The following is a 144179-nucleotide window of genomic DNA, read 5'->3' on the forward strand; positions in this document are numbered from 1 at the left end:
ATGAAGAAAGAGGAGGGGAAATAAGATTTCAAAACTAATCTTCAGTGATAGGCCTAAATATTTGGCAATTATTTTCTTTTATAGAAAATCACCGGACTGTAACTTTGAAACATACCAAAAGTGCAGTGCATCGATTTAATTAAAAAACCAGTGGTGTCTAATATATTCTTTGGGCATCAAATTTCCCTTTCTAAATATAATCAGGGTCATATAATTTTACACTTATTAAATAATGGTTGAAAACAATAACCATCAAAATCTTTAAATAATCCCAGATCTGGATTAAATCATGGTAGTATTAATATTTTCTAAAATTCCAATTTATTTGTTCATCAGTAAAATGTAACAGTTGACAATGTCTCCAGAGGATAAGTTTTCTATGTGTAGGAAGACAATAATCTTATAACACCTGCTATTAATCAGGTCACTGAGCTACTAACACATTATATCACGATTTATTTTCACACTGATTTTTCCACTTCAACAAAGTACAAGTAGTTGTTATCATACCAATTCTGAGTACTTAATCATTCCTGAAACAAGGAACCATCTTCATATTAGTACTTCTTTGTTATGGTGTTTAGTCTTGATATCATTAAGCACAATGAATTTTACTTAATGAATATGGATGAATTAAGGCAAAAGGACATAACCTAGTCCCCTCAATAATTTATCCTCTACCTTTTAAAAAACTGTTGTTGAGGCTATACAAATTACAGATCTACTGGCTGGAAAGACACAACTTCTCCCTTAGACCAACATTCAGTATTTTGAGCACGAGGTTAAAGTCATGGTGTTCACGGCATGTTCCCTTGTTCTACCATTATGGTCGTTCCTCGCCTGTACCCACAATACTGATTTTCAAATGATACTGTTCACTTGCTATGCGTCCTGGCTGTAGATTATTTTCCTTGTTTAAAAATATTTAATAATTGGGCAATAATCTACTCAGTCTTTGTAAACTCTCCATTGAATATTTTTTCATTTTTACAACCACTTACTGCATGGCTGTTGCACTTTTTTTCTGTCATCTTCTTCACATGATTAAGTGGTCTGTTCCCTTCAAAGGAGGAGGGATTTTTGAATGAGCCTCTAATTCTATCCCACAATGTGAAATACTGTCCATAGTTATAGTCAAAGAGCATGTGGTGGTCTGTGTGATGAGCTGAGCCATTAATAAATGGCCTGAAGATATGGGGAACACGAAAATCACCATCATGAATAGAAATTGTCCAGATATTGACCAAGACGTACAAACCTAAATGAACTACCTTGTGTAATGGGAAGATAAATGGGTATATGTGGTAAGGTAGACCCTGAAGGAAGCCATCCAGAGGATGAAAAGCATGACTTGCAAATGGAGTTGGGATCTCCCAGATATGATGAGGTTTGTGTAAGCGCTTATATACAAGTCTATGATGAAGGCCTCTGTGAATCTAGTAGATCAGCATGTCAGTGAAAAAGAGAAAGGACAGTACAGTGAATCGAAGCCAGCCGTATGGAAACTCCTCTATGCCGTCACATAGTTTGCTATAACCTCTCACCTCTAGCAGGAGCACTGAGACCGTGGGGATGCTCATCCGTGGCACTGACTGGACAGAATGCATAATCTCTCCATAGACTTGGTTCTTTAAAAATTGTGGGTGTTGGGCTTCCCTGGTGGCTCAGTGGTTGAGAATCTGCCTGTCAATTCAGGGGACACGGGTTCGAGCCCTGGTCTGGGAAGATCCCACATGCCGCGGAGCGACTAGGCCCGTGAGTCACAACTACTGAGCCTGCGCGTCTGGAGCCTGTGCTCCGCACCAAGAGAGGCCGCGATAGTGAGAGGCCCGCGCACCGCGATGAAGAGTGGCCCCCACTCGCTGCAACTAGAGAAAGCCCTCGCACAGAAACGAAGATCCAACACAGCCAAAAATAAATAAAGAAAGAAAGAAAGAAAGAAAGAAAGGAAGGAGGAAGGAAGGAAGGAAGGAAGGAAGGAAGGAAGGGAGGAAGGAAGGAAGGAAGGAAGAAAGAAGAGTTCCTTTAAAAAAAAAAGAAACAAAGGATATAAGCACCGAGATTTGTTATAATCAGGAGACTGACAGCTTGTCGGAAGATGCTGTCCTCTGGCCATGTGGCTGGATATATGTACGGTGTAAAACAATAATAATCTGCCGCCTTGAGTACAAGCTCCATCTTAGCCCCTAGAAAGGGTCCGCCACCTGCTGCTGATTCGGTTCCTGCGGGGCCCCAGCTGCTCCAGCTACTCTCTATTACTTTTTGATTGTCTCTTTTCTTCACTGTAGTACTCCTAACACCTAGAACAGTGCCTGCCACAAAAACTGTTGGATAAATATAGATGAGATATATGAATGAGTAATTGGTGAGAGATCTCACAGTAGGAATGAAACTTAGTCCAAAAACTAAGCTGTGAAAGAGGTATACGTTTCTTTATTTTTCTATAACTAAGTTAAATTCCTATTTTGAGAACCATCCTGTGCAATTCAGGGTCTCCTAGCCTGAGAATACATCTGTCTCCAGGATCATCCCCTACCCACACTGGCATCTTCTGAGACAGCCTCATTCCCCAAGATTGCAGGTATAGGAGTCCATCAGGCAGGATGCAGCTAGCTTACCTCCTTTTCCAGCAGGGATTCTCCTTGAAACTTCCCTGCCTTCCAGTGTGCAGGGGTCGCTGCCAGGCAAGGCTGAGGGATAGCTGTGAGGCTGTCTGAGATCCTCTCTGCCTGGACACACAGCTGGTGGCTCCTTCTCTGGAGTCCTGCAACCTACCCAGGTGTTGCAGACTGACAGAGGACAATTGGATTGTCCCCAGTACTTGACTCTTGTTCTCATCCCCTGACTGCCTGCTTTTTTAGCTAGCTGTAGTGGGAAGAGCAGAGGCTTGATCCAATAGCCACAAGTTCAAATTCAGGTTCTTATCAACCTAGCTGTATGATCTTGGACAATTCCTTTCCCTCTCCTGAGCCTCACTTTCCTTACTGGTAGTGTTATGGGGTGAACAGTATAATGCCTATGTCCCCCCAAAGTCTACTGGCCCTTTTGTCCCTATGTGTTGAGGCTGTTCTGATGTCAACATAAAAACGAAGCAGTTTTGTACTTTGGATGATCACCACCCTGCCTACTCCTATCCTCACCCCCACTCGCTCTACTCCAGCCTTCATGGTCGACTCGGCATTTCTCTAATGCTCCAAGCATGTTCCCATTCCAGGATCTTTGCGTTTTCTGTTTCTCTGCCTGGAATGCTCTTCTCCTAGACACCGGCAGGGCTAGCTCCCTCATTTCCCTTAGTTTTTGATGAAAACTCACTTCTTACAGGAAGACTCCCTGGCCTGCCTCAACACCACTCCTCTTCCCCCTCACATACCACCCGCCCAGTCTGTCTCCTTCCTTGACCTAGGTTTGCCCCCAGCTTGTACCACTACCTGACATCTGCCATCCTTCTTCATCATGTGTCTTCCCCACCATAATGTCAGCTACAGGAGAACAGATTTTGATCAGTTGAGTTTGCTAGTGCAGCCCCAGCACCCAGAATCGTTTGCAAGATGTTGTGGGGCTTCCCTGGTGGCACAGTGGTTGAGAGTCCGCCTGCCGATGCAGGGGTCACGGGTTCGTGCCCCGGTCTGGGAAGATCCCACATGCCGCGGAGCGGCTGGGCCCGTGAGCCATGGCCGCTGAGCCTGCATGTCTGGAGCCTGTGCTCCACAATGGGAGAGGCCACAACAGTGAGAGGCCTGCCTACCACAAAAAAAAAAAAAAGATGTTGTGAAAATATTTGTTGAATCAATGAATGAACGATGTGGGGAATGGGGAAAGTCTATATTGTCTGGCTTGTCATATTCACTGTCTGCTTTCTGGGCTCAACCCCGGTGGGGATTTCCCGGCCTCTGAGAAACCAGTTTCCTCCTCCCCTGCATCTTCCCGCCCCCAGCTCTTCAGATGTCTCATCAGCTCCTTTGAATTTGCATGCCCCACACGAGGAGGTCAGCCACAAACCGCCTAGAGTTCCGGAAAAGGCAAACTTTAAAAAAACTTTTTTTTTCTTCCTGTCTGCATAAAGTGCAGAGGCCTGCCCGAACATCAGTGCGATGGGAACAAGCGTGCAGCACGTGGCAGTCCCGTCCGCGGCAGGCGCCCAGATGCCTGCTGAGAGGAGCCATGACGAAAGCTGAGATTCAGAGGTGTTACCTCCGCTCACAGCTCCATCCTGGGAGTGAGGTACCGTTCAAAGGTTATGTTTTGGAATCTGAACACACTCCACTCCACCTTCTTTTAGGTTTTAAAAGCTCATCAAGGAAGGGAGAAGAATCTGGAGGAATTGGTATCTGCATAGATGTTGTAGATCCCTGCCCACCCATCTGTCTCTACAGGGCAAACCCTGAGGGTTGTTTATAACGTGCAAGGGGGTCCAGTAGAGGTGTTGACACAACGCATAGAGGACGAGGGCTTTGTCATTTTCTTCTACACTTGACACGGCTGCTTCAATGTGCTAAGGCAGGCAACAGCATAACTGAAGATGTTGGGTTTGTTTGGGGCCTGAGCAGCATGTGGTCTAATAAATTGGGACTGGTTTATTCTAACTCTCTACTCACCTCCAACTTGCTGTGTGACCTTGAATGACATTCCCAGCCTCTCTGAGCCTTAGGCTGATCCTCTGCAAAGATCATCCACTGGCAAATTACAATATCAAGTGGTTTTCAAAGGCGAGGCTACTGCTCAGTGCCTTTACAAGGAGATGCCTGAGATGTAAAAGCCTTTGTGTACAATTTGCCTGAGACCTAAAGCGGAAGTGAGAAACGGCTGAATACCTGGTGTGTCCAGTTCTCAGTAGAGATGTGAACATCTTCTGCAAAGCTTCAGGCACCGATGGCTTCCTGTCAGTGTTTTACATCTGAATGCCCAGCTCAGGTGGATTTGTCAGTTTCCATTTCTCCCTTGTTGGTGGCAGGATCGGAGGACTCATGTGAGGAAGCCAGACTCCATCCTTGACCTTCTTCTCTACACACGTCTAATCACCAGTTCGGAGCAATTCCCTGTCCTAAATTACCTCCAAGTCACCCACTTGTCTCCATTCCCCTGGACACCACCCTGACCCAACTCTCCACCCCACCCGACGCCCTCCTGCAATAGCCCCCTATCCTGTGTCCTCCCTGGTTTGCAGAGCAGCTAGAGTGATGGTTGGTGCTAGACTAGGGTCACCGCCCCCCTCTACCGCTCCAGCTGCTTAAGCTCTTCAAAGCCTCTCCACCGCTCTCCTATAAAGTCCCAGTTCTTCCTAAAACTCTCACCGCCTTCTGTGTTCATCTCTGCAGCCCTTCTGCCCACTGCACTTTATAACCCTGGCCACGTGGAATCACTTGCCCCCTTTCCCACATCTGTCCCTCACGTGTGCTGTGCTTCTGTTTGGAACCAGCATCCTTCCCATCTTCACCTGGGGAACTCCCATTTGACCCTTAGGCCTCTCGATTTGGGAGGCACTTTCTCCCCGCAGTTTCCCTGATCTACTGTCTCTGTCTTAGGCTGAGATTCCTCCTCCTGTGCTAACTGATTAACTGGAGACATCTGCCTGGAATGCTAGTCTGAGAAGGTTTTGGAGACCAAAGTGAGTGAGAAAGAGAGCTGTGAACGGTTGAAGGCATTTGCAATGGAAGGAGGGGTGTGTGTGTGTGCAGTTACGCCTTCACCACCTGATATGACCCTTCCCCTTGCCGATGTCTAGCTCCCTCCCCCACCCCCACCGCCATGAAATCCTCTGACTGCTTCTGCTGACACTGATCTCACCTTCTCCCAATGCCTTTGTGTAGAATCAAAGCCGCAGAGCTAGCCCTGAATTCTTCCATAATTGCGTTAGGCATCATTTCTGTCTCCTGAGGCTGGGTGCTCCTAGGAAATAAGAAACTTCTAATGGAGTCTTCTCTGTTCCCCATCCAGCAGGGCTGGAAAATAGCTGCTGACAGCTGGATGGCTGCTTGCAGCCCTTGCCTCTGGCTCCCCAGTACCCTGTCGATGGTCACGTGTCCTCTTCCCCACAGGCCCTAAGACCCCGAGCTCCCAGTGCTCTGATCTCATCTCCTGCTGTAGCCTGTCTGTGTCATGCTTGACCTTCTCATGGTTCCCCCACTTCCCACTGTTCAAGTTCATTTCAAATGTCACCTCCTGGAAGACCCTTTCCTGACTGTCCTGCTCCTTTATGACTCTCTAGAAAGTTACCCTGCTTTACGTTTTTTGGACCATGTGTCTTCTTTTGCTGTGTTTCCTTTTTTCTTATTGTCTGGCTCCCCCACCCCCATGTCCCCCAAATATAAACTCCCACATTTTGTCTGTCTTGTTCTCACTGTATCCCCAGACCAGGCACTGTGGCTGAATGGATGGATGAGTGAGTGAATGAATGAATGAGCGAATGAGCGAACGCCTGAGGAATGGGCTGTCTGTCATTGAGACTGATCCAGTAGGGGGGCATCTTTTACCAGACTGCTAAGTTCCCAGGCCTTTGGAATTACAGCATCTGGCTCTGCACATTCAGGAGAATTGTAGATGGCCTCTTGCTTTCTGGGAGAAAGCAGTGGAAAGAAAGAAAAGAGAAAGAGACAGAAGGAGAGAGAGAGAGAAGGAAATGGTTGCTGGATTTGAATGTGCACTGGGCCACCTGAAAGGCAAAGGAGGCTTCAGCCACTGTTCTGCTCCCCAGCTTCTCCCACTCCTGGAAAGAAAGGAGGCTGGGAAAGTGTCCCTTCCGGTGGCCATATTTGCTGAGAAACAATAAGCCACGTTTCACAGCTGATGCACCAGAAAGGAACAAATACCCCTCTGACGGGCTCTGAGCCTAGGACTTGAGAATCCCCTGAAGATGTTAAGGGAGTTAAATATTTCCCAGCCGAAAGTGCTTTTGGAGAAAGGAAACAGGGAGGGAGGGAAGCATTTTCCTGTATCCTTTTTGGTCTTAACAAACCAGGACTGTTCCTCCGGAGAATGCTTTGCTTTTTTTTCTGCAGTTTATTCTCAAAACCTGTTCAGTGATGCTCAAAGGCTGTCTTTCCTCCAGGACCAGGCAGAGAACTTATTAACCTGAGATAGCTGTTTGTTTCTAATATTTTTTACTGTGATAAGTTTGGAAAATACCAAAAAGCAGAATTTTAAGGAAATTAAAACAACCTATATTCCCAGCAGTCAGAGGCAAACCTCCAGGCTTTTGCTTCGCTCATATATGCTTATGAAATTTGGGAACATTTCATATATACTGCTTTCTCATTTGACAATATGTCATAAACCATCGTGAACATTCTTACTGAAGAGAAATTGTTTTTGCTTTCTTATTACAAAATAATACACTTTTGCTATAGAGAACTAAAAAAATAAAATGAAATGAACAAAAAAACCCAGATAGCACAGAGACATTGTAAAAATCTGTAATTTCACAATTCAGAGGTAATCACTATACAATATGTACCTAACTATTCTTTAAAAGCATATTCCTAATATATATAAAATATAATTATATCTAAAAGCTATTCTTAAAAGGATAAAAATTGAGCCATGTTGTACGTGCAGTGAGGTCAGGGAAATAGTCTCTCATAATATGACCATTTAAAATCAAGTACATTTCATATACAACATGATTATTATGTGATGGAATATGGCAGTAGCTCCAGTGAAACTTATTTAAGTCACCTTCTCCCTTGCTTTTCTCTACTATGGAGCCTAAAAAGTGAAAAATACTCAGTTTCCCTTGTTGCTGAGGGTGGTCATGTTATTTATTCTGATCAATAGGACAAAGGCAGTTACCTGAGAAAGACTTCTCTTCCCCAATAAAAAGACAATAACTTAAGAAGAGAAGACTTTTTGCCATTTACACTACCATTTCTTTTTTTCTTTTTACACTACCATTTCTTTTTCCTTCTTGGAATGTGGACGTGATGCCTAGAATGCAGCAGCCATTTTGAAAATACGAGGACAAAATCCACAAGCAAAGGACAGTATAGCAGGAAAATAGTAGAAGCTGTTGATGATTTTCATGATAACTTCTCTAGCTCTGAACTGGAGTGGGAAAAATATGCTCCATACTTGTTTAAACCACTATTTGTGAGTTTTACTGTTAACTATCTGTGATTGCTCTCCTAACTGATTTGAGATGTGTATAAAATCCAGCATTATACAAGTCTGCCCTTTATCTCTCCATGCTCCATGCAAAATGACCAACTCTCATATTCGAACTTGGTGGGGCCATGTTCACAATAATATGCTTAATCCAGGAAGGTACCTATTTCAACTGTTCATTTCAGTGGGAGTTCATAACATCTGGCTATCTTCGCTCAATTATTTTTATGTAGCTTTGTAATTTTTCTGTCTTCAAACCGCCTTCAGTGACCAACTTACCATCCCAAGTCAAGAGCTGAGCTGTATATTTCTGTGTACCAACCCATAGCACAGTGCTTTGTGAAAGGGAGGTACTCAATAAATGAGTGGTTTGATTGTCTGATTTTAATTCTCTGATTTCTTGGTTACAGAATGTGTAAGGATTGCTAAGACTATTGATTTAGACATCTTTACAGAATGCAGGAACACAAAACGATGCTTGTTTTTTAAAATGCTAAGCAGAGTGGTCAAAATGACCCTACTGTACTCTTTTGTTTAAGGAATATTTCCAGCTGCCCATCATCTATCATTTGATTATTGTTACCAGCAATATATCTCAGTCCAGTGGTAAGATTAACCTTTTGAATGAAAGGTTCTGTTTGAAAAGATCTGGAACTGATTAGTGAGGCAGCTATGGCACTGCTCATGTCTTCTCCTGATAACAATGGGAGGTGGTCAATTAGTTGAGCTATGCTCGGTCATATGGTCTCTTGTAATTGAGGGTCTGGTGTTCTTGCCTGTCTGAGCAGGCGGTGGGGTCAGCAGGGAGCCTCACGGCAAGGCAGACAAAGAGGGAAGAGGGTAGTGTGGTTGCCCAATAAGTCTTCAGGACAAATTGATCCGAACTGTTTGTGGTTCCAAAAGTCACCATGTAGCTGTCCTTGGTGTGTCATTGGGCAATGGTTGGGGGTGGGGGTGGGAACCTTGACCTCTGCCCGTCCGCTTGCAGCGGCAGGATGAGAGCCAACTGTTCAATGAGTATCTTTAGTTCATGTCTTGTTTGCCTGGCTCAATCCATCTTCTTCAGCCATGGGGACCAGCACAACAAGGAAGAAATCACTTGAGAGGTTAGTCTTGTTGGCTTCTCCCTGGTGGGAGGCCAGAGAGCTAAAAGCCAAGGCCACTTGGTGACTGTAGGAGCCGAAGGGGCTCTGGCCTCACAGCCCATTAGGTGAATCAATTGAGCAAGAGAAGAACAAGGACAGCCAATGGCTGGGATCCAGGAAGGCGAGGTGCCAGGGGAGGGTGAAGCAGGAGAGAGGCCTCAGGGCTTAGTTGGAAAGCACAGAACAGAGAAACAAATTCTGTTATGCTCCTTCATCCCCCGAACTAATTGTCCTTAAGGAGTAAAAGTTCATGTTTAACGGACTCTCCTTTATGCAGAGACCACATTTACGGAAACACCCTAAGTCATTTTCTTATAGAGGCATCAGGAGAGGGTCCACAAGAAGTAAAGGAGGAAGATGCTGGCTGGGTTAGAAAGGATCATGGATGTCTGCACATAAAGGGATTTGGAGGTCATTTAGGCTTCCAACTGCCTTTTATGGAAACGCTCAAGGGAGGGAGAGTGGCGTGCCCAAGGTCATATGGGTTCAGGGTGCAACCTGGCTTTTTTATGCCGGGCCTGGTAATCCTTTACCACATATCTTCCAAGCCTTCTTTTATATTTCCGGTGGGAAACGGCTCCCCACTCCCCTTCAGCCTCTGGGTTCTAATTCCTGTGCTCTGCAAATCCCTTTTCCTTCCCCTCCCATCCTCTGCCCATTGATGACCTTCATTAATAAGGGAAAAGGAAATAAGTATAGAGCCCAGAGGTGGCTTGGTGCCTGGGGATTGGTGAGTGGTTATACAAGCAGAGCATTTACAGGGAAATGAACATCATCTAAGATTCAGTTTGCTGACCATGACACCCCAGACAGGAGTGTCTCCATCTTGGGCCTAGAAATTTATTTCAACATAAGGAAGATCTTATTAGCCTCATTTAAAGAATAAAGAAAATAAGGCACCATGAAGGAAAACGCTTTGCTCAAGGTCACAATGGTCATATGTAACTGAATAGGGGGCCCTGATTGACTCTACTGTAGCTTGTGGCTTCAGCATAGAAGAGAACAGCTTAGTGCGGTGCAGAATTTATTTAATTTATTTACACTGCTTCCAATGTAAACTGGGAGATCAGTAGCATCTTTTTCACGTGTAAGGAAGTATGGAAGCCCCTGGGCGTTGGTGGAGCTCAGGCACTTTAATTGTTGGGGTCCTCGGAGAAACAGGTGCTAAAGGAGTAGATGTGGACGAGATTTATCGGGGGTGATGCTTCCGAAGGATAAAGGGAGAGTGAGTAGAAGTGTAGGCAGGCCTTGGACCAGGATGCAGGTCTGAATCCTGTGAAAGGAGAGAGGGAAGGGAGCATTGGGTAGGAAGAGCCTCAGACCACAGTGCAGCTCTGGAACGTCTCTGCCGGCCTGATGGAGGAATGCCCCGGGGGGCAGGAAAGGACTGGCTCTAGGGCCCCCGTTGTGCCCAGCCACTAGCCAGCAGCAGCCTGGGGGAAGTGTGGCCTTGGTGGGAATGTGCAGTGGTCCAAAGGGGCGCACCTAGAGGCTGTCAGTCAACCATGCTCCTGCAGCAGGTTCTCTTGAAGGTGAAGCTGAGCTGTGCACCTCTGTGGCTGCCACAACGTGCAATGTTTGCCTGCACACCCTGTGTCAGGTTCCACGCTCGGCCTGGAGGCTACAGAGATCTGAGGAACATTGTTCCCATCCCTCAGGGAGCTCATGATCTAGCTGGGAAGACCAAACATGCACACCTGAGTGAGGGAATGTGTGTTAAATAATGGCAAAGGTAATAATAACAGGTGAGTGATGGAGCAGTTTGAAATTGTGGGGAGCGATGTGTGCTGGTGGTTCAAAGAGGGATCCCTGGAGGAAAGCTTGGGATCTTCCCATTAGGCAATATGATAGGCGTGTGTGCCAGGTGTTCTGCATCATTTCAGCCTTCCCCATGCCCATGTGATGCCTCCATCCATTCGACATTCACCAAGTACCTACCGACCATGAGGCTCCATGTCAGGAACAGTAATCATGTGGGTCATCAACAAGCTTACAATATTGAAGGGCCTTGTAGTCTGATGAGTCATTTCAGAAAACAAACCTGTAGAAGTATGTGTGACTTTGTGTGGGGCTCCTAACAACGGAAGTCCTGCTTATATCCATGGTGAGGCACAACAATGGCAAAGCCATTCACTTCATTACCATATATCTGTTAAGCTCTGTAAAGCACGATGTGGTAGTAGGAAGTCTTTTCTTTCCATTCATCATAAAAAAAAATAGAAAAAACATGAAAAAATAGAATAACAAATCATATAATAGGCCATGAACACACACATCAACCAGCTTCAACAATTATCGGCTCACGGCAAATATTGTTTCACCTTTAGCCTCATCTAGCTCCACCATCTTGTATTATTTTGGAGCAAATCCCCAACATCATATAATTTCACTGGTGAGTATTTTAGTATATGTCTCTGAAGAACAAGGATGCTGTTCTTCTTTTAAAACATATCCACAATACTAGTATCATGCATTTAAATTTCCTGAACCTCAATTTTCTTATCTGTCAAATGGGCATAATGATATCTATCCTGCAGGGCTGTTAGAGTTTTATATAGAGTGCTTAGTCTAGTAGCTAACCACAGTCATGTTCATATTATAATGTGTATGATCTTTGCTAGGCAATGTGGAGGAAAATAAAAGAACCCCAAAGCATGATTTCTGACCCCAGACTTTCCAGTCTAATTAGAAAAACTAAGAAACATATTAGTTGTGTGTGTTAGTTCTGCTTTCATAGGACACTTTGCACGGGAAATGATATTTAGTGAATTTGGTTTTCTGCCATGAAATGCAGGGACATTTTCGTATGTTCAGGATCTATATCAAGGGAGAAATGCTTCCTTAAATAATTAGTCTCGGTAACAAAGGACCAAACAGAATCCCAATTCTTGAATTGCCCAATTATTCTTCTTTTGAATAGAATTAAATTACATTACCTGAATTTTTTAACACTTAACACATATATTCTTTCTTTCTTACACAATCTACACATAACATCACACAAACATATAAAATCTGTCTTGCACACACACAGGTCTTGCATCTTTTTTTATACACTTTTGACTTGGTGGTGTGGTAGCTTTTATAATTTCCAATTACTGACCTTTTGAGTTGAATTTCGTCAGTCTTATCAGTTCATATTATTACTAATGGTCTTTATGTCTCAAGATCTGTATTAATTCCCTCAGAGTACTGGCCATTCATATAAATTCCCTGGACGATCATTCAGCAGCAGGGAGTGTTTTTATTCTGGTCGCAAACACTATTTCATGCTAATCCCCTTGTGTCTCAGGGTTTGTACAAGTGCAAAGAAGAAAAGGCACTGAATTCAATAGCTTGGCCTTTCCTTTTATTTTCTGTCAGCAATTTTCAGTTGGTTTTTTCCTTGTAAGCCATTTGGAAAATGAGCAATTTTTATTTTCTGAATGATACCAAGCTCCAAATAATATAAATTACAGGGGTCAGTGCTTAGGAATCGTGATGAAAACTCAACAACAAAAAAACAAACAACCTGATTTTAAAATGGGCAAAGGGCTTGAATAGACATTTCTCCCAAGAAGATGTACAAATGGCCAATAAGCACATGAATGGATGCCCAGCATTGCTAATCGTTAGGACAATGCAAATCAAAACCACAATGAGACACCGTCTCTTACCCATCAGGATGGCTACTATGAAAAAAACCAAAACAAAACAGACAAACAAAAAAATCCCAGAAAATAACAAGTGTTTGGGAGAATGTAGAGAAATTGGAACCCTTGAACGCTGTTAGTGGGGATGTAAAATGGTACGGAAAACAGTATGGTAGTTCCTCGAAAAATTAAACACAGAATTATGACATGATCCAGCAATTCCACTTCTGGGTATATTCCCAAAAGAACTGAAATCAGGGACTCAGTGAGATGTTGTACGCCCATGTTCATAGCAACATTATTCACAACAGCCAAAAGATGGAAGCAATTCAAGTGTCCATGGATGGATGAATGTATAAACACAATGTGGTATATACATACAATATTGTACAGCCTTAAAAAGGAAGGAAATTCTGACACAGGCTACAACTTGAATGTACCTTGAAGACATTAAAGCTAAGGGAAATAAGCCAGTTACAAAAGAACAAATACTGTACAATTCCACTTACATGAGGTACCTAGAGTAGTCAAACTCACACAGACAGAAAGTAGCACAATGGTTTCTAGGGCCTGGGAGGCGGGGAAATGAGGAGTTGTTGTTTAATGGGTACAGAGTTTGAATTTTGCAAGATGGAAAATGTTCTGTGGAGGGATGGTGGTGATGTTTGCACAATAATGTGAATGTACGTGATGCCACTGAACTGTACACTTAAAAATGATGATGATGATAAATGCTGGAGAGGCTGTGGAGAAAAGGGAGCCCTCCTGCACTGTTGGTGGGAACATAAATTGATACAGCCACTATGGAGAACAGTATGGAGGTTCCTTAAAAAACTAAAAATAGAACTACCATATGACCCAGCAAGCCCACTACTGGGCATACACCCTGAGAAAACCATAATTCAAAAAGAGACATGTTCATTGCAGCACTATTTACAATAGCCAGGACGTGGAAGCAACCTAAATGTCCATTGACAGATGAATGGATAAAGAAGATGTGGCACATATATACAATGGAATATTACTCAGCCATAAAAAGGAATGAAATTGAGTTATTTGTAGTGAGGTAGATGTCTGTCACACAGAGTGAAGTAAGTCAGAAAGAGAAAAACAAATACCGGATGCTAACACATACATATGGAATCTAGAAAAATAGTACTGATGAACCAAGTGGCAGGGTAGGAATAAAGACGCAGATGTAGAGAATGGACTTGAGGACACAGTGGGGGGAAGGGGAGGCTGGGACAAAGAGAGAGAGTAGCATTGACATATATACACTACCAAATGTAAAATAGATAGCTAGTGGGAAGCAGCCTCATAGCACAGGAAGATCAGCTCTGTGCTTTGTGACCACCTAGAGGGGTGGGATGGGGGGTTGGGAGGGAGATGCAAGAGGGAGGGGATATGGGGATGTATGTATACATATAGCTGATTCACTTTGTTATACAGCAGAAACTAACACAATATTGTAAAGCAATTATACTTCAACAAAGATGTAAAAAAACAAACAAAAAACCCCTTCCAAAAAACAAATAAACAAAAAAATGATGATGATGAAGGGAAAGGGGGAGGGGCAATATAAGGGTAGGAGATTAAGAGGTACAAACTATTATGTTTAAAATAAGCTATAAGGATATATTGTACAATTCAGGGAATATAGCCAATATTTTATAATAACTATAAATTGTGAATTATATATGGTATACCTCTAACTTATGTAATATTGTGCATCAACTATATTTCAATAAAATTTTTTTAAATAGTAATAATGGTAAATATTATGCTATATGTATTTTACCGTAATTAAAATTAAAAAAAATCTGTAGTAAAAATGAGTCATGATGATAATACTAATATAGACTTTAATATACCAGGAGCTGGTTTTTACTTTTGGGTTTTTTTTTTTTTTTTTGGTTTTATTGGGTCTTAGTTGCAGCACTCGGGATCTTACTTGTGACATGCAGGCTCCTTAGTCGCGGCATGCATGCAGGATCTAGTTCCCAGACCAGGGATGGAACCCAGGCCTCCTGCATTGGGAGCATGGAGTCTTACTCACTGGACCACCAGGGAAGTCCCATCCAGGAGCTGTTCTTAGAACTTTACGTAAGTTAACTCATTTGATCCTCACAATGACCCTATGAGCACCATTATTATCCCCATTTTACAGATGAGAAAGCTAAGGCACAAAACAGTAGAGTGATGTGACCATGGTCACATAGCCTATAAGTGGCAGAGCTGCGATTTGAAGACAGGCCATCTGGCTCCAGAGTCTGTGGTTTCAGGAACCTAATCCCAGTACACAGACAAACTGAGGAGGCATTGAAAGTTCACATTCAAGGGAGGATTGCCTTGAATATTCAACGATCAACTGTTGAAATGAGAAGAGGCTAAGATCATAGAGCACGCTCGCTTGTGTGAACAAAAACCTGGACCGACCACTACTAGATGGATCGTCTTGAGAAGCGGGAAGCCAGGGCTTGAAGCTCTGTGGGCTGCAGAGTTGTCGGGCACCTCCAGTGGACACCAGGACTGAGAGGGTACATTGCCAACATTTATTGTGAGCTTGGCATGTGCCGCGCTCTGTTCTAAGAGTTTACATATCTTAACACAGCCAACGCTTACAGCAACACTACGGAGCACTTCTGTTTTAATGACGAGGAGATAGGGGAATTCTCTGGTGGTCCAGTGGTAAGGACTCTGCACTTTCACTGCTGTGGGCCCAGGTTCGATCCCTGGTTGGGAAACTAAGATTTCGCAAGCCGCGCCATGCAGACCAAAAATAAATAAACAAATAAAGATGAGTAGAAGGGTGGAGTGCTTAAGGGACCGGCCCAAGACCACACAGCTGATGGTGGTACAGAAATCAGGAGCGTCATATCCAAGCAAGATTGCTGGAGTTTTAATCCCTTTATGTGAAATGGAGTTGACGATTGCTGGCTCTGAAAGGTTTGTCACGATGAAAATAAATATGAGAGGACTTTGGAAAGCAGGTAGAACCATTCCAAAGTGGACCAGCATTTGCCTTTTGCTGGTTCTAGGTTTGGGCCATAATTCTCTGATCTCCTCTTGTTGAAAATTCTATTTTTGAGAATCTTAAGCCTGAGCGTCCCGTTCAGGGACACTTAGGAAAGCCCCCTTCCAGGACCAGGTCCTCAGAAGATGCCTGCAGTAGGGAAATAACCTTGGTCACAGGAGCCAAATTCTCTGCTCAGTAGCTGACACACAATCGATGCCATCAACCGTCTCAGGACAGACAGCCTCAAGGAAGTTAAAAGCAACGGCACTTGTACCCTTCTCTGAAGGCAACAGAACACACGTACATAAAAGCAAGGAGGCTTACATGTGAATATATGTAAACAGATATGTATTCTCACAGATATGTAGGAGCACGAACCTAGATGCATACATGTTATATATGCACACGTGCACACAAATGATTTTGGGAGCGCTAGAAAAATCACTGAAGGAAGAATGGGAATAAGTGGCAGCTTGTCAGAAACAGAAAAAAATGAATCTAAGAAGAAAGTGGTAACGTGAAATAACAGAAAGGTCATGGGCTTTGGGGTCAGATGACCTTAGCCTCAAGTTCCTTCTCTGCCACGTATTAACGGTGTGACCTCAAGCGAGCTGGTTAACCTCTCTGAGTTCTACTCTTTCATCCCGTGAAATGGGTATAAGTATTCCTACCCTACAGGTTTTTGTGAAGAGAAAATGTGACAGGGAAGGCAACTGTCCGGGACCTGGTCACCTATCTGGTAGGTGCCAAAAAATATTGTATTTTTTGCCACTAAGATGAACGTACTGATAAGTGCTTGCCTCGTTCTGTATCCTGGTGCCCAATCCCTGGTGCTCTGATGCAGGAGGAGATCTAAAGAGAGCCTTTCATTTTCCAGAAGTGGATCTTATAGATGGCTCAGATCTTATAGATGGCCTAACCTTAGAGAGATTTTCTAACTGAATTTTTCTGACAGTGTTTTGCCTGCTGTGTACTGAATTCTACAAGTAACAGGCCCAAGGAAACCCAATAAAGTTGGCATGGTCTTGGTGCAATGAATCAAGAGCCATGAGACGCCTGGCTGGTTCCAGACCTCCGGCATGCCCACACTCCTGCTGTTCACGCTGTGATCCCTACTCCCAGGTAAGAAGTACTTTGCCCTGGAATCTCCACCTGGGAGGTGAGCTGTGTCTGTTCCCATCTCCTGTGCTCACCTGGCCTGCTTGGCCTCATCTCCCCCCATGGAGATCTTTGTCCTCCTGCTTCTGGGAGGATCCCTCTCCCGTGGTACAGGACTGTGCTCTTTGGTTAGGTCTGGACAGGTGATAAGAAGCTGGATGGATTCTCTAGCTCTGTCTCTGGTTGATATCTTTCCCACACCATTCCACTCAGAACATCTGTTCATATTGTTTGTCAAGTGCCCGTAAGGGTTTCGATGAAACATTCCTGGCCACGGGACAACCTGGGGACTTGGCCAGCCTTTCAGCTGGACTCTCCCCACGTTCTCTGTTTCTTTCCTCCTGCTCTTGTCTTCATAGCCGTCTCTGCATCTTCAGACTCGCATGTTCCCTTATCCCCTTCCACACCCCATGCTGTGGACGGCATCTTCTTCACCCAGGCCCACCCTCATCTGCAGTGCCCCCTCCAAAGCTACCCTTCCTTCCATCTGAACAGCCATGTTACTGCTCTTGGTTAGATGTTAGGAAGAAAGCAAGATGATCTAGCCTGTGTTTGGGGATCACCTAGCTGCCTTTAAATCAGCAATGACTGGCTCACTAGCTCTGTGCCTTATAAGATATTTAATCTTTTTGAGCCTTAAGTACAAATTTTTAAAATGCAGACAGTAACAACTATTTGTTGGCCTAATTACCACTTTCTCCATAAATAATGTCAAATCTCTTTTTCTTTCTTTCTTCTTCTTCTTTTTTTTTCCCTTGGACTACGCTTCCTGGAAGCCAAGTCTGAGTATGTAAGAGAAGAATAAAGCCGTTTTGTGTGTGAAGAGCTGCAGTACAAAGAACGCAGAACCTAATTCTGCCTCAGTTCTTGGCTGGGTGACTTCTGGCCAGTTACCCAAACTTTCTTATTCTTTATGATCTTATCTTTAAAATGGCAATAAAAATAATACCTCCCTCATCCCTAGGCTTGAGGGGAGGATTACACGAGAGGGAATGTATGACAGTGCTTTATGTGTTGTGAAAATTTGTGGAAATATCACGCGCAGCTACTGTTGTGATATTCTCTCTTCTGGCTAGAGAGATGTCCTTCAAAAGCTACTTCTCTCACCTGCTTTGTTTCCTTCTTATTTCCCTGCTATGAGATTGTGAATTTGTGGATAAAAGGGAGTGGAGAATGTCCATACAGCATTATTTGTAACAGCAAAAAAGTGGAAACCATCCAAATGTCCATCAGTGGATGAATGGAAAAACAAATTGTTGTATATTCTTACACTGGAATATTATTCAGCAATAAAAAGCAATGAAGTGAACCTTGAAAACATTATGGCAAGTGAAAGAAGCCAGTCACAAAAGTCAAATAGTGTATGATTCCATTGATGTGAAATGTTGAGAATAGGCAAGTCGTGGGAGACAAAGTAGATTGGTGGTTGCCAAGAGCTGGCAGAGGTGGGAATGGAGGGCAGGGGATGCGGAAGGACTGCTAATGAGAAGGAGTTTCTTTGTGGGGTGATGAAATGTTCTGGAATTCATTCTGTACAGCTGTGTGAATACACTAGCAATCACTGAGTGGTGTACTTTCAATGGGAGAATTGTATGGTATGGGAATTCATCTTCATGAGGCTGTTACATATTTTTTTAAAAGGAGTGGCGATACAACTCTGCTTTTCCTCTTTTATCCCCTGGTCTGATACCCGTCGGGAGTTCCCTTGGGGAAAGTTTGGCTACACTTGGCCCCCCGACTTGAGTCCATTTCCCGCGCGCCGTTGCTGGTTTCTCCCTTGTCCCCTTTGGATGGGGCCAAATCCCCCGTGACAGAGCCCCCTTCACTGTCCTGCCTCCATGCACTGAGGACTCTAATAAAACTGCTGCCTCCTGTGCTGTAACATTGTTTCGTGAGGGTGGGGAACTCACCTTGGTGCTCGCCCAGTGAGAGACGCCAAATAAATATTGTTGAATGGCTGATGGGGAGGTTGGGGTATGGGGAGGGGGAATGACTGCTAACAGGCGGGGGTGATGAAATGCCCTAAAATGGATTCTGCCGATGCTTAGTGTTATTCACCTAACAAAGGGGTTCTTCTTAAGTTCCTTTAGATATTGACCTCTAATATATCAATACCTCTTAAGGGTTTGATTACACCTCCTCAGGGCCCGTAACAACCTCACGGGAAGTGGCAGAGTTCTCTCATTTAATCCTTGCAGCAACGAGGGAGGGGCTAAGAGGCATGTTCAGGGCTGGAGAGATGGAGGGCCATTATTCACTCCCAGGCCTGCTAAGCTTCCAGAACCCACCCTCTTTATGATACCTCTGTGGCCTAATAGAGCACTGATAGCATTGGAAGGGGAGGGTGATTGGGAAGGCTGAAGAGTAAAGAAAAGCTCGAAGTCACCGCTAATCAAGGACCCCTAGGAAATGCATGAGAAGCATCTCCAACATGTGAGGGCGAGTCACTGGGGTCTCCACCACCTCTTCAGGGTCACAGTCAATGAGTTGCACAGCTGGTGTCAAATATGCTCACCCCCTGCTGACCCAAGCCTGCTTCAAGGGTCCTCTTGGTGATGTGGAAGCATCTGTGCAGGGAGCTGGGTGCCACGTGATCGCTCAGGGTCCTCAGCTGCAGCCCCTGGGCCAGGTGCTTCCACTGACAACGAGGTTCCTGAGCTTGGGGCTTCACTTCCCAGTCAGAAAGTCCCGCCAGGCAAAGCCAAGAAGACACCAGCGGCAGCATCATTAAATTATAAAAAGCCCTGAAACTCAGACTCAGCCCTGGGTCTGTTTGCCTTTGCGGGTCAGGAGGAAGCGTGTGATTGGCTGGCTGAGCTCGGCCTAGAAGGCCTTATCTCTGACTGGTTATTATTTGATTAAAGAGGGCTTCCTCCTCCTGTGGTGTTTCGAAACTGTGCTGGGAGAGTTGCTGCTGCCCGGGGACTTTTTCTGAGGTTACTACCGAGCACCCAAAGTCCTTCAGTCTTTGGCCGTACAAACAAGCACCCTGAAGAGATTTTCATTCAGCCCCACGCTCAGGCTGGGGCTGTTTTCTCCAGACTCTCCATCAGCTTTGCTAATCAACTGGTTGGAAATAAGTCCTCAAACAGCACAAAGTCAAGGATACAGGTATTAAAAAAATTTTTTTTTTCTGGGGCTGTTGGTCTAATTTCTTAGGATGTCAAGACATTAGAAATGGGGGTGGGGAAAGGGCTGGGGCAGTAAAATGGAAAGCAGGAAAGGCAGAGAAAGTGGAGGAAGGAAGTGGAAGGAAAGAGAACTCAGAATCTTGGAATTCTACAGAACGGCAGAGCCAAGGAATGAGCTGTCTGCAGCTGGACAGAGCTGTAAGCGCGATCGTGAGGTATCGTTCGGGTCTGCGTGTTTTGCCCCCATGAAATCCTTCCCCAGGTCTAGCTGCCCCCTTGGCCTCCTTGTCATCCTTCCCGCTGGCTCAGAACCCCGAAGTCCTGAGAGGGTTCTGCACACTTTATGAGAAATCCAGTTACTTCAGCTTGAAACGTTGTCACATCTGATCCTCAAAGTCCTACTTGGTGGTACCAATCCTCGTGACGTTGGCATCAGAGAAGGAAGAGTGGGACCAAGCTCCTTGTTTAGGAGAATTTGTCTCCCACGTTGTCTGGGATCTGCACCTGATGTGACTTGTCCATTCTCATCCTCATTATAGTCCCACCTCGGTGGTGTTTCTTGAGCTTGAGGTGGGCAGACAGAGCTTGACGTCAAAGGACGTCCTTGCTACGGATGGAAGCTGGGCTCCTTGCAGTGCCAGCAGGGACTTAGTCACTTGGAATGAAGGTGAAAGGGAGATGACAGTATGGATTCCGTCCTCTCTAATTGTTAGGTTTAGCTGGAGGTGGTTGAGGAGGGGAGGATATGATACAAAAATAAGAAAAACGATTTTATTTTGGCATTAACTGGAAAAGAATACTTTTATGCTGAATGGCTATGCTTAAAACTGATTTTTCCCTATGCATTTTAGGTTAAGAGATAGCCATGCCAACTGCGTTTCCTTTCTCTAGTCTTGGTGGCTGTCTTAATCTCCAAATGTTTCCATCTGTGTTGTCTTAACTCTTGAGTGTTTGTATACGGATTGTCCCTGCTTTGTTAGCTGCGGCAGGATGCTGTCTAGGCTTGGTCTCAAAACTGCTCCACAGGATGGAAGATCGTTCTTCTTGCTGACTGCTTCGTGGTTCCCAGGGAGTTTTCTCTACTGAGGCCCTATTGTGTTTCTTGAGACTCTTCAGAGTAATTGGTCTGAGAAGTTCATCAAAGTGAATCCTGCTTCCCCCTCATAATTTCAAGAGAAATATCAAGAGGTAGAGGAGAAGCCCAGGACACAGGGTTATGCTTCCTGGACCCTGATCTAGCAACAGGCTTGGTAAGACCGGGCACCTGCCCGGGGACACAGCTCTGAGCTGTCCTCTGTTCTAGAGCCATCCCTCTCCTGTTCCTCCTCTCTCCCAGATGTCTTGGGCATCTGGTTCTAGAACATCACAGCCCCCAAAACCTAAGCCAAAGCCCGCAGGTTAAGGGGATCTCCCCAGTCTGCTAATCTTGGTTAGAAGAGTAGTGCAGCATGGGGGAAGGGTCATTCAGATCCATTGCTGGAGTTTGCTTTTTCACCTTGTTATTTAAATTGTCTAAGCCCCAAGTTCCTCATCTGTAAAATAGGTATAATACTTCTCTCATGGGGTTACTTTGCGAATAGAGATTCTGCTTTCATTAATAGCGGTGTGTGCCTACTGTGTGCGAGGCGTTGGGCTATAGTGGAGAATGAGGCAGCGAAAGCTCCCTGCTCTCCTGGAGGTTACAGGTAAACGGGGTGGGAGGTGATAGGCAGTAAAAGTATCACACAAATAAATAGGTCATCCCCATCTGTGATGAGAAAAAGAACAAAGGACCTGATCTGGATGGGGGTGGAAAGCTAGTTAAGAAAGCCCTCTTTGAAGAACTGAATGATTCCTAAGACTGAGTTGCTGCTCGCTGGTGTTTTATGATTCCTTGACCCACAGCAGGATAGAGCCAGATCAAATGGGAGCCTCCTGACTCCCTGTCCAGTGCTCTTCTACCCAGCGGCCTCCACTGCTGGAGAGAGGCTGGGCCCAAGCTCAGGGAGGGTAGGAGGAAGAATTGGCCGATTCTGTCTCCTAGAATCCCTTTTCTCCAGCACCTCCTTCCTACTCCCCAGCTGGAGCCCAGTATCCTCACTCCCCTGGGATCTTTTCTATCAGATGAAAATCCCTAACCCCTTCCCAGGGATGCTGGGGTGGGAGGGGCCAGATAAGAGGCTCTCCGTGTCTTTCTCCCCCAGGTTCCTACACGTCGATCCTGGATGACTAACCCACCTGGGGCGGTCATCTCTGGTGGTGAAATTCCATGCACAAGCAGGCTGGGAGGAGAGCAGGGAGCTGAGGATTTGGGGGTGGGCCCATCATCTTCTCTGGCTGCCATGAGTGTGCCCAAGGCTGCCCCCTTCCTCACCCCCTCAGCCTCCGAGGAGCACCGTGTTCCTTTCGCACTGTATACGGTGTCTATTGTGAGCCTTCTGGCAGGGGCTTCAGTGACGGCTCTTGTAAGGAGCTGGTTAGCATTTTTTCCAGACAAAGCCAGTTCTGGGAGGTGCTGGGGAGGCTAAACCTGCAGAGAGTGATGAAAGGAAATGGTCAGTCTCAGGCTCCTGAAAGAACAGCGTCAGCATCTTCAATTCTCTCCCACCTTCCCCGTGGGGAACCCTGTCCCCGTGACCCTCAGAGGCATATCAATTCTCCCTTCGTCTCCTCTTCCTTAGCTGGGGCCTCACTCTTTTGCCTTCAGCTGTCTGCTAACCAGCCCCCACCTGTTGCTTGCTCGCCACAGTAAGGCTTAGTAGGACCTCCCAGGGTCATCGGTGTTTTAGCCAGTGATGGCTGAAGGGAGCAGTCATGGTGGGAAGACAGGCAGTAGGATTGATACCTCAAGGCATGTAACTGTCTTCAGCTGAATTCAGGATTTAAAATCCTCTGTTTGGTGGGAGAGTCACAGAGGATTGGATGGTGAGAAAGGAACAGAGATGCCATGCCATAAATAATACGCTACACAAGACCATTTCCAACAAGACTTTTTTTTTGCGGTACGCGGGCCTCTCACTGTTGTGGCCTCTCCCGTTGCGGAGCACAGGCTCCGGACGCGCAGGCTCAGCGGCCATGGCTCACGGGCCCAGCCGCTCCGCGGCATGTGGGATCTTCCCAGACTGGGGCACGAACCCGTGTCCCCTGCATTGGCAGGCAGACTCTCAACCGCTGCGCCACCAGGGAAGCCCTCCAACACGACTTTGAATAGCGAGTAGTACCCCAAAGCAAATTCTCCCCAATAGGTCGTAAGAGGAAAATGGCAGGATATTTGCAATAGGAAACTCACTCTCACCGTTCAGTTCCCAGAACCCACAGCCTTGCTCATCCCACCAAGGTGGAGCTCAGTTCTCCACCTGCCGAGCTGCATTTCAGATATTTAGTGGGGCTCCGGCTGTCACACTGAGCTGGCTAATGGAAACGCTCTATCATCACCCCTGGGCTCCTGAGTCCTCTCCCCACCCCATCCTCCCCTTGCCTCAGCGCACCTGCTTGGTAAGCTTTGGATTTTGGCCTCCACCCAGTGCCCGGTGGGGATGGCAGCATGTCTAGCTGAGGTTTGCTCTGTCTATTGTGCTTCCACATCCTGCCAAAAATCAGATTGGCTCAAGAAAAAAAAAAAGACGCCCAGAATGAGTCTTGAAAGAAAGCAACGTCCAGTTCCCCGTGGGCTGGACTTTCTCTGCAGGGAAGGGGTACTTGTTGTGGAACTGAAGCCTGGTGTCTCCTGGTAACTGTGTCGGTGATGTTTTCTTTGAGTCAATTCCAGAAAGTGATTATGAGGAACGAGGGCCTGGGGAAAGTGGAAACCTCGGGACTGAGAACTCTCCTCAGACTTGGCAATGGGGAAGCGGGAAGATCAGGCAGCAGGCAGGCAGGAGGCTGGCTGCCCCACACCCTCGGCCCTGCTTCTGTTCAGACAGCTGCTCAGACGCAGGCAGCAGAGCTGAGCCTTCGCTCAGCGGTCCCCTGGCACCTTCCTGGGGCAGCAAGAGTCCAAGCTCCCATCAAGCTCCCCTTGGGGCGCATTTTAATTATCTTGTGGGCTGATGCTCAGGGTGAGCCTGCCAGGTAGGATGGAGGTGGAGCCCCCTTCCACTACACTAGGCAGAAACTGCATGCGTGATTAGATAATAGAAAATGTGCCTTCTAATCCTCAGATCATGTGGGTCCTGGAAGCAGCACCGTGTGTCCCTTGTGCTTTGCCGTTGCTCCTTCAAAGGCCCGCTTGCTATACCACCACATCTAATTAGCTCTGTGACTCAGGGCAACGAGGTACAGACACTACTCTCAAGGAACTTAAAGCACAGTGGAAGAGACAGGTGATTAAACAAGCAACGTCCTGTAGCATTACAGCGTGGAGGGTGCCTCCACAGAGCGGTAGTTTATTCTCAGGGCAACTCCTGTGCCCCCATTTCTACCCCTCCCCCGTCCCTATCCTTGGCCTGGGATATCTTCTCCATTCAAGCTGGGTCTCAAGTCTAATTCTTCTCCACACAACTCCAGTGGCTACTCACAGTACCCAGATTCCACACCGCAGAGAGGTGCTGGTCTATGAGGTTTTTCCAGTCTCTGGTGACACATGAACTAAGGACAAAGTAGCACGTCTTTAAGATGGCTGTGGGTGTTCAACTTGAGAAACTTCCCCTTGCTCTGAGAGTCTGTCCATCCTGCTTGTTGGGTTGTTAAAATATTCTTTCTTTATTAAATGATGTTGTTTGTAGATTGTCAACTTCTGTTCCGTTTAATTTTAATATTATGACTGGGCAGCATAAAAAAGTGATAGCTCAAGGTCTGGGAATCATTGCCCTTCAAACTGCTCATCCCTGAAATTAGCACCCATGTCCAGACCCAAGCAGGAGCCCCTGGGGTGTCTTTCTTAGTATCTGATTTTCCAGTCTGCAGTAGAGTGGCAGAGCTGATATATTCAAATTCCACTCACTTCCCCAAGACACTTAGCTGCCTGTGGCAGCCAAATCGTTAAACAGACACTACTGTTTTCTTGGCATCCCAGGCTCCTGTATGTTTAATGCCTTGAATATCGGATTTCTGGGCCAAACTCATGAAAATCTAAAGGGGAATTATCTGTCTCAGAAAGCAGTTGCAATGGAAATAAAAGCCGTTAGTACTCAGTGTAACCAGGATGTTTAATTTTTCATTGAAATTTCAAGATAAAAGTCCATCTTCAGAGTTGTGTTAACTGAGATCTCCAGCTTCCACTGAGAGGCAGCTTAGAGACTGCTGGAGAAGATGCCAGTGCCCTGGCTCAGGGTAGCCTTTTGGGGGCCCTCTGTCTACCTTCTTAGGTTAGGGGACCTCGGGGTCAAAGCATCTCCTCTGGTTAAGTGAAGTCCATATTGCATCTGGTCACCCTGTCATTCTAGGTGTGATCTAGGGCATTGGAAGTCCCCCATGAAGCTTGATGGATAGAAGAAAATGTCCCCCAGGCAAACCAAATCCCGATGACACAAGTGGTAAAGTCCAAATTCTTGGGCTGAAGTTGAGTGTTTGTGTTAAAAGTTGTTTAAAATGAGTAAATCATACTGGGCTTCGCTATTTAGCTGTAAGGAGGGTTTTGTTTTACCCATTTTGCAATGTTGGCTTTGCTCTGTGAAGGCGGTTGCAAAGGAGACCCTCACGTTTGCACTGAGTACTTCTTGGGGTCAAGGATATAACTTACGTGTGATGTTAGTGGACACCTCTTCTCCTTCTGCCCATCTCTCCCCTGGGACCCAACACATCTCTTGGCACATAAGAGGCCAAAAAATTGTTGGTGGCGACAATGACAATGCAAAGGACTCATATGTTTTAGAGAGAATCAGTTTCTGGCAATATCTACTTGACCTCATATGACCACCCAATCATTAATATTTTTATCTTGCCTATTTAATTATTAAAAGAAAATTCTTTCTTGGACTTGATCCTTGTGTTTGGTTTGCAACCCTAAGGAAAGGAGGGAGTGGGAGCGTGACGCTGGTGGCAGCAGAGGCCTCTAGGTGAGCACTCTGTGTTCTGAGTCTTGGTCTCCTAGTTCCAGAACCTCCCTTGGCTGCTTATTCAGGGGATGATCCAGACTGAAGAGCGACAGTCTTGGTCCTTTAGAACCTGTGGAATTGTGTTTGGTTTGCCTGAGCCATTATGCCAACATGGTCTTTCCTTCCCACTGAACCCATCCCTCTTATGGCAGGCAGCCTTCTGGCTGGCTAGCCTTGAGGTCTGGCAAGAACCATTGTAGAAGGCTCCAGGGGATGTCATCAACCAGTTGTTGATGTGTGAACCTGGGCAAGTCTCCTTATCTCTCTGGGTCATGGCTTCCTTGTGAAACATGCTGGATTAGGTCAGAATTTCTCGACCTCAGCACATTGTGGGTCATAATTCTTTGTTGTGGTGCTGTCCTGTGCATCGTACAATGATTAACAGCATCCTGGCCTCTACCCACTGGATACCAGTGGCACTCCTCCCCTTTTGTGACAACAAAGCATTTCTCCAGACATTTCCAAATGTCCCCCGGGGAGCAAAATCACCCCCAGTTGAGAGCTGTTGGATCCGATGATATCTGTGTTTGAGAAACCACATTAGGAGCTGTTCGTTTATCCTATTTTATTGCGCTCCCACTATGCGTGGTGCAGTGTATTAGGTTTTACAGCCTAAATACTTTTTACAGATATTCTATTGAGAAAGTCCCATCTACTTCATGAAAAGCTGAATTAGAGCAGGACGGTGTCTACACAGGCATTGAGGCAAAGCGTGGAAAGAAGAGCTAGAATTCCTGTTTGGCTTCTCGCTGGCGTCATCTGTAAAACAGCAACGTTATACATTGTTGTGAGGACCTAATGCTCAGTGTATATAAAAGCGCATAGATCATAGTAGACACTCAGTAATTAAACTCATTCCCCTTTTCTCTCCCCCAACCCTGAGAGAATCAGATCTGCACAAACCAGTTACTTGGCCAGCCTTGCTCTGCTGTGTCTGGGAATCTAACCTTATCCCACCATGTGCCCACAACCTCCTCCCTGTCATGCCAACACTGATATGTCATCTCAAAAACAAATCTTCAACTGTTTGTTTCGAGGAGAGCCCCAGATCTCTTGTACCACCAGATTGTTGAATTGGTCCATCCTTAAAGGGACTGCCTCTCCCTAGCAAAGAAAAAGATTCTCCAATAAGCAGAGATTTGTAGATGCCACCGTTTCATGTTGGCTTGAGCACAAAAATGACAATAAGGAATTGAGGCTGAGGGAACCCCACTTTGTGGGCTGTCAGCACTGCTCCTCCTGGGGCATGGATTGGGCTGTGGGTTTTATCATCTCTCCTGGGTTCTAAGTGTCTCAAGGGCAAAGACCATGCATTGAACATCCATGGCAGGTCCTACACTATCTCCTCCAGGCAAAACATCTTGGTATTTTGTAGCCTGACCCAGTGAAAACCATAATGGTACAGCAATAAAAAGGTAGGGCAGGGACTTCCCTGGTGGCACAGTGGTTAAGAATCCGCCTGCCAGGGCTTCCCTGGTGGCGCAGTGGTTGAGCGTCCGCCTGCTGATGCAGGGGACATGGGTTCGTGCCCTGGTCTGGGAAGATCTCACAGGCCGCAGAGCGGCTGGGCCCGTGAGCCATGGCCGCTGAGCCTGCACGTCCGGAGCCTGTGCTCTGCAATGGGAGAGGCCGCAACAGTGAGAGGCCCACGTATCGCAAAAAAAAAAAAAAAAAAGAATATGCCTGCCAATGCAGGGAACCCGGGTTCGAGCCCTGGTCCACGGAGATCCCACATGCCGTGGAGCAACTAAGCCCATGAGCCACAACTACTGAAGCCTGCGTGCCACAACTACTGAAGCCCACGTGCTTAGAGCCTGTGGTCCGCAACAAGAGAAGCCACCACAATGAGAAGCCTGCACACTGCAACGAAGAGTAGCCCCTGCTGACTGCAACTAGAGAAATCCTGCATGCAGCAATGAAGACCGGCCCGACACAGCCAAAAATAAATAAATAAATAAATATTAAAAAAAAAAGGGCAAGGGAGTTTGTTTGTTTGTTTGTTTTTTGCAGTACGCGGGCCTCTCACTGTTGTGGCCTCTCCCGTTGCGGAGCACAGGCTCCGGACGCGCAGGCTCAGTGGCCATGGCTCACGGGCCCAGCCGCTCCGTGGCATGTGGGATCTTCCCGGACCGGGGAACAAACCCGTGTCCCCTGCATAGGCAGGCAGACTCTCAACCACTGCGCCACCAGGGAAGCCCAGGGCAAGGGAGTTTGAATCTGCATTTTCCTCTCTGGTCAGACTCTGACCAGGGGCTACAGGGCTCATGAAGGCAGTGTAGTTCTCAGAAAAAAAAAAAAAAAGAGAAAAAGGTTCAGGCTCAAATCCCAGCTTTGCCACTTACTCTCTGATTGACCTTGGGAAATTTATGTCACCTCCCTGAACTTCAGCTGTCATATCTGTGAGTCTGCAATCACAAGGGTTCCTCCTCATGAGGAATTAAATATTAGAACACATGGAAAGCACATGGCACAATTCTGGTAAATACTAAATGTTCCATAGAAATCAATTTTTATTAATAATATAAATGATCTGAAATAGTGGCTATTAAAAACAATAAATATAGTAGATGTTAAACAGACAACAAAAAGATGGACTTCTGGGTGGATGAAAAGGTATGAAATTGACTCATTGTGTTACTGATAAGAAAATAGGCTCAGAAAAAGGAAGCGAGTGGCAAGGGGTACCCAGGACATCATTGCTGGTTAATGCAGAGCTGGGTCAGATGTTGCATCTCTAGATGCTGGTTCTACCATGCTGGGGCTGCCTTCCTGTGTTAGAGGGGAAAAAAATAACACTTGTTAAAGGTGGCAAGGCAGGCTTTACTTGGGACCACTGTGATAAATATAGGGACCACTGCAATGGGATTTTACAGTGGGGGTGAGAGATTGGGCTCAACTCCAAGTACAGCCTGGGCAAGTGAGGATTTACAGCTAAGGGGCAGGTTGGGGGTCAGTGGGTGGAAAATTACCAAGAAGAAACATCATGGGTGAGGGGGATTCTCGGTAAACTGACCCAACAGGATTCTTTGCTGTAGTCTCGGGTGTCAGATATCACCTGGGGGATGGCAGAGGATAAGGAACCCAATCAGATATCAAAGATGGGGGCGCTGGTGAAACTGACTTAGCAGCGTTCTTAGAAAAACTGGATTTTACAAGAAAGCACACACACGGGCCTCGGAAAAGCTTCAGGAGCCTGACTAAGGTTTGAGTGTTTGTCACTATTCAAACATTTAAAGGCCATGTTTAGAAAATTGCATACAGATTGAGGAAAATGCACCTCTTGGTTTAAGAGCCACGTGCTGTTTCTAGAGGGACACTTTCTTCAGGGTAAGAGAGAAATGAGTATTTTGTCTACAGTGTTTCTAATGCCCTAGGGCTGCCTGAGAGAAAAACAGGGCAGAGAGGAGGCCTTGCCCCCAAGCCTCCGGCATAGCCAAGCACTATAGAAACCACCTTTGTCCCTACCTCCCATCTTCCCAAAGTTCAGCCCTTACCCTGCAGCCCAGGCTCAAGGGACTGGGGAGTTTGTCTTTCGCGTTAATGCTGATATTCAGTCTTGAGAGCCACTCTGATTAACCCCCTGGGCACCAATATGTTCACCTTCTCAATGAGGCTGCGGGAGATTTCTCTGGGCTGGCTCTGACCTGTGATTCATATCTTGTCTTTCACCTTTTGCCAACAAACTCATACCTTTGCTTGAGAAGAAAAGACTGAAGTTTTCAGGCTCAGTGGTTGAGAGAGGAAGAGTTTTAATCGTCACAGTGCCTCGGGATACTTTATCCTTCAATCTTGCCTATCTTGGGCCTGCTTGGGATGGAGGGTATGTGTGGTCTATTAGGGTGTTGGCAGGTGAAATCACAGATAATTGCAATGTGAATGGAAACTTGGTTCAAACAGAATACCGTATTTGCGTCAAACTGTCCTGTGGTCTCAGTGATGGTTATAAGTTAGTTGAGAAGTTGAAGAAGTAGAGTCTTAACTCTTACCAGAACTCCATCGCCTATTTTGCCTTTTTAAGCTTGGTTTATCCACCTGCTGTCTTTCTTATTTGAAGGGCACGCATTTTAATGCTTTTCTTTTACTTCCCTCCTCCTCTTTTGTTTAACCCCCTTCTAGCAAAGCACAGATAGAATGATGATTTAAAGGCGGGATCTGCAAATCATGGTCCCTGGGCCAAATCCTGCCCACGGCTTGTAAATAGAATTGTGCTGGCACACTGCCACGCCCCTTGGTGTATGTATAGTCGTGGTTGCTTTCTGCAACGGAGGTGAGGAGTTGCAACGGAGACCATATGGCTCAGAAAGCCTTAAATATTTACTCTCTGGCCCTTTATGGAAAAAAGCGCGCTGACTCCTGATTTAGAGTGTAACGCGGGAGTTAAACATACCTCGGTTCAAATCAGGTCTTAGTTACTTGCTTGCTTTGACATTGGAAAAGCCACATAAACTCTCTGAAACCTAATCTGTACCGTGGGATAAGAAATACGTACCTTGGAGGGTTGCTGTGAGAATTCAGTGAGAGAGTGTTTGCGGCCCTGTGCCTGGCACAGAGGAAAAGCTCAATAAATGTAGCTATTATGATGATCATTGATTCCTTTAACCACCAAATGTATTTCTAGTGCTTTCTCTCTGCTAAGCCTGGGGGGCTGCAGCAGTGATCAAGACATAGACGATCCCCGCTCTCATGGAGCTCACAGTCTAATGGGGAAGACTGACGATATGAAGAAAATAAATCAAGAGATTACTTTCAGACAGTGATAAGTGCTATAGATAAAATAGGACAGTATGAAGGAAAGTGCCAAAGCAGGGGACAGAAAGTTGCTAACTGAGCTCAGACTGAAACATGAGAATGAGTCAGCCATGCAAATATCTAGAGAAGGAATGTTCCTGGCAGAGAGGACAATAAATACAGAAGCCCCGAGCCAGGGGTGAGCTTGGGATGGTCCAAGAACAAAGAGATGGCCTTGGGGACTGGGGCAAAGTGGAGGTTTTGGGGTAGGGGAGACGGTAGAAGACAAGGCAACAGAGGTCAGCACAGGTGAGAGCATGTCATCACTCACAGGTCCCGAGAAGATGCTTTCAGAGGCAGGGATGCAATCTAAGGTCATAATGGGGCAGAAATGTAACTGGGTCCTTGGCCTCATTCTATGACCTCTGTTGTAAATATATTATTCTTCCTCTTTGGTCTCTGGCATTCATCACTGTCAGAAATAGGAGATGAATAGGGGCTCTAGTGAGCCCTAGTCAAAGTGCCAAGCCCATCACGTGGCCCCAGCAGGACACATCCACCTCACTTGGGCCTTCTCCTTACAGTACCCCTGACTCACCAAAAAAAAAAGTCTTCTGGCCAATGCCATTACCTCTTTGAAATCATTCCTTATCAGGAGACTTTAATGCTTCTCCAGGTGGAGCACTTAAGGTAAAAATCAGTTAATGTAATCTTAAAACCCCCTAATAAATTTCCCGCAACTTAAGACAACCAGATAATCATTTTGTCCCTAGGGTCACTCAAAATTCACAGCTCAATTCCCATAATTAGCATTTCTTTTGTATCTCAGTCATTGAACAGGGGGTGAAGAGCCCCAGTGATAATATTTTACCTGTTTGAGGTTTAAAAGAAAGCTTTGATACAATCAAATAAACTGCCTCCAGAGTTGCCAATAATTACAGCCATACAGTACGTTCCAGTTCCAAGCAGTGTGCATACTTGGCTCGCTTAAAGGTAAAAGTGTACATTTAGTTTATCAACTTTGATCCATTTGGGGTGACTCCCCCTCCCCCTCGTGTTCTCCTCTTCATTCTCCTCTTTCATCACCTTTATCCTCACCAGAACCCCTTATTTATCAACCCCCTTGGCTAACAGTAGTTAATACTTCCTTTACAATGCGCAAGTATGTGTTTCTGTCTCATTTTGTTTCAGACATCCTTAAAAGAACAAGATCCAAAGGTGGCTCTCTTCCAAGCCATGCTTTCGAACACTGATTCTTAATCTGGGGTCCATGAATGATCATGGCGGGGGGCGGTTATGAGCCCCCTGAAATGGAATGCACACTTTTACATGTCCTTTTTTTTTTAATCAGGAGGAAGTCTAGAGTTTCATTACACTCTCAAAGTGTTCCCTGATTCTAAAAAGTTAGGAAATACTGCTTTAAAGACTTTACTGACTCAATCTATAACATGGTTATCAAAGGAAAATTCTAGAAATTTTCTATCTGAAAAAGGAACATTTGTTGAGTTGGAGCTGGGCAAGCCTGTGATTCTCAAAGACCACATTTATCACTTATGACCTGTGAAAGCAAGGGGGATTGATGGTTGTTGGGTCAAATGCAGCCTTCCTTTTGGAGGACTACACATTCTCCTGGGGGTTCTTATCACGACTGCAAACATTATATAGTTCCCACTATGCACCAGGCACTGTCCTAGAGCCTTATATATTTTAACTCTTAATCCTCACATTAACCCTATAAAGTATGTACTATTATTAGACTTGTTTTGCAGATGAGAAAAATAGGGCACACACAGATTGAAACCATAGAATGAGCTTTATACTCAACATTCCAAGACCCTTCACAGGTCTGCATAATACATTTTGCCCAGCTGTAATTAATGGCTCAGAATAATTATTATTGTGGATGTGTCTGAATGGCAGCCATGTTGTAAAACCGTGAAGCACATGCCTGATTAATAACAGGATTCCTATTTGTGCCACCTTTGGTTTTGTGAATAAGAACAGATTGCATGTCACATGCAGAGGAGAGCCAGCTGACTACTATGCTTAATTTGAATTTGGCTAAGAGTCACTGTGGTTTATAAAGTGAGGTTATTGACCAAGTAGATAATTTTATTATTATAACTATTGTTTTTTTAACATCTTTATTGGAGTATAATTGCTTTACAATGGTGTGTTACTTTCTGCTTTATAACAAAGCGAATCAGCTATACATATACATATATCCCCATATCTCCTCCCTCTTGCATCTCCCTCCCACCCTCCCTATCCCACCCCTGTAGGTGGACACAAAGCACCAAGCTGATCTCCCTGTGCGATGCGGCTGCTTCCCACTAGCTATCTATTTTACGTTTGGTAGTGTATATATGTTCATGCCACTCTCTCACTTCATCCCAGCTTACCCTTCCCCCTCCCCATGTCCTCAAGTCCATTCTCTACATCTGCATCTTTATTTCTGTCCTGCCCCTAGGTTCTTCAGAACCATTTGTTTGTTTGTTGTTTTTTAGATTCCATATATATGTGTTAGCATACGTTGTTTTTCTCTTTCTGACTTACTTCACTCTGTATGACAGACTCTAGGTCCATCCACACAATTTGTTTTAAGAGTATTTTGGGGGGGGGCTGGCTGGGTAGGAGGCTTTATTCTTTTGGCAGATCCTCTCAGTCATTATAGATATTGCTGCACTGTTAATAAAAAATATGTGCTTCTCTGTAAAGCATTAAAAAAAAAAAATCCAAGGATGAGATGGCTGAGGTCTCAGCTCAAGTATCTCCAAATACATTGTTGTCCATTCCCTGACCTTTCCGTGTGTTATAGCTGATTCACTTTGTTATAAAGCAGAAACTAACACACCATTGTAAAGCAATTATACTCCAATAAAGATGTTAAACCAAACAAACAAAAAATCAAATTGTGACAGGCAATGAAAAGTGGATACTGTACAATAATGTGGAACGGAAGAGACTGTGGGGCAAGCAAAATGAACCACCACCAACCATACCAAAGGCTGGTCTTCATCCACAGATGGTGATGTTGCGTATATGGTGGGATTGGAAGGGAGTCCTCTATTATGAGCTCCTTCCGGAAAACGAAACGATTAATTCCAACAAGTACCACTCCCAATAAGACCAACTGAAAGTGGCACTCGATGAAAAGCATCCAGAATTAGTCAACAGAAAACGCACGATCTTCCATCAAGATAATGCAAGACCGCATTTTTCTTTGATGACCAGGCAAAAGCTGTTACAGCTTGGCTGGGAAGTTCTGATTCATCTGCCGTATTCACCAGACATTGTACCTTTGGATTTCCATTTATTTCAGTCTTTACCAGGTTCTCTTAATGGAATAAAATTCCATTCCCTGGAAGACTGTAAAAGGTACCTGGACCAGTTCTTTCCTCAAAAAAGATAAAAAATTTTGGGAACGTGGAATTATGAAGTTGCCTGAAAAGTGGCAGAAGGTGGTGGAACAAAAGGGTGAATATGTTGTTCAATAAAGTTCTTGGTGAAAAGGAAAAATGTGTCTTTTATTTTTACTTAAAAACCGAAGGCACGTTTTGGACAGCCCAATATCATCAGCAGTTAGTGAGCAGGTGGCCTAGAAATTTAGACAGACTATTCTCGAAGAAAATCACTTATAAATAATCTATAGAAAATCCAACATTGTGGGTATTAAGGTTTGTGTGATTCCACCCGTAGCCTATAGTGGTTACTAGGAATTCTACAATTCATGTATGTGGGCTAAATTTATAGATAGAGGTGAAGTAGGAACCCTGGACCGGAACAGAAAGCCTCTGGAAAAAGTAACCGTAAAATAATTTGATGAAGGGGAAAATGTTTTGCCATCTCCTAAGCAGATTGGATATGCAACAGGAGCAGGCGAGGTGTAAGTCATCCTAACTGAGTGAAGGGTCAGACTTAATCGCCTCCCAAGACAGCGGAATAACAAAGCGGGGCTGGGAGAGAGGATTGCACCCTGTGACCCTCAATTATGGAAAGCCTGTTTTCTAATATCTTACCTTCATGTTGGAGGTCATCCTTGTAATAAATTTCAAATATTTTAAGGAATAATATGATGGTGACCGTCAGAGAATATCTGGTTAAAACCGCAGTCAGCTGCATCGTGCTTACTCAGGTTTCACTTTATATCAGGCAATTTAGATCATTGGAAACTGGGTTGATAACACTCTTTACTTTGGAAAAATGTTCTTTTGGGAAATCTGTAAGTTAAAAGCCAGACACAGTTTTAAGGAGTATGTTTAGAATACCCAGGAGAATAATTTTCCAGAAGAAAATCTTAGAGCTTCTATGTCCCCAAAAGTAATGAAAGTAAATTTATTTAAAAGTATTCGAAAAATGAGCCTCAGCTGAACTTCAATTGATCTTCCTTTCAATTAGACTTAATAAGTAAGTTTCTAGCTTACTTTGAACTCATTAGAAAAAGAATAAACGCAGAGTAGTCCTGTTTCTCCTTGTTCCCTTCATGAAAATTTTTTTCTTTTTTGACAAAGACTGATTCTGAGGGAAGAAAAAATAAAAATTAGTCTGTCTCCAGCCATGTCTAGCTTTCCTCTCAAGTATTTTCAAATTCCTTCCTTCAAGTGTATTGGGCACTAGTGTGCTTTGCCTTGTTCTTTCTTTCTTTCTTTTTTTTTTTTTTTTGCGGTACGCGGGCCTCTAACTGTTGTGGCCTCTCCCATTGCGGAGCGCTCCGGACGTGCAGGCTCAGCGGCCATGGCTCACTGGCTCAGCCGCTCCGCGGTATATGGGATCCTCCCGGACCGGGGCACGAACCCGTGTCCCCCGCATCGGCAGGCGGACTCCCAACGACTGCGCCATCAGGGAAGCCCTGCCTTGTACTTAATTGTGGTGTTCTTATCCATTGTGGACCACCTCCCACTGTGTTGCTGGTTACCACTGGAGAGTTGGGCCCCTGTTCTCCCTTGTATTATGTTCTTCCGCCTACTCTGGTTCAGGAAGTTGGGGTGGGAGAGGAATGGGAAATCTGCTTCCTATCTCCCTGTCAAGCTTGGATACATGCCTTCCCCAAGACCCGTGAGTCCTGAGCCCCCAAAACTCTAGGTTCATATATCTCTCCTTGAATACTCCTGTTCCTAGAGCTACCCTTGTCCAGGACTCTTGACAGTTGTCATAGCCATTCACACCTTCCTTTGTTAGTAGGTAATTAACCATGTTGTATTTAGATATTTGACAAATAGATCTTAAGAATCTGTATTGTACAAGGTACTGTTAGGTGCTAGGGATACAAAGGAAAGGAATGGTAGAAATCAAGACGGACATTCAAGAGGGAGAGGCAGATCTTAAATGGCTAATTCTACAATTAATTAATATTCAATTATAATTGTGATAAGTCCCTTGGGGAAGAAGCATATGATATGGGGCCTGCCTTAGTCTGAGGGTCAAAAAGTTTTTCATGAGGAGGTGAGAACTGAGCTATGTTATGAAGCATGAGTTGGAGAGAAAAAAGGGTTGTGCTCTCTCTGCTGGCAGAGAAAGCAGTTTGTGCGATGGAAGAGTAAAGCCCGTTTTTCCTGGGGACTGAAAGAAAGAAAGGGTGACTGAAGTTGGAGAAAAAGAGGGCAAGTGGGAGGAGATGAGGGTGGTGAGATTAACCAGGGTGGAATGTGCCAAGCATTGGCAGTTCTAAAAACTATAAGGAATAATTGAAAAGATTTTAATCAGTCGGAGTGGGGATCAGGCAGAGAAATGGGGGTGTTTGACATCGTCAGTGTTGTACTTTCAAATGTTCATCCTGGCTGATATGTGGGGTGTGTGGGAGGGTGGTGTATAGAAAGCAGACATGAGGAGTCCAGGTAGTAAGCTGCTGTGCCGCCCAGGGAAGATGGTGGTGGCCTGGAATAAGACAGTTCAAGTAGAGAGGAAGATAAAAAGATGATGGTTTAAAGCTGTCTAGAAGGTAAAGTTGCCAGAAGTTAGTATTCGATTGGATGTGGGAAGCAGTTAAGAATGACTCCTAGGTTCCTGGTCTGCTAAGGACAGAGTGTGGAATGAGAGTGAAGGAGGGCTTTGAACCAGCAAAAGATGCCGAGAAAGAACATTCAGGTAGGTAGAAAGAAATCCAGCAGGACATGGGGTTGTGAAAGCTGAGGAAAGGCTTACACCCAGAGCTTGAACTTGCTCCACGAGCCATCAGTACGCAATAATCTGACATCAGGTTGTACAACAGTGGAAGAAAGGTCCCGGGTAAGTCTGGGCATGAAGAATCTAGCCTACATCAGGATCCCTCTCCCAGAAGACAAGATGTTTTGTTTACAGTCAGCATCTCAGCTCCACAAACCATGTTGGATCATACGTTCCAAGAACCAACAGCGGTTTTCAGAGAAGTGGTCTTAAGCAATATTTAGGAAGAAAAGTTTTTCCTAAAAGACAACGTCTTCGGAGATGCAATTCTAGGCACAACAAGGACAAACTTTTGATGTCATCTAGGGTAGTCTGGCCTGTTAGAGGCTCCTGAATCCCTTCATTCCACATTGGGGCCTTTGCTTTATCCAGCCCAACCAGAAGTTTCACTGAGGTTGTTCTGATAGTCATTAGGGTTCCTCATAAATGTTTAGTTACCTTGTTTTGGGCACATGGTGGGATTACACCACCTCTTGCTTCACTCTCTTGCTTTATATGATGTTTTAGCTAATGAAATGGGAACAGAAGTGATGTGTGGATTAAGAGCCAGTGCATGGTTCCCTATGCTCTCTGGTCCCAGCCCCAGCAATCAAGGAAGCAAGTGTCAAGGTGGAGCCTCCCTTAGTGACCTTATAAGCAGAGCCCCTGTAATAACCTGCAGTCTCCATGTAGCACAGGCAAATAAACTTTGTTGTCTCAAGACTCTGAGACATTTGTTACTGAATCATAACCTAGCCCATCCTGACTGATACAGAGACATTCTTCCCAGAACAAAGTAAACTTAATGGTTGATATGAGTTCCAAAGATTTTAGGATAAATTCTTCACTAGGATTCAAGCTCAAAGGAATAGGACCTCTCTTTTGTCTTCAGAGTCTATGCAAGAGGAGACTAACAACAATCATAATAATAGCTACTATCTAGTAAATCTCACCATCTGGCAGGCAATCTGCTAATTATCTGTATACATTATTCCATTTTACCTTAAAATAACCCAGTAAGTGAACATTAGCAAATCCACTTTTAAAATGAGAGAGTTTTGGGGCTCAGAGAGGTTAAATAACTTTCTCAGGGTCACACAGCTGGTAGATGGCAGACCATGATTGGAACCCAGGTTGTCAGGCTCCAAAGCCCTGTCACAAACTCTCGGACATTCTGCTGGAAGGACTCAGGGTTAGTCCACTTATGTCCCAACTAGCAGCAGCTCAGTTTTTAAGCCAACCACCTCTTAGTATCACTACCCTCAGCTCCTTCATGGAGTGGGGTTTAACATAAAGATAAGCTTTTCAGACCTGGGATCTGGTGGCCCAGTCCTAACTCCCAGGCTCTCACCTATGCTGGCTGAGTAACGCTATCAGTTACATGTTTGGGCTCTAGAATCAGATGGATCTGAATTCAAATCAGGGTTCTTCCACATACCAAATTCACCTAACCTCTCCCTGGGCCTCAGTTTTCCCATATGGAAAATCAGGGTAATAACAGTTCCTAGCTCATGGGGCTGCTGGGACGATGGGCACCTTATTTGCCTATTTGCTCTCAGATCCAATCCCCACCCTTCTCTGCCTGGGGAGGGGCTGGGAGGGTGGGTGAGGTAGCCCCCTGCAAATTCATTCCTTAGATTCCCCTGCAGTTTGCTTCAGCCAGTAGGAGGGCTGGCAGACGAGGCCAGAAAGAGGTAAAAGCCAGGGAGGGTATCCCCCTCTTTCTCAGGGGGCATCTCCAGCGGTGGCAGCTCTGTGATTTCGGCTCCCCCTAGGCAGCCCCTCTCTCCTTGGTCCCAGCTGTTGCCTAGGGGCTGTGTTAGCACCTGGCTTTGTCACTCCAGCCCTAGGGAGGGTGGTGATCTTCCATTGTTGCTAATCTCTAGGCTGCCTCACTATCCCCTTTTGTCCTTTCAGTTCTTCTAAGACCTTTCTAAGTAGAATTCTGTATTAAAGTCCACTAGCGGCTGTCTGGCACAGGCTGTTTTTCACACAGCACCATGCCTGATACAGAGGATTGCTTGAGATATGCCTATGGAGTGCTAGAACAGTGCCTGGCACATAGTAAGTGCCCAATAAGTGGTAGCTTACAAAATGTACTTACCTCTTGCCTAGGTTCTCTGAGGCCAGTTTGCAGCAGGTAGGCCCCTGCCCACATCATAGCTCCTGAATCAATGCCCATTTCTCCTCCTTCTGGGCTGTCCAGGTCCACAGACCTGGGTTTGTTTTGATGCATTCTTTTCTAATCTTTATAAGGTAAAGGGCATGTGGATTCCGCCACGACATGTATCACATGTCACCATTTTATTTCTCATTTTTCAAACTTCTTACTACGGCTTAAAAAGCCCTGCTCTATCTGGCCCCTTCTGTCTTCCCAACCCCTCCCTCTGCCACATCCCCTTCACTCCCTCCAGCCTGCACTGGCCTTTGTTCACTTCTGTCTGCCAAGCTCTGTCCTCCTTCAGGGCTTTGGCAGGTATAGTTCCCTCTTTTTGGAAAGATCTTTCCTGGTCTCCTTTCATATCCTTCTCACACCCCAGCCTCAAGGTAGCTGCTCCTCCCTTAGAGAGGCCCTTCCCATCACCTTATCTAATGTTGGTCACCTCTGTTATTCTCTGTGACAGATGCTGTTGGATCTTCATTGCAGTTTCCAAAACTTGTCATGATTTTATTTGTTTGCTTGTTTATTACTCTCCCTACTGTCTCCCTCCCAACGTTCCATAGGCTGTTAGACTATTAATTCCATGAGGGCAGGATCTATGTGTGACAGCCTCGTCTGTGTATCCTCGGTGCCTGAAAAAGATGCTCGGCACACAGCGGGCTCTCAGTCAGTGCGTTATGCATGAATTGATGTTGAATTAATCTGTCTCCAAACTGCTCGTGTCAAGGGTCCCTAGAAGTCCAACGGTGATCAGTGTTGGGACTCCCCTCCTCTCCCTTTCCCTGGCACATGTGTTGTGAGCCAGAGGCCCTGGCTCTGTTCAGGCTGGCCCTCTTCACCACTGTTCCCTGCCTACACCCTGCACGGTGCGTGGAGCTCTGTTTTCCCAACGTGCTCAGCCACCGGGACCTTCACCGAGGCTCCCAAGACTCTCTATTCTCTCCATAGTGCTTCCACTTTCACCCTCCTTCTGAAGATCTGCCACCTCTAGGGCCTACATTGGAGCCATCTCCAATCAGATCCATGAGCAGAGTCCTCCATCCTGAGCCCCTTCTCAGCACCTGGGCCTTCCTGGCCTCTACTGCCTCAGATAACCTCTCCCTGTCACACAATCCAGCTTGATTCCACAGAGGAAGCGAAGGCCCGTTCAGGTTTTGTCTCCTCTGGTGACCAAAGACAGTCAATAGTTTCTCATTTTTTGTCTTTCAGTAACAAAAAGGCTGCTAATGGCCATGACTTAGCCTCTTTCAACAGAACCTCAGGACTTAAACCACAGAGCCTGGCTACACTCCTGGGAGAAGGAAAGATAACTTTCCTTTTTAAGAATAAATTAACAGTTGTAAACAAAAGAAATTGACTTGGAAGCTAATTTCTTAATTACTGCTCTAGCAGTTACTGGTTCAGGGCCCTGCTTCCAACTCTAGAGCTGGTGCCCTGCCCTGAGGCCCTGCTTGTGGCTGAAAGCCTGGAACCCTACCTAGTTCCCACTGGCCTTGCTTCCTGGGGTGGGTGCATCAGCTTTGCCGTGCAGCCCACACAGTAGAAGATGCCAAGCCAGCTCTCCCAGAAGCATGACTGCCTCCTGCTTGGCTTATTTCAAGTTTTTGGCTTAATCTACTATGAAGCAGTTTTCAGTCAAATTGAAGTACCTGTTCCGTCACACATGTGGTAAAAGTGAGTCAGAGGGGATTCCATTCTCTTCTGGCCTAAGGTACGTTCTAAATGGCAGGCTCCCAGGTCACGTCCATTGCCATCCCCCAGCGTGATATGCTGGCAGGGACTATTTCTCAATGCTCTTTTCCTCCCATATGTTTGAGTTATTCTAGCAGCCGGAATCACTGTGCTTAAAAATTAAATATGAGTCAGGAATGCAATTTGTCTGTGAGTAACAGAAAAAAAGATTTCAGTGGCTTAAAATCCAGAGGTGTGTGATTGGTAATGTGGGGTTTGGACATTAAATTACAGAGCAAATGGGGGAAAAAAGTGAAAAAGAAGCAGGGCCAGCTGTATCTGTTCCCTTTTACTAGGAAAGAAACACTTCTCCAGAAATCCTCAAGTTTGATTTTCTCTTAGGTGTCACTGCCCAGAACTGGGTCATAAGACCATCTTAGCTGCAGGGGACAGTTAGACTATTAGAGAACAAGATTATCATAATTAACTCAGATACTTTGATTCACTCTTTTCTCGGGGCTGGGCAAGAGATCACTCAATAAAATCAGGCTTCTAATAGCCAGGACCCCACAAGGAATGGGTACTGGACATACAGGTCTCATTGCCTGCCCCAAATCAGCTGAGTTGTAGAAGCCACAGACTACTGAACTTGAGGCTGATTTTTGAATCTTTTGGGACACAATTATCAAACAGTTGTGTGTAAGTCTCCTAGGCTATCTTATCCTATGCTGCCTGGCGGGCGGTAGGTGTTCTATACATATTTATTAAATAAATGAATGAAGAAAACAAATCTAGAGGAAAGTGGATGATGAGAACAGCATAGATTCAGTAAGAGTAAGTCAGGCCAAACTTTATATCCTTTAAAAGTTTTTGATGGAGTAATTGTTGTATTTGAGATCAGGGCGTGTCATAGATATTTTGTCATTGGATTTCGGCAAGTCAGTTGACACTGTTCCTCATAACATTCTTGCAGAGAAAAAAAAGCACACGTCACAATTTGACGGATGTAGCTGAAGCAAAACTTAGTGAGAAGTTTATAGCACTAATATATTTGTATTAGAAAAGAAGACAGGTCTCAACTCAAATCACTGATCTCAGGGTGGTATTTCACGGTGTTGAGTCCCAGCCTTTATAAGGTGTGTTTTCACCATCATTCAGTTCAGAGTACTTTCTAATTTTCATTCTGATTTATTTATTCTTTAAACGGTGGGGTGTTTATTCTGTTTGTTTTTGTTTTTTAGAAGCATGTTAGTTTCCAAATATTTGGGGATTTTCCAGATACCTCTAAGTTAATGATTTCTAATTTCCATTGTGGTCAGAGTACGTTTTATGTGATTTGAATCCTTATAAACCTATTGAGACTTGTTTTATGGCAGGTTTTACCAAGACACGTTCCGTATTCACTTGAAAAAATGATATTCTATCTATGCGTGTAGTGTTCTATAAATGTCAATTAGGCCAAGTTGGTTGACAGTATTGTACAAGCCTTGTATATCTTTACTGATTTTCTGCCTAATTGCTCAGTTATGGAAACAGAGGTGCTGAAATTACTGTTTATAATCATGGATTTTTCTATGTCTCCTTGAAAGTCTGTCCGTTTTTGATGCATATATTTGGAAGCTTTGTACTAGATGCATGAATATTTAGAATTGTTTCTTCCCCTTGATGGATTGACTCCTTTATCATTATGAAATGATCCTCTTTATTTCCGGTAATATTCTTTGTATTGAAATCTACTTTGTATGATATTAATATAACCACCCATATTTCTTCTGATTATCATTAGCATGGTACATTGTTTTTCAATCGTTTAACTTATTTGTCTTTATATTTAAAGTGATTTTTTTTTCTTTTTATAGATGGCATACAGTTGGTTCTTGCTTTTTTCTCCAGTCTGACAATCTTTGCCTTTTAACTGGGGTGATTACTTATACGCATGAATTTAAATCTACCATCTTGCTATGTATTTTTTCTTTCTCAATCCATTTTTCTTTCCTTTCTCCTCATTTACTGCCTTCTTTTGGATTCGAGTGACTTTTTTTTTTTTAATGATTCTGCTTTATTTTCTTCGTTGATGTATTAGCTACAACTCTTTGTTTTACTTTTACGGCAGTTGTTTTAAGAGTTGGAGTATACATCTTTACCTTCAAGTATATTACACCACGTTATGCTTAGTATAAGAATATTCCAACAACAGATGCTTCCCCCTTTCTGGATGTTGTGCTGTCATCATACATTTTATTTCTACATATATTATAACCCCCCCCAAATACTGTTGTTATTTTTGCATTAAGCTATTATCTTTTAAAAGAGTTTTAAAAGGGAAAAAAATTATTTACCTACAGATTTATGATTTCTTGAGCTCTTAATTCCTTTATGTAGATTCAAATTTCCATCTGGCTGTATTTTCTACCTGAAGGAGTTTCTTTTAACATTGCTTGTAGTGTCTGCTGGTGGTGAATTCTTTCAGCTTTTGTGTGTCAGATATGTCTTTATTTTGTCTTGTGTCTGAGATACATGTTTGGGGAAAGAATCCTAAACTGACAGTTTTCTTTCTGAGTACTTTAAAGATGCTGCTTCACTATCTTCTCATTTGCATATTCCTGATGAGAAGTCTCCTGACATTCTGATCTTTGTTCCTCTGTACTGTAATGTGTCTTTTTTCCTCTGTTTTTAAGATTTTTCACTTTATCACTGGTTGTAAGCAATTTAATTGAGACGTTCTTTGGTATAGTTTTCTTCTTGTTTCTACTTAGAGTTTGTTGAGCTTCTTGGATTTGTGAATTTATAGTTTTAATCAAATATGGGAAGTTTTCAGCCATTATTTTTTCAAATATGTATTTCTGATATTTCTCCTTTTCTTCAGGGATGCCAGTTGCATATATATTAAGCTCACTGATACTCTGTTCATTTCTAGTTTCAGTCTTTACTTTTTTCTATTTGTGTTTCATTTTGGATAGTTTCTATTGCAATATTTTCTGGTTCTTTTTTTTTTTTCCAGTAACGTCTAACTTGCTGTTCATCCTGTACAAGTGATGTGTGCACGTGTGTGTGTTAAAAATCTCAGACAATGGTTTTATAATATCTAATGTTTGATTTGGGTCTTTTTTAAGTTTTCCACATCTCTACTTAACTCAATCTTTCCTCTACTTTCTTGGACTTACAGAATATAGTTGTAAGTATGTTTTAGTGTCCTTATTTACCAATTCTATCATCTGTCATTTCTGGGACTCTTTCAGTTAATTAATTTTTCTCTTCATTGTGGTTCATTCTTTCCTGCTTCCTTTTGCATCCCTGATGATTTTTTTTTTTTTTTTTTTTGTGGTATGCACACCTCTCACTGTTGTGGCCTCTTCTGTTGTGGAGCACAGGCTCCGGACGTGCAGGCTCAGCGGCCATGGCTCACGGGCCCAGCCGCTCCACAGCATGTGGGATCTTCCCGGACCGGGGCACGAACCCGTGTCCCCTGCATCGGCAGGCAAACTCTCAACCACTGCGCCACCAGGGAAGCCCATCCTGATGATTTTTGATTGGAAGAGTAACATTGTGAATTTTACATTGTTGGGTGCTAGATATTTTCGATATCCTTTAAGTATTCTTGTACTTTGTTTTGGGATATTTTGTTCTTGTGAAGTTTGATCCTTTGGGGGCTGCCTTTTAAGATTTGTTAGGTAGGTCCAGAGAAGTTTTACTCTACGGTTAATTTTACCCCACTACTGAGGCAAGACTTTTTGAGTTGCGAATTATGGGATTTTCCAGGCCTTATTCCTGGTCCCATATGTTCACTGGTTATCTTTTCACTCTGCCTTGTGGAAAGAGGCACACCTCTCTGGTACTCTACTCCCAATTCCAGCTGTTTTGGCCTTCCTGGTCTCCCAGTTCTAGCTTCTCAACTCAGAAAGTCTACCTAGCTCTTCCTGGATTACCCCTGTCGGCACTATAGCCTGGCAACTCTTTCTAGGCAGTAGGCTGAGGCAATCATAGTGCTTGACCTCATTCACTTCCTTTCCCTTATGGACCACAGTCCTGCACTGCTTGCTGTTTTATATATCTTGCTTTTTAAAAAAAATTTTTTTATTGTTGTTGTCATCTTAGCAGGAGAGTAAATTCAATCCTTCAGTCCTTGTTGCTCCACCTTGGCTGACTAGATTGGATCTGGATTACTATAAGTTATTGTGGTTCTATTGATAAAAGACTGCCTAGGGTGTCACTTGCTTCCAAAACAGTTCTCATTTAGTAATCTGTGCACTGCAGTCCACATCTCCTCCAAGTACCGTAAACTCTTGTGCAGTGGGTGTTGCAGAAGAGTTGCCTACAAATGAAGTTTATATAAGAACCTAATTTTCCCCTCTGGCTTACACTTTAATTCCCGTGGTGCTCTACATCATTTCTCATTACTTTCTCTTTAACAGTGACTTCACATCCTGTGACTTTCCTGTATTTTCTCCCCTCCTTTTCTTTTTCTTTCTTTCTTTCTTTTTTTTTTAATGTCAGGGGTCAGTAATCTGTACACAAATTTCATGATATTTTGGGATGAGAATTCATCTTATTCTAGTCATCATAGGCCTTAAATACTTAGGTGTGTGCTTAGAGCTAAGGTGTGTGAGGGGGCGTTGAATAAAGACAGGGTCCTTGACTTCAAGAAGCTCAAAATCTTTTTTTAAATGAATAACAATTCCTGCTGCTTTGAATTGTCTTGGGATGGATTTACAAACAGAAGTAGGAAGTGCCAGAGAAAGAACTCTTGTTTTACTTCTTGTTCCTTAGCTTCAACAAGTAGTTACTGTGTTTACTGTTATGTATTTACTATAACAAAGTATCATAGTGTTACCTAAGAAACAGGCACTGGGACTTCCCTGGCCGTCCAGTGGTTAAGGCTTTGCCTTCCAATGCAGGGGGTGTGGGTTGGATCCCTGGTGGGGGAGCTAAGATCCCATGTGCCTTGTGGCCCCAAACCCAAAATGTAAAACAGAAGCGATATTGTAACAAATTTAGTAAAGACTTAAATGACAGTGTGTTTATGGAGGGCTGGAGACATCAGGGAAGGCTTGGAGTCCTAGTTCAACACAGAACTTGTCAAATTTAGCTGAGAGAGGTGTGAGCACAGTTAGGAGTATGAGGGCCCAGGGCTTGACAAGGGACGATGGGAGAGGCTGAAGCAGGGGCTCTTGATGGAGAACAGTGGGAAAAGTAGAGGCCTCTCTGTGTAAGCCTTAGATGCCAGGCTCAGGCATTTGGACTGTGGGAGCTGTGGATGGTTTTTGATGGATGGACATGGGCAGAGATTGTTTGGAAGAGAGGGTTAGGGTTCATGTGTGCAGAGGAGATGAGGACTGGTGGCAGAGGCGTGACGGCGGGGATTATGCCTTAATGATCTTTGTACCGTCTGCTAGTTCATAGTTAATGCTTGTTGCTTAAGTGCATGTAAAAGGTTATCTTTTCCCTTCTAAATCTCTTGATAACCACTGGCCTTGTCAATGGCATGTAAAAGGTTATCTTTTCCCTTCTAATCTCTTGATAACCACTGGCCTTGTCAATGGTACGACAAATACTGTGAAAGAAACTCTTTGTGCCCCTTGTTAATTTGTTTCAAGGACCAAAGGCAGAGAAATTTGGACTCGGGCTCGTCCAAGCCTTATTTATTTCTCTTTTAATTCCTTATATTCTTCCTTTAGGAAAAGGCACTCAGCCACTGTTTGGAAAACTACACAACAGGGTCATTCCCAATCCCTACCTCTCTCATGCCCAATAAATTCTGCAGTCTTACAAATCTCATAAAAAGACAGCCCACGTGCAGGCTCCCAGGACAGCCAGGCGGAGATACAAACTTCTAGAGGAACAGAGCTCACACAACGCAGATGCACCCACACTCACGTGACTCAGCGCCCAGGCAGAATCACCGCGCGTTTAGGCAGCACACGCCGTACCTGGCCACACAAACACACTCGCGGGCACACCTTCTACTCTCGGACCTATCCCCAGTGCACGAGGCCACGAGCCGCGCAGAGCCCCGGCCGCTGGGCCCCGGCGCCTAGCCCCAGCCCTGGCCCTCCCGGAAGTGGCTGGCCCTCGGCTGCGCTCGTCACCCCAGGCGCTGATTGCGTCATCATGGCGCGACGTTGCAGCAGCGCCGGCGGAGGCTTGAAGTGTGGGCAGCTGCAGAGGAGAAGCCGGCGGAGCCGAGGGTGCGAGCGGCCAGGGCGGGAGCGGGCTGAGGGAGGCTGCTCGCGCCGGGAGCGCCGGGACAGGTGCGTGGTCGCCCTCTCACCGGGCCCGGCGCTACTCCAGCAAGCTGCCGGGCGGTCCGCTCCCCCCGGCCCTCTCCCTCGAGCTCCCGGGTTCCCCCTGAGAGATGGGCCCGGCTCGTGCCGGCGTGGGGGTCGGGCTTTTTCTCTCCCCGGGAGACCGGGCTGCGGCAGGTTTCCCCTGGGCGAGAGGGAAGTCCCTGTGGGCTCAGTCCCCCGCGCACCCGAAGGGCACGTGGAGTCATTGGCTTTGGCGTTGAGGCAGCAAGCGTGCTCTGGGAGCAGCTGGTGCTGGGGACAGTCCGTTGACAGATGACCACTGATTGAACTGAGCACTCACTGTGCGTCAGACACTGTGCCAGGCGTCTTAGGGGTATTATCCAGTCCTCCCAGCAACCCAGGAGGTAAGATTTATCATATCATGCCCATTTTCCAGATGGGGAAACCAAGGCATGGAAGTTAACCAACTCGTCCAAAGTCACACAGATGGTAAGCAGGGGGGATTCGAACTCTGATCTGTTTGGCTTCAGAGCTGGCCCTCCTGCCTCTGTCGCTTTTAAAACCCACAGTTGGCTCCCCTCAGCCCACAGCCTGGCGCCTCCAGGATTCTCTTTTTTTTTTTACGGGGGGGTGTACTTTTCAACCTTGGACAAACGTGGGGAGGGAGGGGTGAAGCGTGGACTTCCTATTGGCACAAGACTGTTTCCACCTCTCGTCCTGCCCTCATCACAGGGGCCAGACGAGTCTTCATTTTCCCAGGCAGCAGCTGGCTCTGCCGGTTGTAGTTACATTCTGCACCTGAAACTGATAGCTGAGTTTTATATTATAATACAGAAGAGCTTTCCTGCCAGGTGCATTGCTTTACTATTCCCTCCCCTCGCCTATTATGGTAGATTGCTACTCACATAAAATTGTTAAGAATGTGTATAGTCATGCTGAGGATAACAGTTACCACTGTAAATCCACATGGGGATTGTAAAGAAATCGGCATCTGCCCTCCAAGGAACACTGTTAACTTGGACATGACCTTTCAGGGTTTTAAAGGACTAATTTAAGGCCAGGTGAGAAATAGTCAAATGCTAAAATAATTTGAGAATTATGTTAGAAAATTCTTATATTTTAAGTTAATATCTATTTTCTTTAGCAGTTCACTGTTAGTGAACATTTTTTCCTAGGGTAGGAAAAGGCTTATTGAAAAGATATGAAAACTTATAAATCAGATATTTTAGAACAGTGTACTTTTGTCTTAGAGCTGTGTAGATGTATTAAAATTGCAAACATCATTTCATTTAAGGCAGCACAGAAAATTCAGAGCTTAATTCAGTTGAAGTGGGAAACTTGAGAGGTGCTCTCATTACCGTTACCCATTTTACATTGCACAGTGTGTATGACGAAGAATTCCCAGCACATAATTTTTCAAAAGTATGTACTTGTGTGCATACATGTAACTTTAATTTAATAAATGCGTATCTTCATACTTCCAGGAACTATTCAGTCACACAGGTGAAATAATTGTTTGTCACATACCTGAAATCAGCTGTTATTGACCCTCGTGAATTCATAGCTGTTTTGTTCATGAAGTCCAAAGATAACGAATGTTGTTTTTTGTTTTTTTTTAAAATCAGGATGGCCTGGATTCATATATACACATCAAAGTCCTTTTTTACACATTGACTAAACATGGGGAAGTCCTCCATAGTTCATTTGACATCCTATCATGGGGCAAAATAATATAGAAATCAGAATTTTGAGTTCTAGTATTTGCTCTCTGGATCCCTCATTAACTTATACGGTATACATTTTTTTATAGCGCATGATTTGGGAGTTACGCTTTGTGACATGGATGAATCTGCACTGACCCTTGGCATGATAGATGTTTATTTGCCAAATTCATCTGAATACAGTATTGGTCGATGTAAGCATGCAAGCGAGGAATGGGTAAGTTTAAGATACAGGTTAAAAGCATTCAGCCTAAAGATGTTCATTTCAGTGTGTATGAAGGTGGAAACACTGGAAGCAACAGAAATTCAAATAGAGGTTAATAGCTACAGAAACTACCTCCAGCTGTTAGAAGATTTGTTTATGAAGTCTAATATTTAAAAATTCTTATGATATTATGTTATTGGGAAGAGAAAATTGAGTAGGAAATTTAAGTACAGTGATTATGTTAAAAAGCAATAGGAAAAAAAAAAAAACCTATTAGTTGTTTTGGGTGGTGTAATTATAAAGAGATTTTTTTTTCTTTTCGTATCTGTTTTCCATGATTGCATTTCACAAGTGTGAATTTTGTAATGGAAGTAAACTTTATTTCAAAAATTGAAAATAGGAGATTTTAGTATGTATCTCAATCCAAAGGGCATGCTTTTTTTTTTTTGTATTGTTTTCCCTATGTCAATATAACATGGCATGTTTTAAATGTTTCCTGAGCACTATCTGCTTTAGATAAAAAATGATGTTGGAGTTTTGGGTGGTTTTTTGGTTTATTTTTGAGAATGTGATATCAGTGGGATTTGAGCAACTGATGAACTCAAAGTTAAGAGAAAATTATTTAAAACAGAAGAGCAGAGTTTGACCCTAATTGGATAGTATGGCTATAATTTAAATTCCAGACTTTAAACTCTCTTGTTAGGATAAAGGAATATTATATAAGTTTACCTTGTTTTTCATTTAAAGTAAAATATTTTAAACCGTATTATAACAACTTGTTTACTCTGGGTAAGGCTTTTGTCGTTCTTTTGTGGGAGTGTGTGATTTAAGAGGGAGTGAGGTGAATTGTTAGCATAGGGCTCCCGGAGTCTGACTTTATTCCTTCTGCTACTGTCAGAAGGCTATCTGACCTTTTATAACTTAGTTTTTAAACCTTTGAATGCTGCTTTGAGTGTTGCCAGCTATTGCTATTCTTAGGTGCTCAATTTTTGCTTATGTTCGCAGTGTTGGTCGTAGAGGGAGCACCTTGAATGAAAAATCACTCTGAGAAACACATGCCACCAAAAAGAAAATATGTCAGAAGTTTCTCTTCTATCTGAACTAGCTTAGAGATCAAGTGGACAAGTATAATTTTCTTGTTACTGACACACTATTTTTTCTTAATATTTATTAGGGTGAGTGTCGTTTCAGACCGACTGTCTTCAGATCTGCAACCTTGAAGTGGAAAGAAAGCCTAATGAGCCGGAAAAGGCCCTTTGTAGGAAGATGTTGTTATTCCTGTACTCCCCAGAGCTGGGTAAGAATGCTGCCTTTAATACCTTTGTTGACCTTTAATAAACAGAGTGAAATATGTGACACAGGTTTCCAACTTTGTGTGAATTTTATTATTGTGTAGTCTTAATGGACTTAATGCATTTTTAGAACTTAGGCCCATCTTTATAAACCAAATATTCCAAGTAAAGATGTTGACTCAGTTTTTCTTTCCATTCATTTATTCAGTGAATGTTGGTCTAATAGTTGATGCCAGGCTATATTTTGTTTTGTTTTTTCATTTTAATGTGACTTTAGAGGGAGAGTAGATCTTACTTTAAGATAACCCTTCCAAAGAGTTGGTGGGAACCTTCATGTAACTTCAAGATGTTGCAATTTAGCACTGAAAGTTAAAGTCCTAGCAAGATGGATGAGAGAGAGAGAGAGAGAGTGCGCGCGCCCGCGAGAGAGAGCTCACACATGAGCGTGGAGCAGGACAGAATAAGAAATTAAAGCAGTGGCTTTGCCCTTTTGCTAAGTGTCTGTTCCTGCGGTGGAGGGAGTGAGGGGTTTCGGTTGACTCTGTGATAGGGAAGGATGGTTACTAGAATGTTATGATGAAGATTTAGGAAGGAGTGTGCATGCGCTTGTTGTTCGTATTTGATGGAAAAAACAAGCCATACAAAATCTTCCACATTAGAGTGTAGTGTTTGGGAAGAGTCGATTGGATGAGAAGTATGCTTCTGAGGGCATTTTGCCAGAGGGATGAGTTAGCACAGGAATGTAGACTCTAATGTGGCTGTGTTCTAAGGCAGTAGACTTACCTTTTAAAACGTATAACTGATGGTAAGCTCTCTCTGGGATGGGCCAGTTACCAGGACATGTAAGTGCCATTTATTAACCCTGCAATTTATAGAAGTTGCTTATAACCTGTGTGAACAGCTAACAGCGCTGTGAGAATTCTCCACTCAGGTTTGGCTTGGCAGAAAGTCTTGTATAAGGAATTTACTAATCTGAGAGAGATTTGTGTGATACCCAAGCAGTTTATGTTAAATATTCAGGTCCGCTCAAGAATATCTTGATAGAAATATTGTTCCTTTTAAATCACAAGTGCCTTGTTGCAAGATTATGGTGGAAGTGAAGGATCATGGACATTTTCTAGTCTAGGAGTAAGGCCAGTTCAGATTAATAGGCCAGTAGAAATAAAGATTTAAATAGATCATGTGGCCTTTCTTTTTAGATCTGGCATCTCATCTAATTCTAATTTTGAATGCTTAAAAGATCAAAACAATACCTTAACTCTAATGTGTTCTTCAGTCAGAAGAGAGTGTAAGAAATTATTTGGTGGTGGTGATGGTCTGGGGTGGGGATAGGTGAGTAGTATAACAGATAATTGATTTTTGCCTACGTATAGTACCTGATAGAGCTAAACTTGATCTTATATTCTTCCATGGCATGTTTTTCTAAAATAATTTTTGTTTGACAGTATTTTTGTAGTAATTTTTTGACATTTGCTACCCTTTCTATGAAATCCTATTTTCCTTTTCTCTAAGGAGGTATCACTTAAGTATTTTGACATCTTTTATTGAGGGTACATTGTGCTTTCTCAGCATTTATTTGTGGAAAGTTTACCTTTTTGCCCCCATTGTTAAAGTTATGGCCTTTCTCTTTTTAGCAGAGCTATTTCTGGATTATCTTTCAAGATTACCTGTAAAGAGGGTGACCTTTAGCCATATGTTTTCTCATTAAGTAGACAGTCATTTTAGGGGAATAGAAAGACCACATTCTTTGAAGCAAGATCTGGGATTGAATCCTAAACTTCTGCAAGCCTCAGTTTTCCTATCTATAAAATGGGGATAATAATTCTTATGTGTCAGGATTATTGGGAGATTTAGTAATCTCACAATAACTACATGATACTTAGCATAGTGTTTTTGTATTTTGAAAACACTGAAATCTCCAGTTTTCCTGTCAATGACTTAAGCTGTCTCTGGCTTTAACTCTTTTTGGTTGGGGGTGGGGAGTAGGGCAGGAGAGTGAGAGACAGTAGTTCCTTTGAAAGCTGCTGATGATTAGTTTTGAGTTTGTGACCTTCATAGAAGGCTAAAAAGTAGTTTTCAATAAAACACCATTTTTCTTCATCTCAGATTTTTGAAGCAATGCCTTACTTTATGCTTGAATTATAAAAGTCCTCAAGAACTAATAATGTGAGTCCTTCACCAGCAATCCAGTCATATATTTATGTCTAATTTTATTTTGTTTTATGTAGGATAAATTTTTCAACCCCAGTATCCCATCTTTGGGTTTGCGGAATGTTATTTATATCAATGAAACTCACACAAGGTAAAAAGACATTTCTTATACTTCTAATGCATGTCAAGAGAAAAATTCCATAATAACCAGTTAACACACTTTAAGATGAATCTCTTTATTTATTTTTTTTAGAGTTAATAAGATACTAACTTCTGACACAAAAGGCTTTATCTAAAAATTGGAACCTGAGAAGACCTATTGCTATTTCCTGCTGTAATTATATAATATTTTCATGAGCATGTATATATCACTTCTGGCTTTCTTTACCTTATTCAGATATTGATGCTGCAGCTGAAATGTGCCAAAATGTGACAGAGATATGTGTGAGGAGAGGTGTAGGTTTGAATGTCTTATGATCTATTATTATTTTATACCTCAAAGAAAGTGTAACTTTTTGAAATCTACCTATCTACAGAGATTTGGAAGATATTTTTCTCTATTGAACAGATGTTCTTTGATTTATTATTAGCTTAAGACTTTTCTTAGAATTCTTACTTCCAAATTCCAGGCATATGGGGATAGGCTGTTAGGCATCAGAGTGGGAGAAAAGAGGCTTTGTTCTAAGTGAATTTAGTCTAGGGGATGAGGAAAGAGGGGGAATGTCTGCGAGACAAGAGAGAAACGGCAGCCAAAAATGCTACCAGTCCTTATAATTCTAAGATTAAATGCCTGGAGTAGGTCAGTAGTAGGCTCAGGTGATGAGAAATACACAAAATTCCATTAAAAAACTGATCCAAGAAGTCAAATACTTAAATTTTAAGTCTTTCTGATTTTACTACTCATATTTTGATGATGATATTATAAGTGAGCATGATAATATTTGGGTATAAAGTTTTTTTTTAAATAGAACTAAAGTCAAGGGATGTGTTTTTTCTAATTTCCATGCTACCCTTTCTTCTCTCTCTCTCTTGCTCTCAAGTTTAAAGGAAAGAGGAGAAATTTTTTTTTTCCTTTGGTTGACATGATTAAGATCCTAAGCAAAAGAATCCCATTGAGTCTTTTCTTTATGTAAGTAGATATTTTACATACAAAACCGAGGAGTTCATTTGTGGTCCTCAGTTGGAGGCAGTTAAGAAAAAAAAGCATATGAGATACACATACACACACACACACACTTTTTAGCGTATGTTGTATTGACCAGGCAGTGTGGAACTATTCAGTGTAATAAGCTACCTGTGCAAGTGAGTTGGCTATTTAGCTCTTCTGTGTGTTGCATGAAGCATAGCCTAAACATTTTTACACACACACACACACACACACACACACACACACACACACACACACACACACACACACACTGCTTTCAGTCCATTGTCAAGGGATTTCATCAAGAGTTTGGACTTTGTACATTCCAGTAATAGTTTTGAAAATATTCACTGATAGAAGAGTTTAGAATTAAACACTTAACATATTGGGCTAAGTTTTCAGAGAAATGAGACACAGGAAAGGAGGAAGAAAAAGAATGTCAGGAAGGAGAGATGAAGGAACTTTTTTTTTTGGTGGTACACGGGCCTCTCACCACCGTGGCCTCTGCCGTTGCGGAGCACAGGCTCCGGACACGCAGGCTCAGCGGCCATGGCTCATGGGTCCAGCCGCTCCGTGGCATGTGGGATCTTCCGGGACCAGGGCACAAACCCGTGTCCCCTGCATCAGCAGGCGGACTCTCAACCACTGCGCCACAAGGGAAGCCCCCTCAAATTACTTTTCCTCAATTGAAGGCTTTTTGGATCTTTCCAGAATTACTTTATAATTGAAATCTTCTACTGTTTATATGCTTATCATTATGGAGGACATGATAATGAGGCATTATATAATCATTACAAATGGTTTCAAATCACCACATAATGGAAGTTTGTAGCATTCTTATTCTAGATCCCTGTCCTTAACCCCCATCCAGATAACACGTAGTCACTGTCCCTGATGGGAGTATGTCCTATTCCCTAGGTATGCTGAATGTGCTTTCAAAAAAGCTGCCCAAACAGTAAGAACTTCTGGCTTCATAAGCGCAGAGCACAAATATTCAGACTAGTTTCCTTGACTTCTCTCAACTGTCTAGTTTCCTTGACTTCTAGTTTCCTTGACTTCTAGTTTCCTTGACTTCTCTCAACTGATCAACTTTGTCAATTCAATTTGACAGTCAGTGATCACCTTAGAAGAATTACTGTAATAACAACAAAAAAAGTAGCCCTTCATCGTAGGAAAAGACTCCCAAGTTATTTTTTATGGCCCATAGCTATAGATATAAGCTATATAGCTTATATATAAAGCATTCAACATATTTGGTTTTTCAAATGGTATTAAAGTAAGATGCTTTTATTTCTTTTGTTTTTATATTTGGATTATTAGTTTGCGGAGTAACACTATTCAAGCATTAATACATAAATTCCAAGTTTAAGTTTTAGCTGAGAGTACATGAAGGAAACTAGAAATAAAACTGTCTGCATAGCATCCTGAACTACTTACTAAGGAGAATTTGCTACAGGAATAGATGAAATGAGGATTTGTTTTTACAGGAGGGGAACCTGTGTAGTTTAAGCAACTTGTTTTAGGTATTCCTAGAGTACTTCTCTGCTAAATCATTTTCACGTTGCAGGCATCGAGGATGGCTTGCAAGACGTCTTTCTTACGTGCTTTTCGTTCAAGAGCGAGATGTCCATAAAGGCATGTTTGCCACCAACGTGACTGAAAACGTACTGAACAGCAGTAGGTAAGGGTGGGACGCTGCTGTAAAGGGGAAATGTAGGGATGGGCGGTGGGTGTGGGGAAGTAATTTCCTTTATCAACCTTTAGTTTCTCTGGGACTCTTGTCTCAAGAGGTGTTTGTGTTTCCAAACGTTCGATGTTCAAGCTCCAGAAGAAAGCAAGGAAAGGCAAGAGAACAGATGGTTTTGGTGCCATGTGGGAATAGCAGTCTTGTTTCATGCATTAATAATTGAATGGGCTTCTAATAAATGAAAGGCGAGTTGGAGTTCAGATATGCACATATTTCCAGAGTTCTCTGTTAAGTGTTCTGTAATATGAATGTTTGGGACGATGCATTTCCTATTTTATAGCCAGAAGAGAAGCGAGTTTGATATTTCTGTCAAATAATTGTTAAGTACCTGGGCACAAATTCTTGTATTAGAAAGTCATTATTAGAAATTTTAAGAGAATGAGATAAGTGTCTTTGCCCTCAGAGGATCTTGCTTAAAAATGGAAGAGACTGACTTGAACTCAGAAGGATTGGGGAAATCGTTATGAAGCTCAGCCATTAGACTATGGGAGTTTGGGTGAAGGTTGGTTTCTATTCCACCTCATTGTTGTGGCCTGTGTTAGACACCTACCTGGATTTGGGAAGCTGGAGACCAGAGTGGATGGAAAGATGCTTAGAAATGCAAGCCCAGTGGTATGGTTGTTCAGGGCTGAACAGTAGTGGCACGTAGTAGGTACTTTTATATTTATTGGATAAATGAGTGAATAGTTGATAATGGAGATATAATAATTACATGAATTACTTGCGAAAACATTCCTGGCTGTATTGAAATAAATGCTATTCATGGAACAGAATTAGGGATGGTGCATAAGTGTCATGTGGAATTGATCTTTCTGTAGTAACGAATGATGGGGCTCTGTGGAGTTTTGCTGAACACTAGCCTAAAATCAGCAACACTGGGAGAAAAAAACAATTATTTGAAACTCCCTTGGATTATTATATATTCTGTTTTCTAGGTAAAACCCCTCAAGTATGTTTCATTCCATCCAAATATTTTGAGTAATAACTAGGATTTTAGAAGTGATTTAAGGAGGTTTAAACCTCATTCGTTCTTCCCTAAGTCATGTGGAAGATTTACAAGACTGGGTTAAATCTTCCCTTTTACCTTACTGCTTACTGGTCTGTGCTATTTAAATCTAGAGCTGTGCCTTTTTAAAATTACTGGTTTGATTTGGAAAATACTTGTAAATATTTATGTCCACCTTTGATCCCTCCTAGAGAGTTTTACAAATAGTTCCACTAATAAGCCACAATGTAAATGAATAATAAGTTTGGTATTCAAAAGAAAAATCACACATTACTTGGGCAAGTGGGCTTGGGATACCTCTGAATTATATGCCTAAAGGGATAATCTTCCTTTTCTTCCTTTCTGCCACAGTGTAACTTTGTGTCCCTCACAGCATAACTGGAACATTCAAATTCACATAGTTGCTACCCAGTGAATTTGAATTAAATTTTCAAATCTGCCTTCCAGCTTCCTCAGGAATTCATTGATTTAAGAATATAATATCCTTAATATTTAATAGACAGTCAAGGAAAGCACTTCTAACTTGAGCTTATTCTCTTGTGTTATCACATAAAAGAGAAAGTATATTTTGTTTTGTCATTTGTTATCTGTAGTTTAGAAAATAATACAGAATGTAGCATAGAGCCAGTTACATTGTCTGTCTTTCCACTTTGAAATCAGAGTACAAGAGGCAATTGCCGAAGTGGCTGCTGAATTAAACCCTGATGGTTCTGCTCAGCAGCAATCAAAAGCTGTCAATAAAGTGAAAAAGAAAGCCAGAAAGATCCTTCAAGAAATGGTTGCCACTGTCTCACCGGCCCTGATCAGGTATAAAAAGCAAAGCAGAAAACTTTCAGCAAGAGTCATCCTGTTTTGAGCAGGCAGGACTGAACCGTTGCACTTTCCTAGCACAATGCTCTTGGTCCAAAAGAGGTTTTATCATATTCTGATGTTAAAAACCAACTCCTCTTTTTATTCTTTTTTTTTTTTTTTTTTTTTTTTTTGCGGTGTGCGGGCCTCTCACTGTTGTGGCCTTTCCCAGTGCAGAGCACAGGCTCCAGACGCGCAGGCTCAGCGGCCATGGCTCACGGGCCCAGCCGCTCCGCGGCATGTGGGATCTTCCCGGACCGGGGCACGAACCCGTGTCCCCTGCATCGGCAGGCGGACTCTCAACCACTGAGCCACCAGGGAAGCCCTTTTTATTCTTTAACTGTCATGAGAAGTAGCACTTGGAGGCTTCAAGGTGCATTAATCTCTGTCAGCTGTTACCAGCCATTGTAGTACTGCTGACATCTTCTAGACTAGTTGTGAGCTGGGTTTCACATGCCCATGTCTTTTTGTTTTCTTTCAGTTTTATTGAGATATAACTGACATACAGCACTGTATAAATTGAAGGTGTACAGCATAATGATTTGACTTACATATGTCATGAAATGATTACCACAATGAGTTTACTGGACATTCATCATCTCATATAGATACAAAATCAAAGACATAGAATGAAATTTTTTTTTTCTTGTGGTGAGAACTCTTAGGATTTACTCTTAACAGTTTTCATATATAACATACAGCAGTGTTAATTATATTTATTGTGTTGTATGTTACATCCCTAGCACTTATTTATCTTATAACTGGAAGTCTGTATCTTTTGACTACCTTCATCCAATTCCCCCTTCCCCCACCACCTCTGGTAACCACAAATCTGATCTCTTTTTTTGAGTTTGTTTGTTTTGGAAGTATAATTGATCTACAACACTATGTTAGTTCCTGTTATATGACATAGTGATTCAATATTTCTGTACATTTCAAAATGATCACCACTATAAGTTTAGTTATGATCTGTCAACATACGAAGATATTACATAGTTATGAACTGTATTCCCCATGTTACATTTCATACTTGTGACTCATTTATTTTACAACTGAAGTTTGTACCTCTTAATCTCCCTCACCTATTTCTTACATTCCCACCTGCCTCTCCTCTAGCGACCACCTGTTTTTTTTTTCTGTATCTATAACTGTTTTATTATGTTGTTTTGATTTTTAGATTCCATACTGTATAAGTGAAATCATACAATATTTGTCTTTCTCTGTCTGACTTTTTTCACTTAGCATAATGTCCTCTAGGTCCATCCATGTTGTCACATATGGCAAAATTTCATTCTTTTTTTATGGCTGAGTAATATTCCATTGTGTGTTTTTGGGTATATGTGTGTACATACCACATCTTCTTTATCCATTCATCTATTGATGGGCACTTAGGTTGCTTCCATATCTTAGCTATTATAAATAATGCTGCAGTGAACATAGGGGTGCATATATGGCTTCTAATTAGTGTTTTCATTTTCTTCAGATAAATACCCAGGAGTGGAATTGTTGCATTATATGGTAGTTGTATTTTTAATTTTTTGAGGAATCTCCATATTCTTTTCCATAGTGGTTACCCTAATGTACATTCCCACCAACAATGTACAAGGGTTCCCTTTCCTCTACATTCTCCCCAACACTTTTTATTTGTTGTCTTTTTGATAATAGCTATTCTGAGATCATATCTCAGGGATGAGATCATATCTCATTATGGGTTTTTTTTTATACAGCAGGTTTTTATAGTTATCCATTTTATACATATTAGTGTATACATGTCAATCCCAATCTCCCAATTCATCACACCACTACCCCCCCGCCACTTTCCCCCCTTGGTGTCCATACGTTTGTTCTCTACATCTGTGTCTCAATTTCTGCCCTGCAGACCGGTTCATCTCTACCATTTTTCTAGGTTCCACATATATGCGTTAATATACGATATTTATTTTTCTCTTTCTGACTGACTTCACTCTGTATGACAGTCTCTAGATCCATCCACATCTCTACAAATTACCCAATTTCATTCCTTTTTATGGCTGAGTAACATTCCATTGTATATATGTACCATATCTTCTTTATCCATTCATCTGTCTATGGGCATTTAGGTTGCTTCCATTTCCTGGCTATTGTAAATAGTGCTGCAGTTAACATTGGGGTGCATGTCTCTTTTTGAATTATGGTTTTCTCAGGGTATATGCCCTGTAATGGGATTGCTGGGTCATACGGTAATTCTATTTTTAGTTCTTTAAAGAACCTCCATACTGTTCTCCATAGTGGCTGTATCAATTTACATTCCCACCAACAGTGTAGGAGGGTTCGCTTTTCTCAACACCCTCTCCAGCATTTGTTGTTTGTAGATTTTCTGATGATGGCCATTCTAACTGGTGTGAGGTGATACCTCATTGTAGTTTTGATTTGCATTTCTCTAATAGTTAGTGATGTTGACCAGCTTTTCATGTGCTGCTTGGCCATCTGTATGTTCTCTTTGGAGAAATGTCTATTTAGGTCTTCTGCCCATTTTTGGATTGGGTTTTTCTTTTTTTTAATATTGAGCTGCATGAGCTGTTTATATATTTTGAAGATTAATCCCTTGTCCGTTGATTCATTTGCAAATATTTTCTCCCATTCTGAGGGTAGTCTTTTCATCTTGTTTGTAGTTTACTTTGCTTTGCAAAAGCTTTTAAGTTTCATTAGGTCCCATTTGTTCATTTTTGTTTTTATTTCCATTTCTCTAGGAGGTGGGTCAAAAACGATCTGGCTGTGATTTATGTCATAGAGTGTTCTGCCTGTGTTTTCCTCTAAGAGTTTTATAGTGTCTGGTCTTAGATTTAGGTCTCTAATCCATTTTGAGGTTATTTTTGTGTATGGTGTTAGGGAATGTTCTCCTTTCATTCTTTTACATGTAGCTGTCCAGTTTTCCCAGCACCACTTATTGAAGAGACTGTCTTTTCTCCATTGTATATCCTTGCCTCCTTTGTCATAGATTAGTTGACCATAGGTGTGTGGGTTTACCTCTGAGCTTTCTGTCCTGTTCTGTTGATCTATATTTCTCTTTTTATGCAAGTACCATATTGTCCTGATTACTGTAGCTTTGTAGTATAGTCTGAAGTCTGGGAGCCTGATTCCTCCAGCTCCGTTTTTTTCCCTCAAGACCGCTTTGGCTATACGGGATCTTTTGTGTCTCCATACAAATCTTAAGATTTTTTGTTCTAGTTCTGTAAAAAATGCCATTGGTAAGTATTGCACTGAATAGATTGCTTTGGATACTATAGTCATTTTCACAATATTGATTCTTCCAATCCAAAAACATGCTATATCTCTCCATCTGTTTATATCATCTTTAATTTCTTTCAGCAGTGTCTTATAGTTTTCTGTATACAGGTCTTTTGTCTCCCTAGGTAGATTTATTCCTAGGTATTTTATTCTTTTTGTTGCAATGGTAAATGAGAGTGTTTCCTTAATTTCTCTTCCAGATTTTTCATCATTAGGGTATAGGAATTCAAGAGAGTTCTGTGCATTAATTTTGTATCCTGCAACTTTACCAAATTCATTGATTAGCTCTAGTAGTTTTCTGGTGGCATCTTTAGGATTCTCTATGTATAGTATGATGTCGTCTGCAAACAGTGATAGTTTTACTTCTTCTTTTCCTATTTGGATTCCTTTTATTTCTTTTTCTTCTTTGATTGCTGTGGCTACAACTTCCAAAACTATGTTGAATAATAGTGGTGAGAGTGGACATCCTTGTCTTGTTCCTGATCTTAGAGGAAATGCTTTCAGCTTTTCAACATTGAGAATGATGTTTGCTCTGGGCTTGTCATATATGGCCTTTATTATGTTGAGGTAGGTTCCCTCTATGCCCACTGTCTGAGAGTTTTTATCATAAATGGGTGTTGAATTTTGTCAAAAGCTTTTTCTGCATTTATTGAGATGATCATATGGTTTTTCTTCTTCAATTTGTTAATATGGTGTACACATTGATTTGCATATATTGAAGAATCCTTGCATCCCTGGGATAAATCCCACTTGATCATGGTGTATGATCCTTTCAATGTGTTGGATTCTGTTTGCTAGTATTTTGATGAGGATTTTTGCATCTATATTCATCAGTGATATTGGTCTGTAATTTTCTTTTTTTGTAGTATCTTTGTCTGGTTTTGGTATCAGGGTTATGGTGGCCTCATAGAATGAGTTTGGGAGTGTTCCTTCCTCTGCAATTTTTTGGAAGAGTTTGAGAAGGATGGGTGTTCGCTCTTCCCTAAATGTTTGATAGAATTTGTTAGAATTCATCCGTGAAGCCATCTGGTCCTGGACTTTTGTTTGTTGGAAGATTTTTAATCACAGTTTCAATTTCATTACTTGTGATTGGTCTGTTCATATTTTCTATTTCTTCCTGGTTCAGTCTTGGAAGGTTATGCCTTTCTAAGAGTTCGTCCATTTCTTCCAGGTTGTCCATTTTATTGGCATAGAGTTGCTTGTAGTAATCTCTTAGGATACTTTGTACTTCTGTGATGTCTGTGGTAACTTCTCCTTTTTCATTTCTAATTTTATTGATTTGAGTCCTCTTCCTCTTTTTCTTGATGAGTCTGGCTAATGGTTTATCAATTTTGTTTATCTTCTCAAAGAACCAGCTTTTAGTTTTAATGATCTTTGCTATTGTCTTCTTTGCTTCTATTTCATTTATTTCTGCTCTTATATTTATGATTTCTTTCCTTCTACTAACTTTGGGTTTTGTTCTTCTTTCTGTAGTTCCTTTAGGTGTAAGGTTAGGTTGTTTATTTGAGATGTTTGTTGTTTCTTGAGATAGGATTGTATTGCTATAAACTTCCCTCTTAGAGCTGCTTTTGCTGCATCCCATAGGTTTTGGATTGTTGTGTTTTCATTGTCATTTGTCTCTAGGTATTTTTTGATTTCCTTAGCGATCTCTTGGTTATTTAGTAATTTAGTATTGTTTAGCCTCCATGTGTTTGTTTTTTACGTTTTTTTCCCTGTAATAGATTTCTAATCTCATAGTGTTGTGGTCAGAAAAGATCCTTGATATGATTTCAGTTTTCTTAAGTTTACTGAGGCTTGATTTGTGACCCAAGATGTGATCTATCCTGTGTGCACTTGAGCAGAAAGTGTAATCTGCTGGTTTTGAATGGAATGTCCTATAAATATCAATTGAATCTACTTGGTCTATTGTGTCATTTAAAGCTTGTCTTTCTTAATTTTCTGTTTGGATGATCTGTCCATTGGTGTAAGTGAGGTGTTAAAGTCCCCCAACTATTATTGTGTTACTGTGGATTTCATCTTTTATAGCTGTTAGCAGTTGCCTTATGTATTGAGGTGCTCCTATGTTGGGTGCATATATATTTATAATTGTTATATCTTCTTCTTGGATTGATCCCTTGATCATTATGTAGTGTCTTTCCTTGTCTCTTGTAGCATTCTTTATTTTAAAGTCTATTTTATCTGATATGAGTATTGCTACTCCAGCTTTCTTTTGATTTCCATTTGCATGGAATATCTTTTTCCATCCCCTCACTTTCAGTTTGTATGTGTCCCTAGGTCTGAAGTGGGTCTCTTGTAGACAGCATATATATGGGTCTTGTTTTTGTATCCATTCAGTGAGTCTGTGTCTTTTGGTTGGAGCATTTAATCCATTTATGTTTAAGGTAATCATCTATATGTATGTTCCTATTATCATTTTCTTAATTGTTTTGGGTTTGTTTTTGTAGGTCCTTTTCTTCTCTTATGTTTCCCAGTTAGAGAAGTTCCTTTAACATTTGTTGTAGAGCCGGTTTGGTGGTGCTGAATTCTCTTAGCTTTTGCTTGTCTGTAAAGGTTTTGATTTCTCCATCAAATCTGAATGAGATCCTTGCCAGGTAGATCTTGGCTGTAGATTTTCCCCTGGCATCACTTTAAATATGTCATGCCACTCCCTTCTGGCTTGTAAAGTTTCTGCTGAGAAATCAGCTGTTAACCTTATGGGAGTTGCCTTGTACATTATCTGTCGTTTTTCCCTTGCTGCTTTCAATAATTTTTCTTTGTCTTTAATTTTTGCCAATTTGATTACTATGTGTCTCGGTGTGTTTCTCCTTCGTTTTATCCTGTATGGGACTCTCTGTGCTTCCTGGACTTGGGTGGCTATTTCCTTTCTCATGTTAGGGAAGTTTTCGACTATAATCTCTTCACATATTTTCTCGGGTTCTTTCTCTCTTCTCTTTCTGGGACCCCTATAACGCGAATACGGTTGTGTTTAATGTTGTCCCAGAGGTCTCTTATGCTGTCTATATTTCTTTTCATTCTTCTTTCTTTATTCTGTTCTGCAGCAGTGAATTCCACCATTCTGTCTTCCAGGTCACTTATCCGTTCCTCTGCCTCAGTTATTCTGCTATTGATTCCTTCTAGTGTAGTTTTCATTTCAGTGATTGTATTGTTCAGCTCTGTTTGTTTGTAGTTTAATTCTTCAAGGTCTTTGTTAAACATTTCTTGCATCTTCTCGATGTTTGCCTCCATTCTTTTTCCGAGGTCTTGGATCATCTTCACTATCATTATTCTGAATTCTTTTTCTGGAAGGTCACCTATTTCCACGTCATTTAGTTGCTTTTCCTGGGGTTTTATCTTGTTTCTTCATCTGGTACATAGCCCTCTGCCTTTTCATCTTGTCTATCTTTCCGTGAATGTGGTTTTTGTTCCACAGGCTGCAGGATTATAGTTCTTCTTGCTTCTGCTGTCTGCTGTCTGGTGGATGAGGCTATCTAAGAGGCTTGTGCAAGTTTCCTGATGGGAGGGACTGGTGGTGGGTAGAGCGGGCTGTTGCTCTGGTGGGCAGAGCTCAGTAAAACGTTAATCCACTTGTCTGCTGATGGGTGGGGCTGGGTTCCCTCCCTGTTGGTTGTTTGGCCTGAGGCGACCCAACACTGGAACCTACCTGGGCTCTTTGGTGGGGGTAATGGCGGACTCTTCCCAGAACTTCTGCCAGTGTCCTTGTCCTCATTGGTGAGACACAGCCACCCCCCGCCTCTGCAGTAGACCCTCCAACACTAGCAGGTAGGTCTGGTTCAGTCTCCGTGGGGTCACTGTTCCTTCCCCTGGGTCCTGATGCACACACTACTTTGTGTGTACCCTCCAAGAGTGGAGTCTCTGTTTCCCCCAGTCCTGTCAAAGTCCTGCAATCAAATCCCGCTAGCCTCCATGTCTGATTTTCTAGGAATTCCTCCTCCCATTGCCGGACTCCCAGGTAGGGAAACCTGACATGGGGCTCAGAACCTTCACTCCAGTGGGTGGACTTCTGTGGTGTAAGTGTTCTCCAGTTTGTGAGTCACCCACCCAGCAGTCATGAGATTTGATTTTATTGTGATTGCACCCCTCCTACCATCTCATTGTGGCTTTTCCTTGGTCTTTGGATGTGGGGTATCTTTTTTGGTGAGCTCCAGTGTCTTCCTGTCGATGATCGTTCAGCAGTTAGTTGTGATTCCTGGGCTCTCTCAAGAGCGAGTGAGAGCATGTCCTTCTACTTTGTCATCTTGAACCAGTGCAATCATTGTGGTTTTGATTTGTGTTCCCCCAATGATTTGTGATGTGGAGCATCTTTTCATGTGCCTGTTGGCCATCTGCATGTCTTCTTTGGAAAAAATGTCTATTCAGATCCTCTGCGCATTTTTTTTTGTTTTTTTGCTGTACAGGGGCCTCTCACTGCTGTGGCCTCTCCCATTGCGGAGCACAGGCTCCGGACGCCCAGGCTCAGTGGCCATGGCTCACGGACCTAGCCACTCAGCGGCATGTGGGATCTTCCCAGACCGGGGCATGAACCCGTGTCCCCTGCATCAGCAGGCGGACTCTCAACCACTGCGCCACCAGGGAAGCCCCCTCTGCGCATTTTTTAATTGGATTGTTTGTTTTTTGATGTTGAGTTGTTTGAGTTTTTTGTATATTTAGGGTATAAGCCCCTTATCAGATATATCCTTTTCAAACATCTTCTCCCATTCAGTAGGTGGCCTTTTTGTTTTGTTGATAGTTTCTTCAGTCTGAAAAAGCTTTTTAATTTGATTTAGTCCCATTTGTTTATTTTTGCTTTTGTTTCCCTTACCTGAGGAGACATATCCAAAAAAAAATATTACTAAGACTGATGTCAAAGTGTATATTGCCCATGTTTTCTTCTAGAAGTTTTATGGTTTCAGGTCTTAGATTTAAGTCTTTAATCCATTTTGAATTTATTTTCATGCATGGTGTGAGAGAGTAGTCCAGTTTGAGTTTTTTGCATGTAGCTGCCCAGTTTTCTCAGCACCATTTATTATAGAGACTCTTTTCCCCATTGTGTATACTTGCCTCCATTGTCATAGATTAATTGCCCTTATAATGTGGGTTCCTTTCTGGGTTCTCTATTCTGTTCCACTGATCTATGTGTCTGTTTTTGTGCCAGTACGTGCTGTCTTGATTACTGTAGCTTTGTAAGATAATTTGAAATCGGGGAGCGTGATACCTCCACCTTTGTTCTTCTTAAGATTGTTTTGGCTGTTTGGGGTCTTGTGTTTCCATACAAATTTTAGAATTATTTATTCTAGTTCTGTGAAAAATGCCATTGGTATTTTATAGGGATTACATTGAATCTGTAGATTACCTTGGGTATATGGTCATTTTAACAATATTAATTCTTCCAGTTCATGAACACAGTATATCCTTCCATCTGCTTGTGTCATCTTCAGTTTCTTTCATGAGTGTCTTACATTTTTCCAAGTACAGGTATTTTACTTGCTTATGTAGATTTTTTCCTAGGTATTTTATTCTTTTTGATGCATTTAAAAATGAAATTCTTTTCTTAATTTCCCTTCAGATAGTTCATTGTTAGTGTATAGAAATGCATCTGATTTCTGTATATTAATTTTGTATCTTGCAACTTTACCAGATTCATTGATGAGTTCTAGTAGTTTTTGATGACCTCTTTAGGATTTTCTAAGTATAGTATCATGTCATGTATATACAGTGACAGTTTCACTTTTTCATTTCCACTTTGGATTCTTTTTATTTCTTTTTCTTGTCTGTTTGCTGTGGTGAGGACTTTCAATTCTGTGTTTAATAAAAGTGGCAAGAAAGGGCATCCTTGACATGTTCCTGATCTTAGAGGAAATGCTTTCAGCTTTTCACCATTGAGTCTGATGTTAGCTGTGGGTTTGTCATTTTATGGCCTTTCTTATGTTTAGGTATGTTCCCTCTATATTCACTTTGTTGAGAGTTTTTATCATAAATGGATGTTGGATTTTCTCAAGAGCTTTTCCTGCATCTTTTGAGAGGATCATATGATTTTTATTCTTCAATTTGTTAATGTGATGTATCACATCGATTGATCTGTGGATATTGAACTATCTTTGCATCCTGGGATAAATTCCACTTGATCATGGTGCGTGATACTTTTAATGTACTGTATTGTTGAATTTGGTTTGCTAATATTTTGTTAAGGATTTTTGCATCTATGTTCAACAATGATACTGGCCTGTGATTTTCTTTTTTTGTGATGTCTTTGGTTTTGCTATCAGGGTGATGCTGGCCTCGTAAGATGAGCAGAATGCAGAAGTGTTCCCTCCTCTGCAATTTTTTGGAATGGTTTGAGAAGACATGTGTTAACTCTTCGCCAAATATTTGGTAGAGTTCACCTGTGAAGCCATCTGGTTCTGGACTTTGTTTGCTAGGAGTTTATTTTTTTATTACTGACTCAGTTTCATTACTGGTAATTGGTCTGTTCATATTTTCTATTTCTTCCTGGTTCAGTCTTGGGAGATTGTACATTTCTAGGAATTTGTCCATTTCTTCTAGGTTATCCGTTTTATTTGCATATAATTGTTTGTAGTAATCTCGTATGAACCTTTGTATTTCTGTAGTATTGGCTGTAACTTCTCCTTTTTCGTTTCTGATTTTATCTATTTGGGCCCTCTCTCTTTTTTTCTTGATGCATCTGCACATGCCCGTGTCGTGGAGTGATTTGTGTGCAGGAGAGGGATCACTCTACTCACCTAAATATTTGCTTGATCATTAGCTTCTGAAGTATAAAGTGTGCAATTAGAATGAAATGTAAGATTTTAGTACATCATAAATGGATGCTTCTATAAGTAGTATGTGTAAGGTCAGTTATTTAAGTTCACAATTCAGATGTACACATACACACACATACATGCACACGTGCTCATAAAAAGTCAATTACAATCACTCACGTTGTAGGTTCAAAACTTTAGGTAGACAAATGTCAAATATATATGTTTATATATATAAATATATGTATATACATTAAAAAATTTTTTTAACTTCCTTTCAGACTGACCGGATGGGTGCTGCTAAAACTGTTCAACAGCTTCTTTTGGAATATTCAGATTCACAAGGGTCAACTTGAGATGGTTAAAGCTGCAACTGAGGCAAGAGCTATGTGAATCTGTCGTTCTGTATTCTCCACATTTGCAGAGCGATTTCGGAATTCTTTTTCAAATGTTTCCTTGTATACTGTTGTGCATTCCTACACATTTGCAAGATTTCCCCCCGTGTGAGATAACTACAGTAGTTATGTGTTTGTGGGAGATAAGTGGGGTAAAGGAGCACCTTCCAGCAATATGCAGGATTCCTTCTGTAAGTTATCTTGCAATAACTCTGAAAATCAGGTAGAACAAGCCTTATTTTATACATGAGGAAATAAAGGCACATGTAGATTAAGAAATTGTCCCAAGTCACAGCCAGTAAGTCACTTGCCCAGGATTTCAAACCAAACCAAGCTTGTGGCCAAAAACTATGTTCTTTTTATATGATTAGGGCTTCCTTTCAGAAGATATATAGTCAACTTGAACTCTTGATTGTTCTCCTCCTTCCCTGATTCTTTTCTATTGGTGTAGTTGTTTTTAGCTAGATGATATTAAATTGAAAGAAGTTCTTATTACGGAAAAATGTTTTTAAAGAATGAGTCACTAAGTAGCTAGTGTTTGAATGACTTTAACCAAATGTGAAGTTGCAAACTGTAATTGAACTTTCCATCTGAATTTTAAATTTGGTGTTTTTCCTTTTGCTAGATGAATTTGCCACTTATATTTCTACCAGTTCATAGATCACATATTGACTATCTCCTGCTCACTTTCATTCTCTTCTGCCATAACATCAAAGCGCCATACATTGCTTCAGGCAATAATCTCAACATCCCCATCTTCAGGTAAGATCAGCTTATTTTGAAAGTTAAGGTATGAAGATTATATTTTGAATTTTTCTTTTTTTATTATACCTTTTGATACATTTATTGTAATGAGGACATTAACTTTTTTATTTTTATTATGAAAGTAATGCATGCTTATTGCAGAAAATTTGGAAAGTACAAAAAAGCATTAAGACCATCATCATTTGAACTTATTTGCAAAGCAGAAATAGAGACACAGAGGTAGAGAACAGACGGGGGAAGGGGTGGGTGGGATGAATTGGGATGAATTGGGATGAATTGGGATTGACATATATACACTACTATGTATAAAATAGATAACTAATGAGAACTGACTGTATAGCACAGGGAACTCCACCCAGTGCTCTGTCGTGACCTAAATGGGAAGGAAATACAAAGGGGATATATTTATACATGTGGCTGATTCACCCTGCTGTACAGCAGAAACTAACACAAGATTGTAAAGCAACCATACTCCAATAAAACAACAACAAAAGACTATCATCATCATTTCTGTGTTTTATATGGGATATATGGTGAACTATGAATAGCTAAACTTATCAGCAGTATTTATCAAACATATAAAAGGCAATTAGAAAGATAAGATAGCAAATTACTGTATCTGACTTGGCAGTGCGCAGGTGGGGTCAGGGTGGTGGTAGGCAGGTGGTAATGGTATAAAGGTAAGAAAGAACCTTACCTGTTACTTTGACCTCATAATTTAGTAGAGCTAGAAACATAATAATTACAGTATAACGTAAAAGGTATGTTTTAGAGGTTTTCAGGGGAATGCAGTGCATTCCATTCAGAGGGAATAGTATGTGAAAAGACAGAGTGATTTAAAAGCATGATATGGTCATGAACCAGCAGACAATTCTTAGTCTCTAGGGTTAGAATGTAGGGTGCGTTAGCAGGGTTCAGAGGCTGGAGGTGGTGACTGCATAGGTGGTGAGAGTTAGGTCAAAACAATTTCTAAGCCAAGAGTTTAGAGTGTATCCCATACTTGAGAAATGATACGTTCAGATTCGCATTTTGAAAAGTCATTCTGGATTAGAGGGAGTTAGATCAATTCTGACTCTATTGCAGTAGTTCAAATAAAAGGTAATGAAGGCTTAAATAAAAGTATAATAGTGCTCTTGGAGAAGAGGTCACAGATTTGAAAAGTATTTAGTTTCATACTTCAAAGTACAGCATCTCTCAGGTTAGCTCTGTGAGTAGTAGAGAGCACGAGGAGGACGAATGTGGAGCGACTGGAAGGGAAGCAGGCTGTGCAGGTGGCGCTTCACAAGGGTGCAGTCACTGCTTTGCCTGCCATGAAACCTGATCCTCAGCCTCGCAGTACGAGGAGCTCCTTCCTAATCCCTTGGCTCAGAGTTCTGTAGCTAATCTGATGCATGTGGATGACTGAAGAGAAGCCATTCATTCATGCAGTAAGCCAGTACTTACCCAAATGTGCTCTAGACAAGGGAGAACAAGATACATAGTCCTTACTTTCAAATAGCTCATAAAATAATGGGGAATGTAGGCAAACAGCTAGCTCTAATCCAGCGTGATATGACCCTACAGGGCAGACATGCTTTTCCAAGTATCAGAATATCTATGTTTTCTCTCATGGGTACCTCTTCCCATTGTCAAGGAACCTGGAAAGTTGAATTAGAAAGTCATCAGAAAGGTACTTAGGTGTGAAGAAGACTGTTCCAGCTGGGCTCTTAGAGAAGCCTTGCCCCGTAATAGTTTGCCTCTTCTGTAATCAGAACAACTCATGTACTCATTCCCTCCAGGTTGGATTGGTTCTCCAGGTGGATCTCTGGGGAAGTACTTAATAAACATTGATCATTTCTCATAAGCCAACTTCCCTTTTCACCACCTCTATGCCAGTCATTGCTCAGCTTATCATTCCTTCAGACATGACAGACTCTCGATAACCTGGCCTGTTTATTTGCAGTGTTCTTATGTTACATGCCAGTCTGTACATTCACAAACCACTTTTCAAGGGGGCTTATTTTTGTGGATGGTTCATCTCATTTATTAAGAATTTATTCTGCAGAGTTTTACTTTCAAAGAGTGACATTAAGTTCTGGATATATCTTACTGTGGCCTCCTTATGCTGACTGTAGAAGATTCCAAAACTATATATTAATATTTATATTAATATCACTCTGTTTGAACAGAATAGGAGGAGGCTCTGAGTTTGGAAAAGTTGACTTAAGTTTTGGAAAGTTTCAACCTCATATCAAAGTAATTCATCAGTGCTGTAGACAGAGAAGTGGGGTTGTGCGAATTGTTTTATTCTATGTATGTGTAAATGAAGCAAATTTTGGTTTCATGTTTTGGGAGGATGGTTATGCTTGGTTCCAGTTTGATAAAGTTACTCTTGTCTTACTGGGATGCTCTCTAAGAAATACTTACTTGAGAAGGTTTCCCCAAAGGAGCTTTTGTAACATCACATTCATCTTGTAGTAAATGTGCCTTAGGAAAATTTTGGTATGTCTAAAGGTCAGTGTCTTAAGACCCTGGGCAGGGTTTTTAAATTTAGCAGTATTCTATAATCCTCTTAAAGTCTGTACCAGCACCTTTGCGGGATAATATATCATGTAAACTCCTTTTGGCTTAGAACAGATGTAACAGAGCTTCATTATACACAGTGATATTCTGAAGGCTAATGAATAATGTAAATGACTGAAACACGTCAATATATGGAAAATGGAAAAATGTCCACATTTTCACAATCAGCAACTCAAACAATACATGAGGTTTATATCCAAATGACACGTTTCGAATAACTTGGAATTTGAGTACTCTTTTTAAATTTTTCTTTTTAAAAAATTAATGCGTTCTTAAATTTATAGTACCCTGATCCATAAGCTTGGGGGCTTTTTCATACGACGGAGGCTAGATGAAACGCCAGATGGACGGAAAGATATTCTCTATAGAGCTTTGCTCCACGGGGTACGTGTGATCTCTAATTACTCTTAAAGTCGTTATGGTAGCTATCACAGTAGAAGAAAATGAGACTTGATTCAGACTTTTTATTTTTCGGTACGCAGGCCTCTCACTGTTGTGGCCTCTCCCGTTGCGGAGCACAGGCTCCGGATGTGCAGGCTCAACGGCCATGGCTCAAGGGCCCAGCCGCTCCGCGGCATGTGGGATCTTCCTGGACCGTGGCACAAACCCGTGTCCCCTGCTTCGGCAGGCAGACTCTCAACCACTGCGCCGCCAGGGAAGCCCCTTGATTGAGATTGTTAAAAAACAGTTGTCTGAGTAATTATTTTCGTGATTATTGCTTGGATATGGGTTTGATGATTACTTTTTGTTATCACCAAAATATAACATTGGAGAAGCTCTTTTGATATTATCTGTGTGAGCAAAATATTTTGTCAGAAGTTATAGGTTTTGTTTGTTTGTTTGTTTTGTTTTTTTAGGTTTAACTTTGCTGAGCTTATTCTAAGTTGGGTGATCTTGAGTTCATGAGTTCATATTTTACTTTCTCCTTATATTCCAGCATATAGTTGAACTACTTCGACAGCAGCAGTTCTTGGAGATTTTTCTGGAAGGCACACGCTCTAGGAGTGGAAAAATCTCCTGTGCTCGGGCAGGACTTTTGTCAGTTGTAGTAGATACTCTGTCTACCAATACCATCCCAGACATCTTGATAATACCTGTTGGGATCTCCTACGATCGTATTATTGAGGGTCATTACAATGGTGAACAACTGGTAAGAGGACCACCTGCACAAAAGTCATCTTTGCTTTTCCAGTCTTTTGCTTTTAGATAAGTGCTTTTAGAATTAGTTGAGAATATTTTTGTTACTCTCTAATTTTATAACACTGTAGGAAACTTGGTAGGGTGGGCTTTCATCCCGTATGGCAGCCTGATTGGTAGTGATGATGTGGTAATTTCCTGCATTTGGAGGAAGTGGCATGATTAGATTAATCATGCCTTGGTCGTGGGGTCGGGAAGTGGAAGAATACTTGCTACTGAGTTGCCACCTCTGCCCTGGGGAGGGTATACATGGCTCGGTCTCCCCAGGGCTTATTGCTTATGTGTAGAGTTTAAGTTACACCTGAAGAACTGGTGGGATCATGTTGGCAGAGCAACTGCAAATTAATTTTGAGACTGCAGTAATTTTTTTAGTGAACTTTTTTACTGAAGTAAATAGTTACAGAAGAATGCACCCATCATACGCATGTAGCTTGAATTAGCACAAAATGAATACACCTACATAACCAGGACCCAGGTCAAGGACCCTAGAAACCTCCCTTATCCCTCTCTCATTGTTTTCCCCTCAAGGGTAACCACCTATCTTGACTTCTTACTGAATAGATTAGTTTGCCCATTTTTGAACATGATATAAAATGGAATAATGTAGTGTGTGGACTTTTTATCTCTGGTTTCCTTTGCACAAGCAACACCTGTTTGTTGTTGCAGGTAGTTACAATTTGTTCATTGTCATAGTTGTACAGTATTGCAGTGTATGAATATACAATTTGTCTATTCTACTGCTGAAAAAAAGTTTGGTTTCCTGGTTTCAGCTGTGATCATTCTTGTACATTTCTCTTGATGACCATATGTATGCATTTTGTTGGGTATGTGCCTGGGAGTGGAATCAGTGGATCATAAAGTATGTGTACGTTCAGCTTTGTAGATGCTGCCAAACAGTTCTCCAAAATGGTTTTACCAACTTGCTATTCCTCCCAGCAGTGTGCCAGTTCCAGAGGAGTTTAGTTTTGTTCTTATTTAGTGTGGAAGTCTTGGTCATGATACTTGTTTCAAGCTTATTGCCCCAAACATATCAGAAGCTCAAGGACTCCTAATAATTGGAGGCTTTAGAAATAAAGTGATAGACCTGGATTATTATTATTATCTCTTGTGAGACCCCTCCTTGTGTTGCCTGTGTCAATTCTGAACATATGCTCCACTCACCCTGACTGCATCTCATGACATCATATCTGAGTCCTGTGTCCCTTATACAGCTGACATTGTGCCTTATGTGTGTTAAATATTCAGGAAACACTTACTGAATGAATAATTGGCTCAAAGGCCACTCTGGGGCTGAATTTGGCATTTGGTTGCCTAATGTTACATACTTGGACCATCGTGATCATCAGACCACAATAAGGTGGCCTCTTTGACATCTTACTTTTATCTGAGAATTGCAGAACAGTTTTTCAGGCTGTTACATCATTTTTGTCCTTCAGTAGTTTGCAGTTCTATTTTTGTGAATGATGTAAACAATGCACTAAATGAAGTTGTGTTAAATGTTTCCTTTTTCAATGGCCAAATTACCTCCCCAGTGACGTGATTACATCTTTTAGCATCTTGGAGTGCTAAACATTTTCTGACAGGTCTCAGTCAATGAATACTTATTTTCCTTCATTCGTTATTATCTTTTTCCAGACAGATCATCGGTTTCCATAAAAAAATTAATAAACTTTATTCTTTGGATAATGATGTTTGTGTATTTGTTAGCTTTATTTCTTACCATGCTATTCTTTCAAAATTGCAAATTAGGGAAAACCTAAGAAGAATGAGAGCCTCTGGAGCATAGCAAGAGGCGTTATCAGAATGTTACGAAAAAACTATGGATGTGTCAGAGTGGATTTTGCACAACCATTTTCCTTAAAGGTGAGTGTCTGTTGAAATGAAGCTGTGTCAGCCTTGGTGTAGCTCAGTGTCACAAGATCTGGGCTCTAGTCCGGCCTCTGATGCCTCCTCTCCATGTGAGTTTGGGCCTCACTTTCTTCTCTCATAGAATGGGGACTCTGACAAGGATAGTGTTTCCTAAATTATTCCACCGAAATGTGCCTGTTGACAAAGGAGCCTAAATGTCTATGTTTGGGAGATATCAGTCTCAAAATGTATTGCTATTTTTTTTAATTCATGAGAATTTTGCATGTTGCTTTATCTATATCAGTATTTTATACGATCTTTTTTTCTTTTTGTTTTTGCGGTACGCGGGCCTCTCACTGTTGTGGCCTCTCCCGTTGCGGAGCACAGGCTCCGGACGCGCAGGCTCAGCGGCCATGGCTCACGGGCCCAGCTGCTTCGCGGCACGTGGGATTTTCCCGGACCGGGGCACGAACCCATGTCCCCTGCGTCGGCAGGCGGACTCTCAACCACTGTGCCACCAGGGAAGCCCTATATGATGTTTTAAAATTGCCCTTAAGAGAAATTTTTCAAAACGTATCTCACAGCTGGGTAACATTGATACTCTAGGATGATGCCGTATTCTACTGAGTGGAGTCTAATACCTACATAGTCAGAGAAATAGTGCCATCCTCATGGAGAAGCCTGGGGCTGGTGGGTCCCTGAGGTCCTGCAGTTTTAAATTCTTAAGATTTTCAGACTGGTAAAGGAGAAGAGAAGGATAGGGACTTGGGAACCTAAAGATAAGGTGCAGAGATGTCCTGCTTCTCCTTCTGTTCCACGTTTCGGTTTTACTTTGAAAGAGTCAAACTGCTATGCTAGATGCATGCTTTCTGGCCTTAAGTGCGTTTGACTTTTAGGGACCTCATCATTTCTTATCACTTTTTGTTGTTGTTGTTGTTAATATTGCACAGCTTCTCTTGGTTATGATTTGCTTTTGAATTGAGGTTCTTTTGAGTATAACGTGACCTTCAGGTTGTCAGATTTCCTTTAGAAGGTATGGTTGATGACTTATCACTATTAGTAATACTGGGAATGCCAAATAATTTCATGAAGATATGAGAAAAGTTAAATTTTCCCCTTAATTTTTAAATGATTTTACTTAAGCATCATCCTGTTTTTTGGAGTTTCTGTTCTTAGATTTCATGCTTAACAACATTCTATGAGTTATTCTGCAGTTCTGAAGACAGTTTAGGATATAGAAAGTATTTCTCATGTTATGTTATACGGCTCATTTTATTAACATCTCCCTTTTTACTTTTTGAAGGTGAAATTATATTTTATATATGTTTATGAAAGTGAGACAGTGGGAGTAAATGATAATATTTTATTTTATTTTTCCAGGAATATTTAGAAAGCCAAAGTCAGAAACCTGTTTCTTCTCCACTTTCTCTGGAGCAAGCGTTGTTACCAGCTATACTTCCTTCAAGGTAGGGTTCATGGAAATTTTTTATACTGACCCGTCAAATATCTGTTATTTCTTCTATTGCATGGAAGAATTTGTTAACTTTATTAAGGGCATTCATGTTCTTGTTTTTACTTCCTCACTTGAGTAACTTTTCTCTTGGTCTGATAAAGGATCTTGAAACTATGTGTTTCCACATTAGTTTGAAGGTTTTTGATTACTTGCATCATAAAATCTTTTTGATTTTGTGAATCATGTAAGAGTTCTTATTTGATTTATATTTTTGAATGTTTGAAATGTTCTTTTTGGTAGTAACTTAGGCTATGCATATTGCATGTTCATGCAACATATGAAAGAGTTTTTCTATGTGAATTTTCCAGAATTCAAATCGAATTGTCACTTAGAGAAATAGAATATTAAGCCCTTCCTTTAAAATATGTTCAAGTATTGAATTTTTGAAAATGTTTTAAATGAGGCATCTTGCTTTATGCATTCTTTCTGCCGGTGAGTTCTGGAAGTGATGTACCAACAGACTATTTAGTCATAATTAAGTAACACATTTTGGTCAGGAGAGTGTATTAAACTTAATAAGGTATATTATGGAGTAAAACAACAACGCATAGAAATAATCTATCTGTGGCTTAAATTTAGAATATGTAGAAATTTAAAGTGTCTAATACATTGTATCTTAAGCCCATGTAGTATGCTTTGTGAAAGAGTGGGGTTATAGAAGTCTAATTAAAAAAACAAAAACAAAACCTTTTTAGACCCAGTGATGCTGCTGCTGAAGGTACAGACACGTCCATTAACGAGTCCAGAAATGCAACAGATGAATCCTTCCGAAGAAGACTGATTGCAAATCTGGCTGAGCACATTCTCTTCAGTAAGTAGAATTCCAGTCTTTAATTCCATAATTCAGATACGGTGTGATGCAGTACGAACCATACAGGTTTTAGAATCTGCCAAAGTTAGCTTCCACTTCTGGTTCTAGTACTAATACACAGGGGGTGATAGGAAAGTTATTAGAAAGAAAGTGGTGCTGAGAGGATTTGAGATAACCCAGTGAAACATCTCACACCGTGCCTGATAATTAGCAGGTACTCATGTGGTAGTTCTTAGGCATTTAAAAAATTGCCAAAATGATTTGTTGCTTCTTTTGCTTATGAATTAGTCTCTTTGAACTAACTTGTGGTACAGCATCTAGGCTTACAGTTGCGTGTCCCTGTCCCCTGTGACCCCGTGATCATTTTTATTTGGCAAATATTTTGCGGCTATTATGTGTACAATTTTGTTTTAGCTGTGGGGAATACACATTGAGTAATGGTTCTGTACTTAAAGACGTATGCTCTTAGTGGGATAGTTGTACACAAACAATGCAAATGGGTGCGGCTCAGAGTGGAGTGAGTTACCTGCAGAATCAGCTGTCCTGAAGTTCCGAATGGCAGCACGGTGTCACGTTGTAGAGGCTGCTCTAAGACTGCAGAGCAGCAGCAGCGCGGGGCCCTCGGGGTGCCACCCAGGCGTGCTCTCCTCGCCATCCCTGTGCCTGCTCCCCGTCAGGTCAGACTCTCAGCATTTCCTGCCGACACCAGTGTGGAGGCTTCCTCACCTCTCCCGCTCCTTTCACTCTAGCTGCCTCTACTCCTGCTTTACGCCGGGCCAAGGTAGTCTTTCTGGAGCACATTTGATTGTGTCTCTCCCTTGCTTAAATTCTGGATGCTAAAAATAATTCATCCTTAAATGTTGTAAAGTTGTAAAATGAAGGTAAAACTCACTACCCAAATAACCAGACGTGTTGCTGTCTAGTCTATAAAAATATTTTTTACCGTTTTGTATTGTGCTATTTTCCATTTATAACACAAATAATTTAAAAAACCTTTTAAATATCCTTTTTAAAGGCCAAATATATATGGTACTCGGTACTTTTTTGTTTCTTAAACACTGGAGACAACATCAATTGTGAATGAAGTATTTATTCATGAATTCATTATCATCTTAGAAAACCCACAGATGGTATCTTATTTTAGATTATTCCATAGATGTTCTCATATTTGATTCATATGATTAATAATTTTCTACAAATTTAGAATATTGAGTTATGGACTATAGTCATTCTCAAATGTATTTCTGTCCCCTTCCTTCCTACCTCTGACCTGCCTCTGGGCCAGGTTGAAAAGAGGAAATTAAAATGTACTGAGCACCCATTACTATGCGTCCTGTGCCAGGTCAGTCACCTCGTGCTTACACAGCCCAGTGAACCAGGTGGATGCTCATTGTACCAAAGGGAAGCTGAGGCTTGGGAATTTAAGACGTTTCCCCCAAGTCATGAAATTAGTGTAGAAGTTAGGATTTGACCCCAGATTCCTGACTTTAACTACCTGTCCCCAGCCCCTTCCACCCCCGCCCCCCGACTTTGTTGTAATGTGGTGGTGAATACCTGCAGGAGGAGTGAAGTAGAGTTGCAGGTGTAGTAGACTGAGGCCAGGAACAAGTCAAGAAACACTGAAGCAGGATATCCTGTAGAGCTCTTAGAACAGGCTCATGCTTTGGGTCTTGGTATTTCCATAAAGATGTCTCTTGGTCACCGAGTAACAAACTTCCATTGGTTTGGACTGAGAGTGGACCTGTCTTAGACTGAAATCTATTATGTGATGAATAACGATCTCTAGTGAGGTTCCATTGGCCCAGAACATGGTATAATGTTGTAACTTCCCTTTGGTAAACGGGTTATAGGAAATGTGGCAGAGGACTTTTATAATTTTAAATACTCCTGATTAAGATTTAGGTACTTTTAAAAAGTTTTAGCTGTATTAAAAAAAAAGTGCAACTAAAGATCTGTGTTTGCCTTCCAGCCGCTAGCAAGTCCTGTGCCATTATGTCAACACACATCGTGGCCTGCCTGCTCCTCTACAGACACAGGCAGGTATGTCTGCAGTGTCACCTGGAGTGCAGTAGAAAGCATGAAAACGCTTCGTCCGCTCTTCAAATACTTGTCCACTGGTAGATTTGGCCCCCTTCCAGCTAGTCCTGTGAGATAAACAGTAAAATAAGCTAAGGACTCTGCCGACAGGTGCTTACACCTGACGGAGGAAGAAATCTACATAAAAAAACCTCAGAGACTGTTTTATGTGACAGCAAGACATTCTTTGAGTAATACAGTTAATGGAAATAAGGCGTAGCTCATCGGCATGCGGAAAGTATTCTGATAGCTAATAGTTTCCAGGCTGTTTGATTTGTATTTTGGACCTGCGCTCTGCCTTCCCACAATACACTTGTCTAAGCCCTGTGATGGGAAAGACTGTGTCTGTCTGTCTGTCTGTCTGTCTCTCTCTCTCACAGTCATGTTCTCAACACCAAACATAGTGCCGGTATATAGACACCAAATAAATATTTGTCAGATAAACATTTAGAATGAGGGAAATTCTTGCTAAAAAATAAGTACTTCTCACTTTCAGATGGTGGCTTCTCCCTTTTGTGATCTTACGTGCTCGTATCACATGTTGTGGCTAGAGTAGTCTCTGATGTGGAGTACCTTGACATTCCTGGGGGACAGCTTTTTAACCAGTCTTCTGACTTTCTTTACACGGTGTTTTGGCTCTTTTTCTGTATGTGCCAACAGCGAGCTGCAGGAAAGCCAAGGCAAGAAAAAAAATCCTTGGAACGGTCTCTTCATCTTTTGGGAAGTTTTTCTGTTCTCAAGAGACCACTTCTGTCTGTTTCTCTAGGGAATTGATCTCTCCACACTGGTGGAGGACTTCTTTGTGATGAAGGAGGAAGTCCTGGCTCGCGATTTTGACCTGGGTTTCTCAGGAAATTCAGAAGATGTAGTCATGCATGCCATACAGCTGCTGGGCAATTGCATCACAATCACACACACCAGCAGGAACGATGAATTTTTTATTACTCCCAGCACAACTGTCCCATCAGTCTTTGAACTCAACTTCTACAGCAATGGGCTGCTCCACGTCTTTATCATGGAGGCCATCATAGGTATGTCGGACCCTGAAATATTTTTGTGGCAAGTAAAATGGCCAAAAGCACATGGTGGTGTCTCCTTCAGTTTGGATGATAGCCCCTTGTTTGAGGGAATGTGTTGCTATAGTTTTAGTTTTCAAACAAAAGTGTCATCTGCTATGTCACTGTTTATCGCTTATTCTTACATTTATTGTTCAACAAGTAGTAACTGGATTACTGTATGCATAGTAGTACACGTTTTACTAGGGAGGAGAGGTAGGATGTCTTGCTGTTCATGAGCTGAAAATCTAAGTGAGATGAGATATACATGACAGTGAAGTGAGTGGAGGCAACAGAGGAGACGGAGAGTGGACGGGATGGAAGCTTCTGAGGAAGGTTTGATAGGGTTGGGATCACATGGAATCACAAGAAGTAAATTCTGAAGGGATTTACTTAAATTTCTCCAGTGAATGCAGATAATTATCTTTGATGTATTAATAATCTGTTGAGGTGATCCAGCTAATCTGAGCCAGTTGAAGTTGTTCTTGGAGACCCAAGGCTGCTGGCCTCATTGAGCTTTTACTTCCCAGCCTGCAGCCTTTACGCAGTTCTGAAGAAGAGGGGCCCGGGAGTGCCTGTGTCTCCCAGTTTGATCAGCCAGGAACAGCTGGTGCGCAAGGCCGCCAGCCTGTGCTACCTGCTCTCCAACGAAGGCACCATCTCGCTCGTAAGTGAAGACTCTTTAGTGTTGCCTCTTCTCTTTTTCTTGAGCGTCTTTGTGAAATCATAAAATGCTTTCCTTTTAGAGAGCTTTTGGCCCATTATTGAAGCTTTATATCCTGCTCCTGGGTCTCAATGACCACCAAACCATTATGTCGTTACTATCTTGGTTTGCTATTGGGGTCAGTGCTCCAGCGAACCCTTCGCGTGCTGTGAGGTGTGATAGGACAGATGGCTCAGCGTTCTCTATCACTGCGATCCAGAGTTATTGAGCTCTTACTGTGCTTAAGCCACTGGGTCAGGGCTTTGTAAATAATTAACATGCCCACTCGTGGATGATAGAACCGTAGAAGATAAGAGTCAGAAACAGTCTTAAAACTCATCTGCTCAACCCCTTCTCCTTTACAAATGGGGAAAGCAAGGCCCAGCGGAACTAATGAGCATTTATATTATATTTAAATACTCTAGATATTTATAATGAGGCATACATATTAAGCAGTAGAGAGATTTTTTCCTCAAAATCATCAACAAATAGAATTTATATTTTAAAGTCTGTTCTTTTCCACTTATATGAATGTGCCCTGGGACATTTATGAGCACAGGTATTGTGAGTACAGCTCTCCTCCACAGCGTTCTTTATATATGTTTGTGGTCCTGTTGGGGAATCTGTTTTGCATGAATCTTGGGGGCAGGGCGGGAGGGGACAGGGTAGATAAGGCTCTCAAGTTTGACCTTGTCTTTCACTTGGGTCTTTTTTGAGTTATTTGAATACATATTGTGTTTCCTCATCCACCACCTTTGTGTACAACATTTACTGTAAGATAGCTTTTGCAGAGAAATTGTCTTACAAAGGAAGAAACAGGTGTAGGGTCCTGACAAGCAGCCCTTCTAAGGCCTTGCTCCACTCGGGAAGACACAGCTCAGGAGCCCCCTCTGCAGGTGGTGCTGCATTGGGTGCTCTGCCAGTCAGGTTACAAGATCTCTTCTTTTGTCCACGACATGCACTCATCAAGAGGGCGGGCACCGGAACTCTTAGGGCTTGCCCAGTGGAGGGAGGCAGGTGATACTGTGGAAGTATCCAGCAGCTACCTTGTATGCTATTTTCTGTCTTTAAAAAAATAAGTGGAGGACAGTGACATTTACATTGAAATGCCTTTTCTTTTTAGCCCTGCCAGACGTTTTACCAAATTTGCCATGAAACAGTAGGCAGGTTTATCCAGTATGGCATTCTTACAGTGGCGGAGGTAAGAGCACATGCTTGCCTTTGTTTGCCTTTATTTAGTTTCTTGCTCTTCAGTATCTTTCCTACCAGCCACCTGAACCAATAATTCCACTCGATATATTGTCAAGTCCAGATGAGATGAAGAGAAAAATAAGAATGGGGAGAATAAATGTCCTTTGGGACTGCTTAATATTTTGGCTCCTTTTGTGTAATGGGTGTTGTGCAAGACGTATGTTGACTAGATTCCCTGACATCCAGAAGTCTGCCTTCCAAGATCAGCTCTTCTGCATATCTGTGTGCTTGTAGCTTGCACATGTGCATTTTTCTTCTTTGAGATTTTGTTTTAATTTTGGCACCTTTAGTATAGAGGGTATGGCCTGAGAAAATAGGTACCAATTTAGGAGAGGGAAGGGTATTTTATTTGATCTGTCTGGTAGCTTTCGCCCTCACTCTTTCTTTTTTCCCTCCCCTGCTGTCTTCCGAGTGATTTTGAGTTTGGAGAGGGCAGTGGATTGATGTTGTGAATGGCTAAACAGAGCAGAGTAGGGGAGGGAATGAGAGAGGACTGCTTTGTCTGGGGTCCAGCGGGCAGGTGTTTGCGTGCCTGTGCACGTTTATTTACTCTTGGTCATCTCCCTGGCATAGCCAGATGATCAGGAGGATATTAGTCCTGGTGTTGCTGAGCAGCAGTGGGACAAGAAGCTTCCTGAACCTTTGTCTTGGAGAAGTGATGAAGAAGATGAAGACAGCGATTTTGGTGAGGAGCAGCGAGATTGCTACCTGAAGGTACTTGGGTGAGGAGTTCTGGTGGACGTGACAGTGATGAGTTGAGGCTTATGTTCCACAAGTTGTAAGGTTCTTTTTTTTTTTTTTGCGGTACGTGGGCCTGTCACTGCTGTGGTCTCTCCCGTTGCGGAGCACAGGCTCCGGACGCGCAGGCTCAGTGGCCATGGCTCACAGGCCCAGCCACTCTGCGGCATGTGGGATCTTCCTGGACTGGGGCATGAACCCATGTCCCCTGCATTGGCAGGCGGACTCTGAACTACTGCGCCACCAGGGAAGCCCTATGAGGTTCTTATAAACTGGGACTCTGGTGACTAATTCACGTTCAGAGCCCCCACAAACTATCTGGGGTGCTTTCTGCCTAGTTAGGATACTGAAACTGTTTGAATTGAATTAATACCTTAAATTGTTCAGTTTGGGTATAGATAAATGGAAAAAGAGACAAGAGTCTGAAAATTCGGCAAGATGAACGTCATAGGTGATACCTTTCATGACCTGTGCATTCTCATCAGAATGCACAGGTGCACACCTGTTTACCCACACCTGCACTCACTCCTAAAGAGGCAGAGTGGTTTTGTTCAGTCATCACTGAAGCAAGGCAGGACCGTACCAGGTATGGGAGAGAATTAATATTCAGCTGCCACTGGCCTGGGTGCTCTTTTTGAGCCATGCTCAGTCTTGCCATCTCTCCCAGAATTTCCTACATCAAGCTCTTTGCCTTCAATTAAGACAAATCCTATCACAGGAGAAAATTTGATTTTTAAAAGATTGTCCCTGCTTTAGAAAAAGCAATTTTGTCTAATTTGTAATTTTAGAAATTAGTAATAATGACCCTTCTCTTCTGAATACCCTAAGTGGATTACTCTCTTTGCAGTGGGATAATACCCCTAGTTTACACACACACACACACACACACACACACACACACACACACACACACACACACACACACACACACACACACACACACACACGAGAGTCCAAATGATTTTGGAGGTTTTCCATGTTGGGTATTATTAGTTTCGAGATGGGGCAGTGCTCTTGCTTCCACACTCCAGAGAGGCTCGTCTGAACGTGCATGTTTTGGGAGAGGGGTGCAGTGAGAGCGCCTACTGCCCAAAGCACCCCGTCATCACCAGCACCATTCCCCGCTGTGCCAGACTGTGGACCCGAAGCCACGTGGGGATGGCAGGCAGTGAGGGATGGGAGGGACTGAGATGGTCTCAGGGGTCTCGACATGTGGCCTTTTTGTGCACTTGAGTGACCGTCGAGCCAGGCTTCAAAGTCTGGAGGGTCCGGCCTCGGGAGCAGCTGTTTTCAGTGATGACAGTGTGGCATAATTTCTCAAGTATGACGATTTCTCCTAGGCAGCTGTTCAATGAGCGCAAACCTCAAGTACTTTGAATGTCAGTGGTTACAATAAAGAACGCATGTCAAAACCAGTAGTCATTTCCAGGGGCGATTCTGCGCACACGGAGCAGTAGGCCGCTTCTGTGTGGAGGCAGTGAGAGGCCGTCTTCTTGAGCCGCTGGTGCTCTGAGGAGGTTCCTTTGTCCCCCAGTGACTGGGTCTCCCGCCCCTCCCCTCCAAGGTGAGCCAGTCCAAGGAGCACCAGCAGTTCATCACCTTCCTGCAGAGGCTCCTTGGGCCTTTGCTGGAGGCCTACAGCTCTGCTGCCATCTTCATTCACAACTTCAGTGGTCCTGTTCCAGAGCCTGAGTATCTGCAGAAGCTGCACAAATACCTGATAACCAGGACAGAAAGGAGTGTTGCAGTGTATGGTATGTGGGACCCTGTTTTGGCTTCTCTTAAAAGCTACACATTTTTCGATTATAGGAATCTGCTCCTTGTAGATAATTGGGAAAAAGAATGCAAAATTATCCTGACCTCTAACTCCATAGATTACTACTACTACCTGTTTGGGTGTGTTATATAAATTGAATGATGCAGATAGATATTCTTATGTCTGGCTTTTTTCATTTAACTTTGTTAGTGAGATTCATACATGTCGTTGCATGTAGTTGTTTGTCTATTCTTGTTGCTTTGTAGTATTCCACTATATAAGTATTTACCACATTTTATTTGTTCACATCCATCATTGATGGATATTTGGGTGTTGCAGTTCAGAGCTACTCTGAATAGTGCTGCTGTGAACATGTTTGAATGTGCCTTTGGGTGAACACAGGGACTCATTTATGCTGGGCTGTGTAGGAGAATTGCCTAGTCACAGGGTGTAGTGGGTTCAGCTTTAGTGGGTACTGCCGAGCAGTTCTTAAGTGCTGAACCAGTTTGCACACCTAGTAGCAGTGGGTGTTTCATTTGCCCCCCGTACTGGCCGGCACTTGATACTGTCTGCTACAGAAGAGGCGTGATTGGCGTGGGAGTAGCATTTTATACAGTTACGGTTTAGGACTGAAACTACTTTGAATCAATAATTTTTAGAGCCATGAGGGATTTAGAGATAATCTATCTAGAGATATCTAGTTATAGTTATTAGAGATATCTAGATCTCTCTTTCTATAGATAGATAGATAGATGTGTAGATATATCCCTAGATATATCTCTAGATCGCTATCTAGAGCTAGAATCACCTCACTTTATAGATGAGGACACTATTCCAGATCACATAGCTAGTTAAAGGGCAGCCTGGGTTTAGAATTCTTTTTTCCCAACCTCTAGACTTGTGCTCTTTCTGGTCCCACTGGTGTAGTAGTCATGTATGCATCACTGTGCAGTTTAAAAGAATTTCTACACGCTGTCTTGAGTCTTAAAAAGTCCTTCAAGATGGATGTTTTGGGTGTTTCTCTTTCCCTTCTTCTTCTCTCTCCTTCCCTGCCTCCCTCTCTTCTTCCCTCCCTGTTTCTCTCCTTATCCCTCTCTCCTCTTTTTTCCTTAAAAGATGACGAAGTAGCTTTAAACAAACGGCAAATCCTTTGAGGCCTCACAGGTTACCAGTAGCGAAAGGGAGCTTGACCCAGTCCTGGGACTTGCTCTGACCCTCTCCCTAGCCTCCCGCGCTCTGACTGTGGGTATAGGGGTTTACTTTGTTGCTGGGCCTAAACGTTTGACAGGGGCTTTTTCTTTCTTCACAGCGGAGAGTGCCACCTATTGTCTTGTGAAGAATGCTGTGAAAATGTTTAAGGATATTGGGGTGAGTGTCCCCTGCTTATGGTATAAAAGAGCATGTTCACGTCTGTCTGCTTTCCATTTAGATCTAGTCTATGTGAGGCACCTTTGTGTTGGGCTGAAGCCTGGGAGAAGCAATTTCTGCTGGATTAATCATGCAGGCATTTCTGGGGGTTGGGAGAAGAAGGGGCACGTTGAAGGTGAGGTCCATCAGCACAGATTTATTTGAATGTTTCAGAATGTTCCTGGTTTTCATCTTCATTCCAAACGAAGGTGTCAGTGTGTTTCAAAATCCTCCTGCGGCTTTGGTGGGGTGTTAGTTATGCCGTGTGGTTTTCAGTTCTTTTCCTGGCTGCGCTGTGCGGCATGCGGGACCTTAGCTCCCCAACCAGGGATTCGAACCCATGCCCCCTGCATTGGGAGTGTGGAGTCTTAACCACTGGACCGCCAGGGAAGTCCCTTCAGTTATTTTCTTGTGCTTTTACCAATATTTCTAGAAGTATCTTCATGTATCCCTTATCTTCACATATCATTTGGAACATGAGTTCCATGAAGGTACTAGTGATCATTGTAAGGGAATATTTGTGACTTTATTCCAACATAAATTTAAAAATACAGTACACTGGTTGAACTCCACCCCCAGAACCCCACACCTGCCCCCATAACCTCCCCACCCCACACTCGCACACGCTTACATGGACGTTTACTTAAAGCCCGCATACGGCTCTGCGTGCCTTACTGCATTTTCTGGTCTAGGACACAGAGCAGGGTTGGTGATAGAAATTCCCCCCCGCCCCGCCCCGACCCTTTTTGGTTTGTCTTTAATTTAATCTAAACTTTCTCTCTAGGTTTTCAAAGAGACCAAACAAAAGAGAGTGTCTGTTTTAGAACTCAGCAGCACTTTTCTACCTCAGTGCAACCGGCAAAAACTCCTAGAATATATTCTGAGTTTTGTGGTGCTGTAGGTAACTCCTGGCACGTCTGGCCAGTGACGAGTGTGGGACGAGTCCCTCGTAGGCTCCTGCCTGTGGCTCGAGAGTGGAAGGTGCCATCGTGTGGTCGGGCCTGACCTGTCCTGATGTGACCTCCTGGAAGACAAGTGCCTTCTCCCCTCCATGATCTGTGATCATCGGACTCTGAGGTGACACAGCCGCCTACAGATCACACTTCGGGGGCCCTCAGCCTCCGTTCACAGTTCATAATCAGTAGATTACAAAATGAAATCGCAAACGATTATTTTGGAGTTTATTAAAGATTTACATTTTAAGTATAACTGTTAAGGACTAATTACTGTGATGGACACAAAAATGTAGTTGATTCTAGAACTGAATCTTGTATAGATAGTATACTTAACGCTGTCAGGTAATTTGTTGGCATATTTTCTGATTAATGGTTAATGCTTCCTTTAAAAATAATTGCGTCATCCATTCCCTGGATTTTTTTTGTTGGTTTTTGTTTTTTGGGTTTTATCCTTGTCAATCGTAGCTAAATTTTAAGTGGGAACACTTTTCATCTTAAAGTGCTTTACAAATGAATGGGCTAATGTACATCACACCCAGGTATCACTGTGCTGTCTGTTGCAGTCAGATGCAGAAAGTGTTTTAAGAGCTAAGTGAAGACACAGTATTAGTTTAGGTCAGGAATAGAGATAATGTGACCAAACAGCTAACACCAGGAAATAAATTTGGCTGGCGAAATTCAAGATAAACCTGGCCAGAAAACTGACTTTGAAAACGTTTGTTCATGTGAAAAAGTGCCATTGAGTTTTAAATGACCAGCAAGTATTTAGGAACAACTCCTATTTTACGTCTATATACCTTCCCACCCCTCAGGTAGTACCTGCCTATCACAGGTACAGCTGTTTCTTAGAGAGAGCAACTGTACTAACTTATTAGCTTGGCCTGATAGCCTGTGTTAAAGTGCCCTGGCTTCAGGCTACTGACCCAGTCCTCTCATGCCATTCAGACAGGTCGTGCACTGCACGTCTTCTGGGTGGCTGGTACCCACTCACGTTGGGCAGAGTACAACCTGGACAGTATATGTGATAGCCCTGCGGACTGGCAAATGGTCGGAGGCATTTATAGGTTTTTTAGCTTTGAGGAAGAAAAAAACCATGGTTCTTTAAAAGCGTGTGTGGGTTATTTTCCTAAACCCCGATGCCACATAGTGGCAAATAATTAAGAAAAATTGTTCATAACATGTAGGTGCCTTTTTGTGAGCAGGGATCATAATCGTTAGCTAATTGTGGTAATTATAGTGATTTAAAAATCATGTGATATTAAACGTTTTCTAACAACTTACTGTTCCTTCTCTTCTCTCCATGGTATTATGGAATAGGAATTTTCCATGATGAGTATTGCAGGTAATCTTTGAATTTAATCGAAAAGTACTGAGAATAAGTTTGTGCTTTCATCAGCTTGGATTTTAAACACTAATAATATCTCATGAATATTCTTTGTGCGTTGCGAGAAGGAAAGGTACTAATTGGTATTTCACATTGTATGAAGCTTTTGAAACTCAGAGCAATAATGCCATGCTTTTGTGATTTTCTTCCACTCTTCTCAAATTCCGCATTTAAAATATATGTTTTCCTTATAGGCGTTCACGTACTATTAAGCAGTTGTCAGTGTTGCAGCGTCTCTGGTGTGAAGTGGGGTCTTCCCCGTGTAGCATTCCTTTTTCCTAAGTAGGATGGAGCTCTGTGTTTGGGGGAACAGCCAGGGAGGCTTATTTATCCCCTTGTGTGTTCCTTGTCTAGGCGAGCAAATATTTCACTAGTCTCTTTTACTCATCCACTAAATTATAGACCAAGGATTACTCAGACCCTTTAAGTCAAGGTTGGGACTGACCTCCCAGTGGATTCTGCTGCCCCGCCTGTGACTTCTGCTAAGAGCTACTGCTGCACCAGCCTAAGCAGGGAACAATGGCTTCTCTGGCTTTATTTTTCCCTTTCAGTTGGTTTGTTTTCTAGAAATCTATGCAGATGCTTTGGGGAATGCAATATATGATTTGCTAGCTCTCTCGCCACTTAACTCACTGTGAGAATAAATATGCATGTTTTCTGTAATTAACTGGTGCTTTGAAAACCTTTTTTAAGGAAGACAAATCTCAACCAAAGTTCTGCTCATCCAGACAAGCTCACCCTCGAGTTAATTTTAGCACAGCTCATTCTTGAGTGCCTCGTTACTGAACGAACATCCATCATCCCAATAAGGCTTCCAGATAGCACTGTCTTGCTCGAAGATTTATTCTTGTTTTCCAAAAGCGAATGGCTTTCATGTAAGATTAAACAAACTAGGTGCTTGTAAATAATTTACTACAGTTTACTCTATTGCATTTCTATAAAACTGAAATGCATGTCCTCCAGGGGAAGACAAGCTGTGACTCAAGTTAAAAAGCAAACAAAAAGACCCAATAATAAGCAATGTGAAATTGCACTCTTTGAAAATGAGAAAATCCTAAGAAATTCAAAAGAGGAGAAGGAATTTTCACTCTCAAAATTTAAAGAAAAACAAAGGGAAAGAACTAGCATGAAGTGTGTAGAACTAGTAACAGTACTGTGAGTCTTCTCAGATCTATTCAGATCTATTAAGTCTCACAAAGCCACAAGAGTGAGTGGAGGAAACATCAGGGATTGCAATGAATATAAGATTGTGGAATTTCCAGTCTGAAGGGGAAAAGCATTTCCCAAAGTTCTCCATGTATATGAGTGCTCTGTGAGATGTTCATAGGTGTTTTGTATATAGAAAAAGTGTTGCTGGTAAAATAAATTTGCACACGGACCCTCTTTCCTAGAAACTCACAGTGCACTTGAGTGCAGTAAGGGCTCAGGGCCTGCCAGTACCAAGCCTGTTTAACCCAGCATTTCCCAATCTGTGTGATCCCAGGGCCTTTTCCCCCTTTGGGACACCTATGGACCTCTCCTTAGGGTCATAGAAGACATTTTGGGAAACACTATGTTAGGTAGTTCTGTAAGGGGTCAAAACAAGAACTGCCATATGGCACAGAGGCAGAATTTGCATGCATTTTGTATAATCAAATGTTGCATTTAATGGATGTATATTTCCTCCCCTGGAGACAATGAGCACAGGAAACTATAGTATAGGTGGTCAGAGCTCTTTTCTTGGATGAAAGACCAGCCCTTAATGTATCTGGGTTTTTCACTGAAAGTAGCAAAGTTAACACTAGGATTAATTGGGATAAAAAATTAAGATTCTCATTCAAACCTAGAAGAAAATACTGCACAATCGAATGCAGCTTTTTATCCACAAATAGTTCCAGTGTTTAGAAACGATAGGACTTACCACTGAGGTTTATAAGATTTAATTTGGATGTAAATCTGTTTTTTAAAACACATTTTAGGAACTTGAGACTTAGCATCTGGCATTTCAGTTTAATACAAACTAATGATTGAATTTGAAAGAGACTTTTGACTTTATTTCTAAACATCTAACGTTCTGAAAAGCCTTGATGGAAGGTGTTAAACTATTTGCCCATTGTACAGAGAAGTGTCAGATTGTTATAAAAAGATTTATTATAAAGTACCATGTGACGCTGTGGGTGAAACATTTGGAAACATTGATTGATTTTTATGCTTGTCAATATATTGTAAGAAGCACAGAAGTGTAGTTTTGTTTTAATAAACCAAAAAGTGAATATATTCTTGATGTCTTGCATTTGTAGTTAAAAGTTCCCTACATAATTCATTGTACAAACGGTTCTTGTTTGACTTCACATAGGCCTTTATTAAAATGCTTATAAGAAATAATCTTAAATTTGTGATACAAATTTAAGATACAAATACATAAATTTGTGAACCTGCAGTGCGTGATTTTATTATTGACCCAGAGCTCTTCAAATTTGATCAGGCATTTGGGGATGTAGATATCTACAGCTTGGCTACTGCCCTTCTCAGTAAATATTCACATCACAGAGAGATTCTTTGGGTTTCTGTAAATATTCCTTTAAACGTGGTGCTTCTGATATATTTTAATATGTTTAAGTTTGTAAAAGCATGAACTGAAGTCTTAGGTTTTTCCCACTAGTTCATGATAGTTGCTCAAAATAGTTTCCTTTTTTTGACAAGTAAGACAAGTATTTTACTAGAGCACAGTTTTCTGTGGATGATTTGAAACCGCCCAAATGCAGCCTTCTCTCCAAAGTGTGCCCCCTGGAAAGGGTGTTAAACAGGTGCCTGGTGATGCCGTCCATGCCCTTTGGGTGCATGACAGTGCGTGACAGGGCTGTGAACCTGATCAACACCCAGGATCATCCCATGTGTTCTGCTCCAGCTTCTTGATCTGAACTTTGTACTTTAGCGCCTTTGATTTCCTCTGGGATGCTGTTGCCACGACTGTGCCCTCACCCTTTGGTGTATTCGTTCTTTCCTTTGCATTAGCAACTTTCTTGCTCCTGCACTGTGGACTTAACCTTGCCTTCCGTTCATCAAGGCAAAATTCTAACTTTTACAACCACTCGTTTTTAAGTGGATATTAATTTTGAAATCTAGGCTTTTAATGTTTAGTCCTGTATTCACTAATTGTAATCCCAGTTATACCCCTTTTAAACACCTTACAGTCTGTCTGGTACACACCTAACTAGCAAAATTCTAATGTACAAATAGGCATTTTCTGAATTGTCCACAGCATCTGTGATGTCCGCGCAACGGCCACTGCTTAGCCGTCTCTAGATGCCAGCATAGCTCCTGCATTGTGTGACTTGTACCACAAAGCTTGGCATCAGGATGCTTCTCAGCCCTCAATCTAGGAAAAGGAAGCCTCATCCAAGTTGTGTTCTGTGTGTGGATTTTATATAGCATTTCAAATCTGTTGTTATTATTTTTAAGAAAAGGAATATAGCAGAGAGAGCATGGGGTTTGAGGAGCAAAAAACTTAAGATTGAGTCTGGCTCTCTTGTGCACATGCTGGAAGACATTGAGCTGGTCACCTCACCCCAGTAAACATACATGGGTGTCCTCTGTGTTGTATGGGGACAACAGTGGATTTTTGAAGATGAAATAAGGTGGGATGAATGCAGAAGTGTTTTGTAAGCTTAAGAGTGTTACAACTGTGTGGTATTTGGTTTTCTCGATTTCCTACTTAGGAAAGAAAATGTAGCTCTGAAAGGGAAATTAGGAGTCACCTGGTATTTGGCGCCCAAGTTTTACAGAAGAGGACATCACCGGTGCTCGCACAGTAAGTGATGATAGAATCTAGAACAGAAGCAGCATCGTTGGACCCTCAATCCCACCCCACTTCAACCCCACTTCAATGACCACCAGCCAAATGGAAGGTGAACAAGAAAGTAAAATGATCAAGTCCCATCCAGTGAAGTAGGGACCATCCTTGTGTTTGGTGTCAAACTTGGCAAATTATAGGTACATAAGGTTGTGAAACTGGAAAGAAGTTTATTGGCTCCAGCAAAACAATGCGCTTGACATGCTGGTACCTGGGACTTCTTTGTGGGTACAGAGTTGGGCACTGCGCTAAGGACTTTCTATGCATCGCCTCAGTCCTCCGGGGGTAGGTACAATACTATTAGCCCCATCTTACCACTGATGAAACAGGGCTGAAGCAGTTTGCTGAAGGCTTCTGCCAAGGCAGAGTGCAAATTTGCTCTCCATCATGGTGACACACTTTTCTCTGGGTTTGCAAGTTCTGCCCTTGTCCTGGAACAACTGACAGGCACAGAGGAATAAAGCAGAAAGCAGTATGTCTCGACAGGCGGAAAAGGACGTAAGGATTCTTTCCCTTCACCTAATCTCCTCTTGAAAAGTCCACTGTTAAGGGTGTCCTTGTACGATTCAGAGGGCAACCATGTCACTAAGGTGATGTATCCAGCTCGCAGGATTTCTCAGAAGCCCTCCTACACTGTGCCCTTTGCACAGAGTTAAGCAGAAGGAGAGCTTTTGAGGTTGAAGATGGCTAGAATTCGTCGCCACTTACTGTGGATTTGTCATGATGCAGAGCCCAAATTCAGCAACGATTAGCATATGTGTTGGAGGGGATCACGGAGAGGAAGTGACCATTGGTTGACTGGAGAGTTGGACCCGGGCAGCAGGAGACTCCTCACCCCCTCCTCTGCCCTTGGAATGTACGTGCTGCTTACTATTCCCATGCTGACAGCCATTTCAAGGATGCAGCCTTGAGCGAGTAAGGTGTTGCCGAGACCAACTCGACTGCATACGTGATTGAACCCAGTTAAGGCCTCTGTATAGACTTTTGAGATTCTAGCTGATGGGGGCAGAGATCTACCGTCTTGCACCGCCCAAGACAATCCTCGTAGGTAAGTTCCCTTGCTTATTAAACCTGCCACCGACCAATCTGGAACAGTCTGCCTCTTCCTCTGGTTCTCCTTGCCCTCTGTGGACAGGGGCCAGTTTGCAAACCAACAATGTAATAGTATTTTTATGAACATGTGTGCCGGGCACCACGCTGATCATGAGGTAGGGGTCCTAAAGACCCTAAGAGGAAACTGAGTGTAAGCTATTTCTCACGGTCATCCTGCTGGCAGGCAGTGGGGCTGGTTTCCAAACTTGATCTTCAACACTGCATTTTACAAGGGTTCATTGGAGGCACTCAGCCTCCCCAGTGGGTCATGTCTGGAAGAGAGAACAAATAACACTGGAACAGAGTCTGGAGGTGGTGTTTACTTGGGAGGGGTTTTGAGCACAAGGCAGGCTTCGGCTGGGCTTGCTCTGAAGTCTTCCACTGTGTTCACTGAGTTGGAAAAGTCTCTGCCTCTTGTGCAGAAAGAAAAGGGGGCAGTTCCACCCTGGCTTCCCACACTGCAGGCTGCAGTCCTGGCCCCTCCACTTGGGGTAAGGAGATAGCCCTTCCCTCCAAGGCACTGCATAAATCACTTCTAAATCTGCAATCCTGAGACAGTAATGGTATCAACAGGGCCACAGTTTTATAACGCTTTAAAGGCTCTAAACTGCAAGTCATTTTTTTTTTTTTTACATCTTTATTGGGGTATAATTGCTTTACAATGGTGTGTTAGTTTCTGCTTTATAACAAAGTGAATCAGTTACACATATATGTATGTTTCCATATCTCTTCCCTCTTGCGTCTCCCTCCCTCCCACCCTCCCTATCCCACCCCTCCAGGCGGTCACAAAGCACTGAGCTGATCTCCCTGTGCTATGCGGCTGCTTCCCACTAGCTATCTACCTTACGTTTGGTAGTGTATATATGTCCATGCCTCTCTCTCGCTTTGTCACAGCTTACCCTTCCCCCTCCCTGTGTCCTCAAGTCCATTCTCTAGTAGGTCTGTGTCTTTATTCCTGTCTTACCCCTAGGTTCTTCATGACATTTTTTTTCTTAAATTCCATATATATGTGTTAGCATACGGTATTTGTCTTCCTCTTTCTGACTTACTTCACTCTGTATGACAGACTCTAGGTCTATCCACCTCATTACAAATAGCTCAATTTCATTTCTTTTTATGGCTGAGTAATATTCCATTGTGTGTATGTGCCACATCTTCTTTATCCATTCATCCGATGATGGGCACTTAGGTTGTTTCCATCTCTGGGCTATTGTAAATAGAGCTGCAATGAACATTTTGGTACATGACTCTTTTTGAATTATGGTTTTCTCAGGGTATATGCCCAGTAGTGGGATTGCTGGGTCATATGGTAGTCTATTTGTAGTTTTTTAAGGAACCTACATACTGTTCTCCACAGTGGCTGTATCAATTTACATTCCCACCAACAGTGCAAGAGGGTCCCCTTTTCTCCACACCCTCTCCAGCATTTATTGTTTCTCGATTTTTTGATGATGGCCATTCTGACTGGTGTGAGATGGTATCTCATTGTAGTTTTGATTTGCATTTCTCTAATGATTAATGATGTTGAGCATTCTTTCATGTGTTTGTTGGCAGTCTGTATATCTTCTTTGGAGAAATGTCTATTTAGGTCTTCTGCCCATTTTTGGATTGGGTCGTTTGTTTTTTTGTTATTGAACTGCATGAGCAGCTTATAAATTTTGGAGATTAATCCTTTGTCAGTTGCTTCATTTGCAAATATTTTCTCCCATTCTGAGGGTTGTCTTTTGGTCTTGTTTATGGTTTCCTTTGCTGTGCAAAAGCTTTGAAGTTTCATTAGGTCCCATTTGTTTATTTTTGTTTTTATTTCCATTCCTCTAGGAGGTGGGTGAAAAAGGATCTTGCTGTGATTTATATCAGAGTGTTCTGCCTATGTTTTCCTCTAAGAGTTTGATAGTTTCTGGCCTTACATTTAGGTCTTTAATCCATTTTGAGCTTATTTTTGTGTATGGTGTTAGGAAATGATCTAATCTCATACTTTTACATGTACCTGTCCAGTTTTCCCAGCACCACTTATTGAAGAGGCTGTCCTTTCTCCACTGTACATTCCTGCCTCATTTTTTTTTTTTCTTTACATAAAGTTTGCTTCCATCTCTGGATTGGGAATTTTTACAAAATCTCTTTTGTTGAAGTCTTGCAGCCTCATTCGCTTTTCCCCATAGACGTTCCCTCCCAATAGTCGACTGAAATAACAGCCCACAACATGAGAGCTGTGAGTTTCAGTTTTATGTGGGGACTTACTGAGGATTATAGCCCAGGAGACAGCCTCTCAGATAGCTCTGAGGAACTGCTCCAAAGAGGTGGGGAGAGAGGTCAGCCTGAGGGTGATTTTGGAGAAGGGGTAGGTGTAATCAGGCACACATCTCCGCAGAAGGTTGTTGCTAGTCACGAGAAACAGGTGTCTCAGTTAATGACTTTAGTGCTTGTATGAGAAGATGCAAGAAATGGGGTTCATAAAATTTTCTCCTGAAAATATCTAACTCTCTGAAGGCCTGTTCTGCCAGTTTTCCCAGAGCACAGAGTGCCTCATTCCTGATCTTCGCCCCAGTATCCTTTCAGGGTATCGGTATGTTAAAGGTCAGCAACAGCGGTGGCTAATGACTTAATCCTTGTAGAGCCAGATGGCGAATGACATTCTTTTCGTTGGCACAATGCAGGCATAAAGCAGGCAGATTAATTTGGAAAGTATGTCTAAGTTGGGTGATAGAACACAGCCATTGTCTTTGATCAGGATGAAACTTAAGTTCGTTGGCAACAACGTGCATTTAGGTCATTCTTGATGAAAATTCATTGTGCTTCCCTAAGCTGCTGACCCAAGAGGTAGGTTTGCATGGTGTATCCATGGTTCCTGCTTTAAGTCAATTTAATTAACAGTAGAGTCTTGTCAGTGCCCAGAAAATAACTTTACATAAATAAAGGTAAAATGCAGAGGTTGAAAGAGTAATTGTCCGAAAGGGCGTTTGAGTCTCAGGACGCTGCGAGGGGCCAGAAAGTTGCAGACACTGAATATGGGAGTCACTGCAGCAAAGCCCACCACACAAGCACACAAAGACAGACAGCACCAAGAATCAGATGAATTCCCAAAAAGCCGTTAGGAAATCAATTTTAAAAATTGCAAAATAATTTTAAAGGATTACATGCTTTGCTATTTAAAGTAACCCCGCTGGCAAGGTCTTTAGTTATAAGAAGTTCGTCAAGTCTGCAAATGAGAGTTAGTAACTGATTATATGACTTTGGGCAAACACTTGATTTCTCCGATTCGTAAGTTAGGGCAAAAAATAATGTCCCCACATCTAGCACGTCTATCACGGGAGTGTTGGGAAAACACCTGAGCCAGTGGGTGATGCCTTGAAAGTGTAATTTATTCTCTAAACGTAAAGACTGGCTTCTGCTCTGGTGCTGGGTTTTCCTGAGGCAGAGTTCTTGCAGTGGATCCTGTAGGACCCTACCTATGTGCCCGTGGCCACCACCGGGTCACCTGTGGACATTCCTGCACCTTTGTCTGCCTGGATCTCCCTGCTGAGGGCCGTCCCTGACTTGGGAGTCTGTGGAGCCACCAGAGCCTGCTGGAAGTTGCTGGTGAGTCAATACCCCAGCAGTCATGGTCATCCAGTGGGGTTTGGGTTTGTGGAACTAGAAGATAAACAGCCCCTATTGGAACAATTCAGAGGGTCCTCAGTGGGGTTAAGCTCCAGTTGGCCATAGCAGTGACCCACTCATTATTCCCTTTTCTTGGAGTGTGATCATTCCTTCTCCCCCTTCCATGTCTCCCTTTGCCTGTCCGTTACTGGTGCTTCCGGACATCAGCTCACACGTCAAGGACTGGCAGCCGAATCCTGTCTCAGGAGCTGTTTTCAGGGGAACCCAAACGGAGGCAGAGTCCTCACGACTTTTCATTGACTAGATGTTGAGCACAGTGATGTCAAGAGCTAGTGTTTCCAAAGTCTGTTAAGTTGGACTCACCCATGTGCTGTGGACACAGGATACGTAGAGCCAGAGAGAACGTGGCATCTCTAATTCCCGGTTTGACGTCCATGTTTGAAGATGGTGATGAGTGGGTCTGTAAACGCTGTCCTGCCTCCTTTGCTGGTTGCCAGTGAGAAGGATCAACATGGTGGTTAGAGAGATTAGAATTCAGGGTGGTAAAGATTCGGGAAGTGTAACCAACATTGACAGAGTCTAAAGGTAGGCAGGGGAGAGGAGGCCATGTGTAAAGCAAGTGCTCACCTGGGAGCAGCGCACTGTCTCCTAGGGGACCCAGGACCTTACCCAAGAAAGGTTAGCTAATAATATTGTATTTGGTCGAGGCAAAGACAGAACTTGCTGTGTGAGATCTGGGTGGTGACACCCGGGGGCACATGGCAGAGTCAGTCTTTAATTGGGCCTGGAAAGAAGGGCAAGAACCAGACAGTGGGAACACGAGTCCTTTCAAAACCTCACCTGATAATTAAATTTGAGTAAACTTAATATTAAAGTTCATGTGCAAGACCTGTGTACATAGCCTTAATTCATCCTGCAGACTTGCCTAGTTTGGTAATTTCGAAATGTCAAACAAATGGAGTCAAAGTTCAAGATATCAGCTTTCTCTAAAATTGTAGCAAAATTCTAGCTTGTGTTAAAACTCTTAGAAGATCTGGCAGCACCGGGTCTGTACTCCACATGGAACAATGGGTTAATAATGAATAGCGGTCATTTACATGGGGTATGCTTGTTATATTTCCGCCTCCTGGATTGGCTGCTGCACGGAGGTCAGGGGTCATTGAATCACTGGGCTTGTGCAGTTTTATTTTTCCAAAGCAAAGAGCAGAGTCTCTAAATGCGCGTCTTTATTTAAAATGAAAAAAAGAAAGCCCTTTGAGTGTGAGGAGAATAAAGTAATGCGTATTGAGCATAAGCGAATTGCCAGTCGCTGCGCTAATAGCTTTACAGGCACGACTAGCTTCTCCCCATTTTACACGCCCGGACGTGGAGGCGCGGAAGTCTTGGGAAGCGCTTCAGGCATCTTAAGGGAATCATGGCCAACCTGCCGCTCAAACCCGTGTTCTTTCTATGGTACCCGGGAGTTTCCTTGACCTTGAGCTTGTTCCTGTTTGGATTTCATGATCTGGGTGTGATAAGTCCCCACTGTGACCACATTTGGGGGTGGGTTAGGGATGAGGGTGGTGAGAGGGAAAAGGAGGGTGAGGCACTAAGATGTGGGGCTTTATGATTTCCCCATAATTTAAAGCCCGCCTCCCAGGACCCACACGTTTGCCTTGGGAGTTAAACGTGCCCAATCCAGGACAAAGAGGCCACAGCTGTTTGAGGAGGGGAATAGAGGGCTGGCGTTGAACGTGATGCGCGGGCCAATCGCAGGTGTGGGGCTTCTCGGGGGTGAAAAGGCGGCCATGACCGCGAAGTCACGGGCGAGTCCGTTTTCACGGCTTTCTTGGGGGTACAGAGCTCCGACCCGCCGACCAACTGGAGTTCTGAACAGGTAGGATCCCCGCGCAGTAGTCTGGGGGCTTCCGGGTTATCTCTGTGATGTGCCTGCGGTCGAAGCGTTTATAACTTTGGGATTCTGTGCCCAGAATCTGGCGAAGGCTCCCTGGGTTCGGATCCCAGTTCCGCGCTCACCAGCCCCGCGACCTGGCGCCTGTTTCTTGATTAACCGTCTCCACTTAACTGGGTTTACGAGGAAGTAATGAATATTCACGAAGCATTTAATACCAAGCCTGGCACACACATAGTAAATGCTTTATAAATGTTAACCCTGTTAAAGGTCTCCCCTTTTCTGATGACTCAGAAAATTTTCCCTGGGAGCCCCTGCTTTCTCTACCTCCACCTGCCCTCTCGCTCCCTCAGCCAGCGTTCGCAGAATATTCGGGTAGACGCTGTGCAAGCCACCCGTGGTCCTGACCCTAGTGCTCTGTGCTTCCCCAGACTCCAGCCTTCCTGAGGTCGGGAAGTTTCAGAGGCGACTTTACTTGAACCTGGGACGCAGGAATGCAGGGTGTGGCCGCGCCACGCATTCCAGTTCCGTCCACGAGGTGGCGCTGGAACTTCATCTTGGGCTCCTAACCCGGGGCTGAAAGAAGGACGCCGCCGTCCAGACCCTGGGACTGGACTGTGTGCTTCCTGGGGGGTGGGCTTTAGGTGCTCCTTAGCAATGGGGCTTCTCACCGATTGCCGCAAATGAGACTCCGGGATGGATCCTCCAAGTGGAGGAAAGGGACAGGAAGAGACAGGAACGGGGACGGATGGGGTATAAGGGGCAGCAGCGGGCGTGGTTCCTGCAGCCCCAGCTCTCCGTCTATGGCCTTGTCTCTGCCAGTTGCTCTGTGCTAGTCCAGGCTCTGGACGCTTTGTCACTCTCTCCGGTCCCCTGCCCACCTCTGCCTTGCAGTTCATCTTCCATGCGCCTTTCTGCTCCTCTTTTAATACCCCCGGAGCTCTCCAAGACCACCTCTCCTTTCTTTACCCTCGCTATTCACTACAGTCAAACCCAACCCGTCCTTACCCTCCTCCACGCCTTTGCTTCTGAGTTTCTTTGTCACCACCTCTGCGTGTTCAAATCTTATTTTCCCCCCTTGGGTCACCTGGAAGTGATTGTTCCTTCTTCTGAACCCTCGATGCATCTCTCCTATGGCACTGGGCCCTTTCATTCATTCATTCCAGTCCTCATGGAGCACGTACTGTATGCAGCAAGGTACTGGGGATGCAGTGGTGAACAATACTGACACCTCCGCCCTCATGGAGCTCACATTCTCCTTGGAGAGATAGGTCTAAAAGGAGTAAACAGAGGTGTAAATAAAATGCAGATTGTAATGAGCGCAGTGAATGAAACCATTGGGGTGCTGTGGGAGAGTGTAATTGTGGGGTGTGGGCTCGGGGAGTCTCCTCTGAGCAAGTTGACATTTAAGCTGAGAGCCTTAAGGCTGAGAAAGAGCCGGTTTTGCAAAGGGGGCTTAGGGGTGGGTCGTTCCTGCAGAGGGAACAGCGTAAGCAGAGCCCTACTGGACCACAGAGAAGCTGGGAGAGGCTGGGCAGCCCCTGAGCCACGAGGCTGCCAGAGCAGGGAAGCCACTGGAGGGGAACTTCAAGGTTCAAGCCCTTTAAAGAGTATTGTTGTTGGTCTGTGTACATGACCTGGGGAAAGGGGAGGAAATGAAACCACAGGTGCAGGGAGAGAGGATGGCGTCTGGGACTGGTGGATTTGGGGACGCTCTGGAGATTGATGGGCAGGTGTGCCCTGTCACAAAGGCATGGGACCTAGGGTCAAGTGGAGTACCAGCTCTGGTGGCCGGGGCTGGGGCCGGGGGCGGGGCGGGGCGGGGGTGGTCACTGCCTCCCAAGCACTGTGAGGGAGGGGCTCCGAGCACGTGCAGTCTAGGCAGCAGAGTGACGTGACTGAGCAGCCAGCTCTAGGGAGGTGCAGGGGGCCACGACGCGGCAGGGACAGTGGATCTGACATTTGATGAATGGACTCAAAACTCCCTGAGGGCAGGAAGTGCGCTTGATTAATTGTTGCGACCATGAGAAGCATTTCCTGGGTGGCCTCCCTTTGGTAGAACAAGCAAAAAGATTTGATACTGTTGGAGACGCTGGTGTCAAGGGGACTGAAGCAGGGCCCCGTTTGCTGCCTGCCACCCACTGTCTTGGGAGCACTGAGGATGCCTGGTGTGACTACAGAGTGACGGGGCCAGGGTGGGCTTTTCTCCTTGGCTCTGTGCCTGGGACTCCAAGCCCTCTCGGCCCTCGCTGCTATTGCTTAAGCAGTGAGCTCCAATCCCTCTTCCTCCCCCTTCAGGGTCCACCTGCATACTTCTCTGAAAAGTGGGGTGCTGATGGTTTCAGGAGGGAGTCTGGCTTGCCTTGCCGAAGGGGAGAGTGGGTGCCTCCCATGCTTCCCAGAAATGCCTCCTGGATGCCTGAATCACATCGGAACTTCACTCCTAACAAAGACTTTGCCGGCTCTAAACTGACTTCACAGTCAGTCCTACAGTGTAAAGTTTGCACCGTCGTAAAATTGAGATCCACATAGCAAGCTGGGAAGGGCCGTAGGGAGAAGGCACACTGTGTCTGGGACCAGTGGGAAGACAGGGAGACGCTGAGGAGGGGCAAGGGGAGTAATGCTGAGGCTGGAAAGCTGGTGTCCTGTACATCACAGTTTTGCCCTGGGCCGGCACCTCTCTGGGAATCTTCACTTTCTTCCCGGGGTCAGGGAAGAAGGTCCAGGTGGAGCCCGGCCCCTCCATCCACTAGAGGGCGCCAGCACCCTGCAGCTGCTGGTGCAGCTTCAAAGGCCACTGATTGTGGGAGAGGTTTCGGGTGTCTCAGGGCCCTCAGAGATGCCATCGTGCCTGGAACTGCGACCTTGTATCCCCTGTTCCCTCTGTTCCTATCTGCTGCTCAGATGTGGCTGCTGTTTGCTTGGGCATCTCACAGATCAGCTCTGGCCACACCATTGCCAACATGAGCCCCGGGGAGTGGGGACCCCTGGCCGGTGCCTGGGGGCTTTGGGCTGCTGTGGCGAACCTCAGAGGGGCTCCCGGAGCTGGCCCCCGTGTGCGCAGTTGGGTCTGCCTGCCCAAGAGCCTGGGGGTGCCTGCGGCCTCCTCCCTGTGGGGTGACTCTCCTGGGAAAGAGACTCTGTCTTTGGAGTGTTCCTCTGCCCTTCAGGGCCTAGCTGGGTCCTGCCCTCCGTAGGAACTCATCACATCCACTGGCCCCGGGTGCCTACTGGGTGTTGGCTTCCGGCGAGCAGCTGCCTGGGAGACAGTGAGTGGGTGGGAAGGTGGTGGTCCTGCAGGATGGGGCTCAGAAGCAGCTGAAAGGCTGGGGTACCCAGTGAGGGGGGAGGGGTAGGGAAAACAGCAGGAAGAAGAGGAGGGGGGAGGGGGAGGGGGCGGAAGAGGGCAGTGAGCTGCTCTTGGAAGCCCGGCGAGCGTTCCGACCTCTAGGGGGGTCTCCATCCAGAGGAGGTTTGGCGCAGTGGCCACGCCAGCTGCATCTGTTTAAGAATCTGGAAACCAACTCATGAAGCTGGCTTCCAGAGCCTTCTAACCTCCAGGCTGCTCTGGACCAGGGAACCAAGCAGGGATGTTATCCTTATTTTGCTCTGGCCTTCAACCATGGGGCCGAGCTCTCTGGAGGAGCCAGGGAGACGGACTGTCCTGGGCCACTGGGGCCTGTGTGCCCCACGGGTTCCACAGAGGCCCCGAGGGCTGCAGGTGCGGGCGTCACGTCTGCAGAGGTGTCGGTTGGTGCGGTTCTCGTCGCCGGCATCTCTGAGCATCGCAGGCCGTGGGGCTGCACCGAGTTCTTGCGTGGGTTTCCTGCTTTAATAGCGTGGGTTATAGGCGCGCTGGCCAGGCTGCAGTTTCTTCTCCCAGTGGGTACAGCTTCTGCTCTGCAGCCGGAGGACCCTGCTTATTTGCTGGTCTCCAGCAGCCCTTTCTCCGGTCTGAAAGTAATCCCTCTTGGGGCCAGTAGCGTAATGGGCTTGTGATGCTAATTTTAAAAATGGTTGGCAGATGATTTCCATCATAATGAGAGTCTTAGTGAAAGCAATTGTCCGGAGGCCGAGGACTCCTGCAGAGCCCTTGTGGAACACGAGGGGATCCGATGAAAGGGAGGACCGGCGGGTTGGAGATGGTGTGCTTCTGAAGGCGAGGATGATAGGGGGTCGCGTTATGAATTCAGGTTCCGGGAGGAAACAAGAGGCAGTGGGCAGTGGCCAGATTTACATCCATTCTGTAAGGCAGTGTGACTGTAAGTATGACTTTATAGATGAGGAGAGGCTCAGAGAGGTTGAGATTCTTGCCCAGGGCCATACAGCAAAGCAGAGAAAGAGCAAGGCTCGGAAGGCAGATTTCTGCATCCTGAAATGTTCACACACGCACACGAGTGGAGAGAGTAGCGAACAAGCCCCGCGCTCCCATCACTTACGTTCAACAACCGCCAACCCCAGGGCCGGTTCCATTTCATCTGTGTCCTTTCTGCTCTCCCACCTGTGGATCATCTCAAAGCAGATCCCTGACATCGTATCGTTTCATCCATAAGTATTTCGGCAGGCAGCTCTAAAGGCTAACGATTCCCTTTTAAAACCGTAATCACAATGTCATGATCACACCTGATATCAGGTGTGTCATAATCACTCTAGTCAGCGTTCAGTTGCCTCAGTTTTTTCTAACTGGTGGTCAGGATCCAAGTAAGAGCCACGCATGGCAAGCAAAGTCTTTTCAGTTTCTTCTGAGCTGCAGTTTTTCTCTCCCTCTCTTTTTTCCCCTGCAGCGTACTTGTTTAAGCAATCTGGCCAGTTATTCTGTGGCTCCCCACACCTGGCTCTGCTGTTGGCATCTTTGAGGTCCTGTACAACCTGTTCCTCTGTCCTCTGTCCCCCATATTTCCTGTAATCTGGAACTTAGATCTGGAGGCTTGATCTGATTTAGGTTCAATTTTCGCAGCACCATCATTCTCAAAGCATAAGATCGAAAGGCAGGCTGCTGAGCAGTGTGTGTGTGTGTGTGTGTGTGTGTGTGCGTGCGCGCGCATGTGTGCACGTGCCGGTACCCATGAGCTGTTATCTCCTCCCTTCGACCACCTCCTAGAAGCCACTGCTCTCCCATGGCCACAGCCTCCTCTCAAGGCTACAAAACTGCTTCAAGGCTACTTGTCGAGGAACAAATACAAAGTGTTCCCTTTCTCAAAGCCGGTCCCCTGGGATGCTGCCTCAGAGAAGTCGTCTTCACTGGAGACAGAATTTATTTTGATGGCTGGGTACCGGTTTCCTCCTGCCGCCTCCTTCCGTTGCCCATATTTTGACTAAGGGTCTTTCCTGTCAGGGACCCTAGAAGATCTGAGAACCCAGCATCCTCTTCCCACCCCCTCCCCTTGTTCAGCCCCAGCTCTCTGCCGAAGCTGAGAAGTTAGACGCGAACCTCTGCTTCTACCCCGGAGGTCCTGTGGGCTGATGGGGCAGACTGACATGGAAACTGCAGCGACAGCCATCACCCAAACGCCCAGCCAGAGGTCCCTGGGGTTGCCCTGGAAACCGAGGAGGAGAGCTGGGGAGGGTCAGGAAGCACAGGTCTGCTCTCCTACGGGGTGAAAGCCACCATCCAGGCGGAAGACTGAGCCTGGAGCTGTCAGCTGCAGAGTGGAGAAAGAGGCCTTGTGCTCAGCTTCTAAGATGCCTGTCCTGGCATCTGAAATGCTTGCTCTGGGAGCCATCCATCAACGCAAGAGTATTTCCGAAGCACCTCTTCTGTGCTGGGGGAGAAAAGGGTCATCTCAACATGCCTATGGTCCGATGGCCAGCTGATGACCAAGAGTACAAAGAACAGGGAGGCATTCTTTTTTTTTTTTTTTTTTTTTTGCGGTGCGCGGGCCTCTCACTGTTGTGGCCTCTCCCGTTGCGGAGCACAAGCTCCAGACGCGCAGGCTCAGTGGCCGTGGCTCACGGGCCCAGACGCTCCGCGGCATGTGGGATCTTCCCGGACCGGGGCACGAACCCGCATCCCCTGCATTGGCAGGCGGACTCTCAACCACTGCACCACCAGGGAAGCCCCAGGGAGGCATTTTTGACCCCTCTTGTTTGTCCCTCACATCCAATCCATGGCTGTGTCAGCTCAACCTTTAAAACAGATTTTATTTCATTTTTTATTTTTTGTCCGTGCCGCACAGCTTGTGGTATCTTAGTTTCCCAGGGATTGAACCCAGGCCCTCGGCAGTGAAAGTGTGGAGTCCTAACCACTGGACCAGGGAAGTCCCTTGAACAGAATTTAAATTGGTCCCCTTCTCTCCATCATCTCCCCACTGCTGCCCATCAACTCCTGCCTTCTCTCTTACTCACTTTAATCCATTCTTACACTGCAGCCAGCGTCATGTTTTTGCAACATAAATCCCATAATAATCCTCCTCCAGCTAAAATGCTGTAGAGGGTTGAATAGTGCCCCCCAAATTCATGTCTATCTGGAACCTCAAAATGTGACCTTACTTAGAAATAAGTTATTTGCAGATGTAATTAAAATGAGGTTACACTAGATTAAGGTGGGCCTTAAACCCAGTGACTGGTGTCCTTATGAGAAGACACAGAGAGAAGAAAGCCACGTGAAGGCAGAGGCGGGCCGCAGTGATGCATGGAAGCCAAGGAAGGCCAAGGATCGCCAGCAGGCAGGAGAGGCTGGGAGGACGCATGGAAGGACTCTTCCCTGGAGCCTTCAGGGTGTGCACGGCACCTGCCAACACCTTGATTTCAGATTTTACCTTCTGGAGCTGTGAGAGAATAAATTTTTATAGTTTTAAGCCATGCAGTTTGTTATGGCTGCCCTAGGAAACCAAACCCTTAATAAATGGTGTTCAAAATTATACCTAGAATAAAATCCAAAACCACGTCCCACCAGGCCCGGCAAGGCCTGGGCCCCTCTGTCCTGCCACCCAGGGCCTGTGCTCTTCTCACACCTCATGTTTCCCTGTCTCCCTGATATTCTGTTTTTAACTTCCATCATAGCACTTTTTACAAGTTGTCATTTTGAATAGACTGCGATGCTGTTTCCTTACCAGACTGTGGGCTCCTGGTGGGCACGTGTGTCCGTCTTGTTGGTCCTGGATTCCCAGCTCTTTATACTGTGTGTCTGGCACATCGTAGGTGCTTCATAAATATTTGCTGAATAAATGAGCCCAACACGTACAAGTGAAAATATTTCGTGGGATGAGACTGTACGGAGGGTCAGATCAGGGTCAGTGGGACATGGAGAGGAGGAGAGGCCTGTGAGTTTGAGGGAGATCAGAAATGATTTCCAAATGATCCAATCCACCGTCCCCAGGGAAGACACTGATGAAAGAGGGCCCGTGTCAGCTTTCTGTCTCATCGTAAACTCGGGGAGGCTCATCCCTACGTGCCAGGCCCTCTGCCAAATGGACGGAAGTTGGCGTTGCTTGCTGGCGAGGCATGGCCCGGTCTGAGGAGCAACAGCCTTTCAGCTCTCTGGGCTGTGATTTATGGGCCCCAGACAGAGGGCAGGTGATCATGATTTACACGAGCCTCAGACCATTTGGGCCAAGAGACTGTGGGCAATTACATCACCCGACAGAGGAGCTTTACGGCACAGGCAAGACACCAGGGCCTCGGGGAGCCTCTGCTCCATCTCCAAGTTTATAGATGGATCCACCGAGGCCCCGAGAGGGCGTATGACTAGCCCGGCATCAAACGCAGGTGTCCTCTCTGGGGCAGCGCAGGACTGGAACCCAGAGCTCCCTAGGCTGGTCCTTCCTCCCCATGGCCTTTCCTTTTAAAAAAACCCAGCAAAAACCAAGCAGAGAATCCCTCCTTAGGCTCTCTGGAGGGCTGGCATTTAAATCACTTGAACTGGCCCAGCTTTTACTTAAAGATAATAAAGGTAGGGCTTCCCTGGTGGCGCAGTGGTTGAGAGTCCGCCTGCCGATGCAGGGGACACAGGTTCGTGCCCCGGTCGGGGAAGATCCCACATGCTGCGGAGCGGCTGCTCCCGTGAGCCATGGCCGCTGAGCCTGCGCGTCCAGAGCCTGTGCTCCGCAACGGGAGAGGCCACAACTGTGAGAGGCCCGCGTACCGCAAAAAAAAAAAAAAAGATAGTAAAGGTAACAGTTCTGTTTTATTTAAAAGTTAAACTTTTTAAAACTTCTTAGCTTTTCCACCAACGTAGCCAGTGCTGACAGGTCACTCCTGTCCTTCTGCAGCCTCTGCTTCTGCCTTCGCTGCCCTTTTGATTCTTTGATGTCTGGGAACCTGAGATGGACGGGGGTGGAGGGAGCAGAGAGGCACAGGCCAGAGGAGGCCTGTGGTCTCGTTTCCTTGTCCTGGCAGCAGCCCACCTCATCCAAGTGGAGCCTAAAAACCCAGCTTTGTGCTGGGCACACACTTGGTGCTAAATTAAGATTGACTGAGGCCATGAACAGCCCTGAGTACTGGTAGCTGAGATGATCGTTTTGGTGACTACCCATCCGCTGCATCATCGTGGTCTCCCTCATTTATAGAAATGCAGCATCTCAGAGCTAAGAGGACCATGCAGTGCATCCCCACCTCTGCCACATCTGTCCAGGTCAGAGACCTAGCAGTCATCGTTGAGTCTTTCCTTTCCTCCCTTCCACGTGCAACCCACCCACTGGAGCTGTGGCTTTATCTCTGCACTGCATCTCCAATGCCCCTCTGCTCTCCATCACCAAGGCCCCACCATTCATCTTGCTCCGGGAGAAGCCTTTTCACCGGTGCTTCCATACCTTCCATGTTTCACAGAGCAGCTTTAAAAGGGGCGATGCTTTTAGGAGGAAAGTCACTAAATTATGTCAGTTCTTTGCTTAAAACTGTCCATGGCGTTTTTTGCACTTGGAATAAAATTCCCACTCCTTTCACAGCCCACAGATAGGGTCCCTGGTGATGCCAACAGCCTTGCAGCTCCTGACCAGCCTCGACCCGCAGTCTCGCTGCCAGGCCTCCCCTACTCTCACCCCGCCCCTGCCATGGGCTCCCCTGCCCGAGGCGCTCCCCTCAATTCCTGTGGCTGCTTTTCCTCAAGACCCTGCAGGTCTACCCTCTACCCCCCACGCACAGTACTCAGGGGTCACCAAACTCCGTGGGTCAAATCTGACGGCAGCCTGCTTTTGTAAATAATGCTTATTGGATCACGGCCCCGGCCGTTCCTTCACCTGTTGACTTTGGCTGCATTGGGGTTACAATGCAGAGCCAAGTTGTTGCGACACAGACCATATGGACCACAAAACATAAAATATTTACCATCTGGTCCCTTCTAGGAAAAGTTTGCCGACTCCTGTTGTAGCTCAGCCTTTTATTTGCTTTCTTGATATCATTTTTCACATATAAGAATCAATGTATGGGCTTCCCTGGTGGCGCAGTGGATAAGAATCTGCCTGCCAATGCAGGAGACACAGGTTCGATCCCTGGTCTGGGAAGATCCCACATGCCACAGAGCAACTAAGCCCGTGAGCCACAACCACTGAAGCCCATGAGCCTAGAGCCTGTGCACCGCAACGAAGAGTAGCCCCCGCTCTCTGCAACTAGAGAAAACCCGCGCACAGCAACAAAGACCCAATGCAGCCAAAAATAAATAAACAAAATAAAATTTAAAATTTTTTTAAAAAAAATTTTAAAAAAACCATTTAAAAAAAGAATCAATGTATATATTTTCATGTTTACTTTTATTTTTGATCTGTCTTCCCATAAAAATGTGAATTCCCAGAGCATAGAGGCCTTATAGGACATATTCACACCTGTATGTCTGAGCATGGGGTTGGGCATATAGGAAGAATTTAATTATTTGTTCACCAAAAAAAAAAAAAAAAAAGATGACATGGCCCAGTAGTTTCCTAGGACTAATCGAGTAATTAGTTACTGGTCAGATCAGTGTTCTTGGATTATCTTTAGCTTACTTACCCCAAACACATGGACATAAGCCCTGGAGGACAGATGAGCACCGACTGTGTGTTTATATCACTTCTTGCTCACGGTAGTTGCACCTGGACACAAGCTCTTCCATTTCTCTTCCAAACCTGTTGGCCTCCTGGATAATCTGGGGGAATAAATTGGCTACAACTTATTAAAAATGGATAAAACTTTTCCCTTGCCAGGAGTAGACAGGATGGAGGAGAGACAGGCTAGCTTCTGGAAGAAGGAGCCCTGAGCATCATGTTCTAGCCTTGACGCCGCGAGCTTGTTACGAATGGCCTCCATTTTTTTGGACAGAGGTAGATTGTAAATGACAACTAACTAACTGTGAGAGCCTGTTCTCTCTGGGCCTTAGTGTCTTCATCTGGAAAATGATTTCCAAAGAGTACAGAATTACTGCTGAACACTTTCCTGGGGCTCTTGTTAAAGTCAGATTCTCTGTGTGAGACCAGGTGATTCTGACTCACAGCTGGACCCACTGGATTAAAGGTGTCTGAATTCTCATATCTCATCTTTTCGATGCTAATTTCTGGTTCAGGTTCCTCCACACGCATGTGTTCTGTGTCTTTGGGCAAGAGGCCTGATGTCTCTGAGACTACATCACCCTATGACAGGCTCACATTTTGAAAATATTAACTGTTATTTCCTTTTCCGTCTTGGCCCTTCCATTCACTGGTGCGTCTTCTCTTTCCCCATATCCCTCCCTGTGACAGCAGTAAGAGGAAGGAAAAGGAACCCTCTTCCTGGCTTTCAGGTTTCAATAGCCTAGACCCTTTGAGGACCAGAAAGGACTCATTTCAGAGGAAAAATATTTTGGAGGAAATAAGGCATATGGAAGGAAGACCCTCTCCATTTCTATCTCTGACCAGAAGACTCCTCTCAGGGCTGCAGGCAGAGAGGCGACTTGGAGGGGAGGCAGGGATGGTGTAGACATGGAGAGACCCCATGGGGCTTGGGGTGAGCCCTGGAGAAGCAACCATACAGATGTGTTTGTGGGAGCCGAGGGCAGAGGAGACTCCTGCCCGAGCCTGCAGGACCTCAGAGAAGAAACGGTTTCCTGAGGAGTTTTGATAAGCAATGTCCTGATAGCTTCAGAGTATCCTCAACCTAAAATGAAAAAGGAGCAGTGGATGATTCTAGGGGGTCACGAGGCCAAGAGCAGCTTCAGGGGTAGGGGTGGAGATGACTCTGCAGTGTCCTGCATGGGCAGATGACGGCAACATCCAGGTGGCCTTTCTTCTCCCTCCCCCACCAAACCTCAGCGTTGCGTAGGCCTTCCTGAACCTTCTGTGCAATCTCAGGGAATAAGGAGGGTGGGCCTGAATTAGCTGAAGGTATTCCACCAGCTTGCTCAAACCAAAAGGAGTATTTTCACCTAGCTTGTGCAAATCTGGGCTTGAAGACAAGCACCAAATGGGATGAAGTGAGGTATGGTGCTTTAAAGTGCTGAGAAAGTTGGTTTGGAAGAAAAATGCAGAGAGGGAGGGGGAGGGAGAGAGAGATTGAAAAATCAATCCCCAAGCTGACAGCAGCCCAGATGGTGGGCACCAGATGGGAAAACGATGATCTACAGATCAGGTCCCGTTAACGAGACTGATGGCAGCCATAAGAAACCACCTGCAGCTGGCTTGGTGGAAAATCTGGCACCCGAGCATGCGGCTTCGAGTAATCCATCTCGGGAACCACTGAGCCATGAACTTGTTGAACGGTAGCCGCTGGAGACCTGCTCAGCTCACGCTCAGCTGCAGACGGTGGCAGAATCTCTGTCGCTGGAAGGCCAGATGGCGCAAGAGGCGGTGGTGGTCCCAGGGTCCCAATGCCGTGAGCGCACGCTGCGGCAGATGCTGGGGTTGACAGCTCCCGGGTCAGCCGATCTCACGTTGCCGGAGCTCCCGGAGCATTTGAGAGGTGCATCTGTTCGCTCTGTGGGTCCATTTTCTTCCTTCCTCTTCTTTTCCTCTGACCAACCTCTGCCCTTTGGCTCTGATGGAGCCCGGTGCTTCTGCTTGCCTCCACCTGCGAGGACCAGGCTGGTTCTGATTAGGAACTGAGAGTGTTGCAATGAGGAGAGATGGACAGTGGAGCATAGTGAGTGCCAGAGCTCTGGATCCCAGTCCCGGCTCACCCCTACCTGCGGGTCCATGAGCAAGTGACTAAACCACTTTAAGCCTCGGTTTCCTCCTCTGTCAAAAGGGGTTACCTACCTCATGGAGTGGATGCGAGTATTAAATGGGGTAGTATAAACAGAGTGCTTAGTTCAGTACCTGGCACCTAGTCCCTAGCCCCTCAGGAAGTGTAACTTCAAGACACAACCAACCACACCCACGCACAACCCCGGACATAGCAACGGTCCCTGGAGCATCGGCACAACACGAAGTCCCCACAGCACAGGAGCCCCACACTTGGCTTTCCTGGTGGGACCATAACTCTTCCAGACCTCAACGATCTTGTCTTTATGCCTGTTTTTCCTGCTTCCGGAATGTGCTCTCTTTTCCTTCTCTGCAGGGCAGGCCTTGTGAGAGTCTCAGCTGCACGTGATGGTGGAAGCTGACTCTTCCCAGGCAGAATTGTATTAGAGATTTCCATTTCCTGAAACCCTGCCCATCGGATGCAGCCTGTTTCCAATTACTGTACCTACCAGTAATTAGATGAGAACAAACTGAAAAATGGCTTTCATGGGAGCCACTGGCGCTGGATTGGCTTCAAAGCTTTTAACCTCATTATTAATAATAAATGTTTTGGTGATGAACTTTTGACCATGCACTCATCAAACATCCTTCCTCATAAGTACGTTTCACTGGAGAGGCAGTGTGTGTGGCGGAAGGGGGCTGCCTAGGAGATCGGAAGAGTGGAGTCCAGATCCTTCGTTATGCTTCAAAACTCAATTCCTCTCTCTGTGCCTCAGTTTACTCATTTATAAAATGAGAGGGTTAGACCCTGTGACCTCTGGGCTTTCTTTTACTGAGTTATTAAACTTGAACACTTGCAGGAAAAAAAAATTAAAGCACCCAGGTCTAGAATCATTAGCTCAAAGTGGTAGTGACCGATCAGAGCCCTCTGATTTTTAGAATTACTTCTCTGGGAATGAACCTCTAGTGAGGGGTGACGCTCAGGGAAGCTTTAGGAGGGAGAGGTTGAAAAGTGACTCCCTGTGTTGACATGACTTTTGTAAGAATGTTTTTTGTGGGGTTTTTTGTTGTTGTTTTTTAATCCAGGGCTATTCTGGATTGGATGGAATCACGCCTTTCTAAGTAGTTCTTGACTTTTGATTTTCATTGGAGTTGTCTGGGGAGTTTTCAAAATTTCTACGCCCAGGTCACACCTGGGAACAATCCCAGTGGAATCTCTGGGAGTGAGTTTCGGCATCGATAACTTTGTACAAATGGCCCGTGTGATTCCAACATGTGGGTGAGGTTGGGAATCACTGGGCCATGACAGTACATTCCAAACTTTCATGAATCACTGGTGATCTTGCTGAAATGCAGATTCGGATTCAGTAGGCTGCAGTGGGACCTGAGAAGCTACATGTCTCGCAAGCTCCCAGGTGGTGCTGCTGGTTCTGGGACCACACATGTGTAGCAAGACCTGGAAGTCTCAGCCATCTGGCTCTGCCGTCAGAAGCTACACATCCATGAGAAACTCAGGCTGCAGACATCCATCCGGGAAACCTCTCTGCCTGCCCTCATCAGTAGAATGAGACTGGAAAGTGTGGGTGCCCTCGTCAGGCTGAAAACTAGACCCTTCTTCAAATGGATAGTCTAAATATTTGTTCATCATATTTCTTTTTTAGTAGGCTTGTCATTGGTGTTGGCAAGGATTTTTAAAAACTGTGTCTTGGGGCTTCCCTGGTGGCGCAGTGGTTGGGAGTCCGCCTGCCGATGCAGGAGACACGGGTTCGTGCCCCGGTCCGGGAAGATCCCACATGCCGCGGAGCGGCTGGGCCCGTGAGCCATGGCCGCTGAGCCTGCGCGTCCGGAGCCTGTGCTCTGCAATGGGAGAGGCCACGACAGTGAGAGGCCCGCGTACCGCAAAAAAAAAAAAACCCCAAAACTGTGTCTTGAATGTTCTGTCTGCCTCAAGGAGAGTGACATTCACAACGTTTAGAGCTGGACGGCATCCAGAGCTCCTTCTTCTGCTTTGTGACTCTCCCACCGTGCATCTCAGTAGGCAGCCCTGCTGCCATTCACGTGGGCTGACTCAGCCAGATGATATCCCGCCCCAGGGCAGCCTGGGAAGGGCCTTGGTCTTAGCTTGGAAAATTGGATGCTTCTGCTTAAGTTTTTGACTCGAGCAAGGAAGTGCGTCAGAGGCGCAAGAACAGTTAGAGTTGATTGAGGCAGCAGTGAGTATATCCGGATCCGGGGGTGGTGGTGACGACCATGGTGACCCATGCCGAGCACTGGTGGCAGTTGTTCTTAGCCAGTTCCTGCCTATGGTTTGACCAAGGCTGGGATTCTGACCATCCAGTCTTCCTTGGTTCCAGGCACCCCTCTGATTCTGTGAGCTACTCAGTACCCCTCCAATAAATGCATTTTTGGCCTGAATAGGCTTCATTTCTATTGGTGAAATCAAGATGCCCAGTTGGTACATAGGGCTGTTGCTAGATGAAATGGGGTAATCCATGTAGAGAGCTTGGAGTTCCACCCAACGCACAGGAGACAACCAGCCAACGTTAGTTATGTTGATGAAGAAGAGGAAGGCGTGGGGGGGGGGCGGGGGGAGGAGGAGAGAACAAGAAGGATGCTGAGAGGGTCAACACTGAAGGGACTTGCTTCCGAGAGAGATCAAGAAGACCTGGCTCAGGACATGCCATAAAAGTTCAGACCTGAAAAATGAAAGGGAGCCAACCATGTGGAGAGCATTGGAAGGAGGCCACAGCCTGTGCACAGCCCTGAGGAGGTAATGAGACTCAGGTATTCCAGAAATCGTTGCAAGGTCAGTGAGGTGGGGGTGTGGTGACTGAAGGGCCACGCATGAGTTGCAGCATGGAGTCGTGGGTTTTCTGAGTCATAGTAAGGAATTAGTATTGAACGTTTAATCCTCAGAGCATTGCCAAAGCGTTGCCAACCTCTGTCCCTCCTTCCAGCCGTGGATTCCCTCTGGTTGATATCCAAACCTGGCCTGCCCTGGCACTTGCCGTGTTTGACGTGGAGCCTCAGGAGAGGGGATGGGCAGCCCCTCTGCAAACTTAGGACATGTGTGAAGTTGGTCTTGGAGGTGGAGCGTCCACCTCCTTGGATGGGTTGCCCTTCGTGCAGGCTTGAACGTTCACTGCATTCATCCCCCTGGCTGTGGAAGTCTTTCTTGGGAAGACAACTCTGTTAGTCGGTAGGGGATGGGCTGTGCCGTGGTAACCAATGCTGTCCAAATCTCAGTGACTTAACACAGCAGACGTGGGTCTAGCAGCTCTCCAGGGCAGCTGTCCTTCGTGCAGTAACTCAGTGATTCTGACTGCTTTGATCTTGCGGTGCAGAGGTGCTTCACCTCTTCGTGAAGCTTCTGGGTCGCTGGGGCAAGAGATGAGAGAGATGGAGGGTCAAACACCAGATCTGCAATGTTGGTCACTGCTCATTGCCCAGGACTGGTTATATAGCCTCACTTAAATGCAGGTGGGCTGGGAAACATAGGCGAGTGCATGGAATGTTTAAGGAACATGATTATTTCTGCCACAGCCTCTAATCTAATCTAGTTGAGTTTCTTACCTAAGAGAAACCAGCATTAAAGGGCAGCACTTTCTGTTTGTTGCTACATCTTGATTAAACCCCCAAACCATATAAGATTAAAACTGATATTGTCTCCATTATAATATGAAGAAACACAGGCTTGGAGGGTGTATTACTGAGGACCCGTGGTTGCAGATGTTAAGAAACCAGTTTTAATTGGTGTAAGGCAAATAGAGAGGAATGTATTCACGTAAGTAGAAATTCTAAGGCTTCAGGCATAGCTGGATCTAGGGTCTTCGTGATGTCATCAGGACTCCATTTCACGGTCTTGGTTCCACTTTGTGCTGTGTTGGTGGGCTTACTTGGTGTGACAGCCTCAGAAACTTCAGGTTTATGACTTCTCAGTTTCAAATATAGTAAAAAGAGAGATTTCCTTCTCAGAGGTCCCAACTCCAAATCCCAGGATGGAATCACCTTGGGCTAACTCGGGTCATAGGTCCTGCTGATTCGATCCATGTGGCCGAGAGGCTGGAATATGCTGACTGACCTCTCGGGCTACATGCCCACCTCTAGAGCTAGGGATGGCGTAGTTTGATACCTTCTACCTGAAGGAAAATGATGGTTCTATTACCTGGAGAAGAAGAAAGAGACAATGCATGGGCAAACCAAGAAATGAAGAAAGTGAGCATGTGCTTCAGGACATTTCAATAATGTGCATACATTTTACAGCTCTTAAGTGACAGTGAGAGGTTTTGAACTAGATTCTTCTTGACCCCAGAGCCCATGTTCTCCCAGTTGTGCTCTGAGCACTGGGTGAACACTTCTGCCATGTACCCTCCTGGCACCCAGTCAACCTGGTGAGGCCAGCGTTCCTTCAGAGACAGGGAAATTCCTCTCCCAACAGCCCATTCCACGTTGGCAGGGTGCTCCTGTGGAGTGAGACAGGCCTTCTTCCTCCGAAGGGGAGCCAAATATTCCCATCCATGAGGAGGACCACAGTGTAATCCTGGCTCCAGCCATGGCATTCCAGGATGGTGCCCCTCTTTGAAGGAATTTGTGGCAGAGAATGTGGGGAGCAGAGGTCAAGGACGCGGGAATCCTTGAGGCCCTGAGGTTTATAGCAGGTCAGTACCTCCTTACTGTGCCAGGGGTAGGAGGCTCTGGGGCTCGCCCAGGGTCCAGACCGGGGGCAGGAAGGCTGCTCTAGGCCCGGAGGGGCAGACACAAATGAAGGTGGTCCCTTTAACACACACACTGACCACACACTGACCCCACTAATGTCGTAGCCGACTTTGCTTCATGTGGCTTTGTCCGTGTTCATGGGGGCTGCATCTGCCCTCTTCCCAGATCACAGTCCCTTGAGGGCAGGGACTGTGATGTCGATTTCCAGTAGGCCATATGGATCGCTTAGTAGAGATGCCATTTCTGAAAGTTCTTTGAGCAGATAGGCTTGAAGGAGGGAAAAAGTAGGTTTGCTGTCCATGTGCTGTCTTTACTAAGACTGTGTGTGTGTGTGTGTGTGTGTGTATGTGTATCTTAGGTATATATGTGTATATGAGTGTGTGTATGTGTGTCTGTGTGTCTGTGTGTATATATGTCTATTGTGTATATGTGTGCTTGTGTGTCTGTGTATATGTATTTGTGACTCTCAGTGTGTGTCTCTGTATGTGTGTCTCTGTGTGTGTGTATACATATGTGTCTCTCTGTGTGCACGTATATGTGTGTGCATGTGTGTGTCTCTGTGTGTCTATATATGTCTTTGTTGTGTGCATGTGTGTGTGTTCGTGTGTGTGTGTGTGTGTGTATGTATGTGCAGAACATAAAGTTTTTCCCTGGATGGTGGTCTTGCTGAATAAAAAGCATGTGAAAGACGTTTGCCTTTTTATGTGATGATCCAAGGCTGACAATACTCTTGCTTTTCCTTTGCTAAAAGGAAGGAGAGAAAAACATGGCCGGTGATATTTTCCTGGTGGTTCACAGCTGATGGCCTCGTCAGCGCCTCAGGCCCCACACTGTGTAGGAGCCACAGCTCCTTTGCGATGGCAGAGGGAGGGGTCAAGCGCTTACCGTTTACACCGGCTGGGAGCTCGGAGCCTGAAATCTCTTCTCTTGCTGCCTCCGCTTCCATTACTGAAAAACTCACATTATTCTCACCTTTCCAACTACCAGTCCCGTCACTTTCCACGTCCAGCCATGCAGCTTTTCCTCCTCCACTTCCGTTTTATGATTTTGATTAAGATGGAGAAAAAAATAGGAAAAAAACCAAACAGTGACCCACTCTGGAATTTGACCAAGTATGGATTTTTTTTTCCCTTAATGATGTCAGTTTTCTTCTTTGAAAAAGAAGGGGCTGGACTGGTGATCTCACTGGTCCCTTCCGACTTTCAAGTCAGTTACATCCCCTGCCCTGACTCACCACCCCCAGCACATTCTGGACCCCGGTAGAGAGATGTGTCGGTGCCTGAAGCAGCTTTCAGGGTTAATTCTCTGCAATCCTCCTAAATGCGTCAGGAAAACAGCGAGAGAGAAGCAGGACTGTGGGTCTGGGGGTGTCCACGAAGACTGGCATGATGTGTGGCAGGAGTCCCATGAAACCCTGGTCCTCCTGCCCCAGAGGGTCTAACGAGTAGGTCTGGGGTTCAGCTTCAAAATCTGCATTTCTAACCCATACTCCAAGCTAATTCTGGTGCAGGTAACCCACGAACCAAACTTCAAGAGATGTAGCCATAGACCAGAGTTACGTAACCTTGGTATCACTGACATGTGGGCTGATGATTCTTAGTTGTGGGGAGCTATCCTGTAGGGTGGTCATCAAAAATGTCTCCAGATGCTGTCAGTTGAGCCCCAGGGTGAGAACCAGTGCCATAGACGGTGCTTCTCCTTGAGACCTACAGGCACACATTTGGAGATAACTGGACACTGAGAGCATTTGGACATCATGAGCACCAGGACCCACCAGGCTTCTTCATCAATTGGAGAGCATCCCACTAGCGAACGTCCCTCTAGCGTTTGCTCCAGGCTGAGCGCTGTGCTGAGTGCTTTGTGTCCATTATCATGTTTGATCTTCCCAGCAACCTTATGGTGCTACTTCTATTATTATCTCTATTAAACAAGAAAAGTGTGTTAAATCTTCTGTACAAATGGTTGACCTGGGATTTACACTCGGGCAATCTGACTCCAGAGGCCACCTTGTAAACCACTGCGCTGTGTATATATGCATGTCTCTCTGCATTTCCTGAAAAATAGACTTCAGTCTTGCCCAAACACCAGGAAGATGTGATTTGAGGTGAAATCACATTATAAGAAAAATTAAGGGATGCGTTTCTTTTTTGTTTTTTTTTTTTTTTGAGGGATGCCTTTTGAACTAAGCCTCGCTGACCGGGGACCAGGATACATCAGCCTGGGGAGCAGCATAGGGATAAAGCCCCACCCAGGACACGTGACCAGCCACTTCTGTCCGTGTTCCTCCCTGCTTGAAAAGTTTTGGAGTGTCAGGGAGCAAAGAGAAGCAGTGGGGGAGGGGAGGTGACACGCAAGAGGACGTTGAGTGGGGTTTGGCACATCTGTCTTCTCCACTGGGAGGTTTTAGGTAAAGTTCTTTGTAAATTTTTACAAATACCACCAGAAAAACCCAGTGGGATAATAGGGACTTTGGTTGGGTGGTGCTGTGAGGATTCCCACGGTGCCTGGCTTTATTCCCTATAGATTAGCAAGTAGGGAGAAAGTGACAGCATCATTTAGAATGGTTATTGCATCTGCTAATGAGCATATTGCTATAATAGTTAAAATCCTTCATGTCTGTGTGGACTGGAAATAAGAAAAGCAAGGAGAAGTGGACCGGGAGATGAGCGTGACCCCAGAGCCCTGGTGAGCTGGGAATGCCTTTGAGGTGTGCCAAACTGTGACCGGTGTGTCAAGTTTATTGTCCTGGAGCTGAAGATGCATTTGAGTGGATGGTTGAGGAGCAGCAAGGTGGTGAGTGGAGCAGATCCTTGCTGGGGGTGGGTCAGAGTACAGATTGTTACAGGACAGAGGAGGAGGCATCACGAAGGGCAAGCCGGTGGCAAAGAAAGTTGGCCTGTGTACTGGCACATGAAAGGGATTTGCCTTGCCCGTACATACGGCGAGTGTGGTCCAGGCACAAGCAGGTGTGTCGAAACAGCAGCCCTGGTGCTGAAGGGGGTCCGCATGGATAGGATAGTGATTGCTGAAAACAAACAAATTCTGAGTCCTGTGTCCATTGAGATCTTTGTTTGCAAGTGACTGAAACCCAATTTAAACTGATATAAGTGAAAAAAAAAAAGCAGAAAACAAACAAAACTGTCTATGTGCAGAGGGGGAGGGTCATTAATTCACTTAATGGAAAATTCCAGAGGTAATTCACTTCAGGCACAAGTGTATCGAGAAACTCAAATGATGTCAGTAGTGCTTTGTGTCTCTTTGTCTTTTGGCATCACTCTTCTGTCGGCCACGCCCATAAGCAGATTTTCCTGCACGATGGTCCCCAAGCATACCTCACTTCAAGTCCAGTAGAAAGAGAAGTCTTCTCTTTGTCACTGGTTCCAGCTACGGTCCCTGATTGTAGTCTCATTGGCCAGTACTGGGCTCTGTGCTTTCCCCGAACTGGGGGTTTAGGTCAGACCCACCCGAACCACGTGGCCAGAGGGGGAGAAACCTCATGGGCTTCTTTCTGATGGATTCAGATGGGCAATTTGATCTTTTCTGCTCCACGTTGAACAGTGACCTACAGCCACAAGCTTGCTGATCATATGGGCTTCACACAAACAATTCCTGTCCCTAAATTTCCCTTTCTGTTTTGAGCTTGGGCTAGCAATTTGATTTAGGATTAACTAAATCAAATTGCATTAGGATGCTAACTGGTGACTATTGATTTAAAAAAAAAAAAAGTAAAATCCAGAGTTGGGTTTACTGATAAACACCACATGAAATCATAGGGATGAACATAAAACATCTTTCTTTTCCTCCTCCCTCCCTCCCTTCCTTCCTCCTTCTCTCTGTCTCGGTCTTTCCTCTAATTTTTAACGTGTGAGCTTCTTAAAGGCAGGCCAGGTCTTTGTGTCTCTCCTAAGTCTTCCGACGCCCAACCCAGTGGCTCCGACAATTTCTTGTAACGCAAGCTGATTCACACAACCGTCAGGAACAGAAAAGCCTTGCCGTCCTGCGGTGAGACCACCAGACAGCAGAGGGGAGGGGAGGTGGGCGCATGAACAGCTAGTTTATTTAATGGTGGCCTTGACCACAGCTGTGGTGACAACTGGTTTCCAGTCCAAGAAGTTTCTGATTGAAAGGCTCAGTACAGCCTCTGCACTTTGGGTTTTACAACCCAGGACTCTCTTCTTATGATCCTCTCTTTGGTCCAAATCCCCTTTAGGATCAAAACAAGATCTTAAGGAGGATCTGTGCCAGCCCCACCTCCCAGACTCCAAGCCAGATCTTTCCCCGAGGCCAGTCAGCAAGACCACGTGCAGCTGCACCCCAAGTTCTCACTTCTTTTGTTGGGTTCTGACCTTTGCCTCATTCACTGAGGACATGACTAGAGCAAAGGGTGTGGTGATGCTCAGTGTAGCCTCAGCTGGGGCCTCCCTGCTTAGTGGAGGCTGATGGGACCCTTGGTTCCCTTCTCTTTGGAGGCCCAAGAACATAAACACTTTCTTTTTTTTTTTTTTTTTACATCGTTATTGGAGTATAATTGCTTTACAATGGTGTGTTAGTTTCTGCTTTATAACAAAGTGAATCAGTTATACATATACATATGTCCCCATATCTCTTCCCTCTTGCATCTCCCTCCCTCCCACCCCTCTAGGTGGTCACAAAGCACCGAGTTGATCTCCCTGTGCTATGCAGCTGCTTCCCACTAGCTATCTACCTTACGTTTGGTAGTGTATATATGTCCATGCCTCTCTCTTGCTTTGTCACAGCTTACCCTTCCCCCTCCCCATATCCTCAAGTCCATTCTCTAGTAGGTCTGTGTCTTTATTCCTGTCTTACCCCTAGGTTCTTCATGACATTTTTTTTTCTTAAATTCCATATATATATGTTAGCATACGGTATTTGTCTTTCTCTTTCTGACTTACTTCACTCTGTATGACAGACTCTAGGTCCATCCACCTCATTACAAATAGCTCAATTTCGTTTCTTTTTATGGCTGAGTAATATTCCATTGTATATATGTGCCACATCTTCCTTATCCATTCATCCGATGATGGACACTTAGGTTGTTTCCATCTCCGGGCTATTGCAAATAGAGCTGCAATGAACATTTTGGTACATGACTCTTTTTGAATTATGGTTTTCTCAGGGTATATGCCCAGTAGTGGGATTGCTGGGTCATATGGTAGTTCTATTTGTAGTTTTTTTAAGGAACCTCCGTACTGTTCTCCATAGTGGCTGTATCAATTCACATTCCCACCAGCAGTGCAAGAGTGTTCCATTTTCTCCACACCCTCTCCAGCATTTATTGTTTCTCGATTTTTTGATGATGGCCATTCTGACTGGTGTGAGATGATATCTCACTGTAGTTTTGATTTGCATTTCTCTAATGATTAATGATAAGAACATGAACACTTTTTACCCACAATTTATCTTCACTGCATATTCCCTCGTCTCCCCTGAAATCACTGATGGCACTCCTAGGTTCTAATGATATTATCAGGGTCTTATAGATCCCATGGCTTTATATGGTCCTTACATTCTCAGAAGACAGCTTTTCATTTTAATGTTGGGGGGCAGGAGGTCTAAATCCTATTCCAGAACTTTAGGCTTCAAAAAACCATGGACATCATTAGTCATTAAGAAAATGCAAATCAAAACCACAAAATCCCACTTCATCCTTACTAGGATGACCATAGTAAAAAAGGTGGACGTTAATAAGTGTTGGCAAGGAGGTGGAGAAAATATATCCTTCAAATACTTCTGGTGGGAATTTAAAATGGTGCAGTGGTCTGGAAAATAGTCTTGCTGTTCCTCAAAATGTTAAACATAGAATCACCGTGTGGCCAAGGAATTCCACTCCTAGCTGTACATTAAAGAGAAATGAAGACATATCCATGCAAATACTTGTACATGAATGTTCATGGCAACTTTATTTATAGTAACCAAAAAGTGGAAACAATCCAAATGTCCATCAACTATGAATGGATAAACAAAATGTGGTTTATCCATGCAATGGAATATTATTTAGCAATAAAAAGGAATGAAGTACTGATATATGCTACAACAGGGATGAACCATAAAAACATCATGCTAGGGCTTCCCTGGTGGCGCAGTGGTTAAGAATCCTCCTGCCAACGCAGGGGACACGGGTTCAAGCCCTGGTCTGGGAAGATCCCACATGCCGAGGAGCAACTAAGCCCGCGTGCCACAACTACTGAGCCTGCGTGCCACCTACTGAAGCCCGCGCGCCTAGAGCCCATGCTCCGCAAAAAGAGAAGCCACCACAATGAGAAGTCCACGCAATGAAGAGTAGCCCCTGCTTGCTGCAACTAGAAAAAGCCCGCGCACAGCAACGAAGACCCGACACAGCCAAAAAAAAAAAAAAAAAAAAAATCATGCTAACTGAAAGAAGCTAGTCACAAAAGACCACATATCACATAATTTCATTTCTATAAAATGTCCAGAATAGGCAAATCCACTGGAAAAAAGTAGATTAGTGGTTTCCAGCAGCTGGAGGAATGCGGAACGACTGCTTTATGTGTGGTGTTTCTTTTGGGGGTGATGAAAAGGTTCTGAAATTAGATAGTGGTTATGGTTGTGCAACTCAGTGAATATACCAAAGACCATGGACTTGCACACTTTAAATGGGTGAATTGTATGGCGTGCAAATTGGATCTCAATAAAATGGATCTCTATCTATATATATATACATGTATCTATCTGTATAGAGAGAGATGACGGTAGACATTAGCTGAAGAAAAAATTCAGGGTTGAAGTTACTTCATAAATAATAATGGTACAATGTCCTTTTGTTCTCGCCCCAAGCTAATCACTTCTGATCATGTGTTAGGTCTGTAATTCTTTATACTAATTTATAACAGTTCTTGTTATTGAACAGAAAGATTTAAAATCCTCAGTTTTAAGAACAAGTATGTAATCTAGTTGCAGGGCAGGAATAAAGAGGTAGACGTAGAAAATGGACTTGAGGACATGGGGTGGGAGCGTGAAGCTGGGGCAAAGTGAAAGTAACATCGACACATATACACTACCGAATGTGAAATAGTTGGCTGGTGGGAAGCAGCTGCATAGCACAGGGAGATCGGCTCGGTGCTCTGCGATGACCTAGAGGGGTGGGATAGGGAGGGTGGGAGGGAGGCTCAAGAAGGAGGGGATATGGGGACGTGTATGCATATGGCTGATTTGCTTTGTTGTGCAACAGAAACTGACACAGTATTGTGAAGCAATTATACTCCAATAAAGACCTGTTAAAAAATTAGATAACTAATAAGGGCCTACTGTATAGCACAGGGAACTCAGTACTCTGTAATGGCCTATAGGGAAAAGAACCTAAAAAAGAGTGGATATATGTAATGTATAACTGATTCACTTTGCTGTACAGCAGAAACTAACAACATTGTAAAGCAACTATAATCCAATAAAAATTTTTTAAATTAAAAAAAAATGTAAATCTTAACTTTGATGGTGTCAGTCCATGAGGCTATGTTTGTTGTGGGAAAGGGACAGTGCCTTTTGATTATGAAGTATTAGGGAAGCACCTCACAGCTCAGAATGAAAGAGGATAAATAAAACTCTTAAAGGAAGTATCATTTCTCTCTCAAGAATCAACAATGTTATCATTTATAAGAGAAATTCCAAGTGTTTTATTATTCTCAGGCCTTGCCTAGTGTGATGACTTATGGGGACTCCTTTCTCCCCAGGCTCTGCTGTCTTGTTTTTAGTGTCAGGGTCAGACCTAGGGGCAGCACTTTGGAGGCTGGTGCAGGGGCACCGGAGGAAGCTTCTTTTCAACAGAGTCAGAGTCAATGTCTTTAGCTGACCAAGAGGACAATATTGGTGCCACAGTTGGCTGTAAGCAACTTGATGTCAGGGACCGGGGTCTCAGCCAACTGGGTATCCTTAGGACCCAGCATTGCCTCTGGCACATGGTAGGCATTTAATATTAGTTTCTTGAACGATAAATGTTAACTAGAAGGACACAATGGGTGACACAAACAGTCACAGACCCTGGCAGAAATAGTAAGGAAGACGTTAATCAAATAATCACATACAGATGCAATTATAAACTGTAAAGTGCTTTAAGGGAGAAATATGCGGGGGCATGTGGAATTATTGATGACTGAATGGCCACATGAAATCCCCATAAACTTCACCTCTGGAACACTTTTGGTCCCTGTGAGGGGATGTGTTTAGACACAGGAGAAATTAGTTCACCTCACCTGTCACCAGGGCTCAGATGGTCAGGACTAATGTAGTGAAAGGAAGACTGCTGGTCCCAGCCTGCCTCCCTGTTGAAGGTGGGAAGGGCAAATGGATAGGGCCTCCTTGGGAACCATCTTTATTATGTGGGACATCGGTGTCCTGTATCACCAAGTAGGGCCCGAATGCAGCCAAGACGCAGGAGAGCAACTGGCCTCCAGTGAAGAGGAGACTCTGTTCTGCCCTCATGTGGTGAAAGTGGAGCATGCTTTCCTCCACCCCCGCCGCTGCCTCCGAGGTTTCGGTGTTCTTTATGTATATGCCATGGACCGTGGTCTCTACTGGCCCATTAGGGAGCCCATGGTGTCCTTTTCCATTGCTTATTACCTTTATTGTTTTGAGGTGTGCTTGTTGTAATGCGTTCTGACTCCATGTCCATCAGCCTACTGGCTATGTCTCTGCTTAGCAGCTCCATAGAAACCTGGTATTTGAAATATCCACAGGTGAGCTCATTACCTTGTGCTCCTCTATCTCCCCAGCTGTGTCCTTTTCTATAGTCTCTGACCTGGTAAATGGCATCACTCAGTGCCCTGGGCTGGAAATCTGAGTGGCTTCCACACTACCTCCCTCTCCCTATCTTCCCAGGGCTGATCAATCCCATTCCTATTCACCACACTCTATATATTTCATTGAATTTATCCTCTTTTCTATCCCCAGTGCTGCTATGTGAGTGATTTTACCCCACAACTAATGAAATGGCTTCTTACCAGCTCTTTTTGCCTTCCATCTGGTCTCCCCCTAACCCATCTTCCACTGTGTCCCCAGATCATTCTAAAATGCTCGTATGACCACATTAATGTTCCTGCTTAAAAGCCTTTGGTGGCCCCCAGTGCTTGTGGATCAAGTCCACACTCCTTAGCGTGGATTTAAGGTTCTGCACTGCCTGGCCCCGTGGATGTCTCCAGTGTATTGCTTGCCACCTCTCCAAACCTTGCCCTGAAACTCCCCTGAGGGCTAAGATGTTTGCACCTCTGTCTTGCTCACGCAGCCCACTGCGTGAGCTGCCTACCTGTGTTATACCCTCATCTTTTAGACTCGGCTCAAGAGTCACCTCCTCTATGAAGCCTTTCATGATTTCTTCTTTCAGACCCCCATCCAAGATGAGACTCACCACTTCCAATTTGCAGGATTATCTTGCAGAGAAATCAAGAGCAGAGGGTTTGGGGGCAGAAAATCCCAGTCCACACTTTGGTACCATCATTTATTCTCTGTGTGACCCAGAGCAGCCTTACTGAACCTCTCTAGGCCTCAGTTTCTCCCTCTTTAAAATGTGGAGATCATAGTACCCTGCTCAGTTCTGGGTTAAATGAAATAATCCATGTAAAGTTCCTGGCACATGGGAAGCCCTCAGTAAATGTTTCCTATGATTTGAAGCCCCCAGATATTCTGAGCAAGTTCCCACCCTAGGAAGGTAATGCCTTCCCATGTCCTTATTTATATCTGTGAACCCATAGCTAGACCAGATCTGATGAAGACAGGTTGATGTTGTTTCCTTAGTTCCTAGAATGGTGCTGGAAAGAAGAGACTTTGAACAGTAGACTTTTAGTCACTGTTTAAGGAGTAAGTGGAAATACAGTTGTAAAGGAAGGTGGGAATAATTTCATAGCTTCCTGTTGTGTCTCAGTGTGTCTTAGGAAATCAGTTAGCTACAGTTCATCGATGGTATGTCTGACAGTGGACCTTGCACGTGGAGATCTGGGCCTCAGGACAAAGAGGAAGATGAAAACACAGCAAGTCCTGTGTGCTCCCTAATTCTCCATTCCTCAGCCTGACATGTCAGATGTAACCTTGTTTTTTTCTGACATACAGGGGCATCTCTCAAATAATGAAACTGTATACTTACGAAGAACCAAACCTTTAAAAAATTAAGTTGCTTGGTCAAGAAATACATAGAGAGTATATGGGCTTGTTCTTTTATTGAAAGTTTATCACTTGATTTGCTGTTTGTCCGAGTAATTGTTCTTGTCCATAGCAAAAACTTTCCTAACTGTGAGGGACATTGGCCTCTTTGGTGGGAAATGGGGCTCCTTCCAGGAACATTACCAGTTATCTGCTTCATTTGGCTGTAAATAAAATGTAAACAAAACGACTCCACCATCTAGTCATTTTCTGATAGAGCGATACATTTAATCAAAAAAGACAAAATACTTGTCTGGAAATTATAGTGTGTGCCTTCTGTAAATGTCATCTGCAGCTTTAAGTTGAGAGGAATATGTATTACAAGGTAAAGCAAACAGTGCAAATGCACATCTTACAGAAAAAATCCATAATTAAATGGAGTTTTCCCAGTTGATGCTTTAAGTCACAATTTGTCTTATAAATCCAAAACTCCTTCTGTATCACTCACCATTAATCAATTGATTGACTGGGAAAAAAAACAAAATAAGCAATTCTTATGAAATACTTACATTTTTTTCTTTCCTGGAGAAAATTCTATTTAGTTTGTGATATCATAATCTGTGATCCTGATAGCGATTTGACCCTTTCTAATTCTCAAGTGTGTGTTGTTGGAATAGGTAGTGAAATTTATATCACTAGAGAAGTTTGGCTTATAAATGGGTACAGATCACTGGATTACTAAAGGGTTTAAAGGGTCCCTACTGTTTTATTTTACAAATAATTGGAATAAAAAGTAAGAAACAGCCTCTCTTTTGGTCAAAATATTCCAAATTTCTTAGTATCTCGGTTGCCTGGGTACTCTCCTTTGCTCTATTTCCCTTAATCTTAGATATCTGTTGTTGTAGAATCATAGAATGTTAGCTCAGTATAGTACTTCGAAGGCATCCCCAGTTGGAAGCTTCTGGAAAGATTCTCAGTCCATTTTGGTCTTCTGTGTTCAAAGCTGAAGGTACGTGGGCCTGACTTTGGCCCAAGAAGCCAAATGCCTTCTTTTCTTCTTTTCCTTTGCCCCTTTCCCCACCGTCCTTATATAAGCTGCACCAATGGAATTATTGGTCACCTTTCACTCATTTTGCCAGTTGCTGAGACCAGGAGTCACGGTCATGAACTCCACTGAGACACGCCATAGTTCCCAGGTGTCTCTAATAATCAGTGCTCTGTGTGTGTGATCAACTGAAGCAAATGAATTATCTGCTGGTATAAAGCTGACATCATGGAACTAGTTTTGTTTAATTGAGTTAGTTGTACTGTTTGGTCTAATAAGTTGTGTGAAAAACTTCCCATGTCTCTGCCTGCCTTTATTAGTTTAAAACTTGGGTCTATTTTACTGTTGGTGCTTAGAATAGGTTTTACTGTGATTTGCAATGATCTCTGTCAGGTCCACTGTGCTTTAGTCCCTACTTTGTACTGTAATGGGGTAAGTCAGTGGAAGACCACGCCCTTTGCTTGAGCATACCACAGGAAAGCATCTCGTGTAACTTCATAAATTATTTGTAATTCCAGGCAATGTTGAAACTTCAAACTTTAGAAACAAATTCCATCCCTACTCCCCTTGAAATTACTTAAAAACCTAACATCTCTCTGCGTGACTGGAGAGTCTGCTGTTCGGTTCAACTTTTCTTTCTCCCTCTTTTACGGTTGCTTGCCTGCATCATGTAAACCTGCTTTCTGCCTCAGCATTTGCATCTTCTGGATACAGCAGATCCTGGACATTTGCAGATTTCCCAACTCATGGGATTAACTATATTCTAGAGGCCCTGATGTTGTTTGTAGTTTTGTAAAGACAAGAATTAGAATTGTATCCACCATAGGCTGGTAAGCTAGAGCGAGGCCCTCTGATAATAAGGCCACCTTCCCGACCCCAAAACTTTGCATAGAATTGCTTCTCCATCCATGGAAGGTACTAGCTGCCTCTAGGTAACTTCATCTTTGTTCATCCTCAGGCATATATTAAAGGACTAAATGATGGATTACAGAGACATATATGAATGTGGGGTTTGTGATAGTTTAGAACACTGTTTCTCAACCTTTTAAAAAATGACTGATGCCTGGGAAACACCCCTAGAAATTCTGATTCATTTGGTCTGGGGTGGGGCCTGAAGATGTGTATTTTTAAAGGGCTCCCCAGGGTTTTTCTCATGTGTAAACAGGGTTAGGAACTGATGGACAAGGAGATACCTCAATCCTTCATAACCCCCAGCTCCAGTTTCAAAGGCTTGAATGATTGCCCATCGCTGTTAAGAGAAAGACCCACACTTTGAACCTTCCCTAAGCCAAAGCTTCTCATGATCTCGACTCTGCATCCCCTCCCCAGCCTCTTCTGATACCACCCTCATTTTCTCTGTCCTCCTTTCAGCCCCTTGTATGTACCACACTCCTTCCCCCAATGACCTTCGGATGCACTCTTTCCTTTGCCTCAAGTGCGCTTTTCATTTCTCTTGCTCCAGTGAACTCCTAGGCATCCCACACATCTTAGCCCGACCACCATTTTCTCAGGGAGGCTTCTCCTGACATCCCCCGTCCCCCGCCACACACACACACACACACACACACACACACACACACACACACGCACACACACACACCCCTAGGTGAAATCCCACCATCACTCACTCTCACACTTCCTTATAGCACTTACAGTTGCAATTTCACGCTCCTTTCGGTGATTTTTTGCCTAGTACCCATCTCTCCAACAACGCTGTCAGCTCCATGAGGACAGGAACCACGTCTTCTTTGCTCTGAACCTCTCTTCCCAGCATGATGCTTGCTTAGAGTTGGAATTTCAGACAGACATTGAGTGAATGAACAAAAGGTTTGTGGCGACTATAACTGTCACATTGACTACTCCATCATCAGAATAAAGAAGGATTTTCCTTCAGTTAGAACTAAAAGAAGTTTACTAATTGCTGATTAAATACAGTGCAGAACATCGTTCTAAGCCAGAGGTTCTCACCCTGGGCATAACTGACATTTCGGGTTGGATAATTTTTTGGGGGGAGGGGGTGCTGTGATGTGCATCAGAGGAGTTTGAGGAGTATCCCTGACCTCTACCCACTGGAGAGCAGTAGAACCCCTGCCCCAAGTTATACCAAACTAAACGAAACCAGAATGTCTCCAGACACTGCCAAACGTCCCCTGGGGTCAAAAATCAACTTCGGCTTTTCTAGGTGACCTAGGGAGAGAGACCAGGATCAGAAGTTATAATGACGACCTATAGAGATGAGACTCCGTGACAATGATCTATCACTCTTTGAACCACTGGAAAGGAGGAACTTGGTCGTTGCCTAACTCATCATGGACTAATTCCTGGGGAAGAAAAGACTTGAGAATGTTGAGTTCTGTGAGGAGGACTTTCTTCTACGTGCCCCTGCAAATTCAGGATTTAAGATAAAAAAAATTAAGGGTGGTGGCAACTGAAAATGGTGTGGTTTTGTGCACCACCAGGGTCCTCATAATAAAGTCTGGGGGCAGTGGTAGGTGCATGGGGTGCCTCCCAGAGCCCTTCCACATCAGAGTCTCTATTTTGTGTCTTTTTGGCAATGTCTGGTTCCCCAAAGGTTTTCTACTTCACTTGTTTCTAAGCCTGGCCAATCATCAAAATGCTAAGGAGAGCCTTCTAAAAGTAGACACGCCCAGCCCTCTCCTCTGGGAACTCTGATGAGTCAGGACAGGAATCTGAGCTTGTGAGGGGCTCTCTCAGTCAGTGATGGTGATGACCCTCTGCATTTGGGGACACTCACCTGAGCCACAGGTGAGTGCAGAGCCCTCAGCCAGTCCTTGGGCACCTAAGCCCGTTAACCTTGGGAAGTAATCAGGGGTTGAAGGGTCAGGGTGTAGGTGTGTGTGGCTATCTAAAGGCTGTGGGACGGGCCAGCAGGCTGTAAGAAGGTGAGGTGGTCTGTGCAAGCGGAAGCACATGCTGGCCTCAAGTAGAGAAGGAATGAAGAGAACGTTTAGATCAGGGACAATGCCTGTAGCACCAGAAAGTTCAAATCCTTTATTACCGAAATCCATTTGAATTCTTTTGGCTGCCAAGTGGGGTTCTCATTTTGAGTCTCTCTTTCTCAATGAAATAAATCTCCCGGTATTTTCTTAATATTTTTATTTGGGAGAAAGAGAAGGAAGATGTGAGAAAGATGATCTTGACATTTTGCTCCAGGCAAAATTTCCATCTACCTTGAAAATGAGAAAAAGTCTAGGAACCACTCACCAAATAACATCTCCACCTGGGCCTCTTGGGGCCATGAGGGTGAGTGCAGGGGTGTGTGCAGTGCTCTGGGTGTGTCCAGCTTTGCCCAGGGACTTCAATGTGGTCAAAGACAATGGGAGGGCAGAGTAGGGACGAGAGCTCATGTTCTCAGTGAGCTACCAGCTTCAGGCAGTAAGATTTCCTCACATATTCCAAGCAGCACTTGTAGACTGTGTAACAAGTTCGGTTTGTAAGAATCTGTTTAAAAGATGTCAACACACACGTCCAAAAAAAAAAAAAAAATTCTTGCAGGGAAAGAGTTAGTCATGTTTCCTATTGCAGACCATTTGGAGGGATGGAGTTTGGATTATAGGACATGAGTGCAATACAAATGTAATTGTTTGGAGGTAATTTGAAGAAACGTGAAGTGTGCTTGTACTGGGAGTTCAAGGACATCAAACAGTCTTTACATTGATGGAGTTTGGGGTAAAAGCTGTCTTGGAAATTACAGTCTGCGTCCTGAGCTGTCAGTCTAGGGACGGGGTTCTTCATTTGGGGTGAGCTCTCTGCTCTCACCAAGAGGAAAGCAGCTATTCGGAAACTCCTTCACCGTTCGCTGATTTCTCTTGCAGTTCTATGTAAATGGACCCTTGATTTCCTAGCACTTAGTCTGACCACAGCACAGAATCCTGTGGATGTTGCTTATGATATGGTTGGTTCTTGAGGTTTTTAGCAGTGGCAATGCTTAGTTGGGTAGAATTGAGATTGGCTTTAAAAAGATTTCTATACTTCCCCCTTCTGTTAATTCCAGTTTTTGGAATGGCCGACTAAGGTGCAAATTACTGCTTATAGAGGTGGCGTTGAACATATGTTTGCATAATATCTAGGAAGTTTAACTTGGAAGGAGCATACGTGGGGAACTTAAAGCAGAGCTGTAGAATCTGGGTATCTGGGAGTGTGAACACTTACTGGGTTATGCAGTGGGTAGAGTTCAGGGCCTGAATCCACACTGCCCAGATTCCAATCTAGTTCCATTACTTTTAGCCATGGAAGATTAATAGCTTCCCCAAATCCTTGCCCTTCGCAATGTGTCTTTGCTCCTCCCATTAAGGGATGGAGTCTATTTCCCTATTCTGTAAATCTGGGCTAGCCCTGTGACCTGCTCCAGTGGACAGAATGCAGGGAAAATGATACTGTGTCAATTCCAAGGCTACACCTTAGTTTAAGGGTCCTTACGTACTTGTACTTTCACTCAGAACACTGTTTCTGCCCTGTGCACTTGCCAGAGCTAGCCTGCTAGAGCACGAGAGACCATGTGGAGGATAACAGAGGCACCTCAGCCAACAGCCAGCCAACAGCCAGAAAAGAGATGCCTAGAAACAGGCAGAAACGTCAACTTGCAGGTGACGGCAAAAGCAGAAGCATCATAGCCAAGAAGAAAAAAATGCATAATTGAGCCAAGCTTGAATTTTCAGGAAGTTTTGGGAATTTTTGTAATTCTGCAATAGCTAACTGACACATTAGTGAAGTCACCATGGGACATGTTGCTTCGTTGTTTTGGTTCCTGTTCCCTTGACTGAAGAATGGGTATAGAACTGTTACCTCAGAGCAATGCTTGAAGCTCTCAGCCCAGTGCCTTGTGCAGAATAAGTGGTAACAGGTGTCAGTCGTTATTCACACGGAGGATTTACGGTCAGGCTCAGCCCGAGCTAGTTTTGGAACAGCTGTAGAGAGCTTCAGCCGCTGTGTCCCTCTGGGAGGGAGGGGAAACATGAATAGGTAGGTGGAGGTTTTTCAGGGCTTTTTCTACTTGTTCTAGGAAAATGGGAGGAGGGAGAGAGGCAGTTCTTATCTTTGGAGGGAAATCTGTGCCAGTTCCTGGGGCCCGCGGGGTAGGGATGCACGTGTTCCGAGTCTGGGCTGTTTGCTCTCTGCAGCCCAGGCTCTGCTATCACTGAATCCACAGAATTTGAGCTTTGAGCATCAAGTAAAGCAATCATTTATTTTATGGAATTGGATGCTTCAGAATAAAGGAACACCAGATTGGTGTTTATTCCTATGTTAGTTAGCGGCAATATTGGTGAATCTCACTCTGTCAGGTTTCAGCAGACACAGACATAGAAAAAGATCTGCCCAGACACGACCAGAAAATTCCCCAGGCCCTGGAAGTGCAAGGGGTTGAATGGTGAAGGCACAGAGAAGCAAGGTGGGTGTCAGGCAGTGAAGGGCACCTGGGGACCCAAGGACACAGACATCTAGCGGCCAGCTGCCTCTGACCCCTCTTCCCAGGCCCCTGCTACCAGTCACGACTAATCTCCTTCTAACACGGAGCTCGGTTTTTCCTGTGCGAGAAAATATACCTCCAGAGATGAGCCCAGGTCACCTGCTTTATAGGTTATTATTTTCCAGTTATGGAGGAGCCTGTTTGCACACTAGGCTCTGTGTTTGGTGCTTACAGGGACGACAGATATCGGAAGGATGTAGTTTCTATCCTCAGGAAGCTTAAATTCCTGACGTGGTCTGTCACTCTACGTCAGAATCACTTGAGAGCTTAAGAGAGCGATGTCTGGGTTCCACCACAGTCGGATAAACCAGAATCTCTGGGGCGGGGCAGGGAACTGGGGCACTGGTATGTTTCAAGTGTTCCCCAGCTTTTCCTAATGTGCAGCAGGGGTTGAGACTTGCTGACTTGAATGGCAGGCACTTTTCACATCTCAAATAGTAAAAAGAGCAGAGTGCTTGCAGGGTTGGTTAATTTATGGCTCAATTATTTCAACAACTCACGTTATGTTCACATTTCTTCTCTGCCGTTTTTTTTGTTTTGTTTTGTTTTGTTTTTTTTGCGGTACGCGGGCTTCTCACTGTTGTGGCCTCTCCCATTGCGGAGCACAGGCTCTGGACGCGCAGACGCAGCAGCCATGGCTCACGGTCCCAGCCGCTCCACGGCATGTGGGATCTTCCCGGACCGGGGCACGAACCCGTGTCCCCTGCATCGGCAGGCGGACTCTCAACCACCACGCCACCAGGGAAACCCTTCTCTGCCGTTTTTACCCTGTTGGCTTTTGCCTCTGCTTCATGGTTGCAAGATGGCTGCAGTGGTGCCAAGCATCACTTCCTGATGAGTTGCATCTTGAAACATAACAGGGATGACTTCTCCACATAGATTTCTTTCTCAGAGTGAATAAAGCCTTTCCCAGAATTCCCCCAGGAGATTTCCCTTTTAACCCCTTGCCCAGAATAGGATCACATGTCCAAGCCTTAACCAACCTCTGGCAAGGCAAGTAAAACCATTGTTATCTGCTGGATCAATTCGTGGTTCACTCTCCTTGGGCTGGAGAGGCAGTCACTTATTCTGAGCCTGTGGCCAAGCAGAGAGTGAACCACGAACAATATTGGGACTTTTTCAGGAGGGAATGAGGGGGTAGGAATGGCTGGTGGATAATATCTGGCAAGAGAGGGTAGGCTGTGCTGTGTGGTGACATGTAAAACCCAGCATCCCTGTGGTTTAGCACAACCAGAGTTTCCTTTGGGCTTCCCTGGTGGTGCAGTGGTTGAGAGTCCGCCTGCCGATGCTGGGGACACGGGTTCGTGCCCCGGTCCGGGAAGATCCCACATGCCGCGGAGCGGCTGGGCCCGTGAGCCATGGCCGCTGAGCCTGCGCGTCCGGAGCCTGTGCTGCGCAACGGGAGAGGCCCCAACAGTGAGAGGCCCGCGTACCGGAAAAAAAAAAAAAAAAAGTTTCCTTCACAAGCACAAAGTCTGACTCAGGTTAGACAGAGTTCTCCATCTGGTGAATTGGTGCAAGGCTCCCGTATTCCTCCATCTTGTGAGGCCCCCGTCTCACCACGTGGCCTCCGAGATTTCTGCAACAGGGGAGAGAGTGATAGCAGAGGCATCGCTTTGAACTTCCAACCCGGAAGTGACACACTTCACTTTTGCTCATTTTCCGTTGAATGGATCGAGTCAGTGGGTCCTGACCTAACTCTAAGGGTGTCTGGGAAGTGTGGGGGAACACGTGGAGAATTTCATGGGAACTAGCAGTCTTTTCCATAGCAGGCAACTAAATCAGAAATAGAGGCATAATTCAGAGGAAGAAGAGGGTGCTGGGTCCAAACATGCTTGTTGGTTGTGTGACCAGCTTTTGCTTCCAATCTCTTTGGACTCCCATCTTCTCTGCTTCTGGGATGGAATACCAGTTGCCACTTGCACTGGTGCGTTATGGAGATTTTTGTTTATATCTTTTTAAAAAAATGTTTATTGGAGTATAGTTGATTTACAAAGTTGTGTTAGTTTCTGCTGTACAGCAAAGTGAATCAGTTATACATATACATGTATCCACTCTTTTTAAGATTCTTTTCCCATATGGGTCACCGCAGAGCATTGAGTAGAGTTTCCTGTGCTCTACAGCAGGTCCTTATTAGTTATCTATTTTATATATAGTAGTGTGTATACGTCAATCCCAATCTCCCAGTTTATCTGTCCCCCACTTCTCTTGGCCACTCCCTTAGGCAGATTTTCCTGCACATAGTCTTCAAGTGTGACTTGCTTCAAATCCAGTAGAAAGAGAATTCTTCTCTGGTAGCCATAAGATTGTTTTATCTTTAAAAAAACATTTGTAAAGAGCCTCTGAGCACCCCGGGGGCAGGAAACATGTAAATGTTTGGTGTCATTACCACGCTGTTTGTTGGTACCAGAAGCTCCAGTCATTACTCAGCTGTGTGTCTGCATCCTGACATGGCAAAAAGTGATAATATTTACATTTAGAGAGAAAAATGATGCCCTACAGCCTTGCTCAGCTTCCTCTTGCCTTGGTTCAGTAGCCCTAAAGACTCCTTTCTTAACACAATGAGTCATTTTCCACTAAGTGCTTGAATTACTTTCAGAGAGCTGTTATACTGACTCATCTGCTTTTCCAAGAGAAGGTGGGTCATGTTTGTTCACAAATGCAAGTGTGTTTGTACAATTGTGGGGCTCTGAATTGAATGTTGGAGTTCCAAACCTTTTGATATAAACATCTTATCCTTCAGAGAGATTATAAGCTTTCCCAGAGCAAAAAAGTTCTGACTTATCCTTTCCATAGTACCTAGCATGGTCCTGGGTTTACAACGGGAGCTCTGTAAATCCAATTTGATAGGGAATGGATGGCCTGTTTTATCTCTAGGGCTGGAATGTGCTCAATTCTTAGAAGATTTTTGGGTGATGTACAAAAAAGGTCAATTTTACTTTGTCAGTGTGGGTTATCTATTTCATGGTCTCTTCTAGGCAAAGTATTTATCTCAGAATGGAATCTTTCCCCTAGGCTGACCCTACGAAATAGCAGTTTACAGATGCCTAGAAAACACTAAGTACTTTAAAACAAGGTTGCATCATTTAGCTGAAGGTCATGAATCTGGTGAAAATCAACGTCAAAATGCAGCTAAGACACAGGAAGTAAGCAACAAAAGACCTTCGGAGCAGATGGAAGGCATAAGAAAACTCTTGTGTTAAATTTCCTCATATCAGAATTCCTAGATTTTACTTACAGTTCAACGACCCCTGTGGAACCCAGAGTTCTGAAAGAAATGATCCTCTGGTCTCACTGAATGTTATAGCAACAGTCAGTACAGTTAAAGAAATTATGCTTTCCATGCAATGCAATGAAGTCATTTAGAATGATAATATAGCTCTATCTTGATTGACACAGAAGTATGCTCACTGTCATTGAGAAACAAGGCCGTTTACAGTTTATGTAGAGTTGTCCCTTGCTTAAAGAGACAGCGGGTGTGTGCTGGGCACGTATGACAGCAGTGGATTGGATAGAACTGGCTCTTGCCCTCATGGAGCTTACAGTCTGGTGGGAGAAAGGGAAGAATCAGTAGTAACTGCATTATGACAGGGTCAACAGTCCTGTGATTGGTGCTTTGAGAGTACAAGGCAGACCAACCACCCCAGCCCTGGGGAGTCAGGGAGGGCTTCCTGGAGGAAATTATATCCAATAATTATTATATTATATTGTGTTGCAGTGTGCTTTGCTGTATTTTATTGCATGGTATCACATAATCAATGACATCATTAATAATTAATTATTGTCAGTAATAATGTCTAATCTAGCACCAGGGAAGGAGGTTGAAGGCAGGGGTTTGGAGGGATGAGAAAACTCTTTTGGACAAAGGGGTCTCCATGTAGGAAGGCTTGAGAGAGGCCTTGATTGGAGGAACTGAATAAAACTCAGCTTGGCTTGCAATTTAAAAAAAAATAGCACTGGTACTTTTGGGTGTTGAAATTTCTAGTTTTATTTACTTTCTTCTTTAGGAATATCTATTTTTGAATATACATATAATGAACATATTTTATTGTCCAATGGGAAAAGTTCTATAAATTTATTTTTGCTTAAAAAAAAAGACAATGTTTGCTGTCTAGAATATTTACTTAGGTGGCTTAGAGCTTTGGTTCTGAAAATGGCATGTAAATCTTACCAAAGTTCCATGAATTGAGCATAATAAGGAAATTGTGCAATTATCCAAGGCTTTATTTAGATTGCCAAGGGAAGATGATACTCTGTATTGTGTGTTAATTTGGACTGGCCACAGGAATGCTCCATTTTACTCTCAAGAAGGACCCTGCAAAGGACCGATTGCATAGATTCACTCTGCCTTTTCCCTTTCATGAAAATACAAGCTCTGAATTGTTCTTCAAGGAACTTTTTTTATCCCCTTGGTGGAAGCAGATGGGTTTTAGAAATTCATGGGAGGCCTCTGGATCCCAAACCCTTAAGGAAGAAATGTTGCTAAATATTCTTTTAATTTCTTCCTAACAGTGGGGACAACTCCAGTCCCTCAATCAGTAAAGCAGGCTGCTCATATCCTTCCCAAATAATGACAAGGGTGGGCAGTGGGATGAACTGAAGAATTGGATGGAAAGTGCCTTTGTGTGTCCTGTAGCCTCACAAGGCATCTGTAGACTCATCCCAAAGAACCAGGCAAGAAGGAGAGTGTTATCTGGGGACTATTGTCTCTACATGTCATATGTGAGCACAACTCACTTGAATCAATTTTTCCTGCCTTCTTGCTCTGTGATATATTCTAGGATTCACTGAAAATGAGCAAATACAATATGGTGTGATTGAATGCTAAAATTGGGGAATAATAAGGGGCGACGAGAATATCCAAGAGGGACACCAAGTCCAGACCAGTGGTGGTCATGGAAGGTGCTTGGGGGGGCAGATGGTTAGGATGAGGCATGAAAATAAGGAAGAGTTAGTCAGGGAAAGGGGGATCCAGAAAGGCTGGTGGTGATTAGGCAGGATCTAGCATGTTCTACAAGACAGGGTGTGCGAAGCAGAAGATGAGTGAGATACACAGGGGCCAGCTCCCGAAGCACCCTTTATACTATGGTCATGAATTGAGATTTTTCCCAAGGCCAGTGGGGGACTGGGAAAGTCACAATCAGACTTGCACTTTAGAACGTCCATTCTTATTGCAGGAGGACAAGAAAACTGGAGGAGACAGGGAGGCTGGTAACAGATCGGGAGAGTGAGGTGGTGACCCAGCCTTGGAGATGCAGGCTCAAGTCCTTCTAAGAAAAGAAAGAGTCAACCTTAATTTATTTGCTCCTTTCTCTTAAGGAATTGCAGTTAAACAGACCAGATTTAAGAGTGAGTGGTTCAGAAAAATGTAGACAGGACTTTTTAAATTTTTGTTTGTTATATTTGTTTTATTTTTTAGATTCCACGTACAAGTGAAATCATACAGTAATTGTTTTTCTTTGTCTGAATGATTTCACTAAGCATAATACCCTGCAGGTCCATCCATGTTGTGGCAAATGGCAAAATTTCATTCTTTTTCATGGCTGAGTAATATTCCATTGTATATATATATATACCCCATCTTTTTATCCATTCATCTGCTCATGGACACTTAGCTTGTTTCCATATCTTGGCTATTGTAAATAATGTTGCTATGAACATTGGAATGCGTATATCTCTTCGAATTAGTGTTTTTGTTTTCTTCAGATAAATACCCAGGAGTGGAATTGCTGGATCATATGGTAGTTCTCTTTTTAATTTTTTAAGGAACCCATACTGTTTTCCATAGTGGCTGCATCAGTTTACATTTCTGCCAGAAGTGTACGAGGGTTCCTCAAGGTGCTTCTTTTAGATACCACAGGTTACCTGGTGGTGGTTGAGCAACTCTAGGGCTGCGGCTGGTGGTGGATGCAAGAGAATTGTGACATTTATGTACAAAAAACTGGTACAAAACAGCTGCTGAGTTCCCATTACCCCTGCTCCTATAAGGCAGTGGTTCCTCTGGGGCTGTGGAGTGACTGCAGTGTCCTCTGGAATCCATTTATGCCTCAAGCATTGCCTCTAGGCTGAGTAAACAAACGTTTACTATGCAGATGTGAATCTTCAAATTCACGTGATAAACACAATATGAATTCATTTCTAAGTGGGATGAATTCAGAGTAGTTTTCTTTGTGGATTTTCGCCATCTAACAAAGTTACAAGGCAAATTACTATTAGGTGGGGCTCTGAGAAGTATTTTGTCATTAAAAATGTCCTCCTATTTAAAGGTTGAGAACCACTCAGCCTTTTGGAGGGAAGCATGAAACGTAGCCTCAGACCCCACCTATCACCGGGCCCTGATTGATTACTGGGTACAGGTCTGAATACAACCCAAACAGGTGCTTTTAAGTGGACTTCCATGAAGAACCGCGACACGGGGGTGGATTTAACTGAAGTCCTCATGTCTTCTTCCTTTGATTCCTCCTGCTTCTCCGTTTCTGATTTAGCACTGGCATCCCTTCTCCTTGCAAACTGCAGTCCTTACAGATCGCATGTGTGACCTCATCCAAACAGGACTTCAGCTTGGGCTGCAGACACCGGATGCAGTTTCACAGCGTGCCCGTGAAATCTCCTGATTTGATTTGATGGTGATATTAACAACCATAACTAACATAAAAACACGGTGAATAACAAGAAGCTTGACATTTATGGAACCTTTGAAAATGAGCCTTGCCAAGCCTGGCCAGTCCATTCTGCAGGGGCTGAACAAGCAGAGTAAGGGCAGGTGTCCATGTGCAGGGAAGCAAGACAGGTGGGGAGGAGGAAGCGGATACAGCCCTGTCTCGGAGCAAAACCGCAGGACTCCGCATTTTAAAATACAGGTGTCCAGGTCCCAGCTAGGCTGGACCCAATCAGAATCTTTGGAGTGGGGAGTGAGCCTCTGAACTCCTAGTGTAGTCGCCTTAATGGGCATGAGTGTCCCCAGAGGGCTTGTTCAAACACCGGAGGAGGGGCCCAGAGTATCTGATTCAGTAGGTCTGGGTGGCGCCTGAGAATATGCATTTCTAGAAAGTTCTTGGGTGGAGCTGTTGCTGCTGCTCTTCCAGAGACCACACGTTGAGATCCATTGCTCTAAGCTCTTAGGATACTGGTGCCAGATGCATGTGTGCCTCTAACCTTGTTCTGTGAGGGCCTCAAGTCTTTCCTTCCACCGTGCCTGGAAGAACTTTGAAGACAAATCAGATTAGTAGTATGTTTTCCTTGGACAGCCTTAGCTCCAGAAACAGTTTTAGAAAGTCACAAATGGTTTGGTCTACAGTCCTTCATTGCTTAGTGAGGGGCCATGACAAGATTGTCATAATTCTTTTCCTATGTGAGCTCCGCTGCATAAGTTTATCTTACAGTGCTTGTGTGGGCAAGTACAAACGTAGCTACAACACTGGGCGGGTGGTCACTTGACTGTGGGCATTTCTAAACTTTCAGCCCTCACCTGTGTGCCGGCTGGGTTTAAGGGATGGGGTTATGGGACTGTTGACTTAGTGTCAGAGCTGCCATGGTGCATATTGCTTAATATAGCTGGATGAGTCAGGCTGGGACCAGGCAAGACCACACCCCTGAGTGGGGACAGGCACTCGAGGCAGTATCTAGAAGAAATGTCAGTAAATAAGGGGTGGCTGGGATTACCCCGGTGGTCCAGTGGTTAAGAATCCACCTTCCAATGCAGGGGACGTGGGTTCGATATCCGGTCAGGGAACTAAGATCCTACATGCCGCGGGGCAACTGAGCCCGCGCTCCCTAGAGCCATGAACCCCAACTAGAGAGAAGCCCACGCATCCCAACGAAGAGCCCGAGCGCTGCAACAGAAGATCCCGTGTGCCGCAACTAAGACCCGATGCAGCCAAATAAATCATACAGAGTGAAGTAAGTCAGAAAGAGAAAGACAAATACCGTAAGCTTACACGTATATATGGAATTTAAGAAAAAAAAATGTCATGAAGAACCTAGGGGTAAGACAAGAATAAAGACAGACCTACTAGAGAATGGACTTGAGGATATGGGGAGGGGGAAGGGTAAGCTGTGACAAAGCAAGAGAGAGGCATGGACATATATACACTACCAAACGTAAGGTAGATAGCTAGTGGGAAGCAGCCGCATAGCACAGGGAGATCAGCTCGGTGCTTTGTGACCGCCTGGAGGGGTGGGATAGGGAGGGTGGGAGGGAGGAGACATCAGAGGGGGGAGATATGGGAACATATGTATATGTATAACTGATTCACTTTGTTATAAAGCAGAAGCTGGCACACCATTGTAAAGCAATTATACTCCAATAAAGATGTAAAAAAAATAAAAAATAAAAATAAATAAATATTAAAAAGAAATAAAAAGAGGTGGCGTCTCTGATGGTTAGCACCAAGCGGGCCATGCTGCAGTGTTGGAGTGGAGCAGGGCAATGGGGAATTCAGGGGCAGGTGATGCTTGGAGACCTAGGCGGATGGTACCAGTAAGGGTATGAGTTCTCTGTGATTGGGCTGAGACGTCTATCAGGGTCTGAGAGAGGACAGATGAGAATAAAGTTGAGCTTCAGTGCTCTGGGGATGGAGGTCCAAGTCTGGAATTGAAGCATGGAGAAAGAGGCAAGCTTCTATGAATGAGGCACTGAGTTTTAGGAGCAAGACAGAGACCAGTTACTCAAATTGGGTTCAAAGTTAGGGCCAGAACACCCAGGAAGTGGGTAACTGTGATGCCGGAGTCGCCCAAGTGCCTCCTGCCTGAAAACAGGCTGTGTCAAGAGAACAGGCAAGGTGGAGCCTTAAGACAGAGGCTAGCTGGCCTCTGCTCTGGAGAGAGGTATTTTATACAGGTTTGATCTCAGCAAGGTCTGATACATCGGGGTAAACCTGCCCACAGTGTGAACCTTATATGCATTTCTCTTACCTAAACATCAGTCGAGCTGCATTAAAATGGTTGCGTGAAACATCATGCCGCTGCCTGAATATTCTTCAGTGGTTCATGCTAGAACCTGCTCGCCCAGGTGGCCAGTATGTACTTCCGATCTCGTGTCCTGCCATGAGGGAGACGTGCCCTGAGCAGAGGCAGTGGATTATAGTAGCTTCCTAGGGATCTTCACATAGAGATGGGCTTAGTAGGTTAGAGTAGCTACTCCGTTTCGTTTACATAAAAGATTTTCCCAAGTTTCTTCCTCTAGAAACAGACTTTGCCCTTCTGGCTAGAGGATGAGCCCGCGAGCGAGGCATGGCTAATTGTAATCAACAATGATACCTCTAAGGGGTGGGCAGGTAATCATTGCAAGATCAACCAGAGTCCTTCTCTGTGATTGAGATATGAACACAGAGAAGACGTTTCTCTCCCCTTCTGCTGGGTTTGCTAGGTTGAATTTGCTGGCAGCCATGTTCCCAACGTATAGAAATGGCGACACGTAAGGCAATGCAGAAATGAACATGGGTAAGAAAAAGATACAGGGCTTCCCTGGTGGCGCAGTGGTTGAGAGTCCGCCTGCCGATGCAGGGCACATGGGTTCGTGCCCCGGTCCGGGAAGATCCCACATGCCGCGGAGCGGCAGGACCCGTGAGCCATGGCTGCTGGGCCTGAGCGTCCGGAGCCTGTGCTCCGCAACGGGAGAGGCCACAACAGTGAGAGGCCCGCGTTCCGCAAAAAAAAAAAAAAAAAAGCTACACACGCCCAGTACGTACCGAGTAGTGATGAACATCTGGCTCTGGTTCGTGCATCTTGTTCTTCAATTTTTTGAGCGGTTTTCCCGATGGTGAAGGCTAATAAATTCACCCTTATATTTGATTGAGTTTGATTAATAACAGATCCCTAATTAATACAGTGTGTGGATGGGGAATCTCAGAGGGTAGAGAAGGAGCCCAGAGGACTAAACGTGAAGATTAGTAAAAGCTGCCAGTGAGCTCTCCTGGAAGGGTGGACCAGTGAGAAGTCACCCCCTGGAGGATGCTGAATTGGAAACCTAGAGAACAGAATCCTGGCCCTGCTCTGTCCCTGGCTGGTTATATGAACTTCAATTTTTTTATCTTTAAAATGAGTGAGTTGAGGAACTAGATTTGATCAAGGTCCTTTCCAGGTCTAGCCAGTAGAGCTGCTTACCCTCCTTTTCTTTGAGGTATTGGGAGCGGTGCTTGCTCCCCTTTACATTATGAGCTGAAATCTGGGCTCCAGCCCTTCCTTTCCCTGCCTCTGCCTCTAACATCTGCCTTCTCCAGTTCCTCTTTACTCTGCTGCTGCCACTGCATTGAAAGAGCCCAGCTCTTGTCACAGTGAAACCCTGCAGTGATGCCCCATCAGCTTCAGAGAGTAGCTCCTGTGTCCTATCTTGACGTCGAAGGCTCTCCAGTTCTAGGCTCAGCAGCCCTCTTTCCAGTCTCATGGAATTACAAAGCTGCAGAGACTCTAGAAATCAGTTAGTCTAACTCCTTTACTCTGATGGAAAACTGAGACTCAGGTTGTGACTTCCACAAGCGCAGGACCGGCTCCACCATCACCCCATCCTTGGCATATGCCCCAAGCTGCCAGCTTCGGAGAGCTCACTTTCCCCTAGTGGGTCAAGTCCACTCATCTCTGGGCCTTTGCTCCCACCATCCCCTTGCCCAGCACACCCTCTTTTCACATTCAAGCTCTTGGAAATACTGTGGCTTCCCAAGGCTCATCTTCAGAACCACCTTCTGTGTCCCAGGCTCCTTCAGCCAGGATGAACTGCCCTCTCCTTGGTCCTCTCCTAGTGCTCTGTGCCACTCCAGGAATCTTTACTTCTTTTTTCTTTGGGTTTTAGGTTTGTTTCTTTTTCTTTAACACAGGGAACTTGCTTGAGAAAAGAGGTCTTGTGTCCGCCATGTCTGAAACGTTCTGTGTGTCCAGCACAGTGCACCCACTCAAGAAAGAATTGCTGGGTAGAATCCGTAAGATTTGGTGATGGTAGTCATGAGAGGGTCCCTGTCAAAGTGCCCAGATCCTGATACCGAATGCATCTCCCACAGGAGGCCTCTCTGGAGCACAGGGTGGTTGGAATGAACTCTTGTAAGGATGCTAATAATTTTGGCTCATTTAGTCTTGTCCGGGGCAATAACATGTTTGAAACCCATCAAACCTTGGAAAGTACAGTGTGTTGAAATGAAGTGATTTAATTAGCCTTTACAGGCTAATGAAATACATTCTGGTGACACATAGTTTTATCTTTTGGGGAGGCGGCTGGGAGAGGGTATGGAGTGGGGTGAGGGATGATTCGTGCCAGAAGCCTTAGATGCTTATAAGGTCATATCATACATTTCAGAACAGAGAACAGGGACAACACTGCACATATTTTCACTGTGTCTTTTCCTCCACCTGAACTAGGACTGTGCTCTAAGCAGTTATGTTTACCTTGAAATTAGGCCATAAGATAAGAGATTGCGGAAACCAGAGGCTCGATTTCCCTGAAATGTGGTGGGGCTGCACTCTTTGTGTTTGGGGCTTGCAGGGGGGAGGTGGGCTGGTGGGCGCAGCAGGAACATGCCTTGGCCACCAGGGCTATGCTGAGGGCTCCGTGACAGACCACCTACACTCCCAGTATGTCTAGACTTCTGCACTTCGAGGCTGGCCTTTTGAGCATGTCCTGTCACTGCAAAAGGGAGCACGAGTGAGACAGACATTTTCCCGTCTACTGCATGCATCTTCATTACTACGATGAAAGCTGGGTGCCCCGGTGTGAGAGCACACGTTCACGCCCCTCCCATCCATCACCCTTGCCTCCTGCCACAAAGCCTACCCTACATCCTAATTCAGCTACCTGCTCCCCGGGGAATCGGTTTGCAGGGTATAGGGGACAGTCTCTGCTTTTGCTTTCCATGTTGGGGCTCCCAAGCGTTGTTGTGTTGGAAAGTGAAGTGGAGACGGCCGAGAGAGACAAGCAGCGAGGTGAATTGAGATGAATTACTTCGTCTGGAGGTCAGCACCCTGCGGTGGGGAGAGGAATGGAGAAGCAGGCGGCAGCCAGGCCAGAGGCCAGAGGCTATCAGCTCAGAAGCCTGGGCAGGTTATTTCTCACTTTGTAAAGCCAACGGCCAGGCTTTAAGATGTGATTGTTCCTGTTTTCCATCATTAAACAACATACCGCAGAGAAATTTCCATTTAAAATAAAATTAGCCAGGGCATAAACCTATTTTGGTCCTGCCAATGCTCCCTGCTTAGTGATGGTCAAAGAAATTCCACAAGGTCCCTTTGAGGTTGGAAGGTTGGATGAGATGGAAAAAGAAGTTTTTTATTTCTTTTTTCCAAACAAGTAGTTTGACTTTCTTAATTATTCTAGGTCTGCTTCGCTAAGGTACCTCCTCACCTGCTTTATCTCCTTTTATGACACAAACCTACTCCAAGTCTCTGCTCAAACAGGAACCCAGAAAACTGAAAGTGGTAAATAATTATGTGGGAGCCCAATCAGCCTCCAAAAATATGGGGTGTGTGTAATCTTGGCATTGGGCATGAATGGGGCAGCAGGAGTGGTTTCTTTCCATAAAGGATGAAGGGAAAGGGTTTAGTTAGAGCAAGGGGGATTCACGTAAGACATTTGGAAGTCAAACTTACAAATCATCTTATTTTACAAAATACGTGTCCTAAAAATCCAATTAGACACTCAAGGAACTGCAGATTAGCTAATCCAATCTTTTCCATAAGATTTATACCAAAAA

The 144179-nt window shown here is 44.2% G+C and overlaps 2 protein-coding genes and 1 long non-coding RNA gene across 7 annotated transcripts; 1 reads left to right on the forward strand and 2 right to left on the reverse strand.

The window, feature by feature from the left end:
• Nucleotides 1–83: 83 nt before the first annotated feature.
• On the reverse strand, nucleotides 84–2178 carry LOC101323712 (lathosterol oxidase-like). The gene is given in 3 exon segments (XM_019939997.2): nucleotides 84–1656; nucleotides 1907–1951; nucleotides 2033–2178. Coding segments are annotated over 3 exon segments (903 nt in total). The 3' UTR covers nucleotides 84–944.
• Nucleotides 2179–26749: 24571 nt separating this feature from the next.
• On the reverse strand, nucleotides 26750–46916 carry LOC141276793 (uncharacterized). Its single transcript, XR_012326904.1, has 3 exons — nucleotides 46769–46916; nucleotides 34941–35141; nucleotides 26750–26952 (listed from the first exon to the last, which is right to left on the reverse strand). It is a non-coding gene; the product is annotated as an uncharacterized lncRNA (long non-coding RNA).
• A 126-nt stretch (nucleotides 46917–47042) lies between these two features.
• On the forward strand, nucleotides 47043–89929 carry GPAM (glycerol-3-phosphate acyltransferase, mitochondrial). 5 transcript variants are annotated; one of them, XM_073793973.1, is made up of 22 exons: nucleotides 47044–47142; nucleotides 47576–47628; nucleotides 48950–49077; nucleotides 50240–50362; nucleotides 52586–52659; nucleotides 55223–55336; nucleotides 57069–57215; nucleotides 67540–67636; nucleotides 68279–68415; nucleotides 71265–71364; nucleotides 71918–72130; nucleotides 73927–74040; nucleotides 75406–75491; nucleotides 76234–76349; nucleotides 78319–78389; nucleotides 79192–79456; nucleotides 80011–80147; nucleotides 81307–81384; nucleotides 82008–82148; nucleotides 83737–83926; nucleotides 85238–85296; nucleotides 86120–89929. In XM_073793973.1, the coding sequence occupies exons 2-22, from the start codon at nucleotides 47592–47594 to the stop codon at nucleotides 86234–86236; spliced, it is 2544 nt and encodes an 847-aa protein (XP_073650074.1). In that variant the 5' UTR covers nucleotides 47044–47142; nucleotides 47576–47591; the 3' UTR covers nucleotides 86237–89929. The 5 variants fall into 5 exon arrangements, with proteins under 5 accessions (XP_033697498.1, XP_073650074.1, XP_019795553.2 ...); XM_033841607.2 differs by lacking the exon at nucleotides 81307–81384 and having other exon boundaries at nucleotides 47043–47142; XM_019939994.3 differs by lacking the exon at nucleotides 47576–47628 and having other exon boundaries at nucleotides 47118–47142.
• The last annotated feature ends 54250 nt before the right edge of the window (nucleotides 89930–144179 follow it).

The sequence above is a fragment of the Tursiops truncatus genome, chromosome 16 (genome assembly GCF_011762595.2).
Source record: "Tursiops truncatus isolate mTurTru1 chromosome 16, mTurTru1.mat.Y, whole genome shotgun sequence".
Classification (NCBI taxonomy): domain Eukaryota; kingdom Metazoa; phylum Chordata; class Mammalia; order Artiodactyla; family Delphinidae; genus Tursiops; species Tursiops truncatus.

Excerpts from the sequence above, each read along its gene's own strand:
- GPAM (XM_073793973.1), top strand. The coding sequence starts at position 47,592 with ATGGAAGTTAACCAACTCGTCCAAAGTCACACAGATG. Across the intron at positions 50,363-52,585 it reads CCTGTACTCCCCAGAGCTGG|GATAAATTTTTCAACCCCAG; the intron begins GTAAGAATGCTG and ends TGTTTTATGTAG. Across the intron at positions 76,350-78,318 it reads GGCTGAGCACATTCTCTTCA|CCGCTAGCAAGTCCTGTGCC; the intron begins GTAAGTAGAATT and ends TTTGCCTTCCAG.